The 144179-nt window shown below is 42.8% G+C and overlaps 3 protein-coding genes and 1 pseudogene across 3 annotated transcripts in view; 3 read left to right on the plus strand and 1 right to left on the minus strand.

The window, feature by feature from the left end:
• Positions 1-6508: 6508 nt before the first annotated feature.
• Positions 6509-87339, plus strand: stk32a (serine/threonine kinase 32A). Its single transcript, XM_072661674.1, has 13 exons — positions 6509-6578; positions 11576-11763; positions 16595-16650; positions 18041-18192; positions 42457-42630; positions 63153-63190; positions 70817-70906; positions 73958-74061; positions 76980-77096; positions 77833-77958; positions 78821-78952; positions 85815-85879; positions 87095-87339. The coding sequence occupies exons 2-13, from the start codon at positions 11712-11714 to the stop codon at positions 87210-87212; spliced, it is 1224 nt and encodes a 407-aa protein (XP_072517775.1). The 5' UTR covers positions 6509-6578; positions 11576-11711; the 3' UTR covers positions 87213-87339.
• Positions 87340-91902: 4563 nt separating this feature from the next.
• Positions 91903-95427, plus strand: LOC140539723 (kallikrein-4-like; annotated as a pseudogene).
• Positions 95428-99870: 4443 nt separating this feature from the next.
• On the minus strand, positions 99871-118629 carry zer1 (zyg-11 related, cell cycle regulator). The gene is made up of 18 exons (XM_072661673.1): positions 118489-118629; positions 117599-117689; positions 117068-117341; positions 116623-116773; positions 113922-114146; positions 113152-113381; positions 112897-113070; positions 110874-110988; positions 109204-109350; positions 107926-108099; positions 106752-106967; positions 106196-106237; positions 104990-105109; positions 104119-104234; positions 103833-104021; positions 103085-103182; positions 102630-102732; positions 99871-101021 (listed from the first exon to the last, which is right to left on the minus strand). The coding sequence occupies exons 3-18, from the start codon at positions 117232-117234 to the stop codon at positions 100964-100966; spliced, it is 2325 nt and encodes a 774-aa protein (XP_072517774.1). The 5' UTR covers positions 117235-117341; positions 117599-117689; positions 118489-118629; the 3' UTR covers positions 99871-100963.
• A 4728-nt stretch (positions 118630-123357) lies between these two features.
• Positions 123358-144179, plus strand: part of tbc1d13 (TBC1 domain family, member 13) — a 23247-nt gene continuing 2425 nt past the window's right edge. Inside the window, exons 1-8 of the mRNA XM_072661998.1 lie at positions 123358-123398; positions 130217-130290; positions 130949-130989; positions 131888-131949; positions 138046-138145; positions 138342-138424; positions 139260-139419; positions 142354-142564. Coding sequence (XP_072518099.1) covers positions 123376-123398; positions 130217-130290; positions 130949-130989; positions 131888-131949; positions 138046-138145; positions 138342-138424; positions 139260-139419; positions 142354-142564 — 754 coding nt within the window. The 5' untranslated portion in view covers positions 123358-123375. The remainder of the gene's footprint in view (positions 123399-130216; positions 130291-130948; positions 130990-131887; positions 131950-138045; positions 138146-138341; positions 138425-139259; positions 139420-142353; positions 142565-144179) is intronic.

The following is a 144179-nucleotide window of genomic DNA, read 5'->3' on the forward strand; positions in this document are numbered from 1 at the left end:
TAAATCTGTGTGTAAAGTATAGTTATATATTTAAGATACGACCTACTTAAAGCCCAATGTCACTGTCATAAATCTGTTTATTCAGGTCACATATCGCTCTATCACACAAACATAACATTACTACAAACATAACGTGGCCTTCCACTCACTGGCCACTTTATTAGAAACCCCTACTTCAACTTCCACTCAGTGGCCACTTTATCAGAAACACCTGCCTTGTACTTCCTCTCACTGGCCATATTATTAGAAACACCTACTTTATACATGTAAATACGGGCCATTTTATTAGAAACACCTTCCTCAAACTTCCACTCACTGCCACTTTATTAGAACCCCCTACTTCAAATTCCACTCACTGGCCACTTTATCAGAAACACCTACTTCAACTTCCACTGACTGGCCACTTTATTAGAAACCCCTAACCTCAAACTTTCACTCACTGCCACTTTATTAGAAACCCCTACCTAAAACTTCCACTCACTGGCCACTTTATCAGAAACACATACCTCAAACTTTCACTCACTGCCACTTTATTAGAAACCTCTACCTCAAACTTCCACTCACTGGCCACTTTATCAGAAACACCTAACTCAAACTTCCACTCACTGGCCACTTTATTCGAAACCCCTACCTCAAACTTCCACTCACTGGCCACTTTATCAGAAACCCCTACCTCAAACTTCCACTCACTGGCCACTTTATCAGAAACCCCTGTTTTGTACTTCTGATGGCTCGTTGTGTTTATTCAGGTCACATCTCGCTCTTTCTGTGAACATGAAAGGGAAGAGGGAGAAAAGCTGTTCAGAGAGATGCTGCTGATCTCCGGGCCTTCACCATCCTCTCATCTCACACACTCCGCTCAGCCGCGAAGGCAAGCCGACGCAAGTCAGAGTCTTGGCAGTTTTCTAACTTCAATAAATTCCAAAAGTGTTTCACAGCGTCGGATCCGAGCTGGATCTAATCTGATGTGTCTCTGCAGAGCCTGAAGCTGCTTAGAACCTGCCAAGACAATAAGGGAAGATCCAACACCAACAGACAGCGGCCTTGACTTGGACAGCGCAATGCCAGCGTGAGCAAGACTGTCCGGAATGTTGCAAATTAATGATGGAGGATAATTATAATGATAGACTGGCACAGATCTGCTCACCCAAGGCAGACAGCTTTGTTATGTCATATAATTACAATCATTTATCAGACATTTCTGCTCCACTGGCTCACCATTTCATCACTATCAGCTTACACATTAGCGGAAACACCTTTATTGTAGCTCCACCCTGGTACGCTCAATTGACAAAAGTAATTGGACACTTGCTCATTCAATGTTTCTTCTGAAATTTGAGGGTATTAAAAAAGAGTTTATCCTGCTGTCCAGGGAATGCTATTGAGTAGCTTTCGGAGGAGGATTGCTGTAAGGATTTGATTGCATTCGGCGGCAAAAGTTAGTTAGTGAGGTCAGGATGTTGGATGATCAACACCCCACCTCATCCATCAACTCCCCAATATACTCCCCATGGATAGATGTTCTCATTATTCCACTGCTCCACAGCTCAATGCTGGGGGGTGGGGTGGGGTGGGGGGGCTTTATACCTCTCTAGCCCACACCTGGCATTAGGCATCATGGTGAGGAAACTACATTACCCAAATAATATCTGGATACCCGAGGTGATGTGGTCAGAAACGGACCACTGATGGTCACAGGGCGGCTAGTAAATTGCAGAGCTACAGACAGGCTACTGTCAGTTACTGAATCTATTATAGCTTACTGTTTAAAGGGGCAGTTCTGGTCAGAGACCCCCCTTCTGTTTTTTACCCTCAGTCAAAATCGCCTTATGTTCTTCATTTACAGAAGATGTTTCTGGGGATTGGTTAGAAGACAATGGCCATTTTATTGGAAACATTTGGAAACTTTTAATTAGTGTTTACTTTATTAGAAACACCTACATTGTACTTTTACTAACTGGCCACTATATTAGAAACACGTACCTTGTACTTCTACTTACTGGCCACTTTATTAGAAACACCTATCATACTTCTACTTACTGGCCACTTTATTAGAAACACCTACTTCAACTTCCTATTATTGGCCACTTTATTGGAAACACCTATTGTGTATTTCTAAGTAGTGGCCACTTTCTTAGAAACACTTCCACTCTATTTCCACTCACTGGGCCCTTTTTTAGAAACACACCCTTGTACACACCCCTGGCCACTTTATTAGAAACATCTACCTTGTACTTCTAAGTAGTGGCCACTTTATTAGAAACTAGGTTTTTCCACTCACTGGCCACTTTATCAGAAACACCTCCACTCTACTTCCACTTACTGGGCACTTTTTAAACACATATCTTGTACTTCTAAGTGGTGGCCATATTATTAGAAACACCTGCCTTGTACTTCCCTCACTGGCCACTTTATTTGAAACACCTGCCTTGTACTTTCCCGTACTGGCCATATTATTAGAAACACCTAATATGTACTTCTCGTTATTGTCCACTTTATTAGAAACACCTAATTTGTACTTCTAGTTAGTGTCCACTTTATTAGAAACACCTAATTTGTACTTCTAGTTAGTGTCCACAGAAACACCTACCTCAAACTTCCACTCATTGGCCACTTTATTAGAAACCCCTACCTCAAACTTCCACTCACTGGCCACTTTATTAGAAACCCCTACCTCAAACTTCCACTCACTGGCCACTTTATCAGAAACCCCTACCTCAAACTTCCACTCACTGGCCACTTTATAAGAAACCCCTACCTCAAACTTCTACTCAGTGGCCACTTTATCAAAAACACCTGCCTTGTACTTGCTCTCACTGGCCATATTATTAGAAACACCTAATTTGTGCTTCTAAGTAGTGGCCACTTTATTAGAAACTAGGTATTTCCACTCACTGACCACTTTATTAGAAATACCCCCTTGTGCTTCCACTCACTGGCCACTTTATTAGAAACACCTACCTTACTGGTCCACAGTACAGGTGTATATTACAGACTGTTATGTTGATTATAGGCAGTCTGACTCCTGTATTAGAAAGTCACCCCACGTGGCTCCTCCCTGCTGCTGTATGGTTAGAGAACCTATTGGTTGATGAATATCCAATATAATCACTAGGGGGCAGTAAACACTCACATGAACTGCTGTGTACAGCATATCAGCCATTAAAGGCCACTTTCAGTCTTCACTGAGTGCCTGAAGTTATTGAATAAACAGTTCCACAATTGATCTGATCAATTCCTCATTGTTGTGAAATCAGGGAAACGTATTTGATGAGTTTTTTATAGAAGGAAATCCACACGCAAAGCTTTATGGTGAAGTGAGCTGCCTGTGAATGCAAGTTAAGCGAGAAAATAGCTGTGTGGGCATGGTGAGTCTAATCTAGTAAAGTAAGCGGCTGTGCCAAGCCTCTAATAGCAGTTTGGCTTGAAATTGAGGGATGCCAGTACTTTTACTGTCTAAACGGTGGTCTTTTGCTCACGAAGATGGATGAATCCTGGAGCGGATTCATTTCAGCACCATCCGCCACTGCCGAGCAAAGCAGAGGCGTAAGCAAATTTTCCACCAGGCAATTTCCATGACCTTGACCCGTACAATTAACAGCTACAGCCGCGCTGTTACCATGCACCGTGCATAAGGGATCTGAAGGAAACAACTGAGCAGATTTCTCAGCGGTCACTAGGCATGCCAAATGTCCAAAAGTATCCGGACACCCCTTTTGTAATTAGTGCATTCAACTACTTCAGGGTATCCTCACAGGACACAGGCCCAATAGAACGTGGGCCCTCTGATGCAGCTCTGCATGAGGGGTTTTAAGCCACCCAGCATTTGCCTGTAATCTTCTAAAAAATCTAGTACCTGACCTCACTGTGGTTCTTCAGGCTAAACACAATCAAATCCTCACAGCAATGGTCCAATATCAATGGGAAAAGCCTTGACAGATGAGCAGAGGCTGTTCCAGCAGCAATACTCTCGATTGCAGTAGTAACGTTGGATGAGCGGGTGTGTCTACGAACTTCTTCTTTGAGCAAGGCTTAAAGTACACTATATGTCCAAAAGTTTATGGACACCTCTTTTAATAAATGCATTCAGCACCCATTGTGTACACACACAGCTTGTCTAGTCCCTGTAGAGACGTACTGCCAATAGAATAGGACTCTCTGGAGCAGATCAACATGAACCTATTGGCACCTAATTGCTGCCTAATGCCAGGCGTAGGCTAGCAGAGGGGTATAATAAAGCCCCCCAGCATTGTGCTGTGGAGCAGTGGAAGAACTGTGTTCTCTGGAATGATGGTGGCGGAGCTCCATCCAGTACTTCTGGGATGAGTTGGAGATGAAGAGGTGGGGTGGTGATCCTCCAACATCCTGACCTCACTAAAACCACGGCTATTTCGGCTATTTTAAATACCCCTGGTTTTAAGATGCAAGGAACAAGCAGGTGTCCCAATACTTTTGTCCATATAGTGTATGTTTCTCCAGCACAGGTTGTATTATGTGTCAGGCAAAATCCTGTCATTAACAATGATCTTTGTCAGAAGTCAGAAGGTGTCCCCACAACATCTCTAGTATAGTCTCCATAAACTCCCTGAAGGTGTCCTGTGGTATCTGGCACCAAGACTAACTTTGGCAGCAGATCTGTCCTGTAAGCCTGTAAGTTGTGAGGTGGGGCCTCCATGGATCTCGTCAGTAAGCCATAGGTGCTGGTACTGACCACTGTCTACCGGGTACACCCCACAAGACCTGCCTGGTGTTTTGGAGATGTTCTGACCCAGTCGTCTAGAACATCACAGTTTGGTTCTTACTCATACTTTTCACAATGGAGCTGGGATTTGAACTGATAACCTCCTGACACTTGAGGAGCAGCAGTTAGACCGTAGGGCCGGTCTAGAACCGTGAAATTACACTACATACAAACACAGTTCTGAGGAAATTTACCTTCCCTTCTTTCTCTGTCTCTGACTGTCCATGGCTTCACTCTTCAGCTCTAGAGTGGAGCGACTGTCTAACTGCCTGCTTGTCAAGAGACTCAGGTGATCATGAGTTCAATTCTCATCAACACCACTAACAGCCCTCCATGGTCAGTATTCTGAGAATAGGAAGGCCGTCCCGCCATGTAATAGGGGGCGCTCTAACCATGCAGATGGGAGTAAACTGTATTGAGGGGGCGGAGCCACAGTATTGAATCAGTTTCAGCTGCAGCTCGTTTACTGATGACTTTGAGGCTCGACTCAGTTTGGATTGTTGCTGAAACTGAGATGCAGAAGGTAGAAATGTGAGTCAGAAGTAGTTTGGGCTGAACTAAGTTGAGTTAAGAGAAACTGTACGTGAGGTAATTCGATCATTTTACCACCTTATTTTAGTTAGACGTCCCCATGAAGTAATAAAAACACAGCAGGCGTGTTCTAAATACTCTGACTGAAGGAAACAGGCTGTTGCTCCTTTAATGCGACTCCTGCACGTATTAATGCAGCACTGAGCCTCTAACTGCGTGACTCCTGTAGATTCTTCAGACTGAAAGAGTCACTGATGTAGAGGGTCCTACAGTAGAGACCACCTCTCTCTCTCTATTTAGAGAGAGAGAGAGAGACTAGTGAGAGAGAAAGAAAGAGCTCTTTCTTTCTCTCTCACTAGTCTCTCTCTCTCTCTCTCTAACGTCTCTCTCTATTGCTGCTCTCGCTCTCCCCTTCTCCCTCTCCTTTCCCCTCCTTTCTCTCTCACTCTCTCTCTATCTCTCACTCTCTATCTGTTTGTCTCTTCCCCTCTTACTTTCTCTCTCCTTCTCCCTGTTTCCATCCCTTTCTTTCCCTCGCACTGCTCTCTCTCCCTCCCTCTCTCTCTGTCTCTCTCCCACTGCTCTCTCTCTCCCTCTCTCTTTCTCTCTCCCTCTCTCTCTCTCTATTTTCTCTCTCTCCCCCCTCTCTCTTTCCCTCTTTCTCTCTCACTGCTCTCTCTATTTTTTCTCTATATATCTGTCTGTCTCTCTCTCATCCTCTCTTTCTCTCTCCCTCTTTTTCTCTTACTGCTCTCTCTCTCTCCCTCACTGTCCTCTCTCTCTCTCTCTCTCCCTCACTGTCCTCTCTCTCTCTCCCTCACTGTCCTCTCTCTCTCTCTCTCTCCCTCTTTTTCTCTCACTGCTCTCTCTCCCCCCTCTCTTACTGCTCTCTCTCTCCCTCACTGTCCCCTCTCTCTCCCCCCCCCTCTCTCTTTCTCTCTCTCTCTCTCTCTCTCTCTCTCTCTCTCTCTCTCTCCCTCCCCCCCCCCTCTCTCTCCCCCCCCTCTCTCTTTCTCTCTCTCTCCCCCCCTCTCTCTCTGATCCACCTGTTTGGTGGGAGAGATGTACTGGGTGGGCTTCCTCTCCGGGCTGCGGTCATTCTGGACAAGAAACACCTCAGACCGGCGAACTCACCGCGAGCACGAGGATACGCACACACGCGCGCGCGCCCGTGCGCTCCGCTCGTGCACGCATTCACACACACACTCACACACACACACGGCAGGTGTCCTGATCACACGCCGCTGCCTCCGATAGCTGCTCTGCTCATCTGAGGAGACATCGCATCGTCGTGTCTGGATCTGATGTGAGTGTGTGTGTGTGTGTGTGTGTGTGTGTGAGAGAGAGAGAGAGAGAGAGAGAGAGAGAGAGAGAGAGCTGCCCACATGGTCCCCTCTGACAGCATTGCGGGTCTGGGCCACTTTGGTGTGGAGTTGTGTGGGTTAGCTGCTGTGTAACTCGCAGTGTGTGTGTGTGTGTGTGTGTGTGTGTGTGTGTGTGTGTGTAACTGTAGTAGACAGGTGTATTCTGGTGTATTTCTGCTCAATCAGACAGAGACCAGGGAGATGGAAGGAAGGAAGATGTGTGTCAGGTATGTGTGTGTGTGTGTGTGTGTGTGTGTGTGTGTGTGTGTCGCATGCTGGTTTGTAACTTACCCACTGGTTTCTGCCCAGTTTAGCCCAGTTCACTCCTGCTTTCTGGCTGTTTTAGACTGGTCTGCTCTGCCTCTGCTGGAGTGACCTCTGCTTTACTCCTTCATACTGGTTCAGAACTGTGACATACTGGTTTACTCCTGGTTACATACTGGTAAACTGGTTTGTGGCTGTTGAAGTGGGTCAATCTGGTTTAATGGATCTCGAGCCCGCTGTGGAGAGGTGTAGGAGCTGTAGTTTGCTTAACTGGGACCTGTTTCTCACCAGTCTAAACTGGTTTATGTCTGTTGATGCTTGTTAATTGACTTCCCACTGGTTTCTACCCAGTTTAGCTCTGTTTGCTTCTGCTTTCTGCTGGTTTACAGCTGTTTTAGACTGGTCGACTCTGCCTCAGGGAGCGTTATCTCAGGTTGTCTCCTTCATGCTGATTCAGAACTGGTGTATAACGGATATAAACTGGTTTATGACCAGTGTTTACTGGTTTGTGTGTGTTTATGCTGGTGTATAACGGATATAAACTGGTTTGTGACCAGTGTTTACTGGTTTGTGTGTGTTTATGCTGGTGTATAACGGATATAAACTGGTTTGTGACCAGTGTTTACTGGTTTGTGTGTGTTTATGCTGGTGTATAACGGATATAAACTGGTTTATGACCAGTGTTTACTGGTTTGTGTGTGTTTATGCTGGTGTATAACGGATATAAACTGGTTTGTGACCAGTGTTTACTGGTTTGTGTGTGTTTATGCTGGTGTATAACTGATATAAACTGGTTTATGACCAGTGTTTACTGGTTTGTGTGTGTTTATGCTGGTGTATAACGGATATAAACTGGTTTGTGACCAGTGTTTACTGGTTTGTGTGTGTTTATGCTGGTGTATAACGGATATAAACTGGTTTGTGACCAGTGTTTACTGGTTTGTGTGTGTTTATGCTGGTGTATAACGGATATAAACTGGTTTATGACCAGTGTTTACTGGTTTGTGTGTGTTTATGCTGGTGTATAACGGATATAAACTGGTTTATAACCAGTGTTTACTGGTTTGTGTGTGTTTATGCTGGTGTATAACGGATATAAACTGGTTTATGACCAGTGTTTACTGGTTTGTGTGTGTTTATGCTGGTGTATAACTGATATAAACTGGTTTATGACCAGTGTTTACTGGTTTGTGTGTGTTTATGCTGGTGTATAACGGATATAAACTGGTTTATGACCAGTGTTTACTGGTTTGTGTGTGTTTATGCTGGTGTATAACGGATATAAACTGGTTTATGACCAGTGTTTACTGGTTTGTGTGTGTTTATGCTGGTGTATAACGGATATAAACTGGTTTGTGACCAGTGTTTACTGGTTTGTGTGTGTTTATGCTGGTGTATAACGGATATAAACTGGTTTATGACCAGTGTTAACTGGTTTGTGTGTGTTTATGCTGGTGTATAACTGATATAAACTGGTTTATGACCAGTGTTAACTGGTTTGTGTGTGTTTATGCTGGTGTATAACGGATATAAACTGGTTTGTGACCAGTGTTTACTGGTTTGTGTGTGTTTATGCTGGTGTATAACGGATATAAACTGGTTTATAACCAGTGTTTACTGGTTTGTGTGTGTTTATGCTGGTGTATAACGGATATAAACTGGTTTATGACCAGTGTTTACTGGTTTGTGTGTGTTTATGCTGGTGTATAGCGGATATAAACTGGTTTATGACCAGTGTTTACTGGTTTTTGTGTGTTTATGCTGGTGTATAGCGGATATAAACTGGTTTATGACCAGTGTTTACTGGTTTTTGTGTGTTTATGCTGGTGTATAACGGATATAAACTGGTTTATGACCAGTGTTTACTGGTTTATGATTGTTTTTAATGGTGTTATAAGATGAAGTATAACCAGTATATATTATACATAATCTGACCAGACATTATATTATATTTATTATATATATATTATATTACAATATTACACATTATATACATTATATAACCAGACATTATACAGTTCAATTTCTGCTTTGTAATAAAACAGGTACAGAAATGGTAAATTTCTGCACTTTAAGTGTCTTTAAGTGTTTTATTCCTGTGTTTACATGTGGTATATATATATATATATATATATATATATATATATATATATATATACATATATATATATATATATATATATATATATATATATATATACACTAATACAACTAATACTACTATACTATTGTCTATGCTATTTTATACAATACTATATATATATATATATATATAGTTTTTTTAATAGCCAACACTACCAACACACCTTTCACTTTTATTGTTGTGGTTATATAATTATAATAAAAAGAAGAAGAAGAATTGAAGAAAAGATTGTACAGTATTGTAAAAAAAAAAAATTGACATGAATGCCCTCCGTGTGTCCAAGATTGGAGTAAAATGATATGATATTGAAATGAAATGATATTAGGCAGATATAATCTGACTCTGGTAGATCCATCATGGAAATACCAAGGAGGTTGTAGCATGATGTGTATGATTTAATTTGCCTTACCTGTCATTGCACATCCTGCCATGTGACTACTGTGCATTTGATTGCTGAAATTATTTATTTCGTAGCCATAATAATAACAATAATAATAATAATAATAATGAAACCATGATAAATAGAAGTAACACCTTATTGTGAGTCTTCTTCTTTTTGTTATTATTAAGTGTTATTTTTAGCTTCATCTTTTTTCGTCGTTGCACAAATATGAATATATGACGGGTTCTATCATCAAAGAAGACAAGAGAACATTATTGGAATTTTGGAAAGTAGTCTAAAGGTACTCTAATGAATAAGAGGCAGTGTTTTAGCAACGTGGTAAGAATGTAGGCATTGCGGTGTGTTTGCTGGGTCTGTGCTTTATCTTCATCACTGTTACAAACTGGTGAACTCTTGGTTTAGGCCTGTTTACGTGGTTGAGTCTGGTTTAGTATGGCTTCTGAGAATGTTAATGCTTGTTCATAGAGGTTATACTGGTTTACACCCAGTTTAACTCGGTTGTTAGCGTGTTCCTAAAGATTATATTAGCTTGATTTATGTCTGTTTAAGTGCTTTGGCCTGGGTTTGTACGACATGTGCCTGTTGTTTATAATTGTTATGCTTGTTATAGTTGTTGTATAGCCGGTTTAGCCTGTGTTATGTCTGATTTATGCTTGTTTATAACTGTTATATACTTTACATTTGGCTTAACCCTGACTAGTTCATACCCAGTGTACCAGTTTTTCTGGTTTATGTAGGTGGTAGATGTTTGTTTATGATGGGTATAAGATGATATAAAACCAGTTTAGCCCGGCTTATATACGTTGTATACTGGTTACGTGTGTGTTACTGGTTTATATGAGTATTATGGCATATATTGTGTCTGTTTTATTATGTACTGGTTTATAATGGTTATTAACTGGGTTACTAGTCTTGTTTGTACTTGTTTATACTGTTTATTCAGTTCCAACCAGCAGCCTTCAGGTCATAGTGAAGCCGCCTTATTCACGGGATTCTAACCAGCGATCCTCTGGTTATAGTGATGCCGACTTATTTCCGGAATTCGAACCAGCGATCATCTGGTTATAGTGATGTCGCCTTATTCTCGGGATTCAAACCAGCAATCCTCTGGTTATAGTGATGTCGCCTTATTCTCGGGATTCAAACCAGCGATCCTCTGGTTATAGTGATGTCGCCTTATTCTCGGGATTCAAACCAGCAATCCTCTGGTTATAGTGATGTCGCTTTATTCCCGGGATTCAAACCAGCAATCCTCTGGTTATAGTGATGTCGCTTTATTCCCGGGATTCAAACCAGCAATCCTCTGGTTATAGTGATGTCGCTTTATTCCCGGGATTTGAACCAGCGATCCTCTGGTTATAGTGATGTTGCTTTATTCCAGGGATTCAAACCAGCGATCCTCTGGTTATAGTGATGTTGCTTTATTCCCGGGATTTGAACCAGCGATCCTCTGGTTATAGTGATGTTGCTTTATTCCAGGGATTCAAACCAGCGATCCTCTGGTTATAGTGATGCTGCCTTATTCCTGGGATTCGAACCAGCGATCCTCTAGTTATAGTGATGTCGCTTTATTCCCGGGATTTGAACCAGCAATCCTCTGGTTATAGTGATGTTGCTTTATTCCAGGGATTCAAACCAGCGATCCTCTGGTTATAGTGATGCTGCCTTATTCCTGGGATTCGAACCAGCGATCCTCTGGTTATAGTGATGCTGCCTTATTCCTGGGATTTGAACCAGTAAACCTCTGGTCAGTGTGGCGTCGCCTTATTCCCAGGATTCTAAGCCTTATTCCCGGGATTCAAACCAGTGATCCTCTGGTTATAGTGACGTCGCCTTATTCTGCTGAAATACTGGTTTAAAATGAATTAAGTTTTAAATAATATATATCTATATAGTGTAAGGTTTCTTAGTATGAGGACCAGGCTTTGATGGACTGATGAGAATCTGACTGTTCTCTTTTCCAAACTATTTTTAAAAGCACAGACTGGAGCTCCTTTGGCCCAAAGGTGCTTCAACCAGCTGAACGGAGTTTGAGTGCTGATGAGTGCTGACATCACAACACGGAGACACAGCGCATAGCCTTTGGCTTAATTCCACCAGTCTGATTCCTCCTCTCTGCACTCCTGCAGGTTTTGTCCACTGTACTGCTGAGTCCAGCCCACTGAAGGTGCTCAGTTACGCCGCTGAGGGGGATGTTTCCATTTCCATTCTGATCTAGACACACTCACTCACACACACTCACTCACTCACACACACTCACTCGCCATGGGTCTGGGACAGTCCAGCAGATCCTCCGTCAGCGAGGACACCGAGGAGGGTGAGTGCTAAATTCTGATCGCAGATTGGAAATTGCTTTTGTATTTTTGATGATTTCTCGTCAGATATTGCTCCATAATGCTGATATTATGTTGTTATGTTTATTGGTGTTATATTTATGGTTTTATCTTAGCGATGTTTTTGTTGTGCTGCTCATTTTTTAATGTTGATTCGATATGATTTTGTTTGTTTTATTTTATGTTTAATTTTTTAAATTAATTATCAAATCAAATATATTTGTATAGCACTTTTTTATAACAGCTGTTGTCACAAAGCAACTTTACAGGAATCAGTAAACAGTAAGAAACAGTAAAAAAATAAAAGCCTAAACCCCACAGTGGCCAGGGAGGAAGAAACATTGGGAGGAACCAAGACTCACAGGAGGGACCCATCTATCCTCCTCTGATGAGAACTATTTATAAAATATTAATAAACATCACCGACCCACTGTTCTCTGTTCTCCTGCTCAGGTGTGCTGATATCACCATAATATGTCTAATATAACCATGTTGTAAGAGATGTAAGAATAATGAGAGTCATGATGGTTAAGGATGGAGCCCAACAGGTCAGGCCGGATAAGTGGGCAGTCATTTTCTTATGATTCTTTTGCTTTATAAGTGCTTTATAAATTAAACTTACTTATGTTTTACATTTTTCTGGGCAGAATTCCTAATTTTTATTGGTTTTTATATATTTTTGAGAAATTGTAATGAACCATGAACAACAGGGATCAACAGAAACCTGAACGTGGCAAACAAGAGGGCGAACCAAAACGAACCTGGGACTGGGGGTTGAGCTGGTGCGAGCGGCTAGCGCTAGGGGAAAACCAAAAGGGGACAAGAAAGAAATCCTACAGGCAGAGCCTGGGCTAAACAGGGGTTAATGTAAACTGCGCTTGGACGGCGCTACATTGACTAAGGGTGGAGAGCTGGGGGATCAGCTACTGAGCAACAACGGCTAGGCCGACCAAACCTGGAACCGCAGCGTGCTGCTGCGACCGAGGGTCTGAGCTGGGATGTGGGTAGCCAGAGAATCCGGACCGTGAACAAGTGAGCCTCACAGAAAACGTGGATAGCAGAGTGACCTGCTCCTGAATGAGAACATTGAGCAGAAGCTGGCCTCAACACACCTCTACAGTATGGGGAACCTCTCAGGAAACCACGAGGTCCCAAACGATACTATTCTCGGCATCGAATGGCGGTGTCGAGGCTTCTTAAATACCCCCCAATCCCAGGTGCAACTCATGAACCAAATGATGATGAAACGAGACACTGAATCAAACACATGAACGTAAACAAGGCGGAAGTCCTTATTTTGGGCTTGTGGGCGGCGGCTTGGAATCGCCCCGGGGGAGGGCGCGATACCGAGGGGCTGACAGTTTCAACAGAAATATAAAATAAACCCTTAATAAAAGCCAAAAGCAAAGTTTCTTACAACAGCTGTGATAGAATATGGTACAGTTATGTGCCCTAAACTAGGGCGTAGGTTTGATTCTGACAAGTTGGGAAACACCCCATCCCATGAAAACCTTTGTCAGAGATTTTTTTTCTGAGAGGACACATTTAGGACACCCTTTGCCCCAATAGCTGGTCTTTCCACCCTTGGCTGCAATAACTCCCGTTAGACGTTTCCTATAATGATCTACCAGTCTCTGACATCAACTGGAAGAAAGTCTTTCCCACTCCTCCAAGCAGAAATCTTTCAGCTGTGTGATTTTCAGCTTCGGTTTTTAGACAGATGGTCTCACATTTTCCTCAAGTTCCCTCTGACACAATAAAGAATCCCTAGTGGATTCTATGTTGGAGAGCTCTCCAGGCTTTAATGTAGAAAGGCAGCCCAAAACCGTGACATTCCCACCTTCACCTCTTGCAGATGCATCAAGAACAAAAAGCACAGGCTTTGGTCAGTAGTCCCTGGATATAGGTAGGGACATGTCCCTACCCAATTCTACGCCCTTGGGCCTGACTGAAGGTACTGAAGACGTAACCTTGAGGGATACAGCTCCAATAACAAGAGAAGAGCCACCTTATCAGGGACAGATACCGTTTACTGAGGGTGCATAGAACCTTTACATTATGTGGAAGGTTACACATAATCTTCAAAAAAAGGATCAGTTTAAGGGATATTTAGTAAATGTATTCCACTTCTTCTAAGGATAGATTCGGTCCAGTGGCTCTTCTCAAGGCAGCAAGGGAACAGTCAGTTCTTGAAGGTGATGGAGGTGTTAAAGCAGGAAAAATGGGCAATGCTAAGAATCTCAGCCACTTTGACAAGAACCAAACTGTGATGTTCTAGACAACTGGGTTAGAACATCTCCAGCCAAAACATCAGACATTAGGTCTTGTGGGGTGTTCCTGGTATGCAGTGGTCAGTACCTACTAAAAGTGCTCCAGGGAAGGACAACCGGTGAACCAGCGAGATGGCCATGGCCACCCACGGGTCACTGATGCTCATGTAGAGCGAAGGCTAGCCCGTCTGGCCCAATCCCACATTGATTTGTGGTGTTATGGGTCCAGTAAGAGTGTCGAGGCAGTAGTTTGGAGCTGCTGTGGAAAAAGCTGAAGGTTGTACCCTGACACCAATACAGCTCTATCGGGAGCAGCAGCACGGCAAGATGCCCCAAATTTACTCCTCACACACCTGTGTGTGTGTGCATGTGTATCCCACAAGCACTTATTGCCTCTTATTGGCCTTTTAGAGTCATTTTGCAGTTTTTACTGTCCACTTTGGTCAGAGTTAAATGGGTCAGAACTTGAATTTGAGCTTTGCAGTGTTTTATTTTTATCACTGAAAATTAGAGGTGGCATATTTTGTTCTGATGGGTCAGGGTATCAGGGCAGCATCAGGCTACGGTCATTAGTAAAGGCTGGATGGGATATCATCTTCATCTGTATATATATATTTTTATTTTTATTTTTTTATTTTTTTCTTATATTTCTATATTTCTATATTTTCATATTTTTATATTTTATTTTTTAACTTAACTTTAACTTAAATGTAACTTATTCTATTTTTCTTTTTCTTTTATTTTTCTTTTGCACTTTTGCACTTTACTTCATTAAGTTAAGGTTTAGTTAAGTTTAAATGTAGATCTTTATTGTATAGCTTTGATGTGGGCAGACTGTCAAAAGAGCATTTCACTGCAAGTTATACTGCTATAAGTTATACTATGTATGTGACAAATAAAATTTGATTTGATTTGATTTGATCACTGTGGAGTAGAAGAGGAATGCCTATCTTAAAGGAGCATTATGCAAGAATTGGGATTTTTGCTCATCTGCTCCCCCTACAGTTGTGGAATGTAATTCACTTTTACACCACTGCTGTAAATACACATTTTGCGTTATCAGCGCCTCTTCTAGGACAGCTGTACACGTGCATTTGTTGACAAGCTGAAGGATAGTGAGGCGGATGGAGGTTTTACACAAATTTGATTCGGGTTAGGCAACGTTACGCAGCTCTGGCGAGAGTTTTCATGCGGCTCCACTAAGGTTTTATGGTGCAACAGCAGCGTTCCGGACGGGAGTGGGAATGGCCGAGATGCCGTTCTCCCTATTACAGTCAATAGCATGATTCTCAAGTTGCTATTTTAAGGGACCAATTCTGCTTAATGTTGCTTTAATTGAAGAGCTTCATTTAAAAACAGCTAATTTCAAAGTGTATTGGCTGATATGCTAGAAAAAGTGCTGTCGGACCATCTCTAGTGTAGAGTCTTTATTCAGTCATCTCCTGCAGTGCTAGTTTCCACAAATCCAGAATTGCTGGGAGTTACAGTTGCGTGAACCCAAGTTTTATTTACCATCAGCCTGCCAGACACCTGTGGATTTGGTTTCTGGCACCATGGCAACTGAACGTTGGCTCAATGGCATCTGATATCAAACCTTAATTCTACAGATCCTCCGCTACAGCTGTCAGCTCGATGAACGTCCCACAGCAACAAACAGTAAAAGGTGGAACACCCCGTATTGACTCATAGGACCTGTAAACGAAAACACGGCGGCGGCAGCTAACGCGCCGGATCATTAGGTGTCACATCCGATCTGTCAGCGAGCTGGAGCCAATCTCAGGGGGCTTCAGTGAGCATTCAGCAGCTGCGCAGCCTGGCCTTCTCAGAGATATCGTTTTTTTTTATTATTATTATTATTGATGGACTGGTGTAACGCTTGCACACTGATGGGATGTCGGGCTCCAATGTTTCCTTTGAAAAACACCCGCTACAACTCTGCTTCAGAGTGTATAACCCCATAATAGCCTAGTGCTTCCATAAGAACATAGACTAAAAAGCTACGCTACATGTCCAAATGTTTGTGGACACCCCCTTTCTAATGAATGCACCCATTGCTAGTCCCAGTAGAGAAGTGCTGCCAATAGAATAGGACTCTCTGGAGCAGATAAACATGATGAACCTATGGGCACCATGCTGCCTAATAATGCCAGGCGTGGGCTAGTAGAGGGGTATGATAAAGCCCCCCAGCATTGAGCTGTGGAGCAACAGTGGAGGAACTGTGAACATTCTGTGGAATGATGGATGGTGGTGGAGCTCCATCCAGTACTTTTGGGATTAGTTGGGGAGTTGTAGATCATCCAACATCCTGACTATCAAATCCTCACAGCAATACTCTGGACTGTAAAGGCCCCTTTTTATTATTAGGGCATTCTGTATAGCACCAGAACCCGTGTGAAGAACCTTTTAAAGGCCTCAAGAACATTGATGTACTCCTGAAGTAAAGATTCTTTACCAATGGCTTCACTTAAAGAACTGTAGGTGGCAAAGTGCTGCATCACCTGAGTCCGAACCAAACCCTCTAACGAATTCTCTCCTTTCTTCACAGTCAACTTCGACCACTTCCAGATCCTGAGGGCCATCGGAAAGGGCAGTTTTGGAAAGGTAAGACGCTGTTTGTCCCAGAATGTATCCAGAGAAGCTGCCTTTGAGACAAAGCGAATTCCTAATTACCTTTACCCATCGATTCTGGACAAAGCCTCACGAGCGCAGATTGAGACTTAAGTGAGGGATTTAATCAGAGGACTGGAGATTAACTCTAGTCGTTACCCACGTCTGCTTCTTCCCTGTAATTACTACCTTATTGACTAGACAGTACAGTCTGGTGCTGGGTTCAAACGGACACGTTCTCAGTACTGAGGTGTTGATGCTTCCTCAGGGAGATTCCATTTAAAGTTCAACCCCTGAACTGGATTCTTTATTAGCCTTTATAGACACACATTAATTGCAGTGTCTTGGCATATTTGTTCACTCAGAAAGCTTTCAGTCAGCTTGGACGGAGTCCGGATCGTCCGCAGCATTAGATTGCACACACTATGCTATGATGAGGCAGCCATTAGGGGTGGATAATTTAACTATTGGGGCTTTTTCAGCATCCACATCCAGCGGATAAGCTGTGGCGTAGCCAGCAATTTAGGCCCAATTAGGGGTAAATTCACTACCCGACCTGTAAAGTTATGGGTGGGTTGGATGGGAGTCCGACAGTAGTTGAAGAGTGGTGGTCTTCTGAATTTGTCACTGAATTATTTACCACATTATTAACATTAAGCCTATTTACCACCCTGTTATTTTGCCTCACAATAAAACACACAGTTATTTTGTGGTGGACTTAATAAAAAATGCTAAGCTCTGCTTTTATTGGCTGATTTAGGTCACCGTGATGGATCACGTTTGTCGCATAGCATAGCATAGACTAGCCTAGCATAGCATGGCTGTCCACTCAGTGTCCTCTCGGTGCAGTGTGAGGTTAGTTTGCTGAAGAGATTGTAGACTGTCAGATGGATTAGCTTTTAGCCTAGCATCCGCTCGCTTCACCAGTTTACCCACTACTAACACCCACCCACCCCCACCTTCACCACACGGATACCCGCAGCAGTGCTTCCTATGCTCTGACCTTTTAACTTTCCTAAGTCAGCTTAGCGTTAGCTTTTAGCCTTAAGCCGCAATGGTTTATTCGGGAGAATATGCCATTGCGTTTAGCCTTGAAAAACTTTCTCTAGTGGGTGGGTGGGTGTAAATCGTAGGGTGTAACTGTGTTAGAGGCAAGACTGTGATGTAACAGTTTGGGGGGTTTGAAATTGGCCCGTTTTACAGCTCTGTTTTGGATCTGCTGGATTTCACAGCTCTTTTGAAGGAGGAACAACGGTTTTGAGGTTCACAATTTGTTCCTATCATGTACTAAACTCTCGTTATTCAACTATGCCAAGATGAACACGGTTTAGGACGAGTGTGTATGTCCATATCTTTGAATAACCACATCATTTCCACTGTTCAGGTATGCATTGTGCAGAAGAAGGACACGAAGAAGATGTACGCCATGAAGTACATGAACAAGCTGAAGTGTGTGGAGCGGAATGAAGTGCGCAATGTCTTCAAAGAGCTCCAGATCATGCAGAACCTGGAGCACCCATTTCTGGTTAACTTCTGGTGAGTTGTGGATGCTCTCCATTGTGGATTTCTCTGAGAAGAGAAGGACTCTTAAAAGGCTGGTAACATTTGCATTTTTTAAACACGACTGCGATGGTCAACCCATCAACACATTGACACATGAGGACCACTTCAGCCTATAGCTGCTTTCAGCCCCGCCCATTCACAGTAAAGTGATATGGAGTGTTGTTACTGCAGTGAAGGATGCAGGAAATGGCTAAACGTTGGGTGAAATTGGCCAATTGGGAAAGTGGGCAGCGGGCAGCGGATCTCACCGGCTATGACGGGCGTGTCTGATTGACTGATTTAGGTCACCGTGATGGATCACAGTAGTCACATAGCATAGCATATGCTAAGTTTGGCTGTCCGCTCAGTGTCCTCTCAGTGCGGTGTGAGGTTAGCTTGCTGAAGAGATTGTAGACTGTCAGCTGGATTAGCTTTTAGCCTAGCACCCGCTCGCTTCACCGGCGTACCTACTACTAACATCCTCCCCCACTTTCACCACACAAATACCTGCAGCAGTGCTTCCTCTGTTCAGACCTTTTAACTTTCCTAAGTCAGCTTAGCGTTAGCTTTTAGCCTTTTAGCCTTAAGCCATATTCTCCCGAAGTAACCATTGCGTTTATAGGGAAAGTGGGTGACTGGCAGCGGATCTCTCTGGCTATGACGCTGCGTCAGGACCTCCCATCTGTCCTGGACGTGAGGGATGACAGGGCAGGTGGTTTGAGCTTTAGCTCGCCACGTTTAACTTTTTTAGGCTTGTGATTGGTCAAGGTTATGGTGACGTAAGCATGACCACTTTTTGGACTTAGAGGAGAGCAATACTGGTGAAATACAGCAGATGTTTATTAGACTTTTAAGAGATCTTCATAAGACCATCAGGCCCCTGCAGCTGATCCAGAACACAGCGGCACGGGCCAGGTTGTCTTCAGCGCTTCTAAGTTCAGCCATGTTCAGCTCCTCCTCCTCTGCTGAGTTCTCTCTTCACTGTAGCTTCAGAACCCCTGACTCTGGCCTACAAAGCCAAGACTGGACCAGCCAACCCCTCTGTACTTGATGGCAATGGTCAAAAGCCTGATCTGCACCGAGAGCCCTTCCAGCTTCAAGTACGGCTTGGCTCGACCCGCCATCCTTTAAGATCCACGGAAGACGAGCGTCCAGACTTTTTACTGTCCTGCACCGAAGTGGAGGAACGAACTTCTCCTGGGTGTCCGAACAGCAGAGTCCAACACTCGCTGTCTTCAAACCCAGACTGAAGACCCTCCTCTTCAAGAGTACTTGGAGAGTGTAGAGTATGTAGAGTATTGGGGTCTCCATACTGACTTCTGTATTTAGTAGCATCTAAGCTCAGAAGGATCTTCTGAGTTCTAGCTAAGGGTATTTTGAACAGGAGTGAACAGTAAAGCACTTATGTAAGTCGCTCTGGAGACGAGCGTCTGCTAAACGCCTTTAATGGAAATGGAAATGGAAATGGAGCCACTTTTAGCTGCACCCATTGCTGACACGGATGTGCAAATGTACAGACATACATACACACACAGCTTGTCTAGACCCTGTAGAGAAGTCATGCTAATAGAATAGGACTCTCTAGAGCAGATAAACATGATGAATCTATTGCCACCATGCTGCCTAATGGCAGGCGTGGGCTAGAGGGGGTATAAAGCACTGAGCTGTGGAGCAGTGGAACTAACTGTGTTCTCTGGAATGATGGTTGGTGCTCCATCCAATATTTCCAGGGAGTTGGAGATGAGGTGGGGAGGTGATCATCCTTCCCTGGTCAGTAGAGACAGTAAACTCATTTTTGATACACTTGATTTCGGGAGCAGGTGTCCCAATACTTTTGTCCATGTACTGTAGTTCAATGTACTTTTCATTACTTTTCATTTTCAAAGCTGGAGCTAAGACAGAGATACAGGTATGACTGTACTGAGTTAAAGAAGGGAGGTAACAGGGTGGTGATGAGGTTGGAAAACTTCATTATGGATTCGGAAAGTAGCGATGGCACGTACAGGACGGCTTCAGGCATGTTCCTTTTCCCAAAATGTAACTATTTCAGAACTCCACGTGGATGGATTAGTACTTTTCTTAATGTTTTTTTTTTAAGTAGTAATACTTGAGTCTAGGACTAGATACTTTAGATAATTTTATCCTTTGCTAATTCCATGTTTCTCACACTGGAGCTAACACTGGAGCTGAACAAACTTTTAGCTTTAGCATTATGAGCTTTAGCTGTTAATGTTAGACCACAGGAATCCAAAAGGAGAAGAACAGACTCCAAAAGTTAATAAAGAATAATTTGGTATATTATTTAGGCTTTCAATAAGTTTTAATGAGCTCAGCAGATAAAAAAATAAACAGTGGCTAAAAACCCAAAACGTCCACATAATGTCCCTCAAACAGGGGTGCCAAAATCTTTGCATATGGCTGTGCATCAGGAGCTAGGCCAGAACCTTCCTTAAGCAAATGAAATATTGGCAGTCAGGAAGTATAATTTGCACTTTGAGCCAACCCTAGAGGACACACTTTTCTGGACAAGCTGAGATATAATACGACTCTATGGGTTACGCAGCGTTACACAGCAGTTCTGGTGAGTGTTGCCCTGCTCTCCTGAGTGCAGTTAGCAGCGATCCCAGCCTGGAGTAGCAACAACAGGAGACTCACTGTTATCCCTGCTACAGTCATACAGGCCTAGCACTAGCCTACGTTCTACCAGTGCAACCAGTGCAGCTCAACGAATGCTTTTCGGCCTTGCTGTGATTTGCATTTGGTTGATCTGATAGGTTTCTGTTTGGCAGGCTACTTTCATGTCGGCTTGACGTGCTGTTTCAGTTCAGTATCAGCACTTTTACTGGGTGTGTTCATGCTTTTCCACCCACCTCGGCTGAGCAGGGAGCTTCAGAGCTGCGAATTGAGTCGACGAAAGTGATAAAAGAGACTGTAACTGTGTTGTGGTTTGTGATTCAGGCCTCTAACGGCCTGAAAATGTCTCTAATCCAATGAAAACCTCGTATTCTCGGCTTATTTCCTCCTTTGATTCATGTGTCAGCTAACTGACCCTGATGAGGCTGAAGTTTTCCTTTGGAAGCCTCACAGAAAGCTTAGCAGTCTCATTAGGACAAAGCAGCAGAGTCATTAAAAACCACCAAAACGCATTACAGCCTCCTCTCTCTTAACCCTTTAAAGCCTATAGCTTTTTTTCTTTAATAATGTGACGTCTTCATGCTGCCAACCTCACTAATTGACCTCCACAGCATAGAAAAGCACCACCAATAAAAGGGGACACTCTGGAGCCGCTGGCATATGAGCATTGTGGGCTAAAGGGGTATAAAGCCCCCCAGCATTGAGCTGTGGAGCAGTGGACCTGTGTTTTGTTGGAATGATGGATGGTGCTTCATCCAGTATCTTCGGGATAAGTTGGAGTGGCAGAACATCCAACATCAGTACCAGTACTTGACCTTACTAATGGGGCTGTGTGGATGAATGCAATCAAATCCTCCTTTCAGCAATGTTCCAACAGTGGAGTAGAGACTCACTGCAGCAAAGGGGGACAAACTCAGTAGTGGCTGTACTGTTCCAGGTGGATGCTAGGCAGTTGCTATGCAGTTTCAAATGGTTGCTATGGTGTTGCTAAGCAGATGCTGTATGGCCGAGGTGGTTGGTATGGAGTTGGAGTTGTCTGGTAATTATATATACAAACTCAGTAGTGGCTGTAGTGTCCCAGGTGGATGCTAGGCAGTTGCTATGCAGTTCCAAATGGTTGCTATGGTGTTGCTAAGCAGATGCTGTAGTGTCTGAGGTGGTTGGATATGAAGTTGGAGTTGTCTGGTAGTTATACATCCAGCTATTCTATATGCTGTCCCAAGTGGTTGCTATGCTGTTCCAGGTGGTTGCTAATGTGTTGCTAAGTATGTGCTATGGAAAATGTTGTTGTCTATGATGTTGCGATGATGCTAGGTGCAAGATGGGTGTGTGGCTGTTAAGATGGTCGTAATATGGTTGCTGTGGTATCTCAGGTGGTTGCTAGGATGTTTGCTAAGTGGTTGCTTTAGTGTTTTAGCATCATGCAGATTTCTCCTTTTCAACATCCAGAGAATTCGAATCCTTCCTCTCTAGAGAGGTCAGCCAGGTGCTCGTTCAGCCTCTAGTCACTTCGAGACTTGACTAATGAAGCTCTCTTCTGGCTGGTCTCCCTCTGCTCACCATCAGGCCCCTGCAACTGATCCAGTCGTCTTCAACGTTTCTAAGTTCAGCCATGTTCAGCTCCTCCTCCTCCTCCTCTGCTGTGTTCTCTCTTCACTGTAGCTTCCTGTAGCTGCTGCCCAGGTCGTCAGATTCAAACCCCTGACTCTGGCCTACAAAGCCAAGACTGGACCAGTCAGCCCCTCCGTACTTGATGGCGATGGTCAAAAGCCTGATCTGCACCGAGAGCCCTTCCAGCTTCAAGTACGGCTCGGCTCGACCCGCCATCCTTTAAGATCCACGGAAGACGAGCGTCCAGACTTTTTACTGTCCTGCACCGAAGTGGTGGAACGAACTTCCCCTGGGGGTCCGAACAGCAGAGTCCAACGCTCGCTGTCTTCAACCCCAGACTGAAGACCCTCCTCTTCTGAGAGTACTTGGAGAGTACTAGCTAATCTTCTGAGCAACAGAGAAGCACACAAATTAAAAAACTTTCATTAAAGTTTAAATGCGACACTAAACTCTATTTTTTTCACTGATGCAAGAGAAGCTTTAATGCAACAGACCAACAATAAAGGGAAAATACCTGAATAGATCACGGGCGAGACGTTTTAATAGGGTTAATCTGCTTCTGTAAAGCTTCCTGTGCTTCATTCTGTTGGAGGTGCAGCCGTAGCCTCCACAGCTAAATCACTCGGCCTTTAGATCAATGACAGTCTTTTAATTACGATTTTAAGGACAATAAGCAGAAACGTCTGGCAGCCAAGAAAAGAAGAATGGCCTCTTTGGACGACCAGCATTAGCTGCTGGAGGGGTTTGTGGTTGTGTGTCTGTGTGTGTGTGTGTGTGTGTGGTGTTCAATTCAATAAGAAAAAAGCCCTGTGAATGTTAATGCACTTGGCAGCATTTTACCAAACCCCCCCCCCCCCCCCAGCACCACCCCCCCTCTCCAATACACACACCAGCTTCACAAGCTGTGCTGCGTTCAGTTCCACGGATGAGCGGAGCGGCTACGACTGTCCGAGTTAGCCGCACTGAAGGTCAGATGAGGCGGGAGATTAGCAGTTGCTCTCCCTCTCTGTTCTCTCTCTCTCCTACTCTGCCTGTCTCTCTCTCTCTCTCTTCCTCTCTCTCTCTTTCTGAGCTCAGTCCAAAGTCGCCCCTCCCCTCCTGCAGATACTGCGGCTGTCCCTCCGCCTCAGGTGTTTGTATGTGCTGCGTCTTTTCAGCACTGGCTGCTACACAGATGCTAACATTAGCATTGTTCAGACGTCAGCACCTACTATCGGTGATTCAGTAGCCACTATGAATTATTCGGTGCCTACTGTGAATGAATCAGTAACCACTATGAATTGTTCAGTATCTAAAATTAATAATTTAGCATCCAGTATGAATTATGTAGTGCGTACTGTTCATTAATTATTCATGAATTACTATGAGGTATTCAGTAACCACTATGAATTCTTCAGTGCCTGCTATACTACTGTCATGGCGTGCTAGGCCAGACCGAGATGGGACGAACACTCGCAGATACTGGGACCGGGAGCTGAGCAGGCGCGAGCGGCTAGCGCTGGGGGGCAACCAAAAGGAGACCAGCTACTGACCAAACCTGGAACCGTGAACACAAACGAACTGAACCAAACACACATGAACGTAATTGAACATGAACCGAGTCACCGAACCAACACACATGAACGTAAATGAACATGAACCGAGTCACTGAACCAACACACATGAACGTAAATGAACATGAACCGAGTCACTGAACCAAATACACATGAACGTAATTGAACATGAACCGAGTCACCGAACCAACACACATGAACGTAAATGAACATGAACCAAGTCACTGAACATGAACCGAGTCACTGAACAAAATACACATGAACGTAAATGAACTGAGTCACTGAACCAAAACACATGAACGTAATTGAACATGAACCGAGTCACTGAACCAAATACACATGAACGTAATTGAACATGAACCGAGTCACTGAACCAAATACACATGAACGTAAATGAACTGAGTCACTGAACCAACACACATGAACGTAATTGAACATGATCCGAGTCACTGAACCAAATACACATGAACGTAAATGAACATGAACCGAGTCACTGAACCAAATACACATGAACGTAAATGAACATGAACCGAGTCACTGAACCAACACACATGAACGTAATTGAACATGATCCGAGTCACTGAACCAAATACACATGAACGTAAATGAACATGAACCGAGTCACTGAACCAACACACATGAACGTAATTGAACATGTACCGAGTCACTGAATCAACACACATGAACGTAATTGAACATGATCCGAGTCACTGAACCAAATACACATGAACGTAAATGAACATGAACCGAGTCACTGAACCAACATACATGAACGTAATTGAACATGTACCGAGTAATTGATTTGGTTACCACTATAAATTATTCAGTAGTTATTGATTCATTGATTTGGTTTAGTCACCACTATAAATGAACATGAACCGAGTCACTGAACCATATACACATGAACGTAATTGAACATGAACCGAGTCACTAAACCAACACACATGAACGTAATTGAACATGAACCGAGTCACTAAACCAACACACATGAACGTAAATGAACATGAACCGAGTCACTGAACCAACACACATGAACGTAAATGAACATGAACCAAGTCACTGAACATGAACCGAGTCACTGAACAAAATACACATGAACGTAAATGAACCGAGTCACTGAACCAAAACACATGAACGTAATTGAACATGAACCGAGTCACTAAACCAAATACACATGAACGTAATTGAACATGATCCGAGTCACTGAACCAAATACACATGAACGTAAATGAACATGAACCGAGTCACTGAACCAACACACATGAACGTAATTGAACATGTGATTGATTTGGTTACCACTATAAATTATTCAGTAGTTATTGATTCATTGATTTGGTTTAGTCACCACTATAAATGGTTCAGTGGTGATTGATTTAGTGATTTGGTTCAGTTACCACAATAAATGATTCAGTGGTGATTCATTTGGTTGAGTTACCACTATAAATGATTCGGTAGTTAGTGATTCATTGATTTGGTTAAGTTACCACTATAAATGGTTCAGTGGTGATTGATTAATTGATTTGGTTGAGTTACCACAATAAATGATTCAGTGGTGATTGATGAATTGATTTGGTTCAGTTACCACAATAAATGATTCAGTGGTGATTCATTTGGTTGATATACCACTATAAATTATTCGGTAGTTATTGATTAATTGATTTGGTTGAGTTACCACTATTAATGGTTCAGTGGTGATTGATTTTAGATTGTTTATTTAATGAAGTAACTGCTTTAGGATTTGCTGACAGTGTTGTTTAGCTACAGAGGAGGCTGTGTTTACCACGACGTAATGTAATGGCAGGACTGCACATCACCATCTTTACTCTTCTTCTGTTGGTGTAAAGGAAACGTTAGTTCAGCAAAAGCCTTTCATCTCGTACCATCTGTGCCCCATAAATCTGATCAGTGAAAAGAATCACTTTAGTGGTGCTTTTAAGTAGTTCATCCTGGTGCGCTGTGATGAACTGAGGACAGTTTGAGTACTGTGGGCTGGAGGACATGAAAAGAAACACTTTTAGTGTGATTTAAAATGAGCTTCTTTGGCTGAAAGGGACAAAGGGACACCCACCCCACCCCACCTCATCCCCAACTCCCCAATCCCAAAAGTACTGGATGGAGCACCAACCATCATTCCAGAGATCACAGTTCTTCCACTGCTCCACAGCTCAATGCTGGGGGGCTTTATTATACCCCTCTAGCCCAAATTGTAAGGACAAAATCCATTCAGCTACACTATATGTCCAAATGTTTGTGGACACCCCTTTCAACAAATGTATTTAGCTACTTTAAGCACACAGCTTGTCTAGTCCCTGTAGAGAAGTACTGCCAATAGAATAGGACTATCTGGAGCAGATGCACATGGACCTATTGGCACCATGCTGTCTAATGCCAGGCGTGGGCTAGAGGGGTATAAAGCCCCCCAGCATTGAGCTGTGGAGCAGTGGAAGAACTGTGTTCTCTGGAATGATGGATGGATGGATTTTTGGGATGAGTTGGGGATTACGAGGTGGGGTGGTGATCATCATCCAACATCCTGACCTCACTAATACTCTTGCCGCTGAATGCAATCAAATCCTCACAGCAATTCTCCTCCAAAATCCAGCAAGAAGCCTTTTTTCCCGGGACAGTAGAGACAGTTACTCCAACAGAAACAGGACATGCTCTTTCGGATACCTTTGATTTTTAGAACAAACAATGAATGAGCAGGTGTCCCAATACTTTTGTCCATATAGTGTAGATGCAGGTACGGCGAGAAGGCAAGGCTTAAAGAGGTGTGTGTAAGGCTGTAAAGATCTGTGTGCCGACTGTAGACGCAAAAGCTGAGGTGTTTTTAGCACTGAGGCAAAGTAACAGGGTGGTAAATACAGTAGGTTTGGTAAACCGCATCTAAGGAAAGTTGCATCTCCAGCTTCTACGTGTGGGCCTTCAGCATGGTAGGTCAGCAAAGTTTAGGGTCCCAAACGAAATCAATAACATGGAGGTGGAGGAGCTGTATGAAGCTTCTCCCACCTTGTGCCTCATCAGCACAGAGGTGTAATTTGGCCCTCTTTAGCAGAAGCAGCTGAGTGGACATTAGTCCCCTCCTAATGAAGCCTGTCAATCAGAGCTTGGAGGGAGATCCATGTGGAGAGCTCTACAGAGCGTTTCTCTCTTTCTGTCTGCCTGAGTCTGGTGATGGGTGGGCTGGGTCACGTTTTCAGCAGGGAGCTCTTCTCCAGGATGCATGTGCAAGTTTGAGTCCAATAGCATCAGTAATTTAGTAGGTACACTTCTGATGGTAATGCACCACAGCCAGCTGAAGGTCGTGCTCCAGCTAAGCTTTAAAATATAAAACAGACAAGAGAGGAACTCAGGCTGGAAAATGAAAGTTTGATGCCAGGACAATTCCCCCGCCATAAAATTGTATTTCAACACTTTAAGCGTAGATTTATATCTACACTATTTAGACAAAAGTATTTGGACACCTGCTCATTCATTGTTTCTTCTGATATCAAGGCTATTAAAAAGAGTTTCTCCTGCTTTTGTTGGAGTAACTGTCTCTACTGTCCAGGGAAGAAGAATTTCTGCTAGATTTTGGAGAAGCACTGCTGTGAGGATTTGATTGCCTTCAGTGACAAGAGTGTTAGTGAGGTCCGGATGTTGGAACATGGTCACCACCCCACCCCACCTCATCATCCCCAACTCTCCAACTCATCCCAAAAGTATTGGATGGAACTCCACCATCCATCATATCAGAGAACACAGTTCTTACTTTGCTCCACAGCTCAATGCTGGGGGGCTTTATTATACCCCTCTATAGCCCATGCCTGGCTTTAGGCAGCATGGTGCCAGTAGGTTTGTGTTTATCTGCTCCTCCAGAGAGTCCTATTCTATTGGCAGTACTTCTTCTCTACAGCGACTACACAAGCTGTGTGTGTGTGTGTGCCATTGCACATCTGTGTGAGCAATGAGTGCAACTTAAAGTAGCTGAATGGATGAGTTGGGGAGTTGGTGGCCTCACTAACACGCTCTTGTCACTGAGTGTAACCCAATCCTCACAGCAATGCTCCTCCTGAATCTAGTAGAAAGCCTTCTTCCCCCAAAGGAAGCAGGATAAAGCCTGTTTTAGTTCTCTTCATTTCAGAAGAAAGAGTGTATGAGCAGGTGTCCAAATACTTTTGTCAATTTAGTGTACACGTAAAAGTTCTGAACAAATGTAAGCTATTTAGGAAGTCAAATGAAAGTGGTTGCCCTGTAAGGGTGTGTGGGGGTAGCTTGTTGGTTGTGGTGGTTCTGGGGGGGGAGGTTCAGTCACGCTAATGGAATTTTTCAAAGCAATTTGCTAATTGGCTGCCGAACTCATCAGTTTGTGTTCTTTCCTCTGGCTAATGGTTTTCCTGTGTCTAATGCTCTTTATTTACTGCCCCTTGTTCTCTGAGTCCGTCTATGAATCACAGCAAATTGTGCTGTCATTTTTCCAACAGCTTTTAAGGGCAAATTGGGTTAGCAGGGAATTTTTGGCATTTGTAACGCAGGCCTCGCGTTCCCTGCTTGGCAGTGGGAGTAGTAAAGCTAACGCTGACCTGCAGCTTCTGTCAGGTTTGGAGTTGAACCAACAATAAAGAGCAGACTTCTTGCCACAGTTTGAAGTTATGTGTTATGCTCAGGCCCATGTGTGGAGGGGGGCATTGAAGCTCCAAACCCCCCAAGAGAGGCCTGCTTTAAATACTGTATATCGTTGCTGTCACACCAGAAAGTCTTTGTATCTCCAAAATCGAAATTTTACAGGAGAAGGAAAAAACCTTCTGAACTGTCAATGAAAGTTAATGTTAAACGATTGCATTTCAAGTCATTTTGGAGCATTTCTATTGGTCCATTTGTCATGAAATTATGACACAACATTACAAACAACTGCCAGATTCACAATATATCAAAAAGTTAAAAATGTAAAAAATTTAGATTATTACTGAATATGTGGGTAGTCCAACTCAGACCTCACCTTATTTTCTTATCCTCCAATCACTATCTGCTATTCCCTCAGACAAGCTTTCAGGTCCTCGGAAGCACAGAGATTTCCTCCTGGGTATATATATATATATATATATATATATATATATTTTTTTTTTTTTTTTTTTTTTTTTCTTTTCTTTTTTTTTTATTATTTATTTATTTATTTATTTTTATTTTTTTTGGAGATCAGACCTCCAGATACACATGGTCATATTCGAGTATTATGACCACCTACCTAATAGTGGGACTAATCAGCCTTGGATCGGATGACACTAGCGGGACGTGGTGGCATGGGCCGGATTAGGGTGATGGAAGGTGTTCATTATAGAGGTTAGCTGCGCTCCACAGTGGAGCGTCGATTGCTCTGTACCTCCTTTCCAGAGTTGCCGTTCCCCTCTGGCATCAATGGCCTGTGGGGCACCACTGTAACGCCGCGAGGAGGCACTCGCCCTATTACCAGGCCCTTTTGGACAAAGCACTGTGCAGAGAGCATTAGGAGTATGTACAATATGCCTCATCAGCTCCAGCTAAGCACTGCTGGTTCATCATTTTCTGATCTGGACTTGTTTTTGGAAATTTGGTCTCCTTGCGTCTCCTGAGGTTCAGAGGTTCAGGCGGAAACAGTCCTCGTCTCCTTTGTTTATCATGATCGGACAGATCCCGAGGCGTTTTTCCTTCTGTGTCTTCCAAATGAGCCTGGGGCGCTTCCGTCTAATTAGGAAACAGATAGCGAGTGAGCGAGCGCTTCGTGGAGGGAAGCTAGGCAACCGGTGGCAGACAGCAAGAGCAGCTCCAGCCAGCAGCCCGGCTTTGATCCTCTCCTCTTTCTGTAATGTGAGGAGACTCGGCCCAGCCCCTGTGTTTGGTGCTGTCACTGCTTACAGCAGTGGGAGTTATAGGGAGTGACTGTGCAGCTGGTGAGAGAACCGCTGTCTACGCTATATGTCCAAATGTTTGTGGACACCCCTTGAAATGAATGCGTTCGGCTACTTCGAGTTGCACCCATTGCTGACGCAGATGCGCACACACATAGTCCCAGTAGAGAAGTACTGCCAATAGAATAGGACTCTCTGCAGCAGATAAACACAGACCTATTGGCACCATGCTGCCTAATGCCAGGCATGGGCTAGTAGAGGGGTGTAAAGCCCCCCAGCATTTAGCTGTGGAGCAGTGGAAGAGCTGTGTTGTCTGGGATGATGGATTTTTGAACGTTTGTATTGCAACGCCATTCTGACGTTTCTCGCCCAGTTAGCCCAGTTTGAGTAAAAAATAAATAAAAATTGATATGTAATATTTATTATTTATTTAACCCAATTTTATTCCCAATTTTAAATATCTAATTACCCAACCCACTCGTTACCACTCTCCCCCTGTAATCACATGTAACGCTCCCAAGACAGGGAGGGTGAAGGCTGACACATGCCTCCTCCGGCAAATGCGCAACCAGCCATCTCCTCTTTACGAACTGGCGCCGATGCAACACGCCCTGGTGCCCAGCTCTGATGCATCGGCTAGCAGACGCCCTCACAGCATCACACTGAAGTTAGGTGAGCAGAGAGAGAGAGAGAGAGAGAGAGAGAGAGGGAGAGAGACATCCCATCTACTCACCCAGAGAAAGCATGGCCAATTGTGCTCTCTCAGGCTCCGGCTGCTGATGGCAGGCAGCATGACCCGCATTAACTGAATATTTTCTTACACTCATGATAAAAAGTCGATGGATTGGTGAAAGGATGAACTTGCGTAACTTTTTGAAATATGTGAACATGTGAAAAACCCATATTTAATAATGAGAATAAACAAATAAATGCTAAACAATAAAGGAACGTCCAGAAAACTTAACTGGCAGCAAACTTGGGTGCCAGTGAAACGCCAGTGAAACGCTCAGCTGAGTTTACCTTGAAAAACACTCCTCAAACATCACCACAGTGCACTCCTCACACCTCTCGGAGAACCCTCCGGGCGTGGCCTTAATACTCTAATGAACCTGCGTGCTTGACAGTGCTCTAGCACTGGCCAACAAAATTTGCTTACGTTACCATGGTGATGCTCACATCCTTGGAGTGGCGTTTTTAGCTTTTTACTCTGTGGAGCTGTGGTTACAATTTCACAGATCTTCAGGGTTTACCGAGGTTCTGAACCGAGTCTAGAACCGAGTTACCAGCCCGTATATAGATACAAGCTCGAACCCCGACTGGGGGTTAGCATCGAATTTAGCGTCTGGGTGCCCCCCTGGCGTCGGGACCTCGCGTCCATCCCGGCACCCAGACGTTAAATTCCGCGGTGAAGCGACGGGTGCCAGGCTGCTCAGACTCCAAAAAGAGAGTTATGCTGGCGTGAGCCTGACCACTTTGAGGACCGCCTATCGCACATGGAGAGGGGGGCCGTACTGGTGAAATACAGCAGACGTTTCTTAGCCTTTGGGAAGATCTTAGTAAGACAGGCTTTGCACTTTTACACTAGGGGCCCTGAGGAGACTCAGATACGGGTTCCCAGAGGTTTTCAACACCAGAAAGGTTTGAGCTTTGTTTGCAGGAGGAGTGAAAACAAGCGGAAAGAGAGGCTCTAAGACGCGACTGAACTTCTCCCTGATGTCATGGGGTCACCCCCACCCCCATCTCCCTCTGGTATCAGGGTTTTGGAATGTTCCAGCTCTGCTCTTCCCTCTCAGTGTTGACTTATCACCTGTGTCACCTGTGTCTCCTTCCCCTGTGAGTCTTGTCTGTTGTATGTTATTGAGGGAGGGGGTAATCATTAAAATTCAGGGTATAGGGTGTTTATATAGTATATATGAGCCATAACATCCAACCACTAGCAGGTGATTATCTTCATATGATACATAGTGGCTCCATCTGTCAAAGGGTGGAAATATCAAGCAGCAAGTGAACAGTCAGTTCTTGAAGGTGATGAAGGAGGTGTTGAAGAAGGAAAAATAGGCAACAGTAAGAATCTGAGATACTTTGACGAGAACCAGACTGTGACGTTCTAGACGACTGGCTCAGAACATCTCCAACCAGAACATCAGGCAGGTCTTGTGGGGTGCTTCTGATATACAGTGGTCCGTACCGATGAACCAGTGGCAGGGCCTCTGTCAGCAAGATAATGCACTCTGCCACTTTTGGTTTCCTGCTAGAGATTATTAGACCTTTAAAGGTCTAAAGAACATTCACTAGATGGTTCCTTATTGCAAAACATGGTTCTTTATAGAACCAAAAAGTGGTTCTTCTCTGGCATCGGTCAAAGAAACATTTGTAGCACCTTTCAGGAGTGGTTTAAGGAACGTGACAAAGGTGTTCAAGGTGCTGACTCAACCAAATTCCTCAGACCGCAATCTGACCAAGCCTCTGTGGGATGTGCTGGACATACAGGTCTGATCCATGGGGGTCTCACCTTGCAACTTACAGGACTTAAAGGATCTGCTGCTAAAGTCTTGGTGCCAGATACCACTGGTCCATGCATCTTGTGGAATTCTTGCTGATCAGCTTGAACCTATTATGTGGACAAAAGTATTGGGACGCCTGCTGATTCATTGTTTCCTCTGAAATCAGTCTCTACTGTCCTGATTTGCTCCAGAGAGTCCTATTCTATTGGCAGTACTTGCTCTACAGTGACTAGACAAGCTGTGTGTGTGTGTGTGTGTATAGTACATTTCATGACACACATCTGTGTCAGCAATGGGTGCAAGTTAAAGTAGCTGAATGCATTCATTAGAAGGGGTGTCCACAAACTTTTCTTACTATGCAGTGCAGTCAGTTACTGTGCACTGGTGTTTACAGGCTCTTTATAACTGCTCTAAATCTGTTAGAGGGAGTCTGTTAGAGGGAGAGGACAAAGATGGAGCCAGAGAGGAAGATACAGACGGAGAGAGAAAGGGTGAATGGGTGAGGACGAGAGAGATAGAGATAAAAAGCAAGAGGGAGAGAGAGAGAGAGAGGGCAACGGAGAGAAAGAAACAAAGGTGGTCCCGGAGAAAGCGCGAGAGAGGGGGAGAGAGCAGGAAAACAATTAATGCCACATCTCTGGCTAAACACTTCTGGCAGCTCGCACACTGCTAGTCCCAGTGCAGTGGAGTGGAGTGTGTTTATCAGACTTCAGAGGGAATCTTTGTGGGAGGAAAAGTGCTCTTGGAGTTTTGGAGCCATCGAAGCCCCCAAGCTCCACAGCTCTGGGCGCTCGTGCTTAGATGTGGAGTTTTCCTTTGAGCGCTGACAAAACTCCAAAGAGTTTGTCCTTCTGAGTGATATCTCACTCGCCTTACTCAGCCAGAATTTCAGGCGTTTGGAGATGGAGACGTCAGGAGTGTGAGTCCTATGCTGCATCCTGTACCTAGCCCATTGTAGGGCTGATATTCCAGCCAACATGCTCATGGGGGGCTCACTTGGGTGGAATGTGGGCTTGGTGGGTTCCAGGTCGGCGTGGGCTCTGAGTGGGCTTGTAAATGTGTTGTTAGTTGGGCTCCATTATTACAGCCCACCTTAATCTCACATAGGTCCCATCTAGGCCCCGTTTGCAGTGTACAACCCATGCTTAACCCCTCCTTGTCCCATCACGGACCCTGGTGGGCATCCATACGTGGGGCCACGTGGGGTTCTGGTTCTCTATTCGGCCACCCATACAGGCCCCAGGTAGACATATTAGCTGGGATGTCTCCACTTCTGCTGAAGAACTGACCCATCTTCTACACAGGGGTGGGCACAGTGAGTCCAGCACAGTTTGTCAATTACCTACCTCGAACAGACCTACTGAACTGGTGTGTGGTGTGAAACAGGTGTGTTTATGCAGGAAAAGCACAGAACTGAGCAGGAATCCGGACCTCCAGGACCGATGAGGTCAGTGTTCTTTAGTGGCCTTCCCGGTCAGCAGATCTGAGTCCAGTAGAACACATTTGGGAGAGTAAATAGAGACCCTATCCAGTGTTAGTACCCTCCAGTGAGCAAACCAAAGGCAACAGTGTTGAAGTAACTCCCACAGAGCTGGAGGAAGAAACCTTGGGAGGAACCAAGACTCACAAGGGGGGACCCGACCCGTCCTCCTCTGATCAGAACTATTTATAAATTATTGGTAAACGTCACCGACCCACCACATAAGACTGTTCTACTGCTCAGGTGTGCAACGTTCCAGTCCTGTATTCATAATGCATTATAATCTCTACAATCTCTGGCCTAATATTCCTTTATATGCTATATATTATACATTTATAATGCACTTTATGAAGTCATAAACTCAGAAATGAGTCAAAAACGTAACAGAAATTTTAAGGGTAACGAGAGTGATGGTGGTAAATGGTGGTCATAATAATAATAGTGGCACTGGCAGGGAAGTCCAGATAATTGGTCAGCCCATAACTCAGAAGGTAAAGAGATTTTATTAGAGAATTAGTTAGCGGAGAGCAGAGAATGTTGAGCAGTATCAGAGTGAGGCTGACGACTCCAGCAGATCTGACTATAACAGCCTAATTAAAAGGAGAGAGCCAGAAGGTAACACAGACACGGGAGCAGCCTGAAACACTGGCGTCCATCTGCTCCACCAAGTGTCGGTACAGGGCTTATGTAAATAATGCTTGTAATGTGTAAAAGCTAATCCAGATGATCTCAATTTTAAACCGATATAATCTCATTACTCATGATTACTTTTCATTACTTTTGCATTACTGAACATTTCAAAGTCGGTAATTCCACCACTGTTAACTTGCTAACATTGGTGTTAACATTGTTTTTAGTGTTTTTAATATTGTAATGCTAATTGTTGATTAAGCAAAGGCTGCTGTCACATTCTTGCACAGTGCTAAGTGGCTGTGTACATAGGCTTCCATTATTTGTTACTTGCTACATTAGCTTCATAGCTCCAGCGTAAATCTAAAGAAGCCACGTTTAGACACCAGCCACACTAATTCACACTGATTTGGAAAATATATCTCTTTAATATCAAACACTTATAGAGAATACTGTCTCTCATTCTTATTTTGGCATTTCCGTAACCTGTGGATAGATAACACATGACAGAGAAATGAAACTGTCATAATATGTGTCACACTAAGTACCAGAGTGAGGATAACTTGCCTACTGGTTTTGATGGGTTGCTCTGATTTGCTCAGAGAGGTTTTCATAATTTATTGCTCACAGTGAGGTAACCCAGTTTCCTCTCCCTCACTGAGTCGGTGAAGCTGTAATGGTCAAAACCTTCTTAGGCTCTTTATCGCTGTGTGGACACCACACCTTTACATTTATCTTCCTCAACAGTGGTAGTATATGTATTGTCCTTGACGCTGTCCTGCAAAAACCTCTTGGCAGCTTTACAGGAGGTGGACTTTCAAAGGAAGTCAATGTGAAAATATTAGATTTTTTTAGAGCATTTTTTTCTATTGGTCCATTCATCATGATATTTGGATACAATGTAAAAAAAAACAGAGATTATACAGTTATAATCTCTACATTCGTGTCATGGCTGGTTAGGCCAGACACAGAGGGATAAACACTCGCAGAGATGGATCCAATGCAAGTGCTTTTATTAACACAAAGAGGTACAACACAGAGGGTAAACGAAAGTAAGCAATGCAGCAACTAAAGTGACTAAACAGTAAACTTGACAACCAAAACGGGTGAACACAAAAGCACACCTGAGAGCTGAGCTGGGTGAGCTGGTGAGGGAGAACTGGGAACAACACAAAACAACCTACCAGGCCGTGCCTGGGGAGATTACAGGGGAAACTAAGGACAAGCATAAACCACGCAGAGACTACACAAACTGGGGGGAGAGAGCTGGGGAACCAGCCGCTGAACCATAAACAGCTAGGCCGACCAAACCTGAAGACGCGAAGTGGAAGAGGGTCGCCTAGCTGGAGTTGGAGAGTCGCAAAACCTGACGAAAGAAGCAAAGTCCGCTAGAGGACCTGAACTGTGAACCAAACTGGCCTAAACAAAGGCTCTGAAGCTTTGTAGCCAAGCTCCTTAAGTACCCCCCGTCTAAACAAGACATGACATAATTAACAAAACCAGGAACATGTGAGACGACAAACGAACTGAACCAAACATATGAACATGAACAGAACACTGAACCGACACATTGAATCAAACTTCAACTGAAACTCAACCAAAGTCTTTAAAGGAGCCTGCAGGCTGCGGCTCAAGTCCTTTATATGCTTTATATTATACGTTTATAATGCACTTTCTGAAGTCATAAACTCTTCCTTTAGAAAGTGTCATGAATGTAGCTATAATTACATATGAGCAGTTATACAAGCCCATACCTGTAAGCACTGGGAGTCATTAAGCATGAGATGTATTTTATTATAAAAGCAATTATAATGCATTAAGAAGATTCATAAGAAGAGTTATCAACAATACCTTCAAGTATACACCATGGTTGCGTCCCAATTGTGTACTAATTACTAACACTAACTAGTTTTTGAGTGTGAAGTATGTAGTACAGATAAAAGTGCCAAACTTGAGGATACTTAAATATCCAGGATACATACTCTGAACCTGTCAGTTTTTGAGAATCGATACTATGGACACTATTATCCCACAATGCATTGAGAAACGGAAAGGGAGCCACTCAGGAAGCCATTTTTTAGGAAAAAAAAATTAATAATCGCCCAAATAACGTGCCCATGTGGGGCCTGTATGGTTAGCCCAACTGGGAACCAGAACCTTTTGTCCATGGGTTCCATGTTGAGCCCACATATGGATGCCCACTAGGGTTAGTGATGGGATCAGGATGGGTTAAGCATGGGCCCCCATCTGGGTTGTACACTGCATATGAGACCCAGATGAAACCCATGTGAGATTAAGGTGGGCTGTAATGATGAGGCCCATTTGGGAAGCCCAGCTGGGTCCCAGTAACAACACATAAACAACCCCACTCAAACAATAGGTCCCATCTAGGTTGTACACCCTTGTGAGCCCCACATCAGCATGTTGGCTGGGTCACCACTTCCTGTTACTGTTGATGTGATGACCCAGCCAACATGCCGGGTTACAACCAAGGGTGTACAACCCAGATGGGACATATTGTTTAAGCCCCTTAAAAGCCTATGGACCGCCGGTGGGCCGAAAGTGTTCTTACACACGTCTGTTACCAAAGAATAGCCCACCAGTTTGCACAGAAGTCCATGTAGGTACTGAGTAATATGACCTAGTGTGTAATAAGTCTTGGAGTATTAAGGGGTTAACCCCTACTGGTCCCATCACTGATCCTAGTGGGTGTATATATATAACATAGAACCCATGGACAAAACATGGTCAAGTTGGCCGACCCATACAGGCCCCACATGGCATTGGGGGTCTGGGCGAAGAGCCAAACTTGCACTATTAAGATTAGGGCATAGTATATACCCTAAACCCATAGTACTAGTGTGAAGTATGCAATTGGGACACCTTTGGAGATGCTACCCTAGACCTGCTGACGGACACTGCACTACAGGGGGGCGAGTAGAGCCAGAGCAGTGACTAGCCGTGGCCGTGTTGCCATGCCAATGGCATTGATAACATGGTCTGGCTGGGTTCATGCTGCCTGTGAGGGTTATTAATGCTCAAGCTTGGGATGAATACGATAACCTTGCATTTTCACCCTCAGTCAGTTACGATGGAAATAAACTCGTTGACATCAGAACATTACTAATAAGCCACAAATGAATCACATGCACTGAGTAAAACCCTCATCAGGGCCAAACTCGCTCCCCTGCTCCCACTCTAATGAATGCTGCCATTGAGGCCTTATCATCCAGCATTTGGTTGGTGGGCCTAACTCCACCTACTCTCTTCTCCTGAAAGAGATGTCTGCCTTTGGGAAGCTTTATGCCATCAATCTGCGAAGCGCTGATGTCCCTGATGCTGGCTGTGGAATTTAGTGCTGCAGTTCATGCTCAGAAAGCCTCTCAGGCTCCAGCTTTGTAGCTCTGTACTCTGTATGGGGGAGAGAGAAGCGTCAGAATGAGAGAATTAAGGAGTTAAGAGTGTCTCTGGGCGATGGCTTCGTTTCTCTGAGGTTAAATTCGCATACTGGACTTGGTCATGTCCATGTGGCTGTCAACCGCGCACCATGCAGCTTGATTTAGGGGACGTGACGGTGTGGTACAAACGGTGTTTCCCACTTTCCGACAACACATTTGATGCCCTCTTGATCTAAACATAGTTTACAAGCCTCGTCCCCCAGCCCATACAGCCCATATTTAGCCACATTAACATGTGACCTAGCTCCCATTCAGTCTATAGCAGTTCAGCCAGAACTTGTTACTGTTGAATTTCCTAAACCGGAACAGGGTAGACCATAATACACCAGGTGAGGTGGTGTGGTTATAATAGAGTTGGCATCATGCCCATATTAGGAATAGGATTCTCTGTATTTTCCAACAGGCCCATAGTTACCGTTCCATCAGTGAAATTGACTCGGCTAACTTTCACATTGCACACAGTAAACAGATCTGTGTGTAGAACTGGTGCTTTCTGTGGGCTACACTAGATGGACAAAAGTATTGGGACGCCTGCTTATTTATGAGGGTTATGGCTAAACCCTAAACCTAACCCCAGCCCCTAACCCTAATTTTAACCTAAACCTAACCCTAGTTCTAATCATAATCATAAACCCTAAATAAACCCTAAACCCTATCCTAAACCCTAACCATAAACCCTAACCTTAACCCTAACCTAAACCCGAACTTAAACCCTAACCCTAACCTTAACCCTAACCTAAACCCTAACTTAAACCCTAACCCTAAACCCTAATCTAAACTAAACCCTAATCCTAACCCTAACCTAAACCCTAACCATAACCCCAGCCCCTAACCCTAATCATAACCTAACCCTAACCTTGACCCTAACCCTAGCCCTAGTCCCAGCCCCAGCCCCTAACCCTAATCTTACCCTAACCCCTAACCCTAATCTTAACCTAACCCTAAACCTAGCTCCTAATTCTAATCTTAACCCTAACCTAAACCCTAAACGCTAACATTAACCCTAACCTAAGCCCTAACCCTAACCTAAACCCTATCCTAAACCCTAACCATAAACCCTAACCATAAACCCTAACCTTAACCCTAACCTAAACCCTAACTTAAACCCTAATCTAAACTAAACCCTAACCTAAACCCTAACATAACCTAAACTCTAACCCTAACCCTAACCCTACCCTAAACCTTAAACCCTAACCCTAAACCTTACCCTAAACCTAAACCCTAACCCTAAGGATTAAATTGCATTCAGCGACAAGAGCGTTAGTGAGGTCAGGATTTTGGATAGTTGATCACCACCTCACCTCATCATTCCCAACTCCCCAACTCCTCCCAAAAGTACTGGAGGGAGCTCCACCATCCATCACTTCCACTGCTCCACAGCTCAATACTGGGGGGCTTTATACCCCTCTAGCCCACGCCTGCCATCAGGCAGCACAGTGCCAATAGGCTCATGTTTATCTGCTTCAGGAAGTCCTAATCTATTAGCAATACTTCTCTGCAGGGACTAGACATGCTGTGTCAGCAACGGGTGCAACTTTATGTAGCTGAATGCATTCGTTGGAAGAAATGTCCACAAACATTTGGACATGTAGTGTGCGTTTAACACCACAGAAGCAGATTCCAGAGCTTTAAACATTTTCAGGAATCTGCTCAGTCAATCGTAACCCCCCTATCTTCTTCTTCCTCAGTGAAGGTCATCTCCAGTCTCAGCTGTTTTTGACTGGCTCTTAGTCAGCCTCCTCTCCTGTCCTCTCTCTTGTTATTGAATATAGAGGAATGAAGTGACTCAGGCTGTTACTGTACTGCCTTCCCAGCGATGGCACGGCGAGCGTCACAGGAAGCTGAGGTATGAAGAAAAGCTGACCTTGATGTTTTGACGGGTTGAATAGGGAGGCTCTTCTATTGAAGACTTTATGTAATGCACCACATAAAATGTTCAAATGCGGCAGTGAGCCAGTTCAGGTACGACATCCAGCATGTACAATCAATACTGATTTTAGCAGCGCCTCTTCAGAGCAGAGGGAAAGGGGCAGCTGGCTGATGGAGGTCTGCTGACGGATGGAGTGACTGATGAAGGCTCTAGGGCTCAGACTCAAACACTTAAAGAACCTTTCGAAGCACCACGTCCTAGCCATGCTTCATCTTCACTGTTCAGTCTGTTCAGACTAATGATACGTACACTACTGGACAAAAGTATTTGGACACCTGCTCATTTCATTGTTTCTTCTGAAATCAAAGGTGTTAAAAAATAGATCCTGCCTTTGTTGGAGTAACTTTCTCTACCATCCAGGGAAGAAGGCTTTCTACTAGATTTTGGAGAAGTATTGCTGTGAGGATTTGATTGCATTCAGTGACAAGAGCGTTAGTGAGTTAGTGAGGATGTTGGATAGATGATCGTCACCCCCAGCTCCTCAACGTATCCTTTAAAAGTACTGGATGGAGCCCCACCATCATTCCAGAGAACACAGTTCTTCCACTGCTCCAACACTCAATGCTGGGGGGCTTTGTACCCCTCTACTAGCCCACGCCTGGCATTAGGAGGCATGGTGCCAATTTTTTTACTGCTCCAGAGAGTCCTATTCTATTGGCAGTACTTTTCTACAGGGGGTAGACAAGCTCTGTATGTGTGTGAGTGTGTGCATTTGCACGTCTGTGTCAGCAATGGGCGAAGTTAAAGTACCTGAGTGCATTTATTAAAAGGGGTGTCCACAAACATTTGGACACATATTTCCAGATGTTGAGCGGGTTAATGCAGTGTTTCTGTGCTGGCGAAAAAACACTTTTCTGCACCTGTTTTCAAAGGATGACTAAATGTTGCCATGGTGATCTGGAGTCTGGTGATGACCTACAGTATCTGCAGTCACTTTTTTATTTCTTAAAGGTAGGATAAAAGGCATGAAGATGCAAGTCTGTGGGCTTGGCTTCAAAGTAAGGGAACCTACTAGCCCTCCTAGGCCTTGTTAGTTGGAGTAGCAAGACCCCTGAGATTATTGTGTAGTCATTTTTAGATGATATCCATCAAAAACATTAAAAAAGGAGTATAATACGGCATAATTGGTCAGGGCAGACCTTCCAGTTTAGGTACCAGCCTGTGTTTTGTCCCTCAGTGCTGATATGGAGTGGATAAGCCATGCCGCTTTGCCATCAGCAGCTGGAGTCTGAGAGAGCATAGACACTGTGTCACATAAGCCATATTACAGTCTTACATCCTAATGTCTAGCATTGCTAGTGCTGCGGGGTCTACGAATGGGTGGGCCGGGAGAAAAATCAGACATATATAAAGTACTAGAGACCCAGACTTGAGTAAAAGTACATATGCTTTAGTACCTAAGTACTAAAGTATTCAACATTTTTAGTACTTAAGTACTGCAAGTAGTTTAGTATTCTACAATTACTACTGAAGTACTGAGAGTAAAAGTACAGTACTGTGTTCTGTAGTTCTTACAGAAAGCAGTCAAAAGTTTGGATGTTCGGTGTTTATATTAGTTCAGATGCTCAGACTTAAGGCCTGTCTCAGTTCCTCTGGCTGTAGTAGAAGGACAGGACTGTAGAAGACCGAGTTCATGAACACGAGTCTTCAGTTCACTCTCTAAACAAACTCCGAACTGACTCAACCCGCCACATACAAGAGCTTCATCTGTAAAACCAGTGAGGAGAGCAGCTCAAACCCCTGAGCTTCACTCTCTGTAAACTCAACTACAGCTGAAAGAGCTCAGGCCATTCGGCACATACGAGTATTTGCAGGAGGTGAAGAAGGTGGAGGTGGTTCTTCTGGTGGTTCTTCTCCTTCCATCTGGAGATAAACTAACAGCTCTAGTGTTAGTGTCCTCACTGCAGAAGCAGAGCTCAAGGCTTGATCGCCTGTTCTGCTCAATGTTGAGGACGGCTTAATCGAACCCGGTGATGGCGCCATCTAGCACTCTGGAGGTGTATTGCACGGGTCATCTTCAACATGTCTCTCCATTGCTGCGTTCTCTCCTCACTGTAGCTTCCTGTAGCTGCTGCCCAGGTCATCAGATTCAGACCCCTGACTCTGGCCTACAAAGCCAAGACTGGACCAGCCAGCCCCTCCGTACTTGATGGCGATGGTCAAAAGCCTGATCTGCACCGAGAGCCCTTCCAGCTTCAAGTACGGCTCGGCTCGACCCGCCATCCTTTAAGATCCAGGAAGACGAGCGTCCAGACTTTTTTCTGTCCTGCACCGAAGTGGTGGAACGAACTTCCCCTGGGGGTCCGAACAGCAGAGTCCAACACTCGCTGTCTTCAAACCCAGCCTGAAGACCCTCCTCTTCTGAGAGGACTTGGGCGAATAGCAGAGTGGTCTCCTTACTGACTTGTGTTTAGTAGAGTCTAAACTTAGAGATCTTTTTTATTTTTCTATTCAAATTAGCTGATGTGAAGTAAAAGTGGAAGTAGGAGAAAAACTAATCCTCCAGTAGATACAGTAGAGATCACATCTGTGAAGATAAAAAAACACATTTTTAAAAGCAGACTCTCTTCGTCCTCTGTCTCTATCTGACCCAGGTACTCCTTCCAGGATGAGGAGGACATGTTCATGGTGGTGGACCTTCTGCTGGGAGGTGACCTGCGCTACCATCTGCAGCAGAACGTCCACTTCTCCGAAAGCACCGTCAAACTCTACATCTGTGAGCTGGCCTTGGCCTTGCACTACCTGCGCAACAAACACATCATCCACAGGTAAGCATCTAATGTTTTAATCCAACCATTTGTGTTTAAAAGAGATACATGTTATGGACAAAAGTATTGGGACACCTGCTCATTCATTGTTTCTTCGGAAATCAAGGGTAATAAAAAGAGTTGATCCTGCTTTTGTTGGAGTAACTGTCTCTACTGTCCAGGAAAGAAGAGTTTCTACTAGATTTTGAAGGAACATTGCTGTGAGGGTTTGATTGCATTCAGCGACGAGAGCGTTAGTGAGGTCAGAATGTTGGATGATGATGAAGTTTTGGATGGCGCACCACCAACCATTATTCCATGGTCTGATGAATGCATTCAACTACTTAAAGTTGCACTCATTGCTGACACAGATGTGCAGATGCACACACACACAGCTTGTCTAGTCTCTGTGGAAAAGTACTGCCAATAGAATAGGACTCTCTCAGGAGCAGATAAACATGAACCTATTGGCACCATGCTGCCTAATGCCAGATGTGGGCTAGAGGGGTGTAATAAAGCCCCCCAGCATTCAGCAGTGGAGCAGTGGAAGAACGGTGTTCTCTGGAATGATGGATGGTGGAGCTCCATCCAATACTTTTAGGATGAGTTGGGGGGTTGAGGATGAGGTTTACCTACACAGCAATGCTCTTCCAAAATATAGCAGAAAGCCTTCTTCAACTCTTCTTGATGTCAGAAGATAAATGAATGAGGTCCCAGGTGTCCCAATACTTTTGTCCATATAGTGTATCATCATGTTGTACTGAATTCTCTGACTCAGATGATCCAGAAACACATAACAGAGAGCAGGGAAGACTATATTCGTACCTTCTGTCCATCCCTAAAGCCAGCAAACACACAGGACGAGTCTTTCAGCCAGAGGCAGCGAACGGACATGTGTTTGTGTGTCATTTCTGAAATAAGTAAATAAGTCATTTGCATTTGGTCACCTTCACTGCAGAGACTGAGGCTGCATTTGCAATAAAGTCTAGGTCTGTAGAAAGAAAAACACTGTTACTACTTATCATGTAAATCCAGATGAGTGTGCAGTTAAAAAGCTGAATCCGCGGTGTGAGCATGTCAGCGTGTTGGCATTGGTATGCAGGTGTCGACACGGTTCCTGTTTTAAAATCAAGATCCTGGAGTTCATTTGAATCGGCTAAAAGGAAAGCTGGAATTTTCTCATTTTCACCTCATCTGTATGGAAATCGATTACACAGACTGAGCTGATCTCGAAGAAAAGCCCAATTTCCCTCCCATATGGGGCCTCGCTGTTTTTTTCATGCATGTGTGTGAATACGTATGTGTGCACGTCTCCTCAATACCTACAATAACTCTCAAAGGTTCACCATGAAACGCCTCGTCACACTCATAGCTCACAGAAGGAAGTTGACCCACTCTGTGAAAGGTTACCCAGTCAGCATTCTGGGCGGAACCTAGGTTTGGTGGGTTTGAGGTGGGCATGGGCATGTGTTGCCACTGGAACCCAGTTGGGCTTCCCTATCATTGCAGCCCACCCTAATCTCAGATTAGACCCCATATGCAGTGTACAACCCAGATGGAGCCTGGTGGGACATCGGTGGGACCCTGGTGGGAATCTATATGTGGGGCTAACATGGAACCAATGGACAAATCTTTATGTTTACTGGTTGGGCAACCCATACAGGCCCCACATGGATATGATATTTGGGTTGATGCACCTAACATATGTGTTTTTACGCAAGAGTGTCGTTATTGGGTCAGTCATATTTTCTTTATTGCCATATTGTTTGTCATTATTTTACAGCAAAACCAAGGAAAAATGTCTAGAAAGTGCAGGTTTAACCTTCAGCACAGGACATTAAAGCAACACTATGGAAGATTGGCATTACTTGCTCCTGGGCTCCCCCTACAGTCAGGATGTGTAATTCGTGCTTGTAGCCACCACTAAAGGACACATTTTTCTGGACGAGCTGAAACAAATAGAACCGTCACGGAAAGTGAAAGAATCATGAAGATGGTGGGGTCATATTACAGGATTTTACATGAATATGGTTCAGGTTATGCAGTGTTACACAGTTCTCACAAGTGTTGTCTTAGCCACTTTACCAGAGTTACATTAGCCGCTACTGAGCCCAAAGTAGCAACTGTAGCCAGCGGGCCATCACAATGTTTTGAAGATGTGTAGACCAGCTTGTGTTTCCTCCAATACATGTTAGTATCTAACCTCAACCCAGACCCTAATCCTAACCCTCATCCTGGTCCTAATCCTAACCCTAACCTCAACCTACAACCTAATCCTAAACCTCATCCTGGTCCTAATCCTAACTTCAACCCAGAACCTAATCCTAACCCTTATCCTAGTCCTAATCCTAACCATAACTTAAATCTAGAACCTCAACCCAGAACCTAATCCTAACCCTCATCCTGGTCCTAACCTTCACCCTGGCTTAATCCCAACCCTAACCTCAATCTTGAACCTAATCCTAACCATCATCTTGGTCCTAATCCTCACCCTAACCTCAACCCACAACATAATCCTAACCCTCATCCTGGCCCTAAACCTAACCTTAACGTCAACCAGGTGAGTTTTATTCTAATATGAGAATGGTTTTAGTTTGTTAGAGCATTCTGCACTCTAAAATTACAATGTCTGAAACCAAAGCTGTGCTTCATTGGACAAAAGTATTGGGACACGCCTCTTAATCATTAAATTCAGTTGTTTCATTCAGTCCAATTGCCACCACAGGTGTATAAAATCAAGCCCCTAGCCCTGCAGTCGGCCTTTCTTCCACACATCAGTGAAAGAACGGGAGGTTCTGAAGAGCTCACTGAACTCCAGCGTGGTTCTGTATGTAATAGGAGACACCGCTGCACCAACTACAACAACAACAAGTCAAATTTAGACCTTCCCTCCTAGATCTTCCTCCATCAGCTGTGAGTGGTGTTATTATTGAACAGTGGAAGAGTTTAGGAGGAACAGCTCACAGAGAGCAGCTCAGTGTCCGACCACGTAAAGTTACAGAGCGGGGTCAGGGCCGAGTGCTGAGCTCAGACTTTTCTCATAGTGCAGAAAAGCCTCCAACTGACTCAATAACTGCAGAGCTCCAGACCTGCTGCTGCTGGTAGAGCTGCAAAGCAAAGGGGGACCGGCTCCATATTAATACAGCCTATGGGTTTAGAATGGGAGGTCATAAAAAAGCTCCTGTAGGTGGAATGTGTAGATGTCCCAATACTTTTGTCCAGTATGGTATTCTGGGCTTTACTAAACCCAGGTGTTAAAATCTTGTGCCGTACAGCTTCGTGATCTATCGACTGCAGAAAGTGTTGATTGATTGTGGAAAACAGGCAACCTGAGCCTTCGGTAAAGCTCTCCAGTGAATTTTCCCACCCAGGAGCAGGGGTCCCCCGAGTTTCTCCCCGCTTCTGTTCCACCGTCACGACTAAAACAAGACGCCAGCTGCTGTTGCTCACGGCAAACTTCAATTATTAACGCCAGTCTGCTGCTCAATTAACACACCCTTCAGAGACCCTCTGCAAATCAGCAGAAAAGAGCATACACTGCTGCTGAGAAGTTCACGGTCAGTGTTCTCCAGCAGGGTAGAAAAACAGAGGCTGATTGCAGATTCGTGGGTAATATTTCCACAGCTCTCCACGGGCTCAAAGTGGCTCAGTGGACCAGGGGTTACCACGCCAAGCCGCTTTGCCATTAGCATCCGGAGTCTGGGAGAGCATAGTTGGCCATGCACAGGTGTCTGTTAGCTGGTGCAGTGGAGCTGGGGACCCGGGGCTTTCCTCAGAGTGTTTGGCATTGGCAGCAGTTGGTAAAGAGGTGGTGGCTGGCTTTGCATGTATTGGAGGAGACGTGTTAAGTCCTTACCCTCCTAGTGTCAGGAACATTGCTAGTGCTAGGGAGAGTACCCTCAACCCAAAACCTAATCTTAACCCTCATCCTGGTCCTAAACCTAACCTTAACTTCAACCCAAAACCTAATCCTAACCCTAAATTCAGCCCAAAACCTAATCCTAACTCTCTTTCTGGCCCTAATCAAAACCCTTACCCTGGCTCTAACCCTAACCTCAACCCAAAACCTAATCTTAACCCTCACCATAACCCTGACCCTTATCCTAACCTTAATCTCAACCCAAAACCTAATCCTAACTCTCTTTCTGGCCCTAATCAAAACCCTTACCCTGGCTCTAGCCCTAACCTTAACCCAAAACCTAATCTTAACCCTCACCATAACCCTGACCCTAATCCTAACCTTAATCTCAATCTAAAACTTAATCCTAACTCTCATCCTGGCCCTTACTCTAACACTAACCTCAACCTAAAACCTAATCCTAACCTTCATCCTAGACCTTACCCTAACCTCAACCCAAAACCTAACCCTAACCCTCATCCTGGTCCTAAAACCTTAACCTCAACCCAAAAACTAATTCTAACCCTCACCCTGGTCCTTAACCTAACCTTAACCTCAACCTAAATCCTAACCCTAACCCTCATCCTGGACCTAACCCTAACGCTAACCTCAACCCAAATCCTAACCCTAACCCTCATCCTGGACCTAACCCTAACCTTAACCTCCACCCAAAACCTAATCCTAACCCTCATCCTGGACCTAACCCTAACGCTAACCTCAACCCAAATCCTAACCCTAACCCTCATCCTGGACCTAACCCTAACCTCTGCCCAGAACCTAATCCTAACCCTCATCCTGGACCTAACCCTAACCTTAACCTCCACCCAAAACCTAATCCAAACCCTCATCCTGGACCTAACCCTAACCTCAGCCCAGAACCTAATCCTAACCCTCATCCTGGACCTAACCCTAACCCTAACCTCAACCTAAAACCTAATCCAAACCCTCTTCCTGGTCCTAAAACCTTAACCTCAACCCAAAACCTAATCCAAACCCTCACCCCACCTTGTAAGATGATCAGTTATCTTTTAGATGAAGATCTACAGATCTAAACTTGGACCCTCTAAAGTTCCACCTACCCTCACCATCTAAAGGTTCTATATATAAAAGCCTGAGGCTGCCCGCTGCCCGCTGCCATGCTGTCCTGCTCTGGATCTTCACATTGGTTCATTCTGGCTTCAATACAGTTTTTCGGTGCTGACCAGAGGTGGATGGGTTCCCCTTTGAGCCTTGGTTCTTCTCAGGGTTCCTCTCAATCTGAGGGAGTTTTCCTTGCCACTGTCGCTCTTGGCTTGCTCAAAAGAAGCTCAGATACCTGGATCTCTGTAAAGCTGCTTGGTGACAACATTCATTGTGAAAAGATCCATATAAATAAATCTGAATTGAATTGAATTGAATTGAATTGAATCGAATTGAATCGAATGGAATCGAATCAAATAAAATTGATACAGTGTAAAATGCTTCTTGCTGGCTAATCTACAATATTAATAATAGTTTATCTGATATTATAGACGTTATTATGATGTCAAAATAAGGCAAATCATTCATATGAGCAGGGCGTCCATACTTTTGAGCAGTAGTGATGTGTGTGGTGAAAGAAAAGCACCTGACTCAGTACAGTTTCCATCAGAGGGAGTTTAGCTTAGCACATACTTCAGCAAAGGACTGAAAGTGCCTATCGATGCGTTATCAATTACCTGAGGTGTCTTTTTTTACGACCTGAGCCCACTGTGTTAATGCCGCGTGATCAATTTTTTGGGAAACAAACGAACGACTGAAAGCAAGCAGCTGTCGGACTGGGGAGGAAAAGCTCATGTGATCTAACTGTGATAGAATTTACAGACGTCAAACACTGCATGCTTTAAGTACGTTTTTAATACATTAAAAGACAAAAGTATTGGGACACCTGCTCATTCTCTGTGTCTTCTAAAACCAAGGGTATTAAATAGAAGTTGACCCTTAACTGTCTCTACTGTCCAGGGAAGCAGGCTTTCTACTAGATGTTGAAGGAGCACTGCTGTGAGGATTTGATTGCATTCAGCGAAAAAAGAGTTAGTGATGTTAGGATGTTGGATAATCATCACCCCACCTTATCATCAACTCCCCAGCTCATCAAAAGTATCGGATGAAGCACCACCATCCACAATTCCAGAGGATACAGTTCTTCCACTGCTCCATAGCTTAATGCTGGAGGCCTTTATACCCCTCTACTAGCCCACGCCTGACATTGGGCAGCATGATGTCAACAGCTTCATGTAGGTTTATCTGCTCCAGAGAGTCCTATTCTATTGGCAGTACGTCTCTACAGGGATAAGCTGTTTGTGTCTGTGTGCATTTTCACAGTTGCTATGTGGTTGCCATTGCATCCCAGATGGTTCCTATGATGTGATTAGTTGTGATTACTTATTTTAAAGCAGCATTATGTGAGAATTGGAATTTCGTGCTCCTGGGCTCCCCCTACAGTCGAGAAGTGGAATTTGTGCTGTGAGCCATCCCTTAAGGAGACGCTTTACTCATGCATTTTTGGACAAGCTGAGAGATACAGAACCGCCACTGAAAGTGAAATAAGCATGACTGATATGGTTACGACGCGTTACACAGTTGTCGTAAGTGTTGTCCTGCCCACTTCAGCAAAGCTACATTGTGCAGTAGCCGGGGTGCCGGCCGAGCCCAGAGTAGCAGCAATAGAGGCACTGTTTTCCCTTTTACAGTCAGTGGAGCATCAATAGAATTTAAAAGTTTTATTATTATTATTATTATTATTATTATATTTGTTTAGCGATTTTTATTATTCCCTTTTTCTCCAAATTTGGTACTGCCGCTCCGTAACCCACTCGTTCATAACCCCCCCTTGCATTAGCAATGCTCCAAACAATAGAAGGGTAAGGAAACACGCCTCCTCCGCTACATGCAAAGCCAGCCACCGCCCACTCTGATGACAGCTCCAGGTCCTCAGCTCCATCACATCAGCTAACAGACGCCTGTGCCGGCCAACATCGCTGTAAGAGTGATGAGGGGAGAGAGCGGGTGCCATCTCCCCATCCGGAGAGAGCTCGGCTAATTGTGCTCTCTCTGACTCCGGCAGCTGAAGGCAAAGCGGCATGGCTTAGCATTCGAACTCACGACCCTTTAGGCCGCAGTACCCCTCTGAGCTTCTATTTTGGGGTAAAACTGCTGCATAACGGTGCTTTAACCCCTCCCATTCCACAGTCGGACACTGTGGGATCATGTTATGTCATATTATGTACCATTTAAATGTTATATCAGCAACTAACGAAAGCAGCCCTGTTCTGTATGACGCAGGGAAAAGCCTGTTGCATGTCGAAGAAGAAGATGAAGAAGAAGAAGAGCTGCTTTTTAGGTGTTTTGTTGCTTGGGAGAAGGGAAACACCCACACACACAGGTCCAAGGCCTCCTTGCTTTCTGTTTATATATATGTGTGTGTGTGTATTTCCCTGTCTCATCGCTGGGGAAAGCTTAGTTTATGCAGAATAGTGACAACTCAAACCACACACTCCATCTCCGTTTGCGCTACAGTCTTGTTTTTCCACGATGCAGCATTTTCGCCACAGCCGGAGTCAGCACTGTCGATTGTTTTGGAGAAATACAACGCCAAAAGACGGCGCCACCACATGTTTGGGGAAGAAAGAATCACAAGGACACAAACGGGCATCAGCAGGAGACGAGTGTGTGTGAGTGTGTAAGTGTGTGTGTGTGTATCAAAGTTTGAGCACTTCTTCATATAAAAGAGACGCTGGTTCCACCACCTCAGTGCCAGGACAGAGAAAAGTCTAGAGGCTTGTCTTCCACACATCTCGAAGGATGTTGGGTCAAACCCAGCCGTACTTGAAGCTCGGAGTGCTCTCGGTACGGGTCAGGGTTTGACCGTTGCCATCCGGCTGGCTTTCACAAGACAGGACAATACAAGATAACCACATTGACCATTTGTGACAGACACAGGTGGAATTTGGACAGTGAGCACACATGCCCGGAGCGGTGGGCAGCCATTGCAGCCAGTGTAGAGAGGAAGGGTGGGGTGTTGAACATCTGCATGGCCAAGTCAGGTATTGCTACGTTTGCTGAGAGACATGGCCTAATTACAAACACAGCTGATTAGCAGGTACACCACTGATGGCTTGGCAACTTTGGTAAACTCTGACGTTCCGAGTTTGTCTCTGCAACCAGTAGCTTGCCTGCTCTGAGTGATGAGGAGCGGCGTAGCCTAGCCTAGCCTAGCCTAAAGTCGTGCTGTGCTGTGCAATAGCAACCTATTGTATCCCAGGTGGTTCTCAGGGTGTTAGAAGGGTGTAGCTACATGCTTCAGGTGGTTGCTATTGTATCCCAGGTGGTTCTCAGGGTGTTAGAAGGGTGTAGCTACATGCTTCAGGTGGTTGCTATTGTATCCCAGGTGGTTCTCAGGGTGTTAGAAGGGTCTAGCCACATGCTTCAGGTGGTTGCTATTGTATCCCAGGTGGTTCTCAGGGTGTTAGAAGGGTGTAGCTACATGCTTCAGGTGGTTGCTATTGTATCCCAGGTGGTTCTCAGGGTGTTAGAAGGGTGTAGCTACATGCTTCAGGTGGTTGCTATTGTATCCCAGGTGGTTCTCAGGGTGTTAGAAGGGTGTAGCTACATGCTTCAGGTGGTTGCTATTGTATCCCAGGTGGTTCTCAGGGTGTTAGAAGGGTGTAGCTACATGCTTCAGGTGGTTGCTATTGTATCCCAGGTGGTTCTTAGGGTGTTACAAGGTTGTAGCCATACGTTTTAGAGGGTTGCTATTGTATAACAGGTGGTTCTTAGGTTGTTACAAGGTTGTAGCTGTATGTTTCAGGTAGTTGCTATTGTATCCCAGGTGGTTCTTAGGGTATTACAAGGCTGTAGCTAAATGTTTCAGGTGCTAGATTCTGGATATGTGGTTGCTATTGTATCACAGGTGGGTCCTAGGTTGTTACAAGGCTGTAGCTACATGTTTCAGGTGGTTGCTAGAGTGGTCTTGCTGTGTGGTTGCTATTGTACCCCATGTGGTTCTTACAAGGTTGTATCCCAGGGGTTACCTTGTTACCTGTGTTACAAGGTTGTAGCTCAAGCGTTCCAGGTGGCTACCAAAATCATGCTGGATGGTTGCTATGGCATCTCTATGGAACCCTGCTTGGAAAGTCTTGATTCCTACCCGTGGTTATTTGGCCTTTTTTCCAGAGTTCCAGGCCTGAGTCTGAAACTGTGTTTAGGTCAGTTGAAGACCTTGCGTTTTCAGCTGGGGCTTGTCAATAATGCATTAGGAATAATTGTGAAGTATCCTGGAGGCTCCAGATTGTTTGTTGGACTGTTGAATGCTCACTGTGGACCTCACAGCGCAAACCTCTGACTCATGTTTCTTTTTAGTTAGCATTGCTAATAGATACAAAAGAGCCCGTGGCACACGCGTAATTGCTCAAATTGAATGAAATGAAGTCTTAGAGGGGGATCAGACTGTGCCCTTGTTTTTTTTTTTCCAGAATTGGAGAGGGATGTTTTGCTCACTGGTTTCTCAAGTGTTATGCAGACTAGGCGGCTGAGGGTATTGTGTGGAGCGTTTCAGGCATCAGGAGTTGAAAAAAGTTCAAGCATGCATTATTTTTCCACTGTCCAGACCTCAAAGTTATCATGGCATAAGCATATTTTATAATGACTCTCCTTTCCCTTTTTCACCCTCATCTGTGCTCAGGGTCTAATTAACGTTAGCGCAAACATTAGCATTAAGTCAGCCTGCTGGTGAGAACCCAAGAGAGGAGGTCCCGAAGGGCTTTTGGGTCACCCTCCATCTGTCCCCTCTCTCAGCACAGCAGTGAGTATCAGGTGAGCAGCGGCACGGCTCAGTTTCAGCCCCCATCAGGATATGTGATGTAATGAGGCCATTAGGAGCAGGTAATAGGTTGTCGGCCTAGTGGAGCGAGAGAAGAGCAGGGGGATCGGGTTAGCAGAAGCAGGTAGGGCTGGAGAGGAGAGGAGGATGGACAGAGTGAGAGAGGAGTGGACGATAGCGCCCTGTATCGGATGGCCGCGCTGTGCGTGTATCGCGGGGGCACTATTGTGTGCAGCGCTGGTTTATTTATGAGTGATGGGTGGTGGCAGGTGCAGCCATTTCAGGAGATATTCAAATAAACATCATCCGCTAGGGATTACGACGGGGATTATGACAGATGTGATTCATAAGGTCTTCTTATATTGCCTAATCTTGCTAGATCAATTATGGCACATAGCACATCTGGAAATGCGTCTTTTTTTATTTAATTATTTCTCTATGAAGCTCTATGAAATAAGTTCAGTTGTAAACTTTCAATAGGAGATTTAATTATGCAATAGGACTCTCTCTGGAGCAGGTAAATATGAACATCCTGGCACCATGCTGCCTAATGCCAGGCGTGGGCTAGAGGGGTGTAATAAAGCCCCCCAGCATTGAGCTGTGGAGCAGTGGAAAGACTGTGATCTCTGGAATGATGGATAGTGGAGCTCCATCTAGTACTTTTGGGATGAGGTGGGGTGGTGATCATCCAGCATCCTGACCTCACTAACGCTCATGCCGCTGATTGTAATCAAATCCTCACAGCAATGCTGCTCCGAAATCTAGTAGAAAGGCTTTCTTCCCTGGACGGTAGAGACAGTCGACTCTGACAAAAGCAGGACAGGCTCTTTTTTTTTTTAAAGCCCTCGATTTCAGAAGAAACAATGAAGGAGCAGGTGTCCCAATACTTTTGTCTGTGTAGTGTATGTATCACATATTTACATATAAAAAAATATATATATATATAAAATGTAAAACATATATTACACTTATATTAACATGTAGGCCTATAGGAAATCAAACTTCCCATCATTCAAACTGTTCTGGCTCCATAATGGCACGGGGTGCTTGAGCCCCGAAGATTGCCACTTGCAGTTAGTCGTTTACTCAGGCTATCCATATGTCCTCTTTTCCCCACAGATGTGTTTGGATATTTGGGATCTTGGGTAAATGAGACACTTTTTTTTTTTGCAAACTTAAATTTGGTCACCCTACATTAGTGTAGGCATTACTGACCACTGGAAAATCGGAAAAGCTGAGATGGTAAATTCAGGACCAAAAAGCAACAAATCCACCCAGGAGGTTTAGTGGATGTTTACCTTCGGAGCCTGGATTTACCTTCTGGGCCTGGAAAATGAGCCAGAAACAAAAGGGAATGAGAGCTAAACCATAGAAAAGCTAAATGAAGCTAAAGCTACGGCCTAACAGGATCTACTGTTGGCGACCTGTATATACATTTACATTTAAGGCATTTAGCAGACGCTCTTCTCCAGACCATTGCCTGTGTATTTCACCACAGGCTTGTTAGCATGAGTCACTATGCCCAGAAAGAACACCACATCCTTCCGTCTCCAGCTAATTACAGAGAGAGGCTAATTAAATTACAGGAGACCCGAGCACGTCGCAGCCGTAGGACATATAGCGCGTGCTAAAATCATCACAGAGCAAGCATGTGTGTTTGGGTTTGAGTGAATATCCTATCCTATCCTATCCTATAAAAGAAAACACTAACACTGCTGAATTACTGAAAATGTCCTTAATGTAAATGTTTTTTAAATTTTACTGTGAGAAAAAAGTTCCAACCATGGATGTTGGATGATGATCATCAACTCACCTCATCTCCAACTCTAATGTACTGAACGGAGCTCCACCACCATCCATCACTCCAGAGAACACAGCTCTTCCACTGCTCTACAGCTCCTCAATGCTGGGGGGCTATATACCCCTCTACAAGCCCATGCCTGGCCTTAGGCATGTTTCATGGGCTCATCTGCTCCAGAGAGTCCTATTCTACTGGCAGTACGTCTCTACAGGGACAAGCGTTCAGTGTTTTGAGGACAACAGGTATTAGTTCCAGTCAGAAAAGACTAATGACTGAATGGGAACGAGACTAAAAGGGGTAATAAGCAAGACCCGAGACGCAGCGTAGATGGATGACAATAAGGGGGCCAGGAAATGAGTGATGGTAGAAGAAGTGGCTGTTCACACCAACACCAGCCAGTCGTACTGCTTTTACCGTATCTCCAGCTGATGAATAGCAGATGTATGCAAGAACGCACAAAGTAATTGCACGTGATTCAGCGCAGACAGTCTCTCTGCTGAAATAACTGGCTTTCACCGTGTATTATTCAGCAGTGTAGAATTTGAATGAATGTTTTATAAAGCTTTCAGGAGCACGGAGACCCTGTCATAATCTGTTCGGTGACATTCTCACATTCATTTTTTAAAACCAACTTGCGGAGCTAGAGCTTAGTCAACACGTCAGAAGGCCTGGCGCTGGAGCTCACCCAGCTTAGAGATTAGCTTGGACAGTGCAAGCCAACGCCCGGTCCACCCCTCCGCACTTACTCCATGCATGTAATCGATAAGAAAGCTAGGGGGAATGGACGAGCCTCTTGTTGCCATGCCGCTGGTTGTCCATGGCAACTCTCCTGGGCCGCAGCCCCTTAGAAACATCACTGCTGATCCCTAGTTTAGTGACAGGCGTAAGTAGATAATCAACAGTTTATCTACTCTGTTTGGACAAAAGTATTGGGACACCTGCTCATTCATTGTTGTTGTTTTTTTCTAAAATCAAGGGTATTAAAAAGGTTTATCCTGATTTGGACTTGGTTGGAGTAACTGTCTCTACTGTCCAGGGAAGAAGGCTTTTTACTAGATTATGGAGGAGCATTGCTGTGAGAACTTGATTGCATCCTTGACTACATTATTAGTGAGTTCAGGATGTTCAGGATGATCAACACCCCACCTTATCCCATCCAAAAGTACTGGATGGAGCTCCACCATCCATCATTCTGGAGGACACAGTTCTTCCACTGCTCCACAGCTCAATGCTGGGGTGCTTTGTACCCCTCTAGCCCACACAACCGGCCTTAAGCATGGTGGCAACAGGTCCATTAGAGTTATCTGCTCCTGAGAGTCCTATTTTATTGGCACTGCTTCTCTACAGGGACTAGACGAGCTGTGTGTGCATTTGCACATCTGTGTCAGCAGTGCGTGCAACTTACATTGTGGCAGCAATGCTGGGTGAAAACATACTAAAGTTTGTCCATAGCGATAGCATAACAACGTAACATCGCTACCACAGCCCTAGCAGTGCGCCAGCCATCAGCTTTACCCAGCATCACTACCATGGTGTTAGCGCACCAGCTGACCTCACCCAGCATCACTACCATGGTGTTAGCGCACCAGCTGACCTCACCCAGCATCACTACTGTGGTGTTAGCACACCAGCTGACCTCACCCAGCATCACTACCATGGTGTTAGCGCACCAGCTGACCTCACCCAGCATCACTACCGTAGAGTTAGCGCACCAGCTGACCTCACCCAGCATCACTACCATAGAGTTAGCGCACCAGCCGACCTCACCCAGCATCACTACCGCAGTGTTAGCGCACCAGCTGACCTCACCCAGCATCACTACCATGGTGTTAGCGCACCAGCTGACCTCACCCAGCATCACTACCGTGAGTTAGCGCACCAGCTGACCTCACCCAGCATCACTACCATAGAGTTAGCGCACCAGCCGACCTCACCTAGCATCACTACCGCAGTGTTAGCGCACCAGCCGACCTCACCCAGCATCACTACCATAGAGTTAGCGCACCAGCCGACCTCACCCAGCATCACTACCATAGAGTTAGCGCACCAGCCGACCTCACCCAGCATCACTACCGCAGTGTTAGCGCACCAGCTGACCTCACCCAGCATCACTACCGCAGTGTTAGCGCACCAGCCGACCTCACCCAGCATCACTACCGCAGTGTTAGCGCACCAGCCGACCTCACCCAGCATCACTACCATAGAGTTAGCGCACCAGCTGACCTCACCCAGCATCACTACCATAGAGTTAGCGCACCAGCCGACCTCACCCAGCATCACTACCGCAGTGTTAGCGCACCAGCTGACCTCACCCAGCATCACTACCATGGTGTTAGCGCACCAGCTGACCTCACCCAGCATCACTACCGTGAGTTAGCGCACCAGCTGACCTCACCCAGCATCACTACCATAGAGTTAGCGCACCAGCCGACCTCACCTAGCATCACTACCGCAGTGTTAGCGCACCAGCCGACCTCACCCAGCATCACTACCGCAGTGTTAGCGCACCAGCCGGCCTCACCCAGCATCGTGTTTTTTATTACCATGTTTATTTTTATTTGCTAATATTTCTTAGCATTTAATTTTAGACCCAAATGAGTGCTTTGTGTCATTATTATTGTATTATTATTAATGTTTTACCGAAATAACTACACGTTAACACCGGTTTAGGATCTTCTGCCCACCACTGCTCGGCGCTTGTTTTATCTTAGTGCAGCCTGTTGCTTCCCAGCGACACTCAGATCCTTCCAGATGAGCTGAAGGCAAATGTCAGCCAATTAGCCGCAGCATGTTTGACCTTTCCTTCCACACACCTGAGGCTGGGGGCCTCACAGGAGCGCTTTGAGCTTCTACACCATCGGCCAGCACTGGACTTTCATATGTTAATCAACCGATACTAATTTAAGGGGCATTTTTGAGGATGCAGACTAAGACTGAAATGGATTCAGACTGGAGGATGCAGGTTAACCCCTTAAGCTCTAGACTTTTTCATTTTGGATTTGCTATTAAGGCTTATCATTTAGTAACTACTAAAGAAAATATAGCCGCAGATGTTCACTTGCACACACACACACACACACACACACACACACACACACACACATACACAATGTATCTATAATCAATAATCTCCATAGAAAAGCACTGCTGATAAAAAGGGATGCCATGGAGCAGCCAAACATGACCCAGAGATCTCGCAAGTGGGGCCAGAGCAGTGGCTCCCCGGTCCTGAAGGACCCCCTGCTCTGTACGTTGGGAGCAAGTGGTTCCCTGCTCTAATACACTGCCGTCAGCCTAGGAGGAGCTTAGCAATTAGCTGATTAGCTGGATCAGGTATGTTGGGAGCAGGTGAAACACTACCATGTGCAGGGCAGGAGGGGTCCTCCAGGACCAGGGGTGGGAACCACTGGGCGAGAAGGGTATGAAGCCCTATAGCATTGATCTGAGGAGCAGTGGACCTGTGTGCACTCTGAAGACTGGGAACTTTCTTTAGGATGTAGTACAGTGCTGCGTGGATTGCTTTTGTGATGCCATGAAAAACAACATAGGTATACCTGCCTACTCAACCTACAGCCGGCTAGCTGTTCGATCAGAGGGCTTCAAATCTGGACCTTAAATACAGTTTCCATTCCTAGGCTTTGTGATCACTGGTAGGTGTGACACAACATGGTCAATCAATTACTTTAGATATTTCTTTCATTTCACTGGATTAAAGGCCCAGATTTGATGACCTGGGCATTGGATGTTGAAGTTATAGGGGGAAGGTGAGGCCGAACTGCCAGGGAATCATGGCTTTTTGGTTCAAGTCCTTTAGGTTTTGTTGTTTTGCAGAAAACAGGCTGCAGGTGGGAGAAGAGGGAGCTGGTATAGTGTGTAGTTCTATAAGCTGACCTGTAGTAGGAGCTATTTGTAGAGGTTGCTGAATAGATTCCTGTAGATCAGAGTCTCAAACTCAAATTAGCGGGGGACCAGGCAGTATTCTCCAAAGACAGAGTGGGGGGGAGGGGGTCTGTCAAAGTTTTTCAGTCGAGAGTTTCAATTGGGAAAATGCTCACCCAGCATCACTACCGCAGTATTAGCGCACCAGCCGACCTCACCCAGCATCACTACCATGGTGTTAGCGCACCAGCCGACCTCACCCAGCATCACTACCGCAGTGTTAGCGCACCAGCCGACCTCACCCAGCATCACCACCATGGTGTTAGCACACCAGCCGACCTCACCCAGCATCACTACCGCAGTATTAGCGCACCAGCCGGCCTCACCCAGCATCACTACCATGGTGTTAGCGCACCAGCCGACCTCACCCAGCATCACTACCATGGTGTTAGGGCACCAGCCAGCCTCACCCAGCATCACTACCGCAGTGTTAGCGCACCAGCTGACCTCACCCAGCATCACTACCGCAGTGTTAGCGCACCAGCCGACCTCACCCAGCATCACTACCGCAGTGTTAGCGCACCAGCCGACCTCACCCAGCATCACTACCGCAGTATTAGCACACCAGCCGGCCTCACCCAGCATCACTACCATGGTGTTAGTGCACCAGCCGACCTCACCCAGCATCACTACCGCAGTGTTAGCGCACCAGCTGACCTCACCCAGCATCACTACCGCAGTGTTAGCGCACCAGCCGACCTCACCCAGCATCACTACCGCAGTGTTAGCGCACCAGCCGACCTCACCCAGCATCACTACCGCAGTATTAGCACACCAGCCGGCCTCACCCAGCATCACTACCATGGTGTTAGTGCACCAGCCGACCTCACCCAGCATCACTACCGCAGTGTTAGTGCACCAGCCGGCCTCACCCAGCATCACTACCATGGTGTTAGCGCACCAGCTGGCCTCACCCAGCATCACTACCATGGTGTTAGCGCACCAGCCGACCTCACCCAGCATCACTACCATGGTGTTAGGGCACCAGCCAGCCTCACCCAGCATCACTACCGCAGTGTTAGCGCACCAGCTGACCTCACCCAGCATCACTACCGCAGTGTTAGCGCACCAGCCGACCTCACCCAGCATCACTACCGCAGTGTTAGCGCACCAGCCAACCTCACCCAGCATCACTACCGCAGTATTAGCACACCAGCCGGCCTCACCCAGCATCACTACCATGGTGTTAGTGCACCAGCCAACCTCACCCAGCATCACTACCGCAGTGTTAGCGCACCAGCTGACCTCACCCAGCATCACTACCGCAGTGTTAGCGCACCAGCCGACCTCACCCAGCATCACTACCGCAGTGTTAGCGCACCAGCCGACCTCACCCAGCATCACTACCGCAGTATTAGCACACCAGCCGGCCTCACCCAGCATCACTACCATGGTGTTAGTGCACCAGCCGACCTCACCCAGCATCACTACCATGGTGTTAGCACACCAGCCGACCTCACCCAGCATCACTACCATGGTGTTAGCGCACCAGCCGACCTCACCCAGCATCACTACCGCAGTGTTAGTGCACCAGCCGACCTCACCCAGCATCACTACCGCAGTGTTAGCGCACCAGCCGACCTCATCCAGCATCACTACCATGGTGTTAGTGCACCAGCCGACCTCACCCAGCATCACTACCGCAGTGTTAGGGCACCAGCCAGCCTCACCCAGCATCACTACCGCAGTGTTAGCGCACCAGCCGACCTCACCCAGCATCACTACCGCAGTGTTAGCGCACCAGCCGACCTCACCCAGCATCACTACCATGGTGTTAGTGCACCAGCTGGCCTCACCCAGCATCACTACCATGGTGTTAGCGCACCAGCCGACCTCACCCAGCATCACTACCGCAGTGTTAGTGCACCAGCCGACCTCACCCAGCATCACTACCGCAGTGTTAGCGCACCAGCCGACCTCACCCAGCATCACTACCATGGTGTTAGTGCACCAGCCGACCTCACCCAGCATCACTACCGCAGTGTTAGGGCACCAGCCAGCCTCACCCAGCATCACTACCGCAGTGTTAGCGCACCAGCCGACCTCACCCAGCATCACTACCGCAGTGTTAGCGCACCAGCCGACCTCACCCAGCATCACTACCATGGTGTTAGTGCACCAGCTGGCCTCACCCAGCATCACTACCGCAGTGTTAGTGCACCAGCCGACCTCACCCAGCATCACTACCGCAGTGTTAGCGCACCAGCCGACCTCACCCAGCATCACTACCATGGTGTTAGTGCACCAGCTGGCCTCACCCAGCATCACTACCGCAGTGTTAGTGCACCAGCCGACCTCACCCAGCATCACTACCGCAGTGTTAGCGCACCAGCCGACCTCACCCAGCATCACTACCATGGTGTTAGTGCACCAGCCGACCTCACCCAGCATCACTACCGCAGTGTTAGCGCACCAGCCGACCTCACCCAGCATCACTACCGCAGTATTAGCACACCAGCCGACCTCACCCAGCATCACTACCATGGTGTTAGTGCACCAGCCGACCTCACCCAGCATCACTACCGCAGTGTTAGCGCACCAGCCGACCTCACCCAGCATCACTCAGTCCTTGGTGGTATTCTTGAGCACTACACTGAAGGCCTTCAGCAGACGCTCTTCTCTTCAGAGCGACTTACAGAAGTTCAGCTCACTGTTCACTGTTCGTCTTTGCTAGTTTGTATGGCCTAGAGTCCAAAAGATCCCTCTAAGCTTAGATGCTACAAAATACAGGTCAGTATGGAGACCACGATACCCAGCCCGAGGAGGGTCTTTAGTCTGGGTTCGAAGACAGCGAGTCACTCTGCCGTTCGGGCACCCAGCGAGAGGTTCGTTCCACCACGCTTGTGTCCAGTTGTACAGTTACAGACTGTAACTTATCTATACGGGTAGTGTCCGTCATATTAGACCTCTCTTAGCCCATTGTGTCGCCTGAGCAACGTCCTCCTTCGCTGTCCGTCCTCATCTGTAAAGTCCAGTCATGACAGACAAGGGGTATAATTGCGTCTGACAGCGCTCACATTTTCAGCTTGTGTTTCTTTTGCTGGGGCTCACTGTCTGAGCTGATGCTGCTCTTTTTTCTCACCAGGACGTCTCTCTCTCTCTCGCTCTCTCTCTCTCTCGCTCTCTTCTTTATGCTGAAACCGTAAGCTGACACAGGGTCTGCTTTTTCATGCTCTTTTAAATTGAACTCTCAGAGGTCTGGAGATCTTGCTGTTAGTTTAAGCTTTAAAATTAATCACATATTTAGGTTATGTAATGGATTACATTTGCATTTAATTATACACCAGCAGGTCCAGGACTGCAATCCTGACTTAATTCATTTGTGTCGAGTCTGTTGACGAAGGTAACATCTACTTCCTCTTAAAGTGACACTATGGCAAATATGTATGTGCACAATTTTGCCTTAGTCTTAAAACCAGAGAACCGCTCACTACTGAAGAGTACTGAGGCGTAGTAAGGTGTACTGAAGAGTACTGAGGCGTAGTAAGGTGTACTGAAGAGTACTGAGGTGTAGTGAGGTGTACTAAAGAGTACTGAGGTGTACTGAAGAGTACTGAGATGTAGTGAGGTGTACTAAAGAGTACTGAGGTGTACTGAAGAGTACTGAGATGTAGTGAGGTGTACTAAAGAGTACTGAGGTGTACTGAAGAGTACTGAGATGTAGTGAGGTGTACTAAAGAGTACTGAGGTGTACTGAAGAGTACTGAGATGTACTGAAGAGTACTGAGATGTAGTGAAGTTTACTAAAGAGTACTGAGGTATACTGAAGAGTACTGAGATGTAGTGAGGTTTACTAAAGAGTACTGAGGTGTACTAAAAAGTACTGAGGTGTACTGAAGAGTACTGAGATGTACTAAAGAGTACTGATATGTACTGAAGAGTACTGAGGTGTACTGAAGAGTGCTGAGGTGTAGTGAGGTGTACTAAAGAGTACTGAGGTGTACTGAAGAGTACTGAGATGTACTAAAGAGCACTGAGATGTAATGAGGTGTACTAAAGAGTACTGAGGTGTGCTGACGAGTACCGGATATAGTCAGTCAGCCTAGAGAAGTACTAAAGAGTACTGAGATGTACTGAAGAGTACTGAGGTGTACTGAAGAGTGCTGAGATGTAGTGAGGTGTACTAAAGAGTACTGAGGTGTACTGAAGAGTACTGAGATGTACTAAAGAGTACTGAGATGTACTGAAGAGTACTGAGGTGTACTGAAGAGTACTGTGGTGTACTGAAGAGTGCTGAGATGTAGTGAGGTGTACTGAAGAGTACTGAGATGTACTGAAGAGTACTGAGGTGTACTGAAGAGTACTGAGGTGTACTGAAGAGTGCTGAGATGTAATGAGGTGTACTAAAGAGTACTGAGGTGTACTGAAGAGTACTGAGGTGTAGTGAGGTGTACTAAAGAGTACTGAGGTGTACTGAAGAGTACTGAGGTGTACTGAAGAGTGCTGAGATGTAATGAGGTGTACTAAAGAGTACTGAGGTGTACTGAAGAGTACTGAGATGTAGTGAGATGTACTAAAGAGTACTGAGGTGTACTGAAGAGTACTGAGGTGTACTGAAGAGTACTGAGGTGTAGTGAGGTGTACTAAAGAGTACTGAGGTGTACTGAAGAGTACTGAGGTGTACTGAAGAGTGCTGAGATGTAATGAGGTGTACTAAAGAGTACTGAGGTGTACTGAAGAGTACTGAGATGTACTAAAGAGTACTGAGATGTAATGAGGTGTACTAAAGAGTACTGAGGTGTGCTGACGAGTACTGAGATGTACTAAAGAGTACTGAGATGTAATGAGGTGTACTAAAGAGTACCGAGGTGTACTGAAGAGTACTGAGATGTACTAAAGAGTACTGAGATGTAATGAGGTGTACTAAAGAGTACTGAGGTGTACTGAAGAGTACTGAGATGTACTAAAGAGTACTGAGATGTAATGAGGTGTACTAAAGAGTACTGAGGTGTGCTGACGAGTACCAGATATAGTCAGTCAGCCCAGAGAACAGACAGTTCTCTACAGTTCTGACAGTTTAACAGGCATGCTTTTCTCTAACTGAGCTTTTCTTTCTGTTGGCACAGAGACGTCAAGCCAGACAACATCTTACTGGACGAACACGGTGAGTAGCTTAAACGTTGCTGTCTGGTTTTGGAAACCCCACTAAAATCATCAGTAGAAATCCCACCACAGCTTAAAGCTGCTGAATATTTAAAAGAAGGCTAACACGGAGAACAAGCACCACAGACATCAACATCAACAATCCCACACAGGCGTATAAGAGCACAAGACACAAACAGGAACACCTGGGGAGGATAACGAGAGGGTAGGGCTACGAAGGAGACACAGATGTACTGACGATGACTGAGGTGTGTTGAGGAGTAATGAGATGTACTGATGAGTACTGAGATGTACTGAGGTGTACTGAAGAGTACTGAGATGTACTGGGGTGTACTGAAGAGTACTGAGGTTTACAGAAGAGTACTGAGATGTACTGGGGTGTACTGAAGAGTACTGAGGTATACTGAAGAGTACTGAGGTATACTGAAGAGTACTGAGATGTACTGGGGTGTACTGAAGAGTACTGAGGTATACTGAAGAGTACTGAGGTGTACTGAAGAGTACTGAGGTATACTGAAGAGTACTGAGATGTACTGGGGTTTTCTTAAAGAGTACTGAGGTGTACTGAAGAGTACTGAGGTGTACTGGGGTGTACTGAAGAGTACTGAGGTGTACTGAAGAGTACTGAGGTATACTGAAGAGTACTGAGATGTACTGGGGTTTTCTTAAAGAGTACTGAGGTGTACTGAAGAGTACTGAGGTGTACTGGGGTGTACTGAAGAGTACTGAGGTGTACTGAAGCGTACTATAGCAAGTTATTGAAAGTCAAAGCCTTTAATTCTGTACTGAGGAACAGAACAGTTTCATCATGTTATGGAAATACAGCCATACAGCACATTATTGATTATTGATTATTGATATGATCGCTGTCTACTTCAAGTATAAGTGAAGGTAATTTATGGAGTGTTTCCTCTCTGAAGGCCTAACAGGTGCTGCTGTTAGAAACAAAGCCAGCGAGGGCAAACACACCCAGTTCATCATTCTTAATCAGTATGATAATGAGAGAGGAATATTAATGTAGAGAGAGTTATGACCCTGTCTCCTACACACACAACACACACACACACATGCACAAACACTGCACACATACACACAGGCTGAGAACTCAGGGAAAGGTCTGCCCTTTTCTGTCTCTCTCTCTCTCTCTCTCTCTCTCTCTCTAGCTCTCACTTTCCCTCAGTGTCTCTCTCTCTATCTTTCCGTCTGTTGGTCTGTCTATGGAAGTTTTACCCTTTTTGTTGGTTTTCACTGTTTGACGGAATGTTAATCTGGGTTCCTGCATGACAGCAACACTATATACGATGATAATCGCTTGCAGAGCTCTATTTGAGCTGGATTAGGTCTATCAGAGATGGTCATGTCTTGTGGATTGTCGGCATTTTATTGACTGATTGGAACTTTCCAATTCCCAGAGATAGTCTTTATTGAAAAGCCATAGTCTGGATGTCCACATCAGCGCTACGGCACAGTAATATCGCGCCGCATCACTGTGCCTGTTATCAGCTTCTATTAGTTGACGGATGTTGTCTTTGGGGTAAATTAAAGTTATAATGGCCTGCCACAATGTTTTGCTTAAAAAGCAGACAGGCATTCACTGACCCAGCCTGCAGTACATAACAGAAATGATGAAGCCGAGACCCCGGTTCTCCATCAATAAAACAGCTGCTGAAAAAAGCCGCTTGCTTTGGAAAGGCCCCTGCCCAGATGACTGGTGCGTCTGATGTGAAACAACAAGCGCTGCAAAAGCCTCTGTTTCTGTGGAATATACACCACATGTGGCTTTAATGTTTGTGTACGACACCATAGCAACCACCAGGGATACCATAGCAACCACCTGAAATACTATTACGACCACTGTGTATACACTATAGCATCTAGTGCAACCACCAGCAACCACCTGGCTACCAATAGCAACACCATGGGAAACACTTAGCTACCCATTCGGCCTCCTGTAAGACAGCAGGTTGGCTTTGCACTCTCCAGGGTGGGTAGATGCCTCTCTCTTGCCCCCCCACATCACTCCAGTGCAGTGCTGGCTGGGACTGGCGTCTGCTGGCCGATGCATCAGAGCCGGGTTCACTGGGCTTTCCTCCGAATTCGGAAAGAGGCGCACTGGCTGGCTGCGCATGTGTTGGAGGAGGCTTGGGTCGGTCTTCACCCTCCCAGTGTCGGGAGCATTGCATGTGATGGGGAGGATATGGATGGGTTGGATAATTGAAGATCCAAATTGGGGGGAAATGGGTTACACTGGAGTATTTCCACTTTAGGGAGGCGCTGTAAGCTCGAGATTGGCCGATCTGACATCAGATGGGCCAAATTTAGCCCCGCCCAACTTCCAACAAATCCAACAGCGGAAAACCATGAAAAAAATAGCTTGAAAGATGTCCTCACTGAAAAAACCAACCGACATCTTGGAAGCACAAATACAGTGAACTGGGCCCGCCACCCCGTCCCACCTCCCCATCTCAGACGTCACAGCCCCTTTGGAATGGGGCTTTCATTTGTTCAGTAGTGAGTGATGGTGAAGTAGTTGGTCTGTGAGGGTCTGCGCTGCTGTCTGCCGCTCTGCCGGAGTTACGATGCTGACAGCTTTATAAAATATGGCTCCATTTCCCTGCCTAATGTAGCGTAGCGAGGAATATGAAAAATGAAGGAGTGGAGAAGAGTGAAGCTTGCAGTCGCTTCATGACAGGCACGTGACACCTCACACTCACACTCACGCACACACACTCAGACATATGCATGTTTAAAGGTTTTAGCTTTGCACCGCAGCTACGAGGCTATGAGGTGTAGCTAGCTAAGAGGAGGGTCTTCAGTCTGTACTTGAAGCTGGAAGGGCTCTTGGTGCAGATCAGGCTTTTGACCATCGCCATCAAGTACGGAGGGGCTGGCTGGTCCAGTCTTGGCTTTGTAGGCCAGAGTCAGGGGTCTGAATCTGACGACCTGGGCAGCAGCTACAGGAAGCTACAGTGAGGAGAGCGCAGCAGAGGAGGAGGAGGAGCTGAACATGGCTGAACTTAGAAACGTTGAAGACGACCCGACCCGTACCGCTGTGTTCTGGATCAGCTGCAGGGGTCTGATGGTGCACAAAGGGAGACCAGCCTGAGAGGTGTTGCTGTAGTCGAGTTTTAAATGACCAGAGACTGAACAAGCACCTATAATAATAATAATAATAATAATAATAATAATAATAAAAATAATAAAGATTATTTCAATAGAATTAGAAAACAATAATAATGCACAAGATCAAATCAAGGGTAATAGATACAACAGACTACCCAAGCAAGGTCAATAAAAACTGGGGGGAAATCATAAAAAAATTATAATAAAATGATAAAAAAGTAATTATTATTTTTTTATTAAATTAAAAATGTGAATAATAAAAAAGTTCTGGTTGTTCAAAAATATCCACTGAACTTTTCTGCCACTTTTTGGTAGCGTGTTCCACAGTCTGGGCCGTAGGTGGCGAAGGCTGATTCACCAGCCTGCTGTTTTATTCTGGGGCACTTTCGGGCTGTTTAACAGGCTTGCTGTAGAGGACCTGAGGGCTCGCAGAGGGACATAAAAGGACAGAGACTCAGGGATGTAAGAGGGTGCTAAACCATTTAGAGCTTTATATACAAGTAACAGGCCTTTAACATCAGTTCTAAAAGATACAGGAAGCTGGGGGAGTGGGGCTGCGACTGGAGTGCCGTTCCCTCTTGTTCCCTGGCAGCAGAGTTCTGATTTAGCTGGAGTTTCTCAACTGGACCAGTCTACTCAAAAAAACAGTATGATCCTAGAGGCCATTCAGCAGGCAGAATGGTTCTACATACTGCTGCTTTAATGAACACAGCTGTCAGTCACCGACTCAACACACAGATAATAGAGGTGATCGGCCAGGTCTACTTTCTGTCTGTCACTCAGACACACACACACACACACACATGAACCTCTGAGGCATGGTGGTCGGGGCTGCAGAAAGTGCTGACTCACAGGAAGTTGGTGCATTTGGGGGAGATTCTCCACTGCTGAGCAAGTTTACTGATCCACTCCCCAGAGCCTGAAACACATTAACACCCCAAACGTCCTTTCTACCAGACTGAGCGCCAGAACCCAGAGTTTAGAGAGAGAGGGGGGGGAGAGGGAGAGGGAGGGGGGGGGGAGGGATAGTGTACAGAAAGAGATAATTGACAGTGAGGTGGGACAGTGTAGGGTGATCGAGAGATAGGAAGAGATAATGGAGAGAGTGAGACAGATAAAGAGGGGGTAATGTAGAGAGAGAGATAATACAGAAAGAGATAATGGAGAGAGTGAGACAGATAGAGAGGGGTAATGTAGAGTGAGAGATAATACAGAAAGAGATAATGGAGAGAGTGAGACAGATAGAGAGGGGTAATGTAGAGTGAGAGATAATACAGAAAGAGATAATGGACAGAGAGGTGGGACAGTGTGGGGTGACGAGAGATAATGGAGAGAGTGAGACAGATAGAGAGGGGTAATGTAGAGAGAGATAATACAGAAAGAGATAATGGACAGAGTGAGAATGCAGAGAAAGAGGATGAGGTAATATATATATATATAGAGAGAGAGAATGCTGTGAAAGACGGAGGGTAATGTAGGGAGAGAGAGAGAGAATGTAGGGAGAGAGTGAGATAATGGAGAGAGTGAGACAGATAGAGACAGAGAGAATTAGAGAGGGGTAATGTAGAGAGTGAGAATGCTGTGAACGAGAAAGAGAGAGAGACAGAAGAAAGAGGAGAGAGAGAAAGAGAGAGAGACAGAAGGAAGGAGGAGAGAGAGGGAGAGAGAGAGAGAGAGAGAGAGAGAGAGAGAGAGAGAGAGAGAAGGAAGGGAGAGAGTGACAGAAGAAAGGAGGAGAGAGAGAGAGAGAAAGAGAGAGAGAGAGAGAGAGAGAGAGAGAGAGAAGGAAGGGAGAGAGAGAGAGAGAGAGAGAAGGAAGGATGAGAGAGAGACAGAAGGAAGGAGGGGAGAGAGAGAGAGAGAGAGAGAGAGAGAGAGAGAGAGAGAGAGAGAGAGAGAAGGAAGGGAGAGAGAGACAGAAGGAAGGAGGAGAGAGAGAGAGAGAGAGAGAGAGAGAGAGAGAGAGAGAGAAGGAAGCAGGAGAGAGAGAGACAGAAGGAAGAGAGACAGACAGAAGAAAGGAGGAGAGAGAGGGAGAGAGAGAGAGAGAGAGAGAGAGAGACAGAAGGAAGGAGGAGAGAGAGGGAGAGAGAGAGAGAGAGAGAGAGAGAGAGAGAGAGAAGGAAGGGAGAGAGTGACAGAAGAAAGGAGGAGAGAGAGAGAGAAAGAGAGAGAGAGAGAGAGAAGGAAGGGAGAGAGAGAGAGAGAGAGAGAGAGAGAGAGAAGGAAGGATGAGAGAGAGACAGAAGGAAGGAGGGGAGAGAGAGAGAGAGAGAGAGAGAAGGAAGGGAGAGAGAGACAGAAGGAAGGAGGAGAGAGAGAGAGAGAGAAAGAGAGAGAAGGAAGCAGGAAAGAGAGAGACAGAAGGAGAGAGACAGACAGAAGAAAGGAGGAGAGAGAGAAGGAAGGGAGAGAGAGACAGAAGAAAGGATGAGAGAGAGACAGAAGGAAGGAGGAGAGAGAGAGAGCGAGAGAGAGAGAAGGAAGCAGGAGAGAGAGAGACAGACAGAAAAAAAGAGGCTAAAATGGAGAAAAGGGTGAGAGAGATAGAGGGCAAAAGGACAAACAGAAAGAAGGGGTGTGTGTGTGTGTGTGTGTGTGTGTGCAGTAATGCAGTGTAAAACAGTACAGTGTGTGTGTGTGATTGGTTTGCGTAAGTAATGGCGTCCTGCACTATACTGCTTAGCATTCACACCAACACACACACACACACACACACACACACACACACCAACACACAGAAACTCTCTCTCTCTCTCTGTTTGTTGTGCTCTGTCTATTATCTCTCTTCTTCCTGTATATATACAACATGTCCAAATGTTTGTGGACACCCCTTCTAATAAATGAATTCAGCAACTTGCACCCATTGCTGATACAGATGTGCAAATACACACACACACACACACACACACACAGATTGCCTAGCCCCTGTTCTGACCTCACTGATGCTCTTGGTGCAGAATGCCATCAAATCCTCACAGCAATCTAGATTCAATCTACTAGAATCTAGTAAAAAGCCTTTTTCCCTGGACAGTAGAGACAGTTGATTTCAGAACAAACAATGAATGAGCAGGTGTCCCAATACTTTTGTCAATATAGCGTATTTCTCTCACTGCCTTCTATTTCTCAGTGCGTCTCTCAGGGACACATGTACATACAACCCCCCCCCCACACACACACACACATGCAGACACACACACACATCTCTGCTCCAGTTCCCTCACACCCTGAGGTGCTGCAGTAAGGTGAATGCTGCTGGCTACTGCTCACAATGTCACCCCGTTTACCCCCATTAACAGTCATTCTGCCCTACATCTTCAAATAACACTGCAGCTGTCCAGAGAAGATACACACTCATACACACTCATACACACTGTGTGTAGTCGTGAATTAACCTTTAGAAGACCACATCTACTATTGTGTATTACAGTCACATGACCATATCGTCACTGTCAATCAAAAACCTTGTGAATCTTTTGTGAATCTGGCCATAACAAGACTGTCCCCTAACCCGGGATCTGCATAACTACACCCCCCTACTAGTGGCAGACACCACAATATTATATTAAGACACTACACTACACTATATGGACAAAAGTATTGGGACACACCGCTTAATCATTGAATTCAGGTGTTTGCTTCAGCTTCATTGCTACAGGTGTATAAAATCAAGCCTCTAGCCCTGTAGTCTGCCTTTCCTCCACACATCAGTGAAAGAACGGGAGGTTCTGAAGAGCTCACTGAACTCCAGCGTGGTTCTGTATGTAATAGGAGACACCGCTGCACCAACAACAACAAGTTAGCTGGTGAAATTTAGACCTTCCCTCCTAGATCTTCCTCCATCAGCTGTGAGTGGTGTTATTATTGAACAGTGGAAGAGTTTAGGAGGAACAGCTCACAGAGAGCAGCTCAGCGTCCACCGAGTGTCCGACCACGTAAAGCTACAGAGCGGGGTCAGGGCCGAGTGCTGAGCTCAGACTTTTCTCATAGTGCAGAAAAGCCTCCAACTGACTCAATAACTGCAGAGCTCCAAACCTGCTGCTGCTGGTAGAGCTGCAAAGAGGGATGACTCCATATTAATGGCATATTAATGTGCAGGTGTCCCAATACTTTTGTCCAAATAGTGTATTGATTAAAATTTTGCGTCTCCATTTTTTACACTTATTTATTTGACATCAGCTGAATCTGGCAGTTGTTCTTTACACTGAGTCAGAATTTAATGATGAACGGACCAATAGAAATGCTCCAAATTGTAAAAAGGGGTAACACCTATTTACACTGACTTCCACTGAGATATTCCAAAGTTTTCCTCTCCAGCTAATATCTCCTCTTCTACTTACCAACACAAATGTGGCCTGGATTGACAGTTGCTACTGTAGCTAACTATGCTAACACTCCCCAGGCTCCCCCAGGGTTGAACACTGCATGTGATTAACCTCGTCATGATGATTCCACTGCAGCTTGGGAGTCATTGTTTATTCTGCTATTAATTGTTTGTCCTCAGGCCACGCCCATCTGACTGACTTTAACATCGCTGCTATCGTGAAGGACGACTTAAGGGCAACTTCCATTGCTGGGACAAAGCCATACATGGGTAAGAGCATCCAGCCAATACCTTTATAGTTCATATTGGGCCTGATTACACCTGCCATTAACCCCTTAGACAGATCGATAGACAGATCAATAGAGAGATAGATAGACAGGCAGACAGACAGACAGACCAATAGATAGATAGACAGACAGGCTGATAGATAGATCAATAGAGAGATAGACAGACAGACAGATAGATAGATAAACAGACAGACAGACAGATCGATAGATAGATCAATAGAGAGATAGATAGACAGACAGACAGGCCGATAGATAGATCGATAGACAGGCCGATAGATAGATCAATAGAGAGACAGACAGACAGACAGACAGACAGACAGACCAATAGATAGATAGACAGACAGACAGACCGATAGATAGATCAATAGAGAGATATATAGACAGGCAGACAGACCAATAGATAGATAGACAGACAGGCCGATAGATAGATCAATAGAGAGACAGACAGACAGACAGACAGACAGACAGACAGATAGATAGATTGATTGATTGATAGACAGATAGGCAGACAGATCAATAGATAGATAGATAGATAGATAGATAGATAGATAGATAGATAGATAGACAGACAGATCGATAGATAGATAGATCAATAGAGAGATAGATAAACAGACAGACAGACAGACAGATTGATTGATAGACAGACAGAGAGAGAGAGATAGATAGATAGATAGATAGATAGATAGATAGATAGATAGATAGATAGAGATAGACAGACAGACAGACACAGATAGATTGATAGAGATAGACAGATAGATAGACAGACAGACAGATAGATAGACAGACAGACAGACACAGATAGATTGATAGAGGTAGATGGACAGACAGACAGATCGATAGATAGATAGATAGAGATAGACAGATAGATAGACAGACAGACAGATAGATAGACAGACAGACAGACACAGATAGATTGATAGAGGTAGATGGACAGACAGACAGATCGATTGTAACCGATTAGAAACTGCAACGGACTTGTGTGTGGGGACAGACTCTGTAGTGCTGCTCTTATCTACCAGGAAATAAACACAAGCATGTACACACACACACACACACACACACACACTAATCCATACTAATCATTACTTGTATTAACATTCTTTTCAATCTCATCCACATTTTATACAACTGTAAACGGTGTGTGATTGACAGACAGACAGACAGACAGACAGATCGACAGACAGACAGACAGATAGATAGACATACACCTGTCTATATAATACTGAATAAAATAATGAAGAGTTAATGAATTAAAAAATAAATAATAAAACAAATGTAAATTAATAAAAATAATTAATATATATATATATATATATATATATATATATATATATATATATATATATATTACTACGGATCTTGGCTTCGTTCGCCCTCTCTTGCTCTATCTCTCACGCTCGCACTCACACCTAAGGGCCTATGACTGGACAAGGAGCTCCACTTCCTCATCAGCCCCCAGCACCTGTTTCTCTGAGCTGCTCTTCTTTCACAGGACAAAGCTCCATTTCTCCCAGTGAGAGGATTCAGAATCCGCGATGCTCTAAAGATGAGGTGGAATAAGGCTGGAAGGACAGGCCTTAAATAACTCCAAGGCTTATCACACACTAAGGTGTATTACTCAGTATCTACAGTGACTTCTGTACAAACAGCCGGAGCTGTTCTCAGCTAATAGACGCCTGTAAGAACACTTTTGGCCTGCCAGTGGGAAACAGGGTGTTTAAGGGGTTAACTGTGGGGAAAAAGGTGTAGAGAGACGCCTTAGTGGTGAGGACCAGGACCAGCTATAAATAAATTAAGTCATATTAAGTCAAATTAAAGCTTTATGCTAATAGTAAATATGTATTTACATATTAACCCTCTGGGGTCTGATATTGCACCTTTCACCTTTAAAGGCAGCATTAAATATTCAGAACAGTCTCAGCTTTCTATAATGAGACCCCAAGTAACCCAGAGCAGTGTGTGAAGAGATAATCTCACCCTAAATGCAATAAAACGTTCAGACTACAGATTTAGGAAATTGTTTTATGCCGAATGTATTTAAAGAAACACTGAGAACCATCAAATTTCACACATATTTGACAATATGCAAAAAGTTCATATGAGGTACAGTCTAACAGACTTACCTGCACACTACACCTCAAATCCACCTCAGGACCATCATGTCATCATGTCAAGTATTTATTTGAGTTTTTGATTATTTGAGTTTTTAGTGATTTGAAATTTTGTGATTTGAGTTTTTATTGATTTGAGTTTTTTATTATTTGAGTTTTTAGTGATTTGAAATGTTGTGATTTGAGTTTATTGATTTGAGTTTTTATTGATTTGAGTTTGAGTATTTAAGATTTTGTGATTTGAGTTTTTGATTATTTGAGTTTTTCAATTCAAGTTTTTGATGATGTGCGTTTTTGTGATTTGAGTTTTTGTAATTTGAGTTGTTGTGATTTGAGTTTTTGTAATTTTAGTTGTGATTTGAGTTTTTAGTGATTTGAGTTTTTGAGTATTTAAGATTTTGTGATTTGAGTTTGTGTTGATTTCAGTTTTTGATTATTTGATTTTTTTCAATTCAAGTTTTTGATGATGTGAGTTTTTGTAATTTGAGTTTTTGTGATGTGAGTTTTTGTAATTTGAGTTTTTGTGATTTGAGTTTTTAGTTATCTGAGTTTTTGAGTATTTAAGATTTTGTGATTTGAGTTTGTGTTGATTTCAGTTTTTGGTGATTTGAGTTTTTCAATTCAAGTTTTTGATGATGTGAGTTTTTGTAATTTGAGTTTTTGTGATGTGAGTTTTTGTAATTTGAGTTTTTGTGATTTGAGTTTTTAGTTATCTGAGTTTGTGTTAATTTGAGTTTTTGGCGACGACAGAAAGAAAGAAAGAGTGAGAAATGAGAGAGAAAGGCTGTGGGAAAGTGCTATGTTTATTTTATGAATGAATATTATTGTGAATCCCAAACTGACAGCAAAAATCCATTTCCTGACTGAAATAGAAGCAGAAATACTATTTTTATGTCCTGTCACATGTTTCTGTGCCTCTGCAGCTCCGGAGCTTTTCCAGCCATTTGAGGGAACGCATCCAGGCTACTCGTTTGCAGTGGACTGGTGGTCTTTGGGCATAACTGCTTATGAGTTGCTCAGAGGACAGGTGAGAGTTCCCTGTGGTCAGCTGGAGCTTATGTTGTACACTCCTAAAAATACAGGGAGAACCTTTTATGGACATTAAAGTTCTCTACCAATTTAAGCGTTATCCACACTACCCACACATCTCTATTATAAAAGTGATTAAATGTTTATTTTTCTTACATTTATATTTTGTGCATGATGTTTGTATAGTTTTACATATATCATACATTTTGTATCCAATTAATTTTATATATGATGAATATTGTAGTGCTTTACAAATATCAGCAAAATATTTTTCTGTTTAACTTAGAGTACATAAGCAGATACATAGTTTAAATGTATGCATGTGTCATTTTCTGTAAGGAAACCAAATGATGCTCACCTAATCTGGTGCTCACCTAAAACCATCTGGTGCTTAACTTATACTATCTGGTGCTTACTTAATGGTATCTGGTGCTTACTTAATGGTATCTGGTGCTCACCTAATAGTATCTGGTACGCACCTTAAACCATATGGTGATCAACTTATACTGCCTAGTCCTTACTTTATAGTATCTGGTGCTCACCTAGTAGTATCTGGTGCTCTACATATAATATCTAGTCCTTACTTAATACTATCTGGTGCTCACCTGATACTGTCTGGTGCTCTACATATAATATCTAGTCCTTAATTAATACTATCTGGTGCTCACTTAATACTATCTGGTGCTCACCTGATACTGTCTGGTGCTCTACATATACTATCTAGTCCTTACATTATACTATCTGGTGCTCACTTAATAGTATCTGGTGCTCACCTCATAGTATCTTGTGCTCACCTAATACTATCTGGTGCTCACCTCATAGTATCTTGTGCTCACCTAATACTATCTGGTGCTCTACTTATACTATCTAGTCCTTACTTAATACTATCGGGTGCTCACTTAATAGTATCTGGTGCTCACCTAATAGTATCTGGTGCTCTACTTATACTATCTAGTCCTTATTTAATACTATCGGGTGCTCACTTAATAGTTTCTGATGCTCACCTAATAGTATCTGGTGCTTTATTTATACTATCTAGTCCTTCCTTAATAGTATCTGGTGCTCACCTAATAATATCTGGCAGAGATAACATGCTAAAAACCATTGTCCTAGAGGCAAAGTGTATACATAAAGTACATGTGAAAATATTAAAATTAAAACGTATATGGCAGCAGAGGGAAACGATAAAGTACTTTTATCTAAAAAAAAGTCAGTTTCATGGAAATAATAGAAATAAAAATTCTTTTTTGATGGAAATTTACTGTTTTTACATATTTGTTTTGTTGAATTTTCCCCTTTTTTCTTCTATTTGGTACTGCTTATTAATCCACCCACTCATTCTGGCTGCTGACGGCAAAGCGGCACGGCTCAGGATGGAAATCTCTTTTTTTTTTATTGTGTCAGTTTTTTTTTTCATCTTAATGGAAAAATAGACAAGCTGTTCTGTGGTTCCTGCCACTATAGCCATTTGTTTTGCTGGGGCACAAACATCCATTAGGCCAGGTCACCTCATGTTTTCCTCCAATAGCTTTAGCCCACATCATCACAGACAATGCTTCAGTTAGATTTTGGTGTGCTATCATTTGAGCAAAGGCTGTTGAACAGCCCGTTCCATCACCGCGTCAGGGGTGTTGCTGAGTGCAGATTTATCTCTGTTTTCTGTAGCAATCTCAACAACTGTCAGGGCTTGGAGTCCCTGTTCATGTCATACTTTAACAGCAGAGGCACTGAACGTACCGTACACACTGGCACTTGCACATGCAGTGTGATTCAGGCATTTCACTACATACACACACAATTCCTGACTGCAAGCATACTTGCATTTCCGAAATCCTGCTGGTGTGGATTCATGCCAGTTTCCTCTCATTTAATGACGCATGCGAAAGCTGCTTGTGTGCTAATAGTGCACCCTTGTGGTAAAACATCAGTCTGACTGCGACTGGGTTTCCTTTTGGACAGCAAACCCAGGAGGAATAGCGTTATAAAAAGGTTTATCAGTTACACTGAGACACTTATTAATATTTATATATTCAGTCATCATAAACATCCTGACTCACATTTCTAACTTCTGCATCTCAGTTTGATCAACAATCCAAACTGAATCAAGCCTTAAAATCATCAGCAAACGAGCTACAGCTTAAACTGATTCAATACTGTGTAAGTCTGTGGCTCCGCCCCCTCAATCTGTTTACTGTTTATTCCCATCTGCAGTTAACAACTCCCACATCACATGACATCCCCAGACTGGGGAAAAGGTTTTTGACAGTGTAGCGCAGGAATCCTTGCTGGGACTTGAACCTATAACCTCCTCACAATTGATGAGCAGCAGTTAGACCGTAGGGCCGGTCCAGAGCTGTGAAATTACACTACATACAAACACAGTTCTGAGGAAATTTACCTTCCTTTCTTTCTCAGACACCGAACTGTCCACGGCTTCACTCTTCAGCGCTGTCTAGCTGCCTGCTTGTCAAGAGACTCAGGTGATCATGAGTTCAAATCCCATCAACACCACTAACAGCCCTCCATGGTCAGTAGTCTGAGAATAGGAAGGCCTTTCCTCATGTGATAGGGGAAGTTCTGGCCTGCAGATGGGAATAAACAGTAAACATATTAAGAGGGGGCGGAGCCACAGACTAAATGTCTTACAGAGTATTGTATCAGTTTCAGCTGCAACTCGTTTACTGTTGATTTTGAGGCTTGACTCAGTTTGGATTGTTGATGAAACTGAGATGCAGTTAGAAATGTGAGTCAGGAGAACTTTAGGCTGAACTAAGTTGAATGAACTCAACAAACTCTCAGATAATCAGATACTATATCAGAGTAAGTTGGCCTGACTTTAAACGTTTTACAGTTTCTGACAGTAATCATGTGCGTAAGCTCCAGACTCCATTCACTATCCTATTCACTTTTTTGCAGAGGCCTTACATAATGCGCTCCAGCACACCGGCCAGTGAGATCATGCAGTCCTTCCATAAAGTAAACCCCTACTACCCAGCCCCCTGGTCTGCAGAAATCAAGAGTCTGTTGAGAAAGGTAAAGTCTACATCTCTTAAAGTGATACTGCAGCTCCTGGCTAATGTAGCTAATACACTACACCATATGGACAAAAGTATTGGGACACCTTCTCATTCATTGCTTCTTCTGAAATCTTAAAAAATAAACATTTTCTCCTGCTTTTGTTGGAGTAACTGTCTCTACTGTCCAGGGAAGAAAGAAGGCTTTCTACTAGACTTTGAAGAAGCATTGCTATGAGGATTTGATTGCATTCAGCGACAAGAGCATTAGTGAGGTCAGGATGTTGGATGATGATCCCCACCACCACCACCTCAATCCCCAACTCATCCCAAAAGTATTGGATGGAGCACCACCATCCATCATTTCAGAGAAGACAGTTCTTCCACTGCTCCACAGCTCAGTGCTGGGGGGCTTTATTATACCCCTCTTCTAGCCCACGCCTGGCATTAGAAGGCAGAATTGTGCCAATAGGTTCATGTTTATCTGCTCCAGAGAGTACTATTCTATTGGCAGTACTTCTCTACAGGGAAATGGATGCAACGTAAACTTAAAGTAGCTGAATGCATTTATTTAAAAGGGGTGTCCACAAATATTTGGACACATACGTCCTGTCTTGGCTGATTCAACTATTGCTTTACCACACTGTCCCATAAGTACCGGTGTATTGGCTGAAACTATTGACTAAGACTATATGAGGAATTACTCTCCTATAAATACAACAAGATCTTGACTGTGTGTGTTTGCTGCGTTTCAGCTGTTGTGTATTGACGCCCAGAAGCGCCTCTCCTGCTTCTCTGAGCTGCAGGACATGGACTACCTCTCTGACGTCAACTGGGACGCTGTGCTAAATAAGCAGGTCCCACCAGGGTTCATCCCTAACGTAAGTGTCCAGAACACACGGTGTCCTCAAACAATTCTGTACCTGATTTAACCTTCCTGTCCACAGTAGGTTTATTTTAATGTATTTCCATAATAATTATCTCATCAACTGCATAGTTTATTATGTAATAAGGACATTTACACGTGGTTGACAGTCTGTATCAACAAGTTTGAGTCTGCAGATCTGAATTTTTCATTTCTTTCAATATTAAAAATAAAAAAGTAATTGGACAATGTAACGAATGGCTTTTCTTTCCACAAAATGACACTAAATGTCAAATAAAAACGACCTGCTTACAAACTAAACTGCGGTGGAGCATCTATGGTTGAAGAACCCATGTGTATTAAGGTTCCTTGAGGATCTTTAAGCTGCTATATTTGTGTATCTAACTATGAGGAACTTCTTGAATTTGTCTCACTGCACTGTTTTTAAAGACCTTTTGTTGGAGGTTCTTCTATTTAAAACTGTGGTGGAACCTTTTGAGATATTTTAGGGAACCTTAAAGAAAAGGTTCTCAGAAGACCCCATTCTTATGGCAAAAACCTTGGCAAAGAGCTAAAGTTTATTTCAGTGAGATCTTTTCAAGAAGTTCATCATAGTTGGATTCAAAGCTAGTAGCTTAGATATCCTCTAGGAACCTGAACTGAATCCTTTGAGAGACCAGATTTCATACTGAAGAATCCCAGAACGCACCTGTAACAGCATTGAGGACCGTGCAAGTTCTAGGAGGCGTCCCCTCCCCGGTTCTTGGAGTAACCTGGAGGCTGTTACCTCGCCACCGTAGCAATCATATATCACCATGTTGCCCATCTCTGCTGACCACCTGCCTGTCCAGTAAGAGCTTTGTTTATACGTCCTGTAGAGGCGAAGGCTTAACTGTGACCCAACGTTTGAGCTGGAGGAGATGATCCTGGAATCCAAGCCACTGCACAAGAAGAAGAAGAGACTAGCAAGGAAAACCAGGGAGAACGGCGGCTCAGATGGCTCTCCACAGGTAATACTACTGCTACTACTACTACCACTACTACTACTGCTACTATTCCTACTATTACTGTTACTATTGCTACTACCACTACTACCACTACTACTACTGCTACTATTCCTACTATTACTGTTACTATTGCTACTACCACTACTACCACTACTACTACTGCTACTATTCCTACTATTACTGTTACTACTACTACCACTACTATTACTACCACTACTACTACTGCTACTACTACTACTGCTACTATTCCTACTATTACTGTTACTATTGCTACTACCACTACTACTACTACTACTACTGCTACTATTCCTACTATTACTGTTACTATTGCTACTACCACTACTACTACTGCTACTATTCCTACTATTACTGTTACTATTGCTACTACCACTACTACCACTACTACTACTGCTACTATTCCTACTATTACTGTTACTATTGCTACTACCACTACTACTACTGCTACTATTCCTACTATTACTGTTACTACTACTACCACTACTATTACTACCACTACTACTACTGCTACTACTACTACTGCTACTATTCCTACTATTACTGTTACTATTGCTACTACCACTACTACTACTACTACTACTGCTACTATTCCTACTATTACTGTTACTATTGCTACTACCACTACTACTACTACTACTACCACTACTACTACTGCTACTATTCCTACTATTACTGTTACTATTGCTACTACCACTACTACTACTACTACTACTGCTACTATTCCTACTATTACTGTTACTATTGCTACTACCACTACTACTACTGCTACTACTACTACCACTACTACTACTGCTACTATTCCTACTATTACTGTTACTATTACTACTACTACTACTGCTACTACTACTACCACTACTACTACTGCTACTATTCCTACTATTACTGTTACTATTGCTACTACCACTACTACCACTACTACTACTGCTACTATTCCTACTATTACTGTTACTATTGCTACTACCACTACTACCACTACTACTACTGCTACTATTCCTACTATTACTGTTACTACTACTACTACCTTTACTACCACTTCGGCCTACTACTACTATTACTATTACTTCTACTATACTAATTCTACTATGTCTACCTTCTACTATTACCACTGCTACTACTTACTCTAATACTACTATTACTAATTCTACAATATTGTATCTACCACTGCTACTATTAGTAATTATACAATTATTATTATGCATTTATTATTTCTACTACTACTATTATTACTAATTCTGTTTTATCTACCTCATACTATTAATACTTCCTCTACTACATTTTACTACTACTTCTGATTCTACAGGACCCACTTCTACTACTATTACCATTACTTCTACTATACTAATTCTATTATATCTACCTTCTACCAGACTTACCACTGCTACTACTTACTCTACTACTATTATTACTAATTCTACAATTATTGATATACATTTCTTTCTACTACTACTACTACTATTACTAATTCTGCTTTATCTACCTTCTACTATAACTACTTCCTCTACTACTATTTTACTACTTCTTCTACTTACTACTACTTCTGCCTACTACTTCTAATTCTACAATACCCACTTCTACTACACTAATTCTACTATATCTACCTTCTACCACCACTACTACTACTAACTGTACTACTATTATTACTAATTCTACAATTATTTTATCTACCACTACTTCTATTACTATATTTACATTCTACTTTCTATTACTACTACCATTACTAATTCTATTACTATTTCCTCTACTACTAATTCTACTATATTTTCCCTTCACTACTGTTATTACTACTTTTATTTTTATTACTACTGTTATTACTAATTCTACTATATCTACTCCCCACTACTATTACTAGTTCTTCTACTTCTAGTATGACTAATTCTACTCGTTCTACCCTCTACAATTACTACTGTTTTGTCTGCCACTTCTACCAATACTACTTCTACTATAACTACCTTCTATTACTATCACTTCTACTGCTACTACTACTATTACTAATTCTACTATTTCTGCCTTAAATTTTATCTACTACTACTATTATTACTAATTCTGCCTTATTTACCTTATCTACCCCTACTACTATTTATACTATATGTACCTGGTACTACTACCTCTGCTATTACTACTGTTATTACTAGTTCTATCATATCTACCCTCCATCTATTACTTGTTCTCCTGCTTCTAGTAGTACTAATTCTACTCGTTCTAAAATTTCTTCTGTTTTGTCTGCCATTACTACTAATACTACTTCTATTATAACTACCTTCTATTACTATCAATACTACTGCTGCTACTACTAATTCTGTTACTAATTCTACAATATCTACCTTCTGCTATTACTATTACTTCTACCATCTTCTTCTACTACTAACTGTGCTACTACTAATTCTACTATTTCTACCAGCTATTTCACCTACCACTACTATTATTACTAATTCTACTATATCTACATTCTACTATTACTACTACTTCTACGACTACTAACTCTACTACTACTAACTCTGCTGCTACTACTAATTCTATTTCTAGCAGCTATTTCCTCTACTACTACTATTATTACTAATTCTACTATATCTACATTCTACTATTACTACTACTTCTACGACTACTAACTCTACTACTACTAACTCTACTACTACTAACTCTACTACTACTACTAATTCTATTTCTAGCAGCTATTTCCTCTACTACTACTATTATTACTAATTCTACTATATTCACATTCTACTATTACTACTAACTCTACTACTACTAACTCTACTACTACTACTAATTCTATTTCCTACTACTATTACTACTATTCCTATTACTACTACTATAAAGCTATTTCCTCTACTACTACTATTATTACTAATTCTACTATATTCACATTCTACTATTACTACTACTTCTATCTTATTTTATGACTACTAACTCTACTATTTCTACCAGCTATTTTGTCTACTACTACTAATTCTACTATATCTACATTCTACTTCTACTTCTACTACTACTACTACTAGCACCAAGATTACAACAGCACAATGAATCTATCAGACAGAAAAATAGGTACGACCTCAGTTCTGAATGGAACCTGTCCTGTTATAACATCCAATCCCTGCATTGATCAGGAATCAGGTGGCCTGTAGGGTGACTCTGAGCTGGAGGAGCGCACTGCTCCATAGGCTTAGTTCTCATCTGCACATCTGCTAATGCATCAGCCATGTCTGCAGGGCGCGGGTGCCAAAGAAGACAAACCCAAAAGAATAAATAAACAATCTGATGGATGGTTAATGAAAAGAGGCGGGGAACGCTTTGCCTCGCTGATTTAATTGCGCTGTGCCCGGCGTGGGCAGTTTAGAGTTTTTTGCTAACTCTGCTGAAGCAGCCATGCATTACGCTCTGGCTCTAGCAGACTCTTCAAGGTCACCCCTGCTGGTGATGCGGCTCTAGGGCTGGAGTGAAGGAGCAGCTCGCGTACTCCATCAGGATCACAGACTGAACACCACCCAGTTCCTCTCCGGGAGTCTGCAGGCAACCTAAAACTAAATATAATAGACTTGAACTGTTACGGAGAAGGAAATACACTACGTGTCCAAATGTTTGTGGACACCCTATTCTATTGAATGCATTCAGCTACTTTAAGTTGCACCTGTTGCTGACACAGATGTGCAAATGCACACACACAGATTGTGTAGTCACTGTAAAGAAGTACTGCCAAAAGAATAGGACTCTCTGGTATGATGGATGGTGGAGCTCCATCCAATACTTTTGGGATGAGTTAGGGTGGTGATAAGCCAACCTCCTGGCCTCTCTTCAGCTTCAGCACTTACCCCTGAGCCCAATCAAATCATCACAGCAATGTTCTGCCAAAATCTAGGAGAAATCCTTCTTCTCTGGACAGTAGAGACAGTTACTCCAACAAAAGCAGGATGGACTCGTTCTAATAGTCTTAATTTCAGTGTCCCAATACTTTTGTCCACATATTGAGCTGTTGTATTTCAGTATTCTTGTGTATTGTATTGTATGAGTGTTGCTCAGGAGTTCTGAGAGAGCAGAGCTACTTGTGGTTGTAGATGAGGGGTGGAGGAGTGGGGAGGTGGGCCGGTACGTGTGCTATTTCTAAAGCAGTGTGGATCAATATTGTATGAACGGAGCTGCCCCGCTGTCTGGCCCAGACTGCCTGTAGATCATTAACACAAACTCTGCACTCCTCCATCCCCTCCTTCTCTCCATCTCTCTCTCCACCCCTCTCTCCTTCACTTCCAACAGTCTCTCCTACTCTCTTCCCCCTGCTCTCACTCTCTCTCTCTCGCCCTTTGCTTCTTTTCAAGTCTTTTCAAGTCTTTCCTACTTTCCTCACTCTCCTCCTGTCTTTCTCGTATTCTCTCTCTCTCTCTCTCTCTCTCTCTCTCTCTCACTCTCACTCTCCTCCTGTCTTTCTCGTATTCTCTCTCTCTCTCTCTCTCTCTCTCTCTCTCTCACTCTCACTCTCCTCCTGTCTTTCTCATACTCTCTCTCCCTCTCTCTCTCTCTCTCACTCTCCTCCTGTCTTTCTCGTATTCTCTCTCTCTCTCTCTCTCTCTCTCTCTCTCTCTCTCTCTCTCTCTCTCTCACTCTCACTCTCCTCCTGTCTTTCTCGTATTCTCTCTCTCTCTCTCTCTCTCTCTCTCTCACTCTCACTCTCCTTCTGTCTTTCTCGTACTCTCTCTCTCTCTCACTTTCTCTCTCACTCTCCTCCTGTCTTTCTCATACTCTCTCCCTCTCTCTCTCTCTCTCTCACTCTCCTCCTGTCTTTCTCATACTCTCTCTCCCTCTCTCTCTCTCTCTCTCTCTCTCTCACTCTCCTCCTGTCTTTCTCATACTCTCTCTCCCTCCCTTTCCCTTTCCTTTTTCTCTCACTCAGGCTGTCTTACTATCTCTTCTTCTCTCTCTCTCTCTCTCTCTCTCTCTCTTTCTCATTCACCTTTAACAGTCTCTCCTACTCTCTTTCCTTCCCCCTGCTCTCACTCGCTCACTCTCTGTCTCTCTCCTTCCTCCCCTCTATCTCTCTCTCTCTCGCCCCCTTTCTTGCTTACTTTAAACGGTCTTTCCTACTTTGTCTCTCTCACTTTGTCTCTCTCTCTTTCCTCCTGTCTCAGTCTCTCCCCCTTACTCTTTCTGTCTCTCTTTCCCGATCTCCCTCACTTCCTTTCTATCCCTCTTTGTTTGTCTCTCACTCTGACTCTTACTGTCTCACTCTCTCTCCCTCTCCTTTTTTGTCTCACTCTGACTCTTACTGTCTCTCTCTCTCTCCTGTTCTCTTTCCCTCACTTTCTCTCCACCCTCTTTTATTTGTCTTTATTTCTCTCCATTGCTCTTTCCTCTCTCGATCCATTTCTACCTGTCTCACGCGCTCCATCATTCCTTTCCCTCCCTTTCTGTCTCGCTTTCTTTCAGTCTCTCTCTCCTTCTCTCTCACTCTTTCTTTCTACCTCTCCCTTTTTCCCTTGCTGTCCCTCTCTCACGCTCTACTCTCTCTCTTTTTTCCCTCCTCTGTGTCTCACTCTCTCTTGCTCTCTCTCTCTCTCTCTCTCTCTTTTCTTCTATGTCTCTCTTTCTTTTTCTTTGTCTTGCTCTCTGTGTCTCTCTCTCTCTCTCTCTGCTCGGGGGCTCGGTCTGCCATTGAACCCATAATGGACAGAGGGATTAGCTCAATTAAATCACAGATAATGCAGCGGAAAATTGAGCTCCGGCTGTGAGAACAAAATAAAACAGCCCATCCCACAACCCTACCTTCTGAACTCTCCGTCTCTCACCCACTCTCTCTCGCTCTCCCTCCCTCTGAACTCTCAAACATGGATCAGTACTGAAAAATGGGCAGTTTGGTTTATTGATTCTCATTCGTAATAAAAAAGAAGAGCAGCCTGTGAACAGCCCCGGGGGGCAGTAAATACTCAGTGTCAGCATGAGCTGGAAGCTCGCATACACTGTTAGTCTAAAAGTATTCAGACACCCCTAATTAGTAAATCCAGCTCTAATCACCTTAGAGAAGCACTGACAGTTGAGCAGGGCGCTCTGGAGCAGCCACACATGAGCCTTACTCCACCATGCTTTTACTCTACAGACTTCAGACAGCCCTACTGAAACCAGACAGACTTAGAATATCAATGAGGAGAAGTCTGACTGCAGGAGAAAATCACCAACACATTCCAGGGACCATAAACGCAGAGCATTCCCGGTATTTGTCAAAAGAAAAAAAAATGTAGGGCAGCTAGAAGTTCTGTTCAGACACAAAATACAGTGTAGAAGTCTATATCTCAGCAGTGAGAGTGGCTACCTGTAATTACCGCTATATAACATTAGAATAAACCAAAATAAACATAAAGTCAGTGGTCAGTGAGAGTGTCTACCTGTAATTAACTCTATATAACATTCGAATAAACCCAAATAAACATAAAGTCAGTGGTCAGTGAGAGTGTCTACCTGTAATTAACTCTATATAACATTAGAAAAACCCCAAATAAATATAAAGTCAGTGGTCAGTGAGAGTGTCTACCTGTAATTAACTCTATATAACATTCGAATAAACCCAAATAAACATAAAGTCAGTGGTCAGTGAGAGTGTCTACCTGTAATTAACTCTATATAACATTAGAAAAACCCCAAATAAATATAAAGTCAGTGGTCAGTGAGAGTGTCTATCTGTAATTAACTCTATATAACATTAGAATCAAGTCAGAGGTCAGAATGTGTTGTTGCTTATGGCCAGACTAACACACAATAATTGGTAGTATGGGAATAATTGATAGTAGTGGTGGTAGTAGTCTGGATGTTTGGTATTTTGAAGTTTTGAGTTCAGGATAACCTGATTTTCCTTCTGTTTTCTTTTCAGAATGGTCAGATCCAGCAGCGCTTGGACAACGTGCAAAGAGACTTCATTGTTTTCAACAGAGAAAAGTAAGAGAACTGCCGTGATATATATAGAGAATTGATATAATTATTTACTATAACTTTTAATGGAAGACAATGTAAAAAGATTGTATTCCCCAAAAAAAAAAACATTGGTGAATGTGAGAATATTGGTGAAAACTGTATAAATTAAGTTTACAAAGAAATTTCTTCTTAGAAACAATTGTTTTTTTGGGGCCCCCGAGTGCTCCAATGGACTAAGGCGCTGTCAGTATGATCAGAGGGCCGAATTACAGTCATGCTGCTAGCCATCGGTAGACAAGGTCCATGAGAGAGGCCCTCAGAAAGCACATTTGGCCTTGATCTCCCCTAGGTGGGTAGATGGAGGTCCCTCCCCAGGTCGTAGGCTGGTAGGCGGGTATGCTGGGCTTTCCTCCAGGTGCATTGGTTGCCTGGTGATGTTGCATCGGCAGCAGTTCAGAAAATGAGAGGCTTGACTGCGCAGGCCAGTGTCAGGGGCATTGCATGCTATGGGGGGGGGGGGGGGTACATACAGGTTGGGTAATTGGCGGTCTCCTAAATTGGCTACTGTCAACTCCCTAGCACTGCTATACATGCAAAACCAGCCACCGGCATTGCTGAGCAGCCAACACTCCCAGCCAGCTCCACTACACCAGCTAACAGACACCTGTGCCGGCCAACATCGCTTAAGAGTGATGAGGGAGAGAGCGCCATCTACCCACCCGGAGAGAGCACAGCCAATTGTGCTCCCTCAGACTTTGGCCACTGATGGCAAAGTGGTATGTAAGTTCCGTTCAGACTCAAAATACAGTGTAGAAGTCTTTATCTCAGCAGTGAGAGCGTCTACCTGTAATTAACTCTATATAACATTAGAATAAACCCAAATAAACATAAAGTCAGTGGTCAGTGAGAGTGTCTACCTGTAATTAACTCTATATAACATTAGAATAAACCCAAATAAACATAAAGTCAGTGGTCAGTGAGAGTGTCTACCTGTAATTAACTCTATATAGCATTAGAATAAACCCAAATAAGCATAAAGTCAGTGATCAGTAAGAGTGTCTACCTGTAATTAACTCTATATAACATTAGAATAAACCCAAATAAACATAAAGTCTGTGGTCAGTGAGAGTGTCTACCTGTAATTAACTCTATATAACATTAGAATAAACCCAAATAAACATAAAGTCAGTGGTCAGTAAGAGTGTCTACCTGATTCATTCTTTTTTTGTTTTTGTAAAGGTTGAGGAAAACCAAAGCAGACACCGAAGGCAATGACCTTATCACAAAAGAGGCGAACCAAGCCATAGAGGATGGACAGAACAACAACGTCACTGGTGCACCATGTTTATCGGGGTAGAGCTTTTGCCTTGACGGCTCAGAGGGGAGGTAGATGGGACAGTTCCTCTGCTTAAAGCTCAACAGCTCAGGCTTATCCAGACTGCACTGAAGAGGTGTGGCTCCCAACTAACGGTGAGGAGACCAGACACGACCTTCTCAGAGTTTCTGTTTGTTGTTTGTTGTTTTTGTTTTTGTTTTTTTAAGTCGATGTCTGAAGGACAGAAAACAAAATTCCTGCAAATGAAAGCCACACAACCTTGATTTCAGGAAGGTTCTTCGCTGCAAAAACCTACCATGGGTTGGTCTACACAGTGGTTGGAGAAGTTGAGAAGGTGGAGTGTAGGTGGAGAACTTCTGTTTTTGGTATTGTTTTCTTCTGAACACTCGTGGGACCTTTGTGCCTAAAGAAACACAGCAAGACTCAAACGAGGACATCACTTCCCCGTCCCCTTCACTGAAGACCTCCCAACACTTTCCAGTGTTCGCCTGTGATCATGTTCAGACATGGTTCTGCAATCCTTCCGTTCCCGTCCCTGTCCCTGTCCCCCCGCCCCCCGTGAGTTGCCTTATGCTCCATGCTGGCATGTCACAGGATGTCCTTATGTAATCCAAGTCATGATAATCATAAGCTTATAGATCAGAGATGCAAGCTGTGTTACTGTCTCACACTTAGAGATGCACTTTAGAGAAGAGCTTTAGCGCCATGGACCTGTTCGGTACCTGCTGAAGCACCTGGTTTTAGGCTTAAGCTAAGCTTAGTCAGTCATTTAATAGAACTGGCTTTTTGCGTATATGTAGTCGCAGGTGTGCTTGTGTGTCTGACCATTTCTTGGGGGGGAAACAGGGGAACTTCACAATGCTTTTTCTTTTTATTTATTCACATGAAGCTGTACTCTTATGTGTTGTGTGTGTGTTCTTGACTTCAACAGGCCTCAGAAATAGAAAGTTTGCTCATCTGTCCATGCTCTGCCCTCAAATGGGTTTCATCTGGAGAACTGTTGGTTGATAGAACGTCTGCTCTGATACACCATGATATCGCTTTTCAGTTATTATTGTATTTTTAGAAATACACAGAACAATCAGGCTTCCCACATCCTGGAAAATTTGGAAAGTTAGGGACTAATTGTAAAGTAGATCTGGAAAATAAATTACCATACACTCATCATGGCCATATTGGACAAACAGTTCCCCTACTAATTGGTTAGATGCCCTCGGCTGTTTTTGGTAGTCATCAGCAAGCTTCCAGCAGAATTCTGGTTGGATATTTGACCACTCGTCTTGGCAGAATTGGTACAATGTTTAAAGTATAAGATCCTTGAGGAACTTTTGAGGTTCTTCAGTTAAAACTGTGAAGGAACCTCTTAAGGTGTTTTGAGGAACCTCCAAGAAAAGGTTCTTAGAAGAAAAAGGTTCCTTGAAGGTTCCTCAAAGCACCTGAAACTGAAGAACTTCCAAACGTTCCTCAAGAATCTTACACTTTCAGTCTCTCGTTGATTACTGCAGCTGTCTTCTGGCTGGTCTCCCTCTGCTCACCATCAGACCCCTGCAACTTATCCAGAACACAGCGGTACGGGTCGGGTCGCCTTCAACGTTTCTAAATTCAGCCATGTTCAGCTCCTCCTCTGCTGCGTTCTCATTTCACTGTAGCTTCCTATAGCTGCTGCCCAGGTCATCAGATTCAAAACCCTGACTCTGGCCTACAAAGCCAAGACTGGACCAGCCAACCCCTCCGTACTTGATGGCGATGGTCGAAAGCCTGATCCGCACCGAGAGCCCTTCCAGCTTCAAGTACGGCTCGGCTCGACCCGCCATCCTTTAAGATCCACGGAAGACGAGCGTCCAGACTTTTTTCTGTCCTGCACCGAAGTGGAGGAACGAACTTCCCCTGGGTGTCCGAACAGCAGAGTCCAACGCTCGCTGTCTTCAAACCCAGACTGAAGACCCTCCTCTTCAAGAGTACTTGGGTCAAGAGTAGAGTATTATGGTCACCTTATTAACTTTAGATCTTAGAATGTTTAGTCTATTTAAACTAGCTGAGGTTCTTCTTGAGTAAACAGTGAAGCACTTCTGTAAGTCGCTCCGGATAAGAGTGTCTGCTAAATGCTGTAAATGTAAATGTTTAAACACAGTCCACATATTTGAGGTCAGGTTTAGAAAGGCCAGTCCAAAAGCTTAACGTTATCTTGCTTTATCCATTTCACAACCAGTTCTGATGTATGTTTGAGGTCCGTGTCCTGTTGAAACGCTCAGTTGAGTCCAAGTTTCAACCGTCTAGCTCAGCAGTGGGCAACCCTGGTCCAGGAGGGTTGTGGTTTTCCTACCAAAGCACACCTGACTCAACTCACCTGTTAATGGCCAGGTTTAGTAGGTCTGTTAGAGCAGGGAAATCAGCAAACTGTGTTGGACTCCGGGCCCCGTTGTCCACCCCTGGTCTAGCTGATGGTTTGAGGTTATGCTGAAGAATTCTGAGGTCGTCGTCCTTCTTCATTATTGCAATCACTTGCAATGTACTGACAAGTTCAACTGGCAGCAAAACAGCCCCAAAGCATGATGCTCCCACCACCATGCTTAACAGCTGGTACAGCGTTCTTGGAGTTGAATGCCTCACCTTATCCCCTCCAAACATCATTGTCTTATTTGACCATAAAACTTTCCGTCAGAAGGCTCATGCTCACTCCAAAGAAATCGTTGAAAGCCAAACATCGCCATGACTCTCATTCATATCCAATAATAAATAACCTAACCACCCTTTTTCTTATGAATTTAACAGATACAGCCACTAGTTTCAGAGTAAATAATGGTAAGTCATCAGCCATTAGCCTTTATGTTGAGGATGTTGGTGGATGCAAGTCATCGCAATATGACCTTTCATGAAAAACAGCTGTCATGTCCTGGGAATGCCTTAAAAATTGCTCTCTAAAAAGAGTCGGAACGCTGTACTGAGTAAAGGAAAGCATGTATGTAAAGCTATTCATCCGAGCCAATGACTGTAGAAAGCATGGACAGTGCAACGTCTCTCAAAAGTGAAGCAACCACAGGTCTAGCGCCTCTGCTGGCTGGCTGCAGTGTGATGTGTAGCTCCGCCCATCCCCATATGCTTTAATGACAAAACAGCCCCGCCCATTTCCCAGCAGTTACCTTTCTCTGTGCTAATATTGGCCAGTTTATTTTTGTCCTCTGAAAATCAGTCTTTAATCCCTTACTCTGCTCTATTGTAAGAAGGCGGAGCTACACTTAGGAATCAAGTGATTGACAGCCTTGGCTGGAATAGACCGGTCGTCTACAGCAGGACCTGCATGGCTCCCTTTCTGGTCATTACATGGAGGAGCTGAGTTGTAGAGGAACTTACATGGAACTTACGGGACAAACTGGGAATCCAGGGAGAAATCCCCTCTGCTTCTGTGCTGGAAGCTCAGTGAAGTCGGTCTGAGACACCTGAGGCTCAGTCTGGGAGGAGGTGGGTCTGGCTCAGCCTCTGGTCTCTACTGTGCAGACTCTGGTTGCAAATATTTTGCAACATGGTGAAATGACAGTTTTGGAGTGTGCGGTAAGCATTTCACTGTAAAACAATTAAAATAATAATAATAAATCAGTGTTATAGAATAAGAATTCATTAAAATGAACATTTTAGACAATTTCTTGCCACTATATTATGGTCCAACCACTAGCTCCAAAGAACATGTTTAATGGCAGAGCATGGATAGATCAACGGCACGCACAGTCCTGAGGTTTCTGCCTTATCATCAGGTGAAAGGACTTTTGGACTGTGGAAGTAAGTGTGAGAGAGGTTTGCTATAGGATATCATTTTTATCTTTTTAATAAATGTTTTGAGAACTCAGAGTCTTCCAGGCGTTATTATTATTATTATTATTATTATTTTGAACTTTACATTTCGTGCTTTACATTTAACTGCACTTTACCACGACACTGATTTATAGCTCGTCAGCAAGTTACACACAATCATACACAGTAATCAGTCAGAGCGAACAGCTAACATTTTGACATATTGCCAAGTTTAAACGTGTCCTAGAAGGAAAAACTGTGCTTATCTTGGTACAGAAAATCACCGCTAAATATCCTCTGTTCTGATTGGCTGCTGGGCGGAGATAAAATACAGAATATGCTGAATATGCAAATATACGCTACCTAAACCTGCTGATTCATTTATCTTCTGAAATCCTGCTTTTGTGGAAGTACCTGTCTCTACTGTCATGCTAGAATTTGGAGGAGCATTGCTGTGAGGATTTGATTGCATTCTGAGACAAGAGCCAACTCATCCTACTCAAAAGTACTGGATGAAGCACCAACCATCATTTCACATCTCAATGCTGGGGGGCTTTATAGCCCTCTAGCCCACACCTGCCATTAGGCAGCATGGTGCCAATAGGTTCATGCTTATTTATCTGCTCCAAAGAGTCCTATTCTATTGGCAGTATAGCTCTACAGGGACTAGACACGTCTCAGCAATGGGTGCAACCTAAAGTAGCTGAATGCATTCATTAGAAGGGGTGTCCACAAACATTTGGACATATAGGGTATGTAAGGAACATTTGGCTTAAATCCAATGCACAGTGCAGGTCCACTGTCAGTCAGTGAGGTCTGGTCAACTGGACGCCTGACTCCAGTAGAAACCTGGCTCTGCTTCTTTTCTATTAAAATGAAGCACTGCCATCTAGTGCTCAGGAAAAGGTAGTGATCACACTGGTTTATGAGGTGAGGAACTTGCACACACACCCACCCACCAACAAGCCCATCAGTTCATTAAGACTTGAGAGAGAAGTTCATGCTGTTGAAACAAAATTCAGATTAATTTTAAATCTCAAATGAATATGGATGGTCAAAGGCATACATGATTTTCATGCATTTACTTTTTAATATTAATGTATTATTTGGTCTTTTTAGAACTGGATTGTTGTAAATTACTATTTAACTGTATGTACTGTCCAATAGGGCGATTTGATCAGAAATGTGTATAATAGTATTGTTTTAGACATTTGGCTGATTCACAGTGGTCCTGATCACTCTATTTTAATTTATTTATATATTGTTGATTTTATTCTTTCTTTACTAATCTTTATTTATTAATTAATTTATATATATTAATGATTTTATTCTTTCTTTACTAATCTTTATTTATTAATTAATTTATATATTGTTGATTTTATTCTTTCTTTACTAATCTTTATTTATTAATTAATTTATATATATTAATGATTTTATTCTTTCTTTACTAATCTTTATTTATTAATTAATTTATATATTGTTGATTTTAGTCTTTCTTTACTAATCTTTATTTATTAATTAATTTATATATATTAATGATTTTATTCTTTCTTTACTAATCTTTATTTATTAATTAATTTATATATTGTTGATTTTATTCTTTCTTTCCTAATCTTTATTTATTTATTGATATATTGTTGATTTTAGTCTTTCTTTATTAATCTTTATTTATTAATTAATTTATATATTATTGATTTTATTGCCTTCTTTATATATATATATATATATATATATATATATATGCACACATTTAAAATACATACATATTTTATGCATATATACAAACATAAAAGAAAATATTTATATATTTTATATGTGTGTGTATATATATAGTTTCCAATATCCATAATATATAATATATATTAAATATTTTGTAAGTTTAAAAACTAAACTTCTGTTTGGTTATGTTTTACCTCAGAAAGTCTTTAGTTTCTCAACTTTATTGTAGTGCCTTCTGAAAGTGTGTGTGTGTGTGTGTGTGTGTGTGTGTGTGGAGAGAGATTGTTAAAGTGCACTATAGACCCCTGTGGTGCGGCCTAAGCTTTCAGCCTTTGTTTTCCTTCCATTACTTTTACTTTTCTACTTGAAGTCGTTCTGAAACCAGTACTTTTACACTTTTACTGGAGTAAAAAGCTTCAGTTGATACTTCAGCTTCTATAGACGTCTTTTAAACCCTCGTATCTCCACTCACTTCTACCTGAGGAATGAACGGGAATACTTTTAACTGCTACTGCTACTATCACAATTATCACTACATCCACTGATACTATTACCACATTACTATTGCTACTTTCAGTGCTATTACATTACCACTGTTTACTACTATATTACTACTACAAATATTACTACAGCCACTCATGCATTTACTATATTACTTATAATACCACTACCACTCTTGCTACAGCTACTGCCGCAGCTTCTACTACTGCTACTTTAACATTACTATTACTACATCTACAACTGCTAAACTGCCACTACTATTAAAGTTAATTCACAACCATAATGATGATAATGTTTGTATAAAGTCACTCTGCCTTTGATAAACACAGAGAATCTGAGTGTGTGTGTGGGTTTCTAATCTAACCGTGTTTACACCAGGACTTTATATGTCAGCGTGGGTGTCCATCCTACAGGACCAAAACACCACAAAACACGCACTATTCCTGGTGAGAACATAAAGAAATACAGCACAACTCTGTCTGACGGTGACATCATGTTGCTGAAGCTCCCAAAACGGTGGAGGACATGAAACCTGCAGAGCTTCCAGATGTTCAGTGTAAATCTCCCCCTGCTGGAGCCATGCTACAGGTGGCAGGACATGGATCAGCATGGTGTGGCGCAACAGGTAATACCACTACCTCACCATGTGGGAGACTGGGGTTCGATTCCCAGTCTGGGTGACTATGCTGCACTACACTAATAAGAGTCCTTGGGCAAGACTCCTAACACCACACTGACCCACCTCTGTAATACGAGTAACCTTGTAAGTCGCTCTGGATAAGAGCATCAGCTAAATGCCGTAAATGTAAATGTAAATATATATATATATATATAACTCACATTTGCACATCTATATCAGCAATGGGTGCTTACTTAAAGTAGCTGAATGTGTTAGAAGAGGTGTGTATATATATATGTACTTTGTGTGTGTGTGTATATATATATATATATATATATATATATATATATATATATATATGTACTATGTATGTGTGTGTATATATATATATATATATATATATATATATATATATATATATATATATACACACACATACATAGTACATATATATATATATATATATATATATATATATATATATATATATATATATACATACACATACGCACACATACTATATTTACTATATATATATATATATATATATATATATATACACACACACACACACACACACACACACACAGCTGTCTATTCCCTGTTGAGTAGTACCGCTAATAGAATAGGACTCAGATAACTGCTAAAATGTGCAGGGTAGAGGGATCCTCAGGACCAAGGCTGGGAACCACTGAACTAAAGAACGGCAAGCACACATTGTGCAGGGCAGCCGTATATGTGATGACTGCACATACAGCAACTGTGATTGGCTGGGGAGTATTAGGGGTGTGTAGAAAGCAAAGGTTTATGATAGACTCTTCCCAATTACTGCCTTTTCCCTCCGTTCCTCCTCCACGTTCGTCCGGGGTAGGAGAGAAGCAGTGGGAATGGAGGGAGAGGACAGGAGCAGTAGCAAAAGTTTCTGGACGCCCCTTTGAGATGTTTGCGTCCCCAGAGAGCATTTAGAAGTTCAGTCATGTCCTGTTGGTTCAGAGCATGGAGTTGGCGATCTTCCGGGTGCAAAGCCGCTCCTCTACCCTTTAGACCAAGGCTGTCCCCTTCAGGCCACCTCTGTACAGATGTGACGTTGAACTGGTTGCACTAAGTGCATCTCTCTTCTTTCAGGAAGTGCCGAGACACATTTACAGTGCTTGGACGTTTCAGTGGCCTCCTGCCGAAACCTGAAACACACGGTGTTCCAAAACGACAAGCACGTCTTCTGTGGAGGAAACCTTCCAGTGATTGAGAGCTGTGGGGTACAGTGATCTCTAATGAGCCCAGCAGTGTGAACTCTTAGGACTGGTTGCACAGAAAGGGACTAAGCATAGTCTTAGACTAAATTTTTACTTGAATCACCATTCACAATGTAGTCTGTAGTCCAAGACTAGGCTCATCATCTGTCTGGGGAAACAGGCCTTTTGTCTTTTGAGGGAATCTGCTGTAGCAGATGTTACTCACACCCAGGGGGATTCTGGAGGAGGCCTGCTGGAGAAGGGCGACGTGGTGTTCGGGGTGCTGATAGGAGGACGTCGGGGTGGGTGTGGAGGACAAATCGTTTTCACGGACGTCTGTGAATACAGGGAGTGGATACAAAACGTCATGAGCTCCTAGTCAGAGTTAAAAAAGAAAAAAAATTCTGTATTTGACAGTAGAGAGATAAGCCAGCCAATGGAAACCAAGGCTTAATGGTTATAATATGTAATAATTTGTTTTAAATATGGATTTAAATGTTTTTTGCTTTTAATTCTACCATTAAAAATGATCTTAGCAATACTATGTGACACCTGAGGTGGTCTTCTGCTGTCGTAGCCCTTCTTCCTCAAGGTTGGAGGTCTTGTTGAGCACTGTATAAAATCCAGGCAAGATCCTGAGGCGTACCTAGAAGTCAGATACCTCAGAAATTGACCAATACACTGTCCGACAGGGTGTTATTAGTGTTGTTTCAAGCTCACAAAATGTAAATTATTATATTTTTATTTTCTTATTCCAAAAGCCATCAGCTATCTCAACACATTTATGGGTGAAATTACACCAAACCTGACAAAAGCAGCCTTTCTGATAATGGATGCTTGTTGGAACAGGCCTATATAAAGCTTTATGGAGGTTTCATCTCAGGTGAGATGTTAGAAAAGGCTTGTGTGTCATGTAGCCTCACAAATGCTGCCCTACCCTACCAGTAACGTGTTACCAAGGCCCTTAGGACACCTGCAAAGTCTCTTGGGTCACCTTGATTTCCATCTCCACTGAAGGCATCTTCTCCAGACCCCAATACTCTACACTCTCCAAGTACTCTTGAAGAGGAGGGTCTTCAGTCTGGGTTTGAAGACAGCGAGTGTTGGACCCCCAGGGGAAGTTCGTTCCACCACTTCGGTGCAGGACAGTAAAAAGTCTGGACGCTCGTCTTCCGTGGATCTTAAAGGATGGCGGGTCGAGCCGAGCCGTACTTGAAGCTGGAAGGGCTATCGGTGCAGATCAGGCTTTTGACCATCGCCATCAAGTACGGAGGGGCTGGCTGGTCCAGTCTTGGCCTTGTAGGCCAGCGTCAGGGGTTTGAATCTGATGACCTGGGCAGTGGCTACAGGAAGCTTCAGTGAAGAGAGAACGCAGCAGAGGAGGAGGAGGAGGAGCTGAACATGGCTGAACTTAGAAACGTTGAAGACGACTGGATCAGTTGCAGGGGCCTGATGGTGAGCAGAGGGAGACCAGCCAGAAGAGAGCTTCATTAGTCAAGTCTCGAAGTGACTAGAGGCTGAACGAGCACCTGGCTGACCTCTCTAGAGAGGAAGGGTTGAATTCTCTGAATGAACCTCCATCATGGTTGTCTCTCACTGCATGGTACTGCTTTTTGCGTCATACTAATGAGAGCATCGCAGTGCTTAAAGAACACAAACACACCAGAACATCCACAGTACCCTCTGGATCTTTATTAGTCTATCCACCCAAGTCCTACTGGTGAGAAAGAAAAATGGATATCTGAGTCACACATCATTCAACAGGGTCTACTGGGAGCTGAGAAGGCCCTCATTTTACTGTAACGGTCAGTGAGGAGACGGGGAAAGTGCTGGGGTGAGAGTCCAGCCAGGGCCTGAGGCAGGGTGCTTCAAGTGATCGTTTGGCCAAAAATATACAGAACAGTTCTCACTCCCAAATTCTCAGACGTAAAGAAATGTTCGGTGTCTGGGGGTTTGCTACGAAGCTATAGCCCCAGTTTATAGACAATGGCGTACAGTCGTACAGTGTCTGAAGCCACGTAAACACGTGTATTAGAGATTACCTGCAGCTGCAGTTAGCACAGTGCTAATTAGTGGGGTGTAAGCCTCTTGTTAGCTAGCTACATTAGCCCCATAGCTCCAGTACATAATTAAAATTAAACCGCTAACTAGCTAACAAGCGTACAGCTTTTGCTTTTGCACTTAAATCTATGTTTAATGCTAACTGCACATTATAAAGTGTCAGAAACCACATAGTGTATCAGACATTACTGAGATTACTGTTAGCTAGCACAGTGCTAACTGGCTAGGTATAAGCTTCATCACTTGATGGCTAGCTAGCTAGCAAGCAACATTAGCCTTTTAGCTCTAGCCAGCTAAAGAAGCAAACCTTCAGACATTAAAGCTGTAAAATTAATGTGGTTAACATGTAAATATATATATATATTTTAAAGGTATATATATATATAAAAATATAAATAAATATATATATACCCTTTAGTTTAGATAACTATGTTATACAGTGTCAGAAACCACCTAAACAAGTGTATTAGCCATTGCTGAGATAGGTTAGCTAGCTAACACAGTGCTAACTGGCTGGGTATGAGCTTCCATTACTTGATAGTTAGCATTAGCTAGCTACTTTAGCCTTGTAGCTCCAGTACAGAGCTAAAACTACAGAGCTAACTAGCTTACTGCTGTTGTGCTAGCTAATGCTAACTATCAAGTAATGGAAGCTCATACCCAGCCAGTTAGCACTGTGTTAGCTAGCTAACCTATCTCAGCAATGGCAAATACACTTGTTTAGGTGGTTTCTGACACTGTATAACATAGTTATCTAAACTAAAGGGTATATATATATTTATTTATTTATTTATATATATATATATACCTTTAAAATATATATATATATATATTTACATGTTAACCACATTAATTTTACAGCTTTGTATGTCATACAGTGTCCGAAACCACATAAACAAGTGTATCCGTCATTAAATCAGAGATTACAGTCAGTTAGCACTGTGCTAACTGGCTGGGTCTTAGCTTCTAATGCTTGTTAGCTAGCTATCTAGCTAGCTACATTAGCCTTGTAGCTAGCTCCAGTGCAAATCTAGCTGAGGAAGCAAACCTCAGACATTAAATCTGCTAAATTAATGTGAGTAACAAGTAAAAATATATATAAGTTTTAGTTCATATAAATGTATGTTACACAATGTCACAAAAACACATAAACAAGTGTATCAGACATTGCTGAGATTACAGTCAGTTAGCACAGCGCTAACTGGCTGGGTATAAGCTTCCATTACTTGATAGTTAGCATTAGCTAGCAACATTAGCCTTTGTAGCTCCAGTGCAAATCTAATCTTTGCTGAGGACGCAAACCTCAAAATTAATGTGGTAAATGTAAGTAAATAAATGTGGTACAAGTAATAAAACATGTATATTTTTATTTTTTGTGTATTACAGATTATTAAACACCTTTAGCATTTAGCATGCAGTTAGCACTGTGCAAGCTAATTGGCTGGGGAGGATTATGAGTTCCTGTGCTAAAGTAGAGAAGCAAGCTTTTTTTATTATTATTGATTATTTTATTAGTATTTGTTGATTTGTTGGTTGATTGAACACGTTTGGTAAAAATAAGGGAGAAAACTGTGAATTTATTATTAATATAATTATTTGCTTTTTAATCCAAATTGTTGGTTTTGGTTGATTGAATACATTTGGTAGAAATAACGAAGATAACTGTGAATTTATTATTATTATTATCATTATTATTATGTTGGCCAAACATCACATTCACAGCCTTCCTCTGGTGCCTTCATCAACTGTATATTTCCCCCCAACACACCACACACACACCCACACATAGCTTACAAATTCTCTTCCCGAGCTAAACCAGAGAAGCTATGCAGCTTAGTTACAGCAAAGGTAGCTTAAATTGTGGCTTGAAAGCAAAGAAGAATCACTTTGGAACTTTGGCTCAAATGAGAAGAAAAACAAAAACAGTCCCTCCACTGGTACAGTACCTAAGGCAGAATAAATACTAGCCTAACATACACAACAGAAAAACGTTCCTCTGGTAACATTAGGGGGTTAGAAATGAGACAAAAGCTTAGAATCAAAAAACAAAGCCAAAAAATTACAAATAAATAAAGTTGCGTTTCTCCCTCGCTGAGCAAAATCAATCCGTGATCAATGGGGACTCATCCATACAAGGATGTCTGGTCATTATCACACGCCAGGGGAACAAACCAGAAGTTGAGACAAACATCGAACTGAATGCTCAGTTATTCACCAACCGTCATTAGCTTTACCATCTGAAGCAAGTCCTAAAATATCACAGATCCACTGCAGAAAAAGAAGAGGAGAAAACCGACACACTACTGAATTCATTGAAAAGGCAAAAAGGAATAGCCGTGGAATAGCCAAGTGATTTGGGGTGTCTATACTAGCAGCATGTTCCCAAACTTTCAGGTGCAGTTTAAAGTTTGAGTTCGAGAAGGAGGATGAGAAGGAGGCCGACTCTCGATTTTTCTGTTTTAACAGCAACGCAAGCATGAAGAGACATGAAGCCGTGATGGAGCTAAAGTCATGTATCATGCCTCCTTTCTCAAAATTGTGTTTAAACATAGACATACTCTGATTTTGCAGTAAACCCCACAACATACGAACCATGAAAGATGCAAAAGCCAACCCGAGTTCAGATTAAAAAAAGGCAATGATTTAAAATAATAATAATAATAACCCTAAAAGCAAAGGGGTCATTTTTACCAGTGATGACCATAATGATGCTTATTCCCCTTAGCTTCCCGTGACTGAATCAGAAGGTTCGAACTGGGCGTTCATCATAGGAGTGTTTTATAGTTGTGTCATAAAAACATACATACAGAACAACCAAAAAAAATTGAGAGCATTCTTCCAAATTATGTACATAAGCAGAAGTCTTGGGATGTGTGTGTATAAGTGTTTGTGTGTGTGTCTCCACGGTGGCTTTAGAGTCCTTTCTCTCATAGCTAATAAAGTCTCTCCACCATAAACAGTAATAATTATTATTATTATTATCATCATCCTTATTCGTCAGCACCTTCAGCACCACCATTATCCAAACTCCTGCGTGTGAGAACGAGCCGTCCAAGCATGGTCAAAGGTCAGACCTGCTGGACTGACTTTCCCGGAACCAGTGACCAATGATCATCGATCCGCTCCGTTCTGAGCTCTGTAATGTCTGAGAACAAACCCACAACCACAAATAATCGCTGTGCAACTTAGTGAAGCTTATCTGAGCTTATATTATCTCTCATTTACTCACACACACACACACACACACACTCACACACACACACTCACACTCACTCTCACTCGTACACCCCGAAGATGAGCGTCAACAGGCGGTCCGCTCTGTGTTTATGTCCTCTTTTTTGTGCTCACAGTCTAAAGAGGTGAGAACGTACTGGTTTTGTTCCTTATAAAGACACACAATCCATTTCTTGCACCCACCGCACAACCCCCCCGCCCCCTACACACACACACATACACACACACACACAAACTCACACACACGCAATCATTACTTACCATACACATCTACACACATAAAAACTAAGGCGTAACAAAACACTCAAACCTATAATAGATGATACAAATACTGCTTATTATCATGTGCAACACAAAAACAAACACAAACAAAACCACACACACACACACACACACACTCCTGAACTCGTCCTATAGTGTGTCACAGGAGGAGAGAGTTTTGTCAGAGAGACAGAGTTGCCCAGCCACCCTGCTGCTGTTGCTGCTGCGGTCAGCACACACATTAAACTGCAGAGAGGAGACGCGCACAGAAACATCCTGGGAGGGGGAGGTCAGTCGTCCACATGCTTTAAGGTGGACCTGGAGGTGATGGGAGGGTGGGGTCTTCTGGTCCTCAGCATTTACCTGCTGGTGTCCATGGGATCCTCCTTGAAGTTCTCACACTGCTCCATCACTTTGCTGCAACAGAGATAGATAGAGATAGAGAGAGAGGTTAAATATTTGTAATTTATTTTAAAGGGAAGTATATAAACACCATGGGTCAAAAGTTTTAGAACAGCCCCATATTTTTTTTTTTTTTTTAAGCGGTCCACTAGTAGTGCTGCATCCATTGCGCAGGCTAGCCTGCTTTGCTTATTTTGCCATCTTAGCTGTGACTTTCTTATGGCCACTCCACCTGTCTGCTGCTGTTGTTGTTGATGTGCGGGTCAGATCTCATCCTGTACCAGACCCACATTCTGGCTTTATCTGGAGTCTCTCTAAAGGAAAGAGCTTCGCTGTTAGGAGTAAGAGTGCTCTACTTGTGTTTGAGTGTCCTTGCAGACATGCACGGCAAACCAGTATGTGTGAATGCCAATGCCTGGATCAGCTGGCATCCCGGACATTACCTGGACTTTTTAACTACCAGCCCTCTAGTACAAAGTCTGGGTAATGTTCGAATCATGTCCGAGTGAGCCCACGGGTCTTATTTTAGCAATCTTTAGGCGAGCCGTCAACTGTGCACTGCACAGCTTGATTTAGGGCATGTCAGTGTGTCTTTGCTATGGTAACGACAGGAAAAGTTTGCCTTGCTCTCCTAGAAACATACAAAAGGCATGTACTAATACTGTTAATTAATCATGGGTGTGTTTTGGGCCTAACGTGCAGTAATAAACCAATCCCCGTGTCGCTCGCCGTTCCCTTTAAGAGCCAGGTGAGGTCTGACTTTGGCGGATTGCTGTTTCAGTAGCGGTCTGGGAAGGCTTGCTGAAGCGGTGGAGCTCCTCACCTCTAGAATAATGATATTTTATTTTATTCTGTTTATTATTGATGGAAAAGTTTGCATAGCTGCCAACCGGCCGCGCTGTGGGTTTGTGCACTGCTGCCTGTCCATGTGTGAGTAAGCAGGGGCGTACGAGCGGTGGGCTGCACGCGCCTGTGTTGACAATTCACTGCCAACATAGCAACGAACGTCTGCCTGGGTTGTGTTCAGTCAGTGGGGCTCCTGTGTTGTCCATTGCCAAGATACACAGCAATACGCCAGAAACTGACCTGAACACCCCTCATTTCGAGACCACCACACCCAACGGAATAGATATAACCGCAAGCACTGTTGCTATTTAAACGACGCCGGCGGTAAGGTGTGAAAATAGACTGTTGGTGGGGTGTAAGATTGTAATGAGCATCGTGACGCACCTCGCGCAGGGTGTAAGATAGGGCCCTGTGTGTGAATGGACAAAGTAATTGTCCAGAGAATATACAGTGGGTCAGGTCACCCCTTGCCTAAATGTGAACGTGAAAATCTCAGGGCCAACTCTGGACCTGATTCTCCAGGCATCTTCTAAAGTTCATATCTGAAAAGGGCATCAATTGTAAATTGTAAATTTTTACTTCCATTGCTACAGACCTTTATTTAATACAATTTACAATATTCTGTAGTTATTTTCAACCCCTCCCCAACAGTCTACTGCTAACCTTTGTACTATTTCAGGTTATTCACTTGCCATTAAAAACTGTAAAAAATGGGGGTGCTCTAAAACCTTTGACCAGTAGTGTACGCAGCATGTGTGCGAGTATGTGCGTGTGTACCGTGCCATGTCCTTGGTCTCCTGATGAGAAGACTCCAGCTCTAAAACTTTCTCCAGGAGAGCGATTCCTCCCTCCTTTACTAATAATGGACAGTACTTGCTTGCTACAGGCAGAGAGAGGAGAGACAATTTCCTTAAAACTTTGTTCATGCCTTATTGCTACAGATGGCAAGAAATACTGTATAAGGACTAACAAGTATCAGCCCGTGCAGCCTGAGTGGGAGACGGCACCTTTTACATATACAAAAGTGATACTAATGGTCAGTGTAGCTCTGTGTTGGTGTGTAGATTTGCACCACAAACATCTGTATTGTAGTCTGGGAGTGTTTTGTGGGAGATCTGATAAATCAAGTTTTTTATATGATGCAAAAATTGTAATAATTGAATGATTGGAATATCCTGTATAGCATATCGCTAATGTGAACACCTAGTAAGTGTGCAAGTGTGTGAACTCACGGTATACAGACACCAGGTTATAGAGGGCCCAGGTGGCCCAGTGCTGGCTGACTGGAGATATGCTCTGAGGAAGCAGACGCAGAATGGGCTCAAATGACCTGAAAGAGAGTCAAAATCAAGGAAATTAGAATATACTATATATATTCTAGATCTAGATATTAAATATTCATTTATCCTGCTTTTGTTGGAGTAACTGTTTCTACAGTCCAGGGAAGAAGACTTTCTATTGGTTTTTGAAGGAGCTGGGTAGATCTGATTGTATTCAGTGACAAAAGCGTTGAGGTTGGATGTTGGATCATCACCACCTCACCTTATCCTCAATTCATCCCAAAAGTATTAGATGGAGCACCATCCAGCATTCCAGAGAACACAGCTCAATGCTGGGAGGGGGGGCTTTGTACCCCTCTAGCCCATGTCTGGTATTAGACATGGGACTAATAGGTTCATGTTTATCTCATCCAGAGTCCTATTCAATGGGTAATACTTCTATGCTAACATGCTAAGCAAGCTGTGTGTTGGCATTTGCACATCAGTGAAAGCAATAGGTACAACTTATGAGTAGCTGAATGCATTCACTAGAAGGGGTGTCCACAAATATTTGGAAAAATATAGAATCAATCTAAAAACCACAGTAACAAAAACAGTCTGAGAGGAATAAAGAGAGGCTGGTTCCTGGTTTAGTTATAAAAAATACAAATAAAGTGCAGAAATGTGGCTCTAGAATGTGGCTCCTTTAAGGAATACCTACCTGTAGTTGATGTTGCGGCGAGAGCTGACGTCCCAGCTCTGGATGGCGTCCCACATTTTGTCCATGACCCATTCTCTTTTGGGGTCCTCTACAGTCCACACCTCAGGCCCGTCGAACATGATATGGGACAGAACCCCACAGGCATTATATGACACCTCGATACCGTCCGCCTTGCTGTCCAACAGGTTACTAACCAAACAGGAAAAGAAGTTCAGAACTTTAAAAGCTTAAATGGACAAAACAAAAATCCACACCTGAAGGTTAAAGAAGTGGACCAGATAGGTACCTGAAGACGGTGATGAACTGGCTGGTGAGTAGCTGAGGTCTGAGTGCCTTCACCTCTGCCACATTACCCAGCAGCCCCAGCATGTTGCGATGTAGCTCCTGTTTATCTGGGAATTCCTGTGGCAAACATATAAAGAACACCACAGACTCAGAGAACAGGCCGTAAAATATATATTTCTTATATGTTTTATATATTTTATATAAATATACACACACATTTGTTAATTAAATTATATTTACCTTAATGAATCATTTAGTTTTAAACTTACAGTTCCAGGCTTAATATTCACTTGCTATTTTTAGATTTTTAGATATTTTTAGAAGGGGGTGATTAGCCTTCCTTTTCACTGCATACACATCACTGCAGCTTACTTTGGCTATGTTCACATTACTTTATAGCCCAATTCTGAGTTTTGGCTCCAATGTGGTCCGATTCGAGCGTCAGTGACTCATAAAGGTAAAGGTAAAGGTGCACGTATTTGTCACTGTACACTGTACAGCGAAATGTGTCCTCCGCATTTAACCCATCTGGTAGTGAACACACACTCACACACAAACATGTGTTAGGGGCAGTGAGTACACACACACACCCAGAGCGTTGGGCAGCCAACTCCAGCGCCCGGGGAGCAGAGAGGGTAAAGGGCCTTGCTCAAGGGCCCAACAGTGGCAGCTTGCCGAGCACGGGAATCGAACCCACAACCCTGTTATCTCATATGTGGACATTAGTGGCTCATTTTACACCATTCTATTTACAGCTGCATGGCCTTATGTATTGAGGATCCCACATTAAAGGGTTTATCACATTACAAACCAATAATGTGAACTTTAAAGCCATGCTGTACTCTCCATGTGTCTCATCTCCTGCTGCTCACCTGCAGGCAGTCCAGAAACAGGTCCATGCCATTGCAGTTCAGGAACATCTGACAGTTGTCTGGCGTTTCATCTGTGATGTTCCACAGAGCACTCCACGAAAACTCCATCACCTGATCACACTGAGGAGACAAACATGGAAAACATCATCAGCCAGGCTTTCTATAAAGAATGTATACTGAAAAGCATCACAACAATTACAATAATTACAATAATTACTGAGCTCAGGTTAAGGCACACGGCTCTGGGCTTAATGCACGTTGGGTTATTAGTTACGGGATAGTAACGGTGCCGTAGCATGACTGACCCTGGCTGGGCTATGTAAAGAGAGAAACAATAGTTAGCTGTGGGGCTGACATAGCTAATAAGCTTGAGTTGGGGCAGCTGTGGCCTGAAGGTTAGAGAACTGGGATTGGGACCAGAAGATTGCTGGTTCAGTCCCCTGAGCTGGCAGGAGGTGGGAGATGGTGGGGGTTATGGAACAGTGCTTTCTCCAAATTCACGACTGAGATGGCCCTGAGCATTGGACAAACTGTCCTATTCAAAAGTGTGTATGTCTGCGCATTCAATGCCAAGGATTGGCTATATACTGTGGTTGAACTTCGATGCGCTGCTGTGCGATGGCAATAAAGTGTACTTTGCTTTGACTTAAGCAACTCAGCTTACTGCTCAGGTAGTCAGAGCACTTCAGCACAGATCATACACAGCGGAACTGGCATCACAACAATACCAGCACATGACACCATCTGACTAATGACAATAAACTTTATCAGAGTAAACATCACCTAAGCCAAGGATTGGTTGTTTGCTATGATTACAGGAAATGCAACCAGTTTACAGTAATCTGAATCAGAATCTCTTTATTTACACTAAGAGAGAAAAATACACTAAACAATAAATAATAATTATTAATAAATTTACTAAAAGTACTAAAAGTAACAGAGCTGTAAAAAATAAATACATAAATAAATAAATCTATCTAGACATCTATATACAAACTATTTGTACAGATATAATGAAATAACCATTTACAGCTGTGCAAATAATCATAGTGCAAATATTATGAATGTTATGTATCAGTACTGCGTTGCAGTTAAATCCAGTTTGGTTGAGTGAAATTTAGAAGCTCAGTTCAGTTATAGATGAGGTTAATAGATTAGGGTGTGAGGTGTCCACTGTGGTATAGGAGTGGTTCTGAGTCTTCTTACCATTTTGTCCTGTAGCTTCTTCTGTATTAAATTCAGCATAGTCTGTGGAATAATATTATAGGACAGAAGAGAACAAAGTGATTTTAATAATAACATTAGTATAACATAAGATTAGATACTGTAGGTATAGTTTAACCTACTGTACTCTGAATGTGTGTAAGCAAAGGCTTCAATTAAAAAGGGGCATCGCATCACATTTTTCTGAAGGCTTTTTTTTCCTATCTATTTTCAATATGTATGTGCAGAAAGCTCTAATACACTGTCCTTTAGATCTACTTTAACTATTAGGCATGACCTTTACAATTTGGGTATACGACACCCTCCAAGCCCACAAAGAGCCATGGGTATATCACCATCTACTGCCAGAGTTGCATTCAGAATACAGCAGATCAAATTTAGCACAGAACAGTAGTGCTGATCAGTTTGAAGGCCTGCAAACATACAGATCTAACTGGGCAGTGCTCATAACCTAGGCTACCTGGACATACATGACCCCCCCCCCCCCGCCCTCAAAATGAAGTCTAATTAGGTTAAACATTACATATGATTAACTCACCTTCACGAAACCCATCTTTCCGACGGCCTCTTTGTGGTCGTTGTCGACCTGGCAGACGAGAGCGTTGCAGAGGTGCACAGCAATGCGCTGGATAGACTCATCCTGCCGGGCCGGCTCCAGGATCTTCAGCAGCAGCAAGTTAACCCGATGGTACTGAAACTCTAATTCTTCAGGTATACTGAAGTTACACAGGGTCAGACAGCAGTTCCTCTGGACCTAGAGATGAATTAGAGTACAATAATATATGTTATATATTATTGTAATATATATATTTTTATTTACATTATTGATAGTTCCAAATCTACCAATGACTCTCTAAACAGTCTATGTATTGCCACTGTTGTGCAAAAACATAAAGGCAGCTTAAGAAGGTAAACCCCCTTCTTAACTTTTAATGGAAGTCAATGTAAAAAGATTTTATTCAGTGTCATTTCGGAGCATTTCTATTGGTCTGTTCATCATGAAATTTTCAGTTCTGTTAAAAGAAAAAAGAAAAAAAAAACACTACGTTTTTTTCATGACATCACAATTATGAACATGTTTACATATTTCTGTCGATACTTAAAGCAGCAGTATGCAAGAATTGGTATTATTTGCTCCTGGGCTCCCCCTACAGTTGCTGAGTGTAATTCCATAATACACCACTGTCGTAAATACAAATCATGCATTTAATGCCCCCTAATGGACAGCGGTACACATGCATTTCTGAACAAGCTGAGAGATCCAGAACAGTCACCGAAAGGTAAAGAAGCATCTGCACTGAGGCGGTCGAGTAATATAACACAAATTTTACACAAATATTACTCAGGTTACGCGAGAGTTTCCGTGCAGTTCCACAAAGTCCAATAGCGCAGTAGCAGCGTTCCAGCCCGGAGTGGGAATGACATAGACGTCATACTCCCTGTTACAGTCAGTAACAGTGTACCATCAGAACAATTCTTAAAATGCTATTTCAAGGCAAACCTGCTGCACAACGTTGTTTCAACAGTGTCTTGCAGTCCGAACTGCTTTTCTGTGTTTCTTTTAGTCCACAAAATAAATAAATAAATATTTAAAAGTGAATCTTCAGGAAGGAATTACCTGTAGAATATGTAAATCTGAAATACAGGCCTTTTAAAAACATCACAGTATAACAACAGAGACAACATGTACAAACAGCTGATGCGTTGCTTACCGTGACCTCCTGATACTGCTCCATGCCATTAAGCACGACCTCTATGACCTGCCGGCGCAGCCGTACACTTTGATCGTTCCGGTATTCTGTGTTGGTCAGGTAGAAAAGAGCAGCACTGCCCGTCACTTGGATACTCTTATCATATTTATGACACTTCAGTGCTGCGATTACCAGCTGGGGAGGAAGGGAGACACATGAGAGAGATTATATTACTATACATAACAAACTGTAGTATCACCATTATACACAGATTTATTGCTTTTTGGCCATGTACAGGCACGTGAAAAAAATAGGACACCCCATCTTTTTTAACATATTTAAACAGATGAACATTTTATCTTCATTCAAATAATAATAAACTGTAATAATAAATAATAATAATAAATAATAATAAACTATGTAACTAAAGACATACAACTGATGAAATGTCTCTTATATCTGCTTGAAGCACACTGTTCCAGAAGTCCTGGTGTTTCGTCTCAGATGAAGTTCTAAGATAAACCTAAGTATTGTCCTTTCCTTCTTCCACACCTCCCATAAAAACTAAACCTGTTTGGTCTCTTTCTGGGAGTAGATGCACTTTGGCATCAGCTGTGACGAGAGCTTCCTGCTACCATGATGACATTTTAGGATTGTTGGAGACCTCCTTCCACATCTTGAGGTCTGCTCTGCTCTGCTCTTGGGCTGAGGACTACTAGGACGCCCTGACCTGGCCATGCTGGCAGTTGTAGTAAATGCTCTCCACTTGTAACTGATTTAGTTGTCAGTGGAACAGTGGCTGATTTCTAACAGTTCTGAGACCTTTCAAGCCCCTTCCCAGACACCTCTATATCTACAACCTTCTTTCTGAAGGCCTCAGAGAGCTCTTTGGATCTGGCCATGATGGTGATCTTCACCACTCACTTCAACCATCAATCAAGAGCAAACCAGAGGTTTAAATAAGAGAGGCTCCTCCAGAATCCACTCAAACCATGTTCTAATAGGCTGTATCTGTTTAGTTATATTACCTCCATCTCTCAAGGTCCAGATGTTTAAATATATTCAAAAAGTATCAACATTTTCAGGACTACAGATAGACTAGCAGATTACAGCAATAATGTGGCTTGTTAGCAAAGCTAAAACAGCTAAAGCTGAAGATCTCTGTTCAGCATCTCGCAAATAGTACATAGAAAAGAGCAGATCTGTGGCTGAGGCAGCTGGCCTGCACTATATATATATATATATATATATATATATATATATATGTGTGTGTGTGTGTGTGTGTGTGTGTGTGTGTACCTGTAGTGCTCTGAGCAGCTGACTGCAGTGTTGTATCCTGGCAATGTCAAAGAGTTGGTTGATGGCCCTGTGTGCCAGCTCAGGACGGTATTCAGTGTAAGTTTCTATAGCATTCAGTACCTGCTCTTCATTCTTAGAGCCTGTCACCTGCACACAACCAATCACACGACACTGTCTGAGAACTCACAGTTTTAGCCTTACTGTTAGGTACTGTTGATTCCAAGCTATTCAAAGGTAACTCACTATTATAAAATACAGAATATTTACACATTAATTGAACACTATACACACACACTACTGCAAATAAACAAGCTATATTAATAGCCTGTATATCGTCACTGTCCCATGCAAAACATGTATCTCCAAAATGGTGACTTTACAGGAGAATATGCAGCACTAATGTTTTTAACTTTAAATGAAAGTCAATGAAAACTAGAGTTTATTCAATGTCATTTCTTAGAACATTTCTATTGGTCTATTGATCCAGAATTGTTTGCACAGTGCACAGAAGAAGCTACCGGGTTCAAACCATGGAGAAAACTAAAAACAGACAAAAACGGAGACACGTTTTTCGATGGACAGCAGAGATATACAAGCTAATAATATATAATCTCTGGTTTACAGAGTTGCATGTTGCTATTTACATATAGGCATTTGACAGATTTTACAGTAAAATAGCAAATAACTTGACAATAAATTACTATAAGAAGACACACGTATTATTAAGCACCAATTAAGAATGGGTTATTCAACCCCCTCCAATGCACCCTTCCCCCCCAAAAAACAAAATCCACAGAAGGCAATCTGTGCAATCTAGCACCAAGTTTAAGAGTAGTGAAACCGCTAGATCAGGCTGAAAACAGCATTGTTGATGAAAGTGTATTAAACAGAAGGGATTTTAAGCGGGGTCTATACAGCAACCATAAAGACTCCTCCGCTGCCTGGATCTTTCCCCTGTGGGGTTACCAGATTTAGCCAAATTGAGGTAGTTTGAAAATGCAGTAGTGGGTGGAAATACATTCCTTTATTGAGGTACTAAATGTAGAAATTACAGTAGACAGTAGAAATTAGATTCTGGTGTTTAATAGCTGGCAACCTAAAGACAGATGCCTGTACAGTGACAGAAGGGGCAGAATGGCAGGTTTAATGACTTGTAGCTGATAGCCAGTTTAGGTTCACATCCTGGATAGTCTATAAATGGTCCTAAATGGTCTTTAAATACTAGTATTCATATGTTTACGGTCTGTTTTAGCCATCTGGACACACATTATGGGCTAGTTTCAGTTGCTGGTGGATAGGTTTTAAAAATCCTTTAGCCTTGTGGCCAATCCTGCCCATCCAGTCACGTTGGCAACATGCCAAAGATAATACCAAAAATCAACAATGTTTAACCTAGGTTGGCCAAAACAATTTAAAGACTTGGACAAGTTAAATAATTTTTGTTCATAAAAAGACAAAGTCATGATATTTACATGGCAAGGAAATTATCATTCAGATGATTGAACGGTGGTACATCACAGTCTAGTTCTTTTTTATTTATTTATTTATTTTTTTACAGCATTGTATGGTAAATATAACCCTTCAGAGCCTGATCCTCAGCTGAGGAGTCCAACCAGTGTGATGGATCAGAGCAGACACTAAAACCTGCAGACTTTATGGGACCACTGTACCTTGTAGGCAGGGATGTGCGTGACATTGCAGAGCGTGGTGTTGTACAGGCCTAAAAACTGTAAAGGCCTCTTCAGCTCCTGGAAGGGGTAGATACTGCTCTTACACGGCTCAATGCTAGGGAAAAGGAGAGAGAGAGAGAGAGAGATGGAGAGAAAAAACTGTCAACGTCTCCTTCAGAGAAACTGTTAGAAAACTAAGCTGCCCTGCTCTGCTGTAAATGTTTCATGGCAAGGCTCTGAGAGGCTAAACGGTCAGCTATGTGCTGCCACTATGTGCTGCCACGTGCGGCCCGGGGGTCACACGTTTAAATGCTTTTGCCACCAGCAGCCAGAGTCTGAGAGAGCACAACTGGCCATGCTTTCACCAGGTGGGTAGATGGCGCTCTCTCCCCTCATTCTTAAGTGACCTTGGCTGGCATAGGCGTCTGTTAGCTGGTGTGGTGGAGCTACAGACCTGGCACTTTCCTCCAAGTGTGTCGGCGATGCCGCATTAGAGGCAGTTCACTTCACATGTATCAGAGGAGACGTGTGTTATGTTCTTTTCCTTAGCCTGGTGTTGGAAGCATTGGTAGTGCTAGGGGGAGCTACGAACGGGTGGGTTAACTAGCAGTGCCAAATTAGGAGAAAAAGGGAGATAAAAACTGACAAAATAATTTTATCATGGTAAAGGGTCCAAAACAATGCTCAAAAATGACTTACATTAAATTGAATAAATGTTTTTTGTTATTTTCTTTAAAATAAACTTTTGTCATTTCTTTGGAACCACTTTTGATCAAATCTTATTAATAAACAAAAATAATGTGTGTTATTAGACAAATAAGTAAAGAAAACAATGCCTCCTATATGGGTTTTTCATATTCCCACATTATCACTATAAAAAGGTTCTACAGTCTAATTAAATTAAATCATGGAATAACAGAGAGCTGACCATTAGGTGCCACACAAAAAATTAATGAGCTAATAAATTATTTTTTGTATTAAATACAGGTCAGGCAGTCAGAAAGTAATTTACAGGGATGTCAACATCCGACCCTGTGATTGGGATCAGGGGATGATCCAGGCATTATTTTAATGGATAAGTTAGCATATTTGAAATTTCCGATCCATTTCCGATCCTTAGGTTTGCTGTAGCGGAGTGCCATCTGTTCTAGCTGCGTGAGGACCACGCTTCTTTTTCTGGTTCTAAACCAGCTCTAAACGGAACCTTCAGAACCGAGGAGGAGGCTAATGCTAATGCACACACACTAAGTGATCAGACTGCAGAGTAGGGGAGGAGCTGGGAGCTGAATGGTCAGGTGGAGTGTAAGATATTAAAAACTATAGTTTTCTATAGAGTTTTTTAGTAGAGTCTGCTACTAAAAAAGTTATGTTAAATTTTAAGGGGTTAAAGAGGCCCCTGCAACTTATCCAAAATACAGCGGCACAGGTCGTCTTCAACGTTTCTAAATTCAGCCATGTTCAGCTCCTCCTCTGCTGCGCTCTCTTCACTGGCTTCCTGTAGCTGCTGCCCAGGTCCTCAGATTCAGAACCCTGACTCTGGCCTACAAGGCCAAGACTAAAAAGCTGATCTGCACCGAGAGCCCTTCCAGCTTCAAGTACGGCTCGGCTCGACCCGCCATCCTTTAAGATCCACGTTAGACAGGCGTCCAGACTTTTTGCTGTCCTGCACCGAAGTGGTGGAACGAGCTTCCCCTGGGTGTCCGAACAGCAGAGTCCAACGCTCACTGTCTTCCATCCCAGACTCACTTGGGTGAAGAGTAGAGTACCACGGTCTCCATATTGAATTGTGTTTAGTAGAGTCTAAGATTCTTTAAGTGAAGCCATTTTGTAAGTCGCTCTGGATAAGAGCATCTGCTAAATGCCGTTAATGTAACGTAATGCACAGAAAATGGTCAAAAATGAATGATGACCGTGATGGTTTTGGTCCATACAAGAAAACAGTAGGATATGGTCTCTATAACATAAAAAAGCTGGAAATTTGCCCTTTCCTAATAAAGCCTTTCGATTTTGTGATCCAGTATACCTGGGCCGGCCCATGGCCTCCTCAAATTGTGGCACGGTGCAGTTGTCCAGCATGATGTGACCGGAGATGTCCAGTGAAACCAGGTTCCCCAGGCCCTGCACAATGCTCGTCAGGATCTTCCTCGTCATTTTAAACTTGTTGTTGCGCTGGTTCTCCCGAGAGATATCCAAGTGCCTGCAGATCAAAAAGGATTTTAGACATTTATCTACAACCAAGCTGGTTCATAATTCCACTTAAAAATGATCTCAGCCTTACCTTAACCTGCTCATCTGCACAACTGTGCTGATGAGCTCCTCCGACAGATCGACGTTGTAGAGCACCAGAGAGGCCAGCCTGTCCCTCCACTGTGCAAGGAAGGCTGGCCGGGGCAGATAAACCGCCGACAGGTCTAGAGAGGTGAGGGATGGTAGGGGCTTTAGCAGAGCCTCAATGTCCACCACGGCCTGCAAACCTCCCAGGTTCAAGAGCCGCAACCTGTTAAAGCCCTGAAAGCAGAGGAGCACAGGTCATCAAATTTAATCGAAATTCAATTCAGATACTTTGGTATGATTTATTAATATAATAAATATTTATATAATACATTTGTTGCTTCTTATTTCACTTAAAAACCAAAACTTTTAAATAGTGCATATTCTGCTTTAGCTCGCAGCATTAAATTTTATTAAAATGTAATGAGATATATTATTCTGAAAACATGTGGTCTAGTGGTCTAACAGTCTACCACTATGGCACGGGTCGCAAGCTGAAACCCTGAGCCATATCGCTTTGCCATTAGCAGCAACAGTGTTCTCTCCAGGTGAGTAGATGCCGCTCTCTCCCCTCATCACTCTTAAGCAATGTTGGCCAGCACAAGTGCAGCGGAGGACCCTGCTATTTTTATTTATTTCTTTTTTATACATTTTTATAAAGTTTTTATATAATATAGATAATTCATAAATAATTCTATGAACATCGCAAAAGTCCTTCAGACAAGAAATCGCCTGAATTCCCACCTTCAGATCATTGATGCAGTTTCACGCCCTTACCTGAAAGGTAAACTCAGAGTCCACGGCATGCCTGGGCGGACGCTCATCTTCGTCCTCATCATCGTAGTCCTCACCGCAGGCCAGCGGAGCTACACCCTTCCGGAAGAAGATGTGCGAGCATCCGAAGAGGCTTAGAGACACCAGGCTATGTTTAAAGCTGCAGAGCGTCGACAGGCTGCGGGCACTCAAGTGATTACAGGATGTGAGGTGGAGCTCAATCAGGTCCTGGAAACAGGGAGGGCAAACTCTGGTCAGAATTCAACACTCTGAAGTCCACTAATACTCTCATTTTAAAAGAATAAAGCTACCTAAAAATGTGTATACCTCTGGTCAGAATTGTCAACATAAGCTATATGTAGACTATATGGACAAAAGTATTGGGACACTTCCAAAATCAAGGGTATTAAAAAAGAGTTTATCCTGCTATGTTGGAGTAACTGTGAGGACTTAAATGTATTCAGATGTTGGATGATCACCACCATCCCACCTCATCCCCAATTCCACAACTCATCTCAAAAGTATTGGATGGAGCACCACCATCCATCATTCCAGAGGTTACAGTTCCACTGCTCCACAGCTCCACTTGACCCCCCATCGTCCCTGATAACTGCTATTTCTTACGAACTGAGGAAACCGCTACCGGTTCTTGGAGGCTTCTCCTGCTTTGTGAGCATCAACTACTTTAATCACCTGGCCATTCTTAAAGATGATTATGAGTATCAGTATCAGTATGTTGCATATTGGAATGAGAAAATATATGTGTGTGGGACCAAACCTTCATCCCAGGAAACAAAACAAAAAACATAGAAACACTCATTGCCAGACAGTGCAAGTTGAGACATGTCCCGACAGAAGCTTCAACAGAAGGAACATGTTTAGAGGAGAGAGAGAAAGAGAAACTTGAGGGCCAGAAAATCAGGAATGTGCAGAGTGTCGAGAGCATTACCTTATCTACTCCAAAATCGATAAGGCACAGCCAGATCACACCATACACACATTAACACCCTCCTTGTGCTAACTAGAGTACAGTTAGCCATGGTGTTGCCTCACCTCCTGATGTAAACCAGCCCACATTTCCTCTCAGAAACCAATAAAGCACATATTTCTATTTGCCTGTTAGTGTCTATCAATGTGAGCCTGAACATAAAGGCAATAGACACAAGCTGAAAGCAAAACTGTTACACTACATGTCCAAAAGTTTGTAGACACCTGCGCCTCTGGAGGCTTTTGAAATCAACGATAAGCAGGAACAGCCTCTAATCTAGATTTGGCTAGATTTTGGAACATTGCTGTAATGATCTGAGGTCATTGGTGAGGCCAGATACTGATAATGGATAATATGTTAATAAATGGATATGGAAGAAATAATAATGTATAATATGATTTAAATATATACTCCTCTATCTACCGGATGGCATTGGGCATGGGCATGGTGACTTTAGACTCATGCATACTGGCAGTGCTTTTATCTGGTAATTAAACAGGCTGTAAATGCACAACTAAATGTCTGTGTCAGTAACGGGTTTATTAAACGTGTGCCTGGCTACTTTATACAGAAAGCATATGAACCTATATACCTGTATTAACTTTTCAATTAAAACATTATTGATTCCAAAGAAAATTTAGCAGCCAGTAGCAGCACAGTAGAACACAATAACACAATAATAAGGGAGGTACAGTATAAAAAAGAAGTCCAAGCACAGCACAAAAATATTAACTATAACTGATATGATACCATTAACTATAGATACATATACATCACTTATTACTAAGAATTAACTATTAAGTACAAGTTATAAAATATTCACAATAAATAAATAATACCATAACCTATATATAGACACACTAATATGACATCTACAAAATATCGTTGTTTATTTGACAAGTTAATAATAAGATATTAGTATATACTAGTACATAGCATAGCCTTTTTCTTATATCAGAAATAAACTGGCCCACAATTCACAGTTCCTGAGCACCAGTTGCTACAGTTGGATGATATGGATTGAATACTACATTTTATTGTTGGATCAAAACTTAATTAATTTAACTTTTTTGTATTTTCTTTTATTTCAAAAATGCCAGCTGTCCTTTACATTTACATCATTTCACACTGATTAAACCAACAGAAATGTTGCACAATTACTTGAATTGAATTAAATCTTAAAATGTTCTTACATAAACTTCCATTCAAAGTTATGTTTTTTTTTACCTAGAAGCATATGCTAGCCTTCAGTTTTTGTTCTGACCGCTATGAAAGTATGAAAAATGCAAAAAATGCAAAAACAAAAAAGCTTCAAAACGATGAGGTGTTAATCTTTTAATTAGCTCCAATGGCAATGTTAATTCTACCAGCCAGAAAACACAATGAGTTCAATTCAATGTTGTTTGACTCAGGCCAACTTATATATAAACAAATATATGCAGCGAAATCAATATTATAAATGAAAAGAGGCTGCGTGAGACAGGTTAAGTGCACTTGTTGCAAATTAACTTGATCTATAGACATTTACCTATAGCTTATTTACATCTACATACATCTAAATCAGGCTAATTTAGATCTATAGACATTTATGTGTTATTTAGGTTTATAAACATCCATCTATAGTTTATTTAGATCAATATTAATCTAACACTTGTCAAATGACCAAGAACTGCCAGCAAATCCACTATTATGATGTGTGGCTGTGTGCTCCCTCACCTGTTTTCTGATGGCTTCCACATCCCTGTCCCGAACAAAGTCCTCCCTGAGCTGGAGACGGGTCAGCCTGGTGCTGCGGGGGTCGGAGAAAAGCTGGAAGAAGCCATCCTGCGGCTCGAAGTTACTGTCCGTGTGAACTAGTTCCATGTACCTGCAAAGAAAATAACAAACTAAATATATTGTTGCAATATTATAAATCGTAAAAAAATGGAATACAAGGATTTTGCATGACTGTCAAAAATAATCAGTGGATTTAAATCACAGCTTGAGCATCCTGAGCAGTTCCAGATAAAGGTCTGCGTTGGTGTTTTGCTAAATAAATCTATAAATCTCAAATTATAAACGTCAAAAATAAACATCTGTCCTGATGCTCTCTCTAAGCAGTTACCTGCAGATACCAATATTAAACTTCCAGCATTTTTAGCCGACCATATACTGTACATACACATTAACCAGCTTATCACAGATTTCGCTGGGCAGGAAAACATCTGGGCGCAGGCAGAGCTTGTTCCGTTCCCCTGTGTAGCACATGGTTCTTCTCAGGTTCTTTAAACAGAACACCGTGCACAGTGCCATCAGGCTGTCCGGGTTGTCTCCAGCTTTCGCTGCCATGGTGGCGCACCCTTCTCTCTTCTAGGGCCAAACACCAGGGCAACAGGGGGGAGGGCACGGTGGCTTAAGGAGCTTAGGCTGCAGGCATCACGACAGAAGCGGCCAGCCTGTGATGGAGAACATGAACAAAAGGTTCGAGAAGAGTAGAAGGGTAGAAGATCGGACATGTGACCAATATCATATCATATCATATATTGTTGATTAACTCTGAAAATTGATAACGACAACTGACATTATTGACTTTATCAGATCAACACTTCCACCAATACATGACCACACTCACTCCCTGTCATTTCTTCAGGCTTAACTTACGACACGGCACTAATCAACACATTCTGCCCAATTATAAGGTGAACGTACTCACAATCTGACGTCCAGCGAGCAGCGAGGGTAGGGCACGGTGGCTCGAGAGGCTCAGGCCGCGGGCATCAGGAGGACAGGAGAGGCCAGCCAGCCTGTGGAGAAGATCATCAACGAATGTGTGATGTATGACAACCTGTACAGTAGATACGTTTACAAGCCAGGTCTCTTTCCCAATAATAATGACAACAATCTACTGTCAATAGAAGTTAGTGTAAAAATGTTATTCCAGGAGCATTTCAATGGGTCATAATATACAATTTAGACAGAATCACACTGCCAAAAAGTGCAAAATGACAGCAATGATATACAGCTATAGCTCCAATTACAGCAGTAACATGGGATCAGCAGCAAGCTCCAACTTGCCCAGACCTCTGAACCTCTTCATGTCCTACCCACCGCCACACACTGTCATTTCCTCACGTTTAACCTACAGACTCATCGAAAATAAACACTTTAAGCTTAATTCTACAGGTAATGGCAAATGCTGACACGGCCAGGCTATAGCTAGCTATCTATAGCTCATTCCCAGCGTCGTCCTCGACCCTCCGAGTGCAGAGCAGCGGTCTCATCAGGCTAGATAACTGTGCTAGATACAAAGCTCAGTGTTTTCTAGCTAGCTTTCCACAGAGGTTAGTACTGACAATCTGGCGTGTGCTGAATCCAGATCCTTCTGCTGGACTGATCAAATCGGCAGCATCACCAGCGAAGAGCTAGGAGGCTAAAAAGCAGCTGGAGCTTCAACCCATAACACTGAACGCTACCAGCTAGCGGCAGCGCTAGCGCTAATGCTAATGCTAAAGCTAATGCTAACGCTAATGCTAACGCTAACGCTACAGACACTCGAGCTGAGCCTTAAACTGCTCTTATAAGCTCTGACAGGTGAACGTTTACCAGGACTCAGCGACGGACGGCTGTTTTTGATAGGGTCGACTGTCTTGAACGCTTATTTATGAATGTTTCGACCTGTTTTCTGCATTTATAGCACTATTATTATTATTATTTCTGATGTCAACAAATCCTCCTCCACTTCCAGTTCACCTGGGCATTAAACAAGAGCTTCCGGACGGAGGGGAGGAGAGAGGAGAGATGCTCTTAAAGGAATAATACAACATTTAAACACCAAAAAAAACAAAAACACAAACTAAACAATCTATATATTACTTTAGTTATAACCCCATCATTTGTAGACCTTTTTTTTTTTTTTAAGAGGTGCTGATCTAGTCTGGTAAGGTAGACTAGCTGAGGCCTAGCGGATCTCCCATAGGCTTACATGGGGTATATGAAGTTTAAAGAGGAATATCACCAAAATTTCTAAATGTCTGCATAGGTCAGTCATGGTAACATAAACAGTCCTTCCAAGCGGTTTTGGTGTAAAATGGTTTAATGGCGAGAAAAAAACAAACAAACTGCGACTGATTTTTTTTTACAATGGTGGTGATGGGGACCAGGGGTCGCCGTGATTTGTTTTTCAATTTTCTCACTAAAACCACTAGGGAACCTAAAAAACATGATGTCTTCTGATGTTTATATGTAGGGCCTTATCGTACACCCTGCACAAGGAGCGTGGCGATGCTCGTTGCTATCTTACACCCCGCCAACAGTCTATTTTCACAGCTTCCGGACGGAGGGGAGGAGAGATGCTCTTAAAGGAATAATACAACATTTAAACACCAAAAAAAACAAAAACACAAACTAAAAAAATCAATATATTACTTTAGTTATAACCCCATAATTTGTAGACCTTTTTTTTTTTTTAAGAGGTGCTGCTCTAGTCTGGTAAGGTAGACTAGCTGAGGCCTAGCGGATCTCCCATAGGCTTACATGGGGTATATGAAGTTTAAAGAGGAATATCACCAAAATTTCAAAATGTCTGCATAGGTCAGTCATGGTAACATAAACAGTCCTTCAAAGCGGTTTTGGTGTAAAATGGTTTAATGGTGAGAAAAAAACAAACAAACTGCGACTGATTTTTTTTTACAATGGTGGTGATGGGGACCAGGGGTCGCCGTGATTTGTTTTTTCAATTTTCTCACTAAAACCACTAGGGAACCTAAAAAACATGATGTCTTCTGATGTTTATATGTAGGGCCTTATCGTACACCCTGCACAAGGAGCGTGGCGATGCTCGTTGCTTTTTGACACCCCACCAACAGTCTATTTTCACAGTTTCCGGATGGAGGGGAGGAGAGAGGAGAGATGAGAGATGCTCTTAAAGGAATAATACAACATTTAAACACCAAAAAAAAACAAAAACACAAACTAAAAAATCTATATATTACTTTAGTTATAACCCCATCATTTGTAGACCTTCTTTTTTTTAAGAGGTGCTGATCTAGTCTGGTAAGGTAGACTAGCTGAGGCCTAGCGGATCTCCCATAGGCTTACATGGGGTATATGAAGTTTAAAGAGGAATATCACCAAAATTTCTAAATGTCTGCATAGGTCAGTCATGGTAACATAAACAGTCCTTCAAAGCGGTTTTGGTGTAAAATGGTTTAATGGCGAGAAAAAAACAAACAAACTGCGACTGATTTTTTTTTACAATGGTGGTGATGGGGACCAGGGGTCGCCGTGATTTTTTTTTTTTTCCATTTTCTCACTAAAACCACTAGGGAACCTAAAAAACCTGATGTCTTCTGATGTTTATATGTAGGGCCCTATCGTACACCCTACACAAGGAGCGTGGCGATGCTCGTTGCTATCTTACACCCCGCCAACAGTCTATTTTCACACTTTCCGCCGGCGTTGTTTAAATAGCAGCGCTGCTTGTGGATATATCTACACCTATGGGTGTGGCGGTCTCGAAATGAGGATGTGTTCAGGTCAGTTTCTGGTGTATTGCTGTGTATCTTGGCAACGGAAAACACAGGAGGAGCTCCACTGACTGAAAACAACCCAGGCAGACGTTCGTTGCTATCTTGCCAGTGAAATTTTGTTGTATTTGTCTCCTCAGTTTTAGGCTTCTAAAAGGATCACTTCTTCTAAAGTAATATAGGGTGCTTAAATGATCTCCCGTGGGCATAGAAAGGTGAGTTCTGTGCCCCAGGGACACCCAAGGATGCCTTTAACAAGACTCTCATCTAGAGGGGGCAAATTCAAGGCTAGAAAGTAAAAATCCTCACCAGGATTTTGGTCCAACTGCCTTGGAAGCTCTAGTTACCTCAAACAAGCAGTAGAGCAGTAAAGACAGCGGGAACCAAAGTAAAAATCCAAATTTTAGCTTTCAGGGCCTGAATTTGCCCCCTCTGCTCTCGTCATTACCTCATACTCAACAGATCTCTCATTTGACTAAATGGAAAGAGCCCCAGTTCCAATCCCAAAGTGCTTTGCTTTACTTTGAAGGCCTTTATTTGTAAAGTAATAAAAAATAATTAAATTTTTAATAATAAACAAAACTAATTATAAAATTTCTTCATGTCTCAGATGAAGAGAAGCGATGGTCATATTAAGTATGATTCATCATATATCATTATTATCAAATGTCAAGATTGTTATTTTGAGAATTGTTGATCTTTGTTGATCAATCTGCCTCAGATTGTTTTGATGATGTCACCATGAATCAGTGGATGGTGAAAATAATATCTCCTCCCATCCCTCCCACCTGCTTTCGAACACAAGGTGCAGTTCAACAAATACCTTCTATAGATTCCAGGACAGTCTAACTGTGCTTAGAAACTCCAGAAATAATGTTATTTTAATAATATGGTGAGAGTATTATATACCTCTATACAATTATATACCCTATACAACCTGCAGCTGATCAGTGTTTCCTAAGCACTTCAAATCAAATCAAATCAAATTTTATTTGTCACATACATAGTCATACACAGTATAACTTGCAGTGAAATGCTTTTTTGACAGTCTGCTCACATCAAGCTATACAATAAAAAATCTACATTTAAACTCAACTAAACTTTAACTTAATGAAGTAAAGTGCAAAAGAAAAATAAAATAACAATGAAGAAAATAAAAATAGAATAAGTTACATTTAAGTTAAGAATAGAATATAAAAATGAAAATATAGAAATATAAGCAAAAAAAAAGTACAGAATACAAATATACAAATATATATACAGAGATGAAATAGTGCGAGTCTGTGTGTGTGTGTGTATATATACATACATATACATATGTACATATTTATCTGTATGTGAGTGTATGTGTGAGTTAAAAGAAATATTTTCATTGTTGTCCGTAGTATATGTATATGTATGTTACAGTATCCTCAATATGCTTAGATAAGCATATTGTTACCACGACAAAAAAACTTACGATACGATAAAATATCGTCATATTGCCCAGCTCATATTGTCTTTAAAAATATAAATAAATAAATAAATAAAAATAAATAAAAATAACAACAACAAGAACACTATGGCTATATTTGGTGTATGCCTGGTGGTCCCAAGACAACACTTCAATAGCTTAAAAAACAAAATCCATTTTGCAGACCCCCTGGATATAAATTATAGACATCTTGTGCTCCCTGGACCCCACTTTGAGAACCATGGCCTTTTGATAAAGCACAGCCCCAGTCTTTGAGATGCTTAAAGAGCTAAACGTGATATACGTTATATACGGAGACATGCAATATGTTTTTAGCACTAAGTCAAAATGTCTTTTACTGTGAATAGTTAAATTACTGGAGGATTAACTGATCTGTAAATTATTAACCTATCAACACTTTAATCAATATTTTTGATTTTGTACAATTTTAGAGTGAAAAAAAAGGGATAGGAACGCCATGAAAAAGTAATTTGAGCTGTCGGATAACTTTGATCTAGGTCTTAGGCCTTTATTAGGTTTTAGGACTATGCTTTGTTTGCAGTTAGCACAATAGATTTATACATTTATAAATACTCATCATACTGACTTATCCCGGGTCCCAAGACTGTGAAGAAGACTGTAAGGAGTGTTTTTCAGGTAGGTGTTTTCTTTGCTTGTAATGTAATTAAGAAATAGCAGTTAAAGGGGTCACTGGAGGTCAAGATGAAGTCCAAAGAGGCCAAGAAAACGTACCAGGAGAACTACTTAAGGATTGCCAAAAACCAGGCACAGCAAAATGCCCTGTTTGACTGCAAAATGTCTCATCGAACAGTGCATTGAAAGGAAATAAATACAGAAAAAGAAAAACATGGGATTTTTAATAATACACATACAGCTGTATGAGGCAAATAAAGAAAATAGAGCAAGTATGTAAAACAAAAGGAATTTTATTTAATTTTATTTTTACATTTAAATTTTTTTTTAATTAAATCAAGAAATGATCAAAAACATAAGGTGGATATGATATTTCATATGATATGATATAATATTTAGCAAGCAAAGATTTAGCCCTCCGGCGTGGCGGAGCACTAGTCTACTGTGCAGCGACACCTGCACAAATATTACCGTCAGCATCAGAACTTTTCAAAGAAGCATCTAAGCAACCCGGATGCATTTTGAAAACATTTTTTAAATAGATATTTTGGCAGCAATAAGCAAATAAGTTATGTTTGGAGCAAAAAGGTGCAGCATTAAATGGAAACAACACGTTTCCACTGTTTATTTATTTATTATTATTATTATTTTTTTTAATAGTATAGTAAGCTTTTTTTTTTATTACATGTGTAATACCATACAACATTGTGAAAATGTATATTTAATATATATAGATGTTTTAAACGCTTAAATTAATGATCTATTTCCCGTCGGTTCAACGTGTCGCTTTTCTGAGCGCTGCTTGTTTCCCCGCCGGACTGTTTTTCCTGCGACACTCTCCTCTTGCTGAAGCCCAACATGTCGAGCTCGTACAGAAACAGGTGAGATTGGTCGTTTTGTGAAGAATAAATGAGCCAGGCGAGTGAAATACCGGGGGAACTATAGCAGAGAGGCGGTGGGGGGATTATAAAGCGAAAGCAGGAGTGTTGCAGTGGTAGTTGGTGTTTATTGGGGGTTAGTGTGAAGGCTGGCTGAGCGCTGGTTGTGGCTGTAGATGCTGATCCCCTCTTCCTCACCTCTTCTTCTCCTCCATCGTCCTCCTCTTCACCTTTTTCTTCTCATTATCTTAAAGTTTTCTTTTTCTTCATTCCTGTTTGACCTCATATTCTTCTACAGAGAGTGAGGATAACATGTAAAGCTGGAGAACATGGCATATTATTTTCCATATTACATATGCAGGTTACAATGGAGGCAGATACTAACATGGACAAGGCAGGAGGAAAACCACTGACTCCCATGGCAGCACACCGTCTAACAGGGTGGCTACTGGCTGCATGGTGGTCCTTTGCATTTACATTTACATCTTATCCAGAGAGCGACTTACAAGGTTCCTCGTATTACAGAGGTGAGCCAATGTAGTGTTAGGAGTCTTGCCCAGGGACTCTAATTGGTGTAGCGCAGCACAGTCACCCAGACCGGGAATTGAACCCCAGTCTCCCACATGGTGTTGTTGTAACGCAATGGTAGGTGGTGGTGTTATTTTACTTTGGTTGTCTATAAACTGTCCCAGAGGGATCAGTATGGTCAATACTGCCAGTCCATGTTTAATCCCTGTCTGGGAATCCTACCTGAGACATAATGTTTTTTTTTAAATTATTATTATTATTATTATTAATAGCAAATGTTGTCACTGTTGTGCAAAAAACCTATCTTTTATTTTTCATAGGAGAGACCTTTTTAACTTCTAATGGAAGTCAATGTAAAATATTTCACTATAAATAAATATGAAGCATTTTTATTGGTCCAAAAATGTCAAACAAAAAAAATAAAAGTGAAAAAACATCAAATTAAACATACAAGGATTTTGCACAGCCAACGTGATGTGCTGATTCTAGTCAAATTTCCGTCAAATATATGCCCTCATATTTATTTGATGTGGCACAGGCTCCTCTGCAGTGACTCGAAGCTGTTGTGCTGTAGAACTGTGAGTCTGCTGACCTTGTCCAGGGTGTTCAGACTGTTCTCAGCATTTCTTGTGTTTTAAGTGGTCATTTGTTTTGCTGGGATAATCAGGGAGCTTCCTCCGTCACCGGATGTGGCTTGGCTTGCTTCATGGCCTCATTTGATTGGTCTGCTTTCACTGTTCCCACTAAAACCAGCTTGAGGCTCATTAGGGCTGGGCGATATGTTCAAAATGCTATATCACGATATTTAAAGACAATATACACGATATATGTCACGATACATGATTGGGGCAGTGGTGGCTCAGCGGTTAGAGCGCTGGGATATCTATAACAGGGTTGTGGGTTCGATACCCGGGCTTGGCAAGCTGCCACTGTTGGGCCCTTGAGCAAGGCCCTTTACCCTCTCTGCTCCCCGGGCGCTGGAGTTGGCTGCCCACCGCTCTGAGTGTGTGTGTGTGTACTCACTGCCCCTAACACATGTGTGTGTGTGAGTGTGTGTTCACTACCAGATGGGTTAAATGCGGAGGACACATTTCGCTGTACAGTGACAAATACATGCACCTTTACCTTTATATTCAGCATCTGCTGCTCGTCGTCTAATTAAAGCAGTCTGATTACACTGTTCGTAATGAAACCTGCAGCTGATCAGTGTTTCCTAAGCACTTATGCTTAGATATCGCGATACGATAAAATATCGTCATATTGCCCAGCTCATTTTGTCTTAAAAAATAAAAATAAAAAAATAAAAAAATAAAATAACAACAACAAGAACACTATGGCTATATTTGGTGTATGCCTGGTGGTCCCAAGACAACACTTCAATAGCTTAAAAAACAAAATCCATTTTGCAGACCCCCTGGATCTAAATTATAGACATCTTGTGCTCCCTGGACTCCACTTTGAGAACCATGGCCTTTTGATAAAGCACAGCCCCAGTCTTTGAGATGCTTAAAAAGCTAAACGTGGCTCTTCTACCTCATCGCTTCAAATAAACCCTTATTTGTAAGAGCAGAGTTAAAGTTATTAGAGTTACGGGTGCATCAAACTGCCCTTGTTTTGATTTGGGCTGGAAGGCCTACTTCAGAGGCCAACTTAATTACAGGCATAGTGCTGCCATTGTGTCTATAGGTGACTTCTCTCTGCCAAGGAACGACTGCAGAGCTTGTGCCTGGCTGCTTTCTTAAATTGGGTTAGAGAACGTCTGCAAACGCGTAGACACGTCCACATTCTCCTCCTGATCAAATTATCTCACTGGAGGCCATCGTCTTTTTCCACATCAACAGTCAAGTGGCCGGAGCAGGGCCTTACCCTACTAACTTGACTCACCAAGTACGGTCTGCTGTGAAGGAGTATGGGGTGAAACCCCAATGGAAAGAGAAAGCTTCCAAGAGCTTTGCAGTTTGGCTTGCTGGCACGGACGGAGGTCTTGTGTTCCACCAGGGAAAGGCACCGAGTCAGCAGGCCTGAGAAGTTAGACTTTAACCATATAACTGAAGCGGTTGTGTGGGAAGTACGAAAGCAGTTAGCCTGGGGTCAACCCTGTGTCTCGTGAGCGCAGCTACTTTATAAAGAAAAGGAAAGATAGCAGCCGGGCAGAGCAGAGCAGAGCAGGGCAGGGGGGTGGGTGCAGACTTCTGACCCTGCTCGTGAAGAGTTATGGGGGCAGGAAAACAGGATACTGGGGGCCTTTATTAGAGGGAAGTGAGTGTAAATGTGCAGCGCTTTGGAGCCCACATCCTGTCATGAAGACCCTTAGGCCTAGCTAAGAATAATGCTGCTGCGGTATGCTGCTGCGGTACCTTCTTCCAGATGGCTGGAGGGAGAACAGTCTGTGTGAAGGGTGGGTGGAGTCATCCACAATACCGGTTGCTTTCCGGATGCAGCGGGCAGTGTAAATGTCCATGACGGAGGGGAGAGAGACTCCGATGATGTATAAAGCAGTGTTGAGCAGACTGTGTTGCTGCACATTCAGACTGCTCTCATAATCACTAGACGAGCAGAGCGCTCCTGGAAACTGGAGAAAACTGAAGAGGTCTGGTACAGGGAAGAGGTCTGACCCTCATGAGAGGTCTGACCCTCACATCCACAACAAGAGGGTCAACAGCAAAGCTTAACACTGGAGCTGCAGGTGGCGTGGCAGTAAGAAAGTGTTCTAAAACTTTTGACTGGTAGTGTATAGATGACATTTTTTTGGTTATAATTCGTTTTCAGGTGCCTCTATGTTTTCCTTAGAAATAACACAGCCATAACATTACAACCACCTGCCTAATTTTGTGTAGGCCCTCTTGTGCCCCCAGCAGCTTGTCGCGTGGGACTCGCCAAGACCTCTGAAGGTGGTCCTGTGGTATCTGGCACCTAGACTAATGTTAGCAGCAGATACTTTAAGGCCGGGAGGTTGTGAGGTGGGGCCTCCATGAGCATCGGTAAGTCCGGTTGTCCTTCCTTGGAGCACTTTTGGTAGGTACTGACCCGCCAGCATGCATACCCTCAAAGGTTTGCCGTGTTTATACAGTGTTCTTTAATAGAACTGTACATGTCCACTGGTTTCCCTTGACCGTAGCAGTGAGCTGGTGTAGCCTTTACCCTGTAACAATATCTCCTGCATATCCAAGTCCACTTTCCAGAGCGAAGGCAAAAAGAGCTCATTGATTAGCTCTAGGTCTCGTCATTGGGCTGCTTGGTCAGCTGACACGGCTTGGAGGCCCGTGTATCGATCGCCAGCAGCTAGCTTCTTTTCAGCTTGTGTTACTGAATCTTGGCCGGAGTCGTGCTGCAGGAGCTTCGATTTGAGATGTTCCACATGTCCTTGATGAAGAAATGTGTGTGTATCGCATTGCATATGGCCAAAGTGTGTGTTTGTGTCAGTCAAAGTAACTACACTATATGGACAAAAGTATTGGGACACCAACTTTGTCTGAAATCAATGGAATTATAAAGAGTTTATCTTTTTGTTGTTGTTGTTGGAGTAACTGTCTATACTGTCCAGGCAGGAAGGCATTGCTGTGAGAATTTGATTGAATTCAGCAACAAGGTCAGGATGTTGCATAGATGCATGATACACCCCACCTCATCATCCCCAGCTCCCCAACTCATCCCAAAAGTACTGGATGGAGCTCCACCACCATCCATTCATGTGTATGTGTGTGTGTGTGTGTGTGTGTGTGTGTGTGTGTGTGTGTGTGCGTGTGCATTTGTTTCAGTGAAAGGGTGAACTTTAATTGCGCTGAATGCATTCATTAGAAGGGGTGTCCATAAATATTCGGACATGTAGTGACTTTCATTGATGGTGTAGAAGGTTAATAAAAGCATTGAATATGGTTCTGGTCGTGGATCAGGTCTCATGTGGTTCTAAGGTTACAGAAAAGGCGTGAGCTGATTCCAGATCAGTATTATTATCTTAAGAAGTTGGATCAATGTGGACGACTGATTTCTTCTTTAGAATCTAGTAAGCCTGCTATGAACAGCTCTATTCAGATACATCAGGATTGAACTGATTTGATCTTAAGGCAGTCATCTAAAGGTACCATATTTCATCTAATATGACCATATTTTACCGTAATGTGATCAATTTTGTTATCGTGGTCCACAATATGCTTTCATGAGAGACTTAAAGAGCACTGATTATCTGCACGTTTCATTACAAAGAGTGTAACCAGTCTTATTTAATTCAATGGAGTGAAGCATATTTTGAGGAAAAGTCACGGTACTCAGTATGTGAGAGTCCTTTAAAAGACTTCTATAGAAGCTGAAGTATCAACTGAAGCTTTTTACTCCAGTAAAAGTGTAAAAGTACTGGTTTCAGAACGACTTCAAGTAGAAAAGTAAAAGTAATGGAAGGAAAACTAAGGCCGAAAGCTTAGGCCGCGCCACAGGGGTCTATAGTGCACTACACCCCCCCCAAAACCCCATTTCTCTAAAAGTCATAATGAGGAGAATGATCTATTAAAATGTTGATGTTAAAAATGTTGGGCTGCACTAGGCTCCTGTTTCAGCTGCAGATCTGCCCATTGAAAATGAAGCATTTCAGTAATATCAGCTCTATTAAAGGAGCGTCTCTGTGCTCTACTGAGCATCAACATGAGCTTCATGGAGGAAAATATGAGGAGTCGTTGTCTAGAAGTTCTGTAAAGCTGCAGAAAGTCAGACTTCAGAGGCGTGTGATCAATAAGCTTTATTGGAATGTAAATGTGGGGCTCAGTCGGGACGGTTCACTGCAGCTCTCTTGAGTCTCTGCCACGGACACAGTCTTCATACTAGACTACAGACGTCTGCTGTGAGCTCGCTGGAGAGTGACGGGACGTGTGCAGGTGTGATGATCTCTTATAAACCAATAGGGAGTCAGAATGGGGTCTGTTTATACTTCTCATCCAATCAGGATCAGACTCTCACTTTCCGGATGGAGAGATTTATCTGGAGAGGGTTTTTATTGATGATGAGCCGGAATGAAAACTAAGGGAGAGGAAATAGGAGGAATGAGGCTGTTTTTAAAATGTAAGGAGGAGAAAGTTCAGATAATTGGGGGGAAATCAATAATGACTCCAGTAAAGTTTAGAGAACCAACATTTCTGCTTAAGTAAGTTAACGAAGTATTTGTACTTTGTCTCCTCTGCTTAGAAGGCAGCTTTTAATGAAGGTCAATGTAAAAGGTTTTCTTCTATTGGTCCCTTCATCATAACATTTGGAGACGATGTATAAAACAACTGCCAGATTCGCACTGTCAGAAAATCAAAAACAGCTAAAATAGAGGTATGGGGGGAGGGGGGCATTGCAAGCACATCTGCTGCAGTTTGTTATATTATTCATATTGTTCATTGTTCTTATAATCCATTATTCATACTGTTTTCAGAGGCACAAGTTCCCAATATTACTAGAATTTCTTCATTCAGCTGGAAACTGTTCAGTCCAGCAGGCTAAGCAAGCCTGCAGTTTATTAAATGTACAGTGTTTCATTTCCACAGGCTTTCGAGACTTGATCTGCTGGAAAAGTAGAAAATTCTGTGGCTTTTCTGTGAGACCCTCTCTTAACCAGTGCTGCACGATATTGGGGGGGAGGAAACGGACATTGCGATATATATTCTGATATTACTTTTTTTTTTTCAACTGATTTCTCCAGAAGTCAGGGATCCTTTACTAATACTAATTCCATGATATTAATAATAATAATGTGTTGAATATTGAAGTAGAATAAATGACCCTGAGCAGGTTCAATCCGCCTCTGGTAGATCTGTCATGGAAAATGTGAAAGCAGTGTGCCAGACCTATATGATTTAATTTGCTGTGTGCGATATTGCACATCCTGGGACTGTTGCACATGCATACACTGCGATGATGATGATGCTGAACAGATATATTGTGCAGCTCGACTCTTGACTCTTAAATATCTAATGTATGGATTATTGCTGCAATACAATAACCTGGGATCACCATCACGGCAACTTCATAAGACTTCAGGTTATTTCAGAGCACTTCTGTTGGCCATTCATCCTGAAATCTTCGCTAAATGTACAGAACAGCTGGTAAATGTTGTCGGAAAATGTAGCTAATATGACTGAAGTACCTGACGTTTATATTCTTCATCATTTTTTCCCCCCATTTGGTCCCTAGCAGCTTTTGGGTAGAGGAAATAAAAAGCAAAGGAAAAGTGAACCTCCCTCCGGCTATAAAAGTTGTCTGCAGTAAATTGCTTCACGAGCACACTTTTTCTAATAATAATACATATAATAATTTGTTTAAAGGATTCAAGAATTCAAGGTGGCCCTGGGTGAGGAGAAGATTGACCTGAAGGCGCTACGGGAGCTCTGCTTTGGAGGTATGGCGTTTAACCTCTTAACAACTTCCTGCCATCTTCTGTTCACCAACACAACACCACACTGTCTGTTTTTGTTTTACCCAAATAACAGAAAAAAAGAATAGGTTCATATTATTAATAATAATAATAATAATAATAAGAGTAGTATTCAATAATAGTGGTAGTACTCAATAATAGCAGCATTTGCCCAAATAACTGAAGAAAAGAATAAGTTCATATTAATAAGTATAATAATATTAGCACAGTTTTCATATATACATATATATATATATATATATATATATATATATATATATATATATATATATGAAAATATGATCATATTGTATTTATGTTGTATGTATTGTATATGTGTATGTATTCTTGTATTCCTAAATATATTTTAAAGATCCTTCTAATATAGAATAGATATATATATAAACGTGTGTGTATGTGTGTATATATATATATATATATATATATTTTACCATTTATATTTTATTTTTTTGTGTATTTTTTTTATTTATGAATAAGTGAACACCTATCAATTATGTGTCAGAAATGTGCTTTATAAATAAACATAAACAATAATGTTTTTTTGTTTTTTTACTCTCTATCTCTCTCTTTTGTCCGTCCACCGTTCCCTCCATCTCCCGCCACTGCTCCACCCATTTCTCAGGAATCCCATTTGAAGGAGGGATCCGATCTTTGTGCTGGAAGGTGAGTTAAAACACTCGCTGTCTTTGAGAAAGGAACAATTTGTTTTTTACAAAAGCACAACTTTTCAAAGAAATGATCAGAACTCTTCTCTCTCACTCACATTTTCACGCCACATTTACCTTTGTTTTCTTATTTCAGTTTAGTTTTATTATTGTTTTTATTCCTGTTTTGATTTGTATTATTATGATCTGGTGTCGACCTGAGGAGGACGGGCTCCCCTTCTTCCTCTCGACCTGAGGGAGTTTTTCCTTGCCACTGTTGCCACTAGCTTGATCAACAGAGGCTCGGATCTGGACCTCTGTAAAACTGCTTTGTGACAACATTTGTTGTGAAACAAAAAAGCGACATATAAATAAAATTAAATTGAATTGATGAGAGATTCAGGCATTCAGGCAGCATAAATAAATAAATAAATAATAAATAAATAAAATGGGAAAAAAAAGAAGAAGAAGAAGAAGGAGGAACAGTTCACAAAAGGCCTCGCAGACATGGCTGATTAGTAGCCAGGCATATTGCATTAAGCTTGTAGTACCGTAACCATCTTTTATAGGATTTCTTAGTGAAATATTACTTCATGTAACCCCTGAGTGATTTTTGCCAGAGATCTGAAACTTAAAATTATTTTATATTGTTGCTGTCATGCAAAACAACTTGTGTGTGTGTGTGTGTGTATATATTTGTATATAAAATATTGTTTTTTTCACTTTTTGACAGTTAAAAGCCAGTAGCTGTGTATACTTTGTCCAAAAGTCATGATAAATGGACCAGTAGAAATTCTCCTAAATGACCTGGATTAACTTTGAAAGTTCACTGAATCTTCTGTTCTGTTCTGTGTTTATTGTGACCAGGATCTCAGAGCCTGCATTAAAACAGAGCGTCTCAATTTGTGCCTTTTCAGATTCTGTTGAACTACCTGCCAGAGGACCAGACGCTATGGGACTCTTTCCTGAAAAAGCAGAGGTAAGAAAATCCCTGAACAGAAGAGGGAAGTAATGGATTACCACTGCAGGTGTTGCAGTACTTCAGGTCATGAAGTCGTTACCACTGCATTTGTATCCTTAATTATCCTTCCTCTGCTTAACTTCCAAATTAGGGAGGAACTAACTGGCTGGGTGACTTCTTAACCAAACAGATACTGTTGTTGGTTTTTTTTTTTTTGTTTTTTTTTGGGTTATTTTTATATTATTATTCATTTAATATTTTTTTATTATTCTTTATTCAGAGCAACACAGCAACAGTTCATACATTTCAAACTAATGCAGACGTTTTCTATTTCCAGTGCCTTTTATTCGAGGTGGCTGATAACTCTGTAAAGTAGTGATGAAACTAATTGTAATTACATAATAACGTTTTTGTTATTTTTTAACTTTTATTTACATTTACAAGATTTTTATTCAGTTAATATTTCTAATAATTAGTTCATATATATATATTTTTTTTATTTTCCCCAATTTGGACTGCCAATTACCCAACACCATGACCCCCACCCCCCACCCCCACAATCACACGGGGTGCCTCATCACCAGTAAAGGCAAACAAGCTCACGCCCCCTCCAAAGCGTGCACAGTCAAACTGCTGATGATTTTTTTTCCAGTGCATTATCACTTTACTAGCAGTACTTCAGTACTCGTTCCAGGTACTGCAGTCCCTGACACACACACACACACACACACACACACACACACACACACTCGCACACTCGCACGCAACCACACACTGTATTGCCACACAGTCACTTCTACTTTCTTTCTGTCTGCTGTTTGGTTTCTCAAGGGTGTTGCCTCAGCGCTAAGCCAGAACGACCTTCTGCGTGCCGTTATTAGAGCAGTCACAACTGTGAAGGTTTACACTTGGCTTATTTTGACCTCATTTTAATAGTAATTCAGTAGTGATATCAGGTACTGAAGTACTGAAATACTTTGGATCAGCGTCAGTGAGCTGATAAGCGCAGTCAATCTGGATCTGAATCTGGACTGATTCAGATACAAGCACAGATGTCTCTAAAAGATACAAGCAGCAGCAGTGTCTCTAAGCACCCAATAGCTTGAACAGTTAACTTGTTTGGAAATAATATTTATGAATATGTAATTATATCTTATTTATTGTGTTTATTATTATAGATCTAGTGATAGCATTATTTTTAATTTTATAAAAAGGTAATGAAGCATGTGGGCTGAGGGGGTAGAGTAATACTTAGAGATGTACAGTAAGGAAGTAGAACTATTCCACTACTGTACTTAAATACTAAAATACTGTATCTGGATCTACTGGAGGATTAGTTTGTCTTCTACCTCCACTTTTACTTCACGTCATATTTTGGATGAGTTTAGTACTTTAACTCCGTTACATTGTTTCTTTATGTGCTGCATCGTTACTCGCTACAATTATAAAAAGGTACGAATCATTTCAGAATTTCAAACCCACATTATCACCTCCAGAGCACTAGATGGCGCTGTCACCGGGTTTGATGAAGCCGCCTCAGCATTGATCAGAACAGGCGATCGAGCCGTGAGCTCCACTGCTGCTAGAGCTCTGTTAGTTTATCTTCAGATGGAAGAAGAACAACCACCAGAAGAACCACCTCCACCTTCTTCACCTCCTGCAAATACTCGTATGTGCCGAATGGCCTGAGCTCTTTCAGCTGTAGTTGAGTTTACAGAGAGTGAAGCTCAGGGGTTTGAGCTGCTCTCCTCACTGGTTTTACAGATGAAGCTCTTGTATGTGGCGGGTTGAGTCAGTTCGGAGTTTGTTTAGAGAGTGAACTGAAGACTCGTGTTCATGAACTCGGTCTTCTACAGTCCTGTCCTTCTACTACAGCCAGAGGAACTGAGACAGGCCTTAAGTCTGAGCATCTGAACTAATATAAACACTGAACACCCAAACTTTTGACTGCTTTCTGTAAGAACTACAGAACACAGTACTGTACTTTTACTTTAGGTACTTCAGTAGTAATTGTAGAATACTAAACTACTTGCAGTAGTTAAGTACTAAAAATGTTGAGTACTTTAGTACTTCCACCTAAGTATGGAGCTTAAAGACACTTCGACTTCTACTCAAGTCACTTTTTTGGACGTGTAAGTCTGGGTCTCTAGTACTTTATACATGTCTGGTACATTTTATAACTATGGTCATGGTTGGATATGCAGAATATGGTTGCTTGGTGTTACTCCTCTTACTTCTTATGAGCGTTGTCCTGCCGCCTCACCAGAGTTACATAGTGCGGTTAGCAGCATGCAAGGCCCGGAGTAGCAAGTAGCAACTATGGAGACTTCGTTCTCCTCAATGAATCTCAGTGGAGCTTCACAGTGATTGGAAATGTTATTGTTAGGTGAAAATGCTACATAGTGTTGCTTTCACATCTAGCGAACCTCCTGAAGTAGCATCTACATAGCTTCAGCTACAGTAGTTAACCTTTAAATGTATGGTATTTAGCAGACGCTCTTCTCCAAGGCTCCAGCGACTCTAATAAACACAGAAGTCACTGTGGAGACCACGATACTCTACATACTCTACACTCTGCCTAAGTACTCTCAGAAGAGAAGGGTCTTCAGGCTGGGTTTGAAGACAGCGAGCGTTGGACTCTGCTGTTCGGACACCCAGGGGAAGTTCGTTCCTCCACTTCGGTGCAGGACAGAAAAAAGTCTGGACGCTCGTCTTCCGTGGATCTTAAAGGATGGCGGGTCGAGCCGAGCCGTACTTGAAGCTGGAAGGGCTCTCTGTGCAGATCAGGCTTTTGACCATCGCCATCAAGTACGGAGGGGCTGGCTGGTCCAGTCTTGGCCTTGTAGGCCAGCGTCAGGGGCTTGAATTTGATGACCTGGGCAGCGGCTACAGGAAGCTTCAGTGAGGAGAGAACACAGCAGTAGAGGAGGAGGAGGAGCTGAACATGGTTGAACTTAGAAACATTGAAGACATTGAGCTCATGTCCATGCCCAGCCCTGTTCACAGTGACTCCCTGAGAAGAATGTTAAGTTTAACCTGCCCTTTCTGTGATAGTCACAGTAGACCTACAGGACACACACACACACACACACACACACACACACACACATACACACATGCAGTGGCCTGCTGCTGACTCAACCATTGCTGCAGCTGCAGTTCAGCTTCTGCATGAATTATTCATCATTACCCACAATCATCTGAGAGGGCCTTGTTGGTTTTAGGTAGCCATGAGCTGGAAGACCATGGCATTAGATGATTAGATATGGGACATATGGCCAGGCGTTCGTTTACCACAGACATACAAGACGCTGGAACCAACAGAATCCCCCAGTAGAACGACTGGTCTTCATTTAAAGGGGAATTCCACCAATTTTCTGAAATTGATGGAATTAAATACGCATGGAAAAAATCATTTGGAGTGAGAATTAGTTTGAAATAGATAATTGAAGGGAAATTTAATATACTAGTATTTATTTATTTACTTACTTACTTACTTACTTACTTACTCATTTGTTTTAATTAGATTTTTCACCTACCACCCTGCATATATCTCTCTGGCATTAAATTAATACAAAAATACATTTTAGGTCCAAACCTTCTTTTAAAGCACCATAAAGCAGTGTCTCAGTCAGTGTATTATTAATTATTTTTTATTAATGTATTATTTTTTTTTATTTATTAATTTATTAATTATTTAATTATTAATTATTTTGTGTAATTCCATTCACTCCTGTGATTCTGATTCTTTAGAATGGAGCATTTCACAGCAAACCCACCCTTGTATTTTAATGGCATTAAAAACCTCTTCAGCACAAAAATGACCTGTGGTCTCCTGGAGTTTTAAAAAGAGTAAGATCACCCAGCTAATATTTTACAATTACATTTATGGTATTTATGGTATTTAGCAGACGCTCTTATCCTGAGCGACTTACAAGGTGACTCGTATTACAGAGGTGGGCCGGTGTAGTGTTAGGAGTCTTGCCCAAGGACTCTTATTGGTGTAGCGCAGCACAGTTACCCAGACCGGGAATCTTGTAGCTCAGTGGCAGGTAGTGGTGTTATCCGTTGCGCCACACCAACCACCACAGCAGTCACAGCAGATAAGATCTAGCTTGCATCCAGGCGTTAAAGCAGCCTTATGCAAAAAAAATTGTATTTCGTACTCCTGGGCTCCCCCTACAGACGAGAAGCAGAGTTTACACTTTGAGCCGCCACTGAAGGTGGAGAAGCATTTGGGCTGAGTAGGTAGAGTGTAGCATTACAGGATTTTACACTAATTTCGCTCTGGTTAAGCAGCGTTGTCCTGCACGCTTCTCCAGAGCCACCTGCAGTTATCAGTGTTCCGTAAGATCAAAAGTAAAGTATATAGAATATATGTTTCTTTTTATTATAATATATATATATTTTTTTTTTACAAATTAAATTAATTCAAAATAATTAATAATTAAATAATGGCTTTAATAGACTGATATCCAATCAGCTGCTTATGTCTATATGCTATAATTCATAAGCTGCCTTTCTATCATCATGTTTTTGTGAACCATGCAGTTGTCCCAAGTGTCATGGAAATTCTTATCATACTTATCATACACCCAAAATGTATCTTCTCATAAGTTTCCATGAGTTAGTGTGTCACTTTTTGTACGGAAACAGAACAAAGGCTCATTTCCTACTTTTAATTCCCTAAACTCGTCACACTGCTCTGTATGTTGAGCCTGAAATCCCAGCCTATTGGTAGTTTCATTTCCAAAGCAGAAAGGAAGTGTTGCCTGTGTTGGTACTTACAGTTCATTCAGAGGGACCTCACTCTACATTGGTGACGAGGAAACCAGGCAGAAATGAAAGAGATCACATTGCCTTTTAACCCCTTCATGCAGAAAGGCCTATTACATGCTAAGGTGTATGACTCTGTCACTACAGGGACTTCTGTAGAAACTGGTGGAGCTATAGAGGTTTGTAGGAGCGCTCTCGGCCCGCAGGCATGCCATAGGCTTTTTACAGGGTTAAATATTAAAGAGTGTACTCAAATAAAAAGTACATGGGAGCTTGACCTAAGGATGGTTAATATGACATTGTTTAATGGTCATTGTGATAAATAACCTCACAATATACTTTTCTGAGTAGATCATGGATATTGTCAGTAATTAAAAAAGGTGCCATAGTAGGGATGTCCAGAACCGAGGAGGAGGCTGAGGCTAATGCTAATGCACACACTGGCTGCAGAGTTGTAAAGGAATTGGGTCAGGCGGGTCAGTCAGACTGGACTGTAAGATATTAAACACTATAAGTTGCTCTAAACATAGTAGATCAGATTAGAATTGAGTCTGATTTTAGAAACTGCTACTAAAAATAGTGATTTTACTGATGTTTACCTGAATTGTGAGGCTGGATTATTCACAGAAACACAAAAATTGGATCAGTATCGACCGGTAGTCAGCATTAAGAGGATCGGATTGGATCAGATCGGATGGGGGGGCGGGGGTTTAAAGCCTGTTTGACCAGCCTGTTATTTTACCTCTGAATGTGTGTATTCTTTTACAGTGGGCTCATTAGTAATAGGATCGGATAAGCTCTGCTTTGGCTGATGCGGCTAACTGAATAGTGCTGATCTCCTGTCCTGCGGTGTGCAGTTAGCTGGATACCTGCTTTTCTTAACCCCTCCTCAGATCAGGCTCCTGAATAGCTGGGTTGCAAAGCTATCCAGAGGCTGGCAGTTCTGCATCTTCCTCTGGTGACCAGTGGTGGTCTTGCAAGGGGTTCAGCCACTCTTACAGAATCATGTTTATCAGTTTTATTGGTATTTTGGTAATGGGGCACCACTAGTGCAGTTTCTCTAATAGAATTGATCAAATTTCAGAAAGTTTAGTATTTCATATTTAAATTATATTTTCAATGTAAATCTTTGTCATATGTAAAAATGTAAAAATTTGTCATATTTTTAATAATTAGACAATATATATATAAAATATTGTTATTAACGATAACCGCTATTAATGAAAGGGCAGCTTGTCGGTCAGTCTGTATTAGATATGGGTTAAAAAATCACCCCTGTAGGGCTAATATGTGGGCAAATATGTGACCGCTCTGCTGTTGCTGAATGTGATTGGTCAGGGAGCTCTATGCCCAGTTTCTGAAGGAGATGATCATCCAGCCGGGAATAGCCAAAGCCAACCTGGGCCTGTCCAGAGAGGATGTGACCATGGAGGATCATGTGAGTAAACCCCTCATTTAAAAAAAAAACAAAACAATTAATCTGAATTTTGCACTGACTATATTTGCTGTGATCAGTGTGTGTGACAGGATACCTGTTTCCTGTCACACACATTGATTTGTTGTGTGTAAGGGCTTCAATGAATGGAAATGAACATCTCTTTTACCTCAATTTCTCCCTGCCTCTTTTTGTCCAGCCCCTAAACCCAAATCCCGAGAGCCGATGGAACAATTACTTCAAGGACAACGAGGTTCTGCTACAGATTGATAAGGATGTCAGGTATGTTGCACTCACTGGCAAGAAGGGACAATTCAAACAACAGTTTGGCTAAAGATCAAATTTTCATATTTTCCACCCTCTTGTCCCAGATATAGCCTATCAGCCTGGACATACTGGGTTTCTGCCTGGTTTCTTTGCACTGGAGCTACGAGGCTAATGTTGCTAACCAGTAATTGAAGAGTATAACCATGAGATTAACACCAGTTAGCATCATGCAAACTCTCAATACATGATATGGGCAAAAGTATTGGGACACCTGCTCATTCATTGTTTCTTCTAAAATCAAGACTATTAAAAAGAGTTTATGCTGCTTCTGTTGGAGTAACTGTCTCTACTAGCCAGGGAAGAAGGCTTTCTACTGGATTTTGGAGGGGTATTGCTGTGATGACTTAATTCGCACACCACCCAGACTCATCCATAACTCACCGTCCATCATTCCAGAGCACACAGTTCTGCTGGGGGCCTTTACACCCCTCTTCTAGCCCACAGCTGGCATTATTAGGCAGCATGGTGCCAATAGGATCATGTTCGGTTTATCTGCTCCTATTTTATTGGCTCTACAGGGACTAGACAAGCTGTGTGCATTTGCACGTCTGTGTCAGCAATGGGTGCAACTTAAAGTAGCTGAATGCATTCATTAGAAGGGGCGTCCACAAACATTTGGACATATAGTTTAGACTTCCTAATGTGGTTTTGATTATTTAGACATGCAGTTTGCAACATGCTAATTGGTGGCCTATAGGTTTTCACTGCTTATTAGCTACATTAGCCTTGTAGCTGAGGAAGCAAACCTTGTCTTGGCTGATCGACTGCGCTTGGTTTTCTCTGCTCTTAGGCGGTTGTACCCAGACATGGCGTTTTTCCAGAGGCCCACCGATTTTCCCTGCCAGCTGATCCTGGACCCCCAGAACGAGTACGAAACCCTGCGCAGACGAGTGGAACAAACTACGCTTAAAGCCCAGACTGTTGACCGCAACCGGAGTGGGGTCACCAATGTGAGTGTATGTTTGTCTGTGGTGTGTGTGTGTGTCTGTATGTGGAGTGTGTATTTAGAGTGTGTGTGTGTGTGTTTTTTTTTTTATCTTAATGTGTTGCTGATATGATTTGTGACCTATTTACTTTGACCAGAGCTCAGATGGTCAAACTAAGGTGAGTACTTGTACCAAGTGTGTGTGTGTGTATTTGACCTTGTACACCAGGGAGGTTTTTCAGACTTGCTGACTTTTGTAGGTTTGTGTGACAACTAGAATTAGTTTTGTTTGGCTCTTATTACTTAATAGCAGCAGTAAAAAATTTCAATAGTAATAATAATAAACAGTAATTAGGGTTGTCTCGATCCAATTCAGGGAATTGGGGTTCCATTCCTTTGTTTTTACCGCTGTGTTCGAGCGAAGTGTCCTCTGGTATTTTCTGTTAATAGACTACATTCCCCATAATAAGATATTTCACATCAGTATTTGACAGAAAACATGTATTAATTAAGAGTGTGTACCAAACACACACACACACACACACACACACAGTGATTTCACTGCAGTGTTTTGTATACGGTTCTGAAAAACAAATGTTTATGATTTTTTTTAACTCAACAGCAAAACAAACAGTTTTCTTCAGAAGCTCTGCCCCAAATCCTGCATGTTGCAGGGTAGCAAACAAGCCACTATAGGTATAGCATCCTTTACAGCAGCTCCTGTAGTAATGTTCCCCACTCTATCCCACCTTGTTCAGCTTATTAAAGCCCTTTCTAATAGTAATATTGGAGGAAAGGAAAACACTTGACAAATTGTATTGTTTTGATTTCTCTCTTTCATTAATTCGTTTTTTGTTTTTTTTTACTTCATTTATGTTTAGTTTTTTCCTATGTTTCTATATTTTGTTTTAGTTGCATTATAAAGGCCATTTCTTGCTTAATTTAATTTCTTATTCTATTTAAGTTGTATTTTATATACACTACAGAACCTTCTTATAATAGTTTTTCCACAGACTTTGCATACAGAGTCATGCAAACTGGTACTGGTAAACCTACCCAGGGGTTGCGAGATCCTCAGCAAATATATAGATCTAAACTTCAGGGTTCGGATATGGTGTTCTACTCATAAAGCAAACAGACAGTTTGCTTTATGAAAGTATTTGAAGTTCATTTGAAGAGGCTGAAGAAGTTGACGGAGCTTATGAAAGGAAAAGGTTGAGGTCTACAGGTCTGGTGGCTGTGGTGAGAGAGCGTGGGTGGCAGGGCTTATATTAGGCCAGTAGAGATGGGTCATAGGAGTTAGTAGTGAAGTCGGTCATGTCGGAGGCCCTGTGCCAAGGGCAGCTGTGAAGGAATTGTCAGAAGTATCTGAAAGGTCTACTCTGTGGTTGTGCGTAAGAAAGACTGAGGTGGGATGGAGAAGGTGTAGTATGGTGGGAGATACGGGCTGCGGTGTGTGTGTGTGTGCTGTTGGTGTAGTGTTATTGAAGTTGTGAGCAATCTGGGGCGCCAGACCTCACTGTTAAGCGTTCCCGGAGCTGTCGTGGGCTTAGTACACTGAATAAGGTACCTGATCAGGGAAGGTTATGTGAAACCCTAACCGGGAGGCGTAGGGTCTTGTCAGTGTTGCTTATTGGGTCGTAAACGGCCTCAGCGACCTTAATTGTTAGTTGATCTTGCGATGTAGTGGGTGAGTAGAGTATAAGGGAAGGGAAAGGGCTTGGCCCCATGTGTAACCTAGGTGAACATAGGTGCAGATCTTGTCACCTTCCTGTCTTATGTTACTTCACCATCCAAAACCACAAGGGAACTACAAGTGAAGTCTTATATGTGATATGTATTATAGTGGTAAATCAGTTCTACCATATAATGCATGAAGCTCCTGTTGTATTCTTGTATTTCGTGCAGAGAAGTGAGCTGGAGACTTGGGGGTTGTTAGAAATTCAGCATACAGGAGGCAGATTCAGAAGTCTGGAGACTGGATCTTCAGTGTTGACAAGTTTATTGATGCACAAAGAGACGTACGAGTACAACTCTGTCGACCACGGTCAGTCTAGTCTTAGGCACTAGGGATGTTTCGCGAGAACCTTATGCACATGGGGAACTGTGGGAGGGAAAAGGATGGTGATGATGATGATGATGATGAAGAAGATGAGTTTAAGGAGGGGTAGGAGGGGAATAAATGGAGAGGGTGCTTGGAATATCAACATTAGGGGAAGGTTGATGGTCATCACACAACAAGGGGGGGGGGGGTTGAGACTCTGCAATGGTAGGCGACCATCAGGAGTTTCCAGAGGGGCAGTCAAACAGACAAAGAAGGAGAGTGACCACAAAGTAATCATCATACAAACGAAAGAGTAAAATGACCATTGCTAACTTGGTTATGGTTGAAACCATAAGAGAGTAAACCCTGATAGAAAATTTCTTTATAAAAAAATATTTAAAAATATATATTTAAAATATATATTTTATTTTATATATTTTATATATTTTATTTATGTAGTAATGTTATTTTTTATAGAAACGAAGGACCTCTTGGTTCACAGTTCGTTCTGCAGGCAGCTCAACTCCAAGCTCCTTAAGTGTCGGGTCTTTACAGTTGGTTTACAGCTTCAGGGAGGGGCATCAGTGTGTATGCTTCAAATAGATGGTCAATCTTTAGGACTTTTACGATCGAAGCAGTTGCAGCAGGATGTATCTGCCTGCCCCCGAAGCTTTTGACCTTTTAACTTCTAGGCAATCTGCATCTCCAGGAAGTCTGCCTTCCTGATATGCCATAGTCACCATCAGATCATACTATATTTTCACCTAATGTAATATTTAACACTCCCCACCATGAATACACTGGAAAAACACTGCCTCAGACATCACACAGCATATGTAAATATCATGCAGATTTTTGTGAAGTATATTTTAGATGTGGGTCCCTGGCCTTTGATCTTTTCCCTGTGTCCCGTAGGTGAGTTCCCCAGGAAAGGCGCTGAACCTGTACCCCTCCAACGAGTACGAGGTGCTGCCGAACGGCTGTGAGGCGCACTGGGAGGTGGTGGAGCGGATCCTGTTCATCTACGCCAAGCTGAACCCCGGCATCGCCTACGTTCAGGGCATGAACGAAATCGTCGGACCCATTTACTACACGTTCGCCACGGACCCCAACACACAGTGGAAAGGTAGGTAAACCACAGCGATGGATTTCTGAGTGGAAGCTTAATTATCTAAACCAGTCAGGTAATCACCTCTCATCATGCAAACATGCATTAGGACATTGTCGAGCTTCTGGACGTTTCCGCATCTGCACACAGAATCTTTGCAGCAGAGGGTTATTGGTCAACTCTCTTACCAAAGCTCCCTTCTCCCCCGATTATTTAGTTTGCCATCAAATCCACACAGAAATGCTAAAGAATCTAGCAGAAAGCCTTCTTCCCTGGGCAGTAGAGACAGTTACTCCATCAAAAACATGATCAACTCTTTTTGAATACCCTTGAATTCAGAAGAAACGATGCATGGGCAAGTGTCCCAATACTTTTGTCCATAAGTATACATGCACATGCGTATATATGTGGAACACACTTATATCTGTGTGTGTACATGTACTGGTTTTTACTGGTGTGTGTCTTTCTAAATCATGTCCAATCACCTGAATTTACCAGGTGGACTTCAGCCAAGGTGTAGAAACATCTCAAAGATGAGCAAGAGAAATGGGAGGCCTCTGGAGCTATGGGCTCCAGCATCCAGCATCCTGACCTTACTAACGCTCTTGTCGCTGAACACAATCAAATCCTCACAGCAATGCTAAAGAGTCTAGTAGAAAGTCTTCTTTTCTGGACATTAGAGGCAATTACTCCAACAAAAACGGGATACTTTGATTTTGGAAGTAATGTTGCATAAGCAGGTGTCCCAATACTTTTGTCTTTCCAAATCATGCCCAGTCACCTGAATTTACCTCCAGGTGGGACTTCAGTCGAGGTGTAGAAACATCCCAAAGATGAGCAAGAGTAATGGGAGGCCTTGGGAGCTTCATTTTTAGTGCCTTAGCGAAGGGCCTGTATACTTATGTCCATAACAAAAAGGGTCTGAGGACTTTCCGAATGCAGTGTATATTTTCTGCACACTTGCATGTTCTCCTGTGAACTGCATTATGATTGCTATGGTCTCTCGAGCTTTCTTTGACATTCTGTGCTGAGATGTGTTTGCTGTGAGAACTGCTGTCTCAAGGCAGAATTTACAAAATGCGAATCATCAGCAACTTCCACTCCATTCAAGACACCAACACTAATGCTAATGCTGCCACCTGGAGGACAAAACCAGTCATCACATCCCAGTGTACAGAACAGGGGTGTTAGTTCTGACCTCATTAGATCACAATACTTTAGGAAACGGCCAATTACGTCATTAAATCTCAGGTTTCACAGCAGGTCAGTCAAGTTGTGTGATTCGCCAGCAGGTTTATTAGGCATTCTTTTAGTACTTTAAGTTAATTATTGATAATTATGTGTTATTAGATAGAGGCTCTATCTAAGCGTTGGAAATTGCAGGTTTGATCCCTGGTGATGCCACAGAGACACATAAATAAATAAATAAATAATAAATATCATCATAATTCCCAGATTTGTACTAATTTTCTCCCCAATTTGAATCGGCACTTACCCAACCCATGCATTTTCTCCCCCAATCACATGCAATACCCCCTACACTGGGAGTTCCACAGTCAGCCAGCACCTCTTTTTCCGAACTGCTGCCGATGCAATGTCTCCAGGCAACCAACATGCTCTAAGGAACAGGCCA

The sequence above is a fragment of the Salminus brasiliensis genome, chromosome 18 (genome assembly GCF_030463535.1).
Source record: "Salminus brasiliensis chromosome 18, fSalBra1.hap2, whole genome shotgun sequence".
NCBI lineage: Eukaryota > Metazoa > Chordata > Actinopteri > Characiformes > Bryconidae > Salminus > Salminus brasiliensis.

Coding starts and splice junctions, on each gene's coding strand:
- stk32a (XM_072661674.1), top strand. CDS start 11,712: ATGGGTCTGGGACAGTCCAGCAGATCCTCCGTCAGCGAGGACACCGAG. Junction 18,193..42,456: donor CCATTTCTGGTTAACTTCTG/GTGAGTTGTGGA, acceptor TATCTGACCCAG/GTACTCCTTCCAGGATGAGG. Junction 85,880..87,094: donor ATTGTTTTCAACAGAGAAAA/GTAAGAGAACTG, acceptor GTTTTTGTAAAG/GTTGAGGAAAACCAAAGCAG.
- zer1 (XM_072661673.1), bottom strand. CDS start 117,234: ATGGCAGCGAAAGCTGGAGACAACCCGGACAGCCTGATGGCACTGTGC. Junction 110,989..112,896: donor GAGGCCATGGGCCGGCCCAG/GTATACTGGATC, acceptor CCTTTTCCCTAG/CATTGAGCCGTGTAAGAGCA. Junction 104,235..104,989: donor TGTTTCTGGACTGCCTGCAG/GTGAGCAGCAGG, acceptor TGTTTGCCACAG/GAATTCCCAGATAAACAGGA.